Below are 143238 nucleotides of genomic sequence, written 5' to 3'. Positions count from 1 at the left end.
GGCCAAAATGGCTGCAGCAACAACTTACGTACAGATCAGGCATGGGGCGTCGATCAGTGAAATTCAGCAGCAGAACTTTGTAAGCCAACCACTCTTGACCAGTGCCATGGTTTACTTGAGGGGTTCTGTTGCGGTTAGTTTTAGTTTGTACAAGTTCATATCTGTGTGGTGATATTCCACCTGCTGAAGTAACTGAAGACATGGACTGAACAGATGTGCAGTTTGCTGTAACTACGCCAGCTGTTAACTTAAGGTCATGTTTTATTCGCAAAAGCAGGCTAGGAATAATATAGCTTTGTGGATCATGGAGGAAAGGGAAAATGGAGTTTTCAAAAACCCAAATCTAACAGGGATTCTAAAGTTCAAATATAAAAAATAATTTATGGAGTGAAATCGTACTGTGCAATATTAGTACACAAATATGTTGACAAGTTTGTATGAAATTCCTTTGTCTGAATAAACATTATTACAATGGAGGACTTGAAATACTGGAACTATTTCGACTGGAACAGAGAAGACTAAGAGAGAATTTAATAGAGGTATATACCATGATGAAGGGTTTTGATAGAATGAATAGGGAAAAACTATTTTCTCTGGTTGGGGAGACAGTAATGAGGGATCATCAATTTAAAATTGTCACTAACAGATTGCAGAGAAAGGTTCGGAGAAGGTTTATGGAGCATGGAATGTTTTGCCACAAGACATGGTTGAGGCAGAGACCATTGCGTTTTTTATTACCTCTATAGCGATTGATTTGCTCAACCACTCCCTTACCTCCACATTTGATGCCCAGCAAATCCTTCATTGTTGCCTAAGCTGGTCATTCCCCCTTGTACACCTCCCATCTTCACTTTGTCAAGTCTAAGGGGATCAAACCTGGCACAGATCCATCACCAGACCTGGCTTGACCACATTAAGCTTTGCGGGGCCTCGCTCTCCTTTGTTAAAATTGACTACTACTCTAGGATCATCCAGGAGAGCAAAATTAAACCTCGGCTCCATTTGTCTACTACCAACCCCATCTCACCTTCCCCCTCTATCTTCATCTCTAACAGCAGATTGATTCCTGGGGTGAGAGGGTTGTCCTATGAGGAGAGATTGAGTAGAATGGGCCTATACTCTCTGGAGTTTAGAAGAATGAGAGGTGATCTCATTGAAACATTTAAGATTCTAAGAGGGCTTGACAGGGTAGATGCTGAGAGGCTGCTTCCCCTGGCTGGAGAGTCTAGAACTACGGGGCACAGTTTCAGGATAAGGGGTTGGCCACTTACAACTGAAATAAGGAGGAATTTCTTCACTCAGAGGATTGTGAATCTTTGGAATTCTCTACCCCGGAGAGCTGTGGATGCTCAGTCATTGAGTATATTCAAGGCTGAGATCGATAGATTTTTGGAATCTAAGGGAAACAAGGGATATGGGGATAGGATGGGAAAGTGGAGTTGAGGTCGAAGATCAGCCATGATCTTATTGAATGGTGGAGCAGGCTCAAGGGGCCGTATGGCCTACTCCTGCTCCTATTTCTATGTTCTTATATTCTTATGATCTTTGTCACTAAAATAGAGAACATTTGTTCAGCTGCCTCTTCTGCTTCTCCTTCAGTACTAAGCCAAACCTCTCCCAATCCTGCCCTCTTTCTAGCCCTGAATCTGTGTCTCTCTCCAACCTCTCTTACCTCCCAAGGTTCACAAACAAGCTGTCACCTCCCAGATCAATGCCCATCTCTCCAGCAACTTCCTGTTTGAATCCCTCCAAATTTTTTTTTTATTCGTTCACGGGATGTGGGCGTCGCTGGCGAGGCCAGCATTTATTGCCCATCCCTAATTGCCCTCGAGGTTTGCCTCCTTCCACAGCACTGAATAGTACATAACCAAAGTCACAATCGACATTCTCTGTGACTGTGACCGTGATGCATTATCCCTCCTTATACTCCTCAACCTCTTTGCAACCTTCATAATGATCGCTCATACCATGCTGCTCCAATGGCTCTCCTCCATTATTCAACTCAGTAGGACTGCCCTTGCTTGGTTCTGCTCTTAACGATCCAATTGTGGTCAGAGCATTTCTATTCCTACTCCTGTACCGTTACCTTGGGAGTCCCCCAAGGATCCATCCTTGGCTCCCTCCACGTCAACATTGTCAGAAATGGGATCAGTCATTTATGCCAATGACACTCTGTTAGACCTCTGCATTGCCTCTTTTGACCCATCCATTGCCTCTGTGCTGTCAAACTGCTAATCTAACTCTAGACTTGGATGAGCTGTAATGCCTCCAGCTAGACATTGGGAAGACCAAATGTCTGGCCCCTGCCACTGACTCCAATATCCTCCCTGGTCACTGTCTCGGGTTGAAGTAGACTGTTTGAAATTCTGATGTCCTGTTGAACCCTGAATTTCCGACCCCATATCCTCTATCTCACTAAGACTACTACTTCCAACTACTTAACGTTGCCTACCTCAGCCCATCCACCGCTGAAACCCTCAATTATAGGAACATAGGAACATAGGAACAGGAGTAGGCCATTCAGCCCCTCGTGCCTGCTCCGCCGTTTGATAAGATCATGGCTGATCTGTGATCTAACTCCATATACCCGCCTTTGGCCCATATCCCTTAATACCTTTGGTTGCCAAAAAGCTATCTATCTCAGATTTAAATTTAGCAATTGAGCTAGTATCAATTGCCGTTTGTGGAAGAGAGTTCCAAACTTCTACCACCCTTTGTGTGTAGAAATGTTTTCTAATCTTGCTCCTGAAAGGTCTGGCTCTAATTTTTAGACTGTGACCCTACTCCTAGAATCCCCAACCAGCGGAAATAGTTTCTCTCTATCCACCCTATCTGTTCCCCTTAATATCGTATAAACTTCGATCAGATCACCCCTTAACCTTTGAAACTCTAGAGAACACAATCCCAATTTGTGTAATCTCTCCTCGTAACTTAACCCTTGAAGTCCGGGTGTCATTCTAGTAAACCTACGCTGCACTCCCTCCAAGGCCAATATGTCCTTCCGAAGGTGCGGTACCCAGAACTGCTCACAGTACTCCAGGTGCGGTCTAACCAGGGTTTTGTATAGCTGCAGCGTAACTTCTGCCCCCTTGTATTCTAGTCCTCTAGATATAAAGGCCAGCATTCCATTTGCCTTATTGATTATTTTCTGCACCTGTTCATGACACTTCAATGATCTATGTACCTGAACCCCGAAGTCCCTTTGGACTTCCACAGTTTTTAACTTTTTACCATTTAGAAAGTACTCTTGTTCTATCCTTTTTTGATCCAAAGTGGATGACCTCACATTTATGCATTTGTCATCTCCAGACTTGTTGGGCTCAATTTTCAAAGTAAAAAATAGGTGGGTTGGGGGCGGGGAGAGCATTGGAAATTGCCACCATTTCAGACCCGCCCTCAACCCACCTCCAACCGCCCATTTCCGGTTTTCACTGGGGTGGGAAGAGGGGTGGGTGACCAACCCACTCCCAGGAGGCGGGTCGAGCTTTAAAACCTTTCAAGGAGACTTCAGGCCTCCATTTTTCTCGAATTCCTGATTTCAACCCCAGGGGGGCCGGGATTCCCAGGCCTTCTGTTTCACGCCTCATGAAAAGGAGGTGAGAAGGCCCGAGCCTAGCAGGTAGGTGCCTAGAAAGGCACAGCTTGTGGACCCGGAGGAGCAGGAGTGCTTCCCCCAGGCCCAACAATCCTACCTGCACCGACCCCCCACCCGCCCCAACGACCGTGGATACCCGACCCCCAATCGCGGATCCCCGACCTCCGATCACGGAACCCCTCCCTCGATTGCCGACCCCCGGCCTCCCCGATTGTGGACCCCCTCCCCAACCCCGTTCCTCCCCCCCGACCCATGACCCCAATCCTCCCCCTCCGTCCCCCGACCCCAATTCTCCCCCGACCCCCGACCACGATCCTCCCCCCCCTCCGATCCTCCCACCTTTGACCCCCAATCCTCCCCCCACTCCGATCCTCCGACCCCCGCCCCCGATCCTCCCCCTCGACAATCGCAGACCCCCACGATAACCCTCAATCCCGACACCCCCCCCCCCCGCGACTGACCCCCGATCCCAGCCCCCATGACTCACAGCCCCCATGACTCACGACCCCCATGCTCCCATGCCCACCCATGCCCCCAGCCTGTCAGTCGGGCTGATCAGTTGGACGGGAAACCAACAAAAAAAATAAAAGATGTCCTTACGACAAAATCGTAAGGACATCCGGGAAACCCGAACTAATGGGTTTCCTGACCTCAATTTGACCCCCCCGCCCCCTTCCCGGTTCAGTTTTAAAATTGAGTCCGTTACTCTAATCCTCTCCTAGCCTCCAACTCTGTAAACTTCAGCTCCTCCAAAACTCTGCTGCCTGTTTCCTATTCTGCACCAAGTCACTCACCCATCAATCTTGCCCTAGCTCCCGGTAGCTCAAATTTAAAATTCTCATCCTTGTGTTTAAATCTCTCCATTGCCTCCATAAACCCCTCCCCCTCACCACCTCTACGCCCGTCTTTAAGAACTGTCCTTCAAGCCTCCTAATCTCCCTCTTTGGCCTGGCACTGTTTCTTTTCTCTCTGTAAAGCACACTGAGGTGTTTTCCTGCATCAAAGGTGCTTTATAAATACAAATTGTTGTTGTTGACTAAGGGAAAATTGGATAAATATTTGAAGCAGTGGAATACACAGGGTTACGGGAAGTTTTGGGGGGCAATGGAATTTATTTTGGATTGCTCTAGCAAAAAGCTGGCAGTGATACGATAGGCCAGGTGCCCTCTATCTGTGCATTAAACATTTACGGTTCTATAGATATTAAATCATTTTAAATAAATGTGACTTTTTTATTGCAGGACACAAAAAATGAAACAGTTTATTATTTTACTATCCGCTTTTGAAAATGAGCAGTTAATTAAATCACTATTTTTATCTGGTTTCAAGTAAAGTTTATTGCTCCTTTAAACTGAGACAGAAATGATCATCTCCTTTATTTAAAAATAACATTTTAACTTAAATCAGATTAAATAACTGAGCCAAACCAAATAGGAAATTGCCAAAACTGTAAGGGGTAAATTTCCGCCTTCACCACAAGGGTGGTAATCTGGCGGAGCGATCGCCCATTATAGAACCTGGCCGATTTTCAACCCATTCAAATCAATGGAAAGACCATTTGACAGGTTCTATAAAAGACGGGAGATCTACTCCACCAGATTACCATATAGTGAAGATGAAAATTTACCCCTTTCATTCACTACAATTGTCAAATAATTTTGAGCTTTATAATAGCCTACATCATTTAGGGGCAGAACTAAAAATATGTTTTTTTTAGTTAATAAATTAAAACCTCTGTTTATATAGAAGTTTATCAGAAATTATGGTTCTTACCTCATATTCTACTCTACCTCTGCTTTTTCTGGTTCAGTTCAAGAACTTTGGAGCGATTTCTCTCATAGAGTCCCATTTAAATAATTTGACAAGAGGAACTACATCATTTTTAGATAGTTGTTAACTAAGGAAATTCTAAGTGGTTAGATTTATCTTTTATTTAGGTTAATGATTGAAGCATGACACTTTTCCAGTTAAAATGTCCTGAACAAACAAATCAGTGCAATTTATAGTGTGTCACATAGCCAAATATCAAAAGGTATTTCTTAATCTCTCCCTCCATATAAACTCCCCTGCCCATATTCACGGCCACTCCCTCGATCTTGCCATCTCAAGTGGCCTCTCTACTTCCATTGTGTCGTTCACGGATAAGACATTCTCTGATCACTTCCTTGTCTCCCTCTCCACCCACATCCTCCTTCCCCCTCCCAACCCCACTTCCTTCTGTGTCTGCCCCTGGAAAAAACTCTCCCCCAAGTCACTCACAATGGCACTTTCAAATTCCCAACTGTCCAGCCTTTGGCCCTCCTTTCACCACAACATTTCTGCAGCTACCAATCTGCTCAATCACACCCTCACCTCCACCTTTGATGCCCTTGTCCCCATTAAAACCATTACTCTCTCTCACCCTGGTCATTCCCCCTGGTACGGCCCTCATCTCTGCTCCCTTAAGTCCAAGGGAAGCAGACTTGAACGTTTATGGCAGAAATTTAGTTTAGCCATTCATCATCAGATCTGGCTGGATCATATAAAGTACTATCAGGTCCTGCTCTCCTCTGCCAAAACTGCTCACTAATCCAGGATCATCCTGGAATGCAAAGATAACACCCGGCTTCTCTTCTTCACTACAAACCGTTATCTTAAACCGCTCTCCCCTGCCCCCTCCACCCTCACCTCCAATGAAATGGGCAAGGAGCTCAGAGACTTCTTTGTAACTAAGATTGAGGCCATCCATTCAGCTGCCTCTGCTGCTTCCCTCCCTTCCCCTAGCCCACCAAGCCAAACTTCCCCTATGGTTCCCCCCTGCCCTAGCCCTGAACTCACATCTTTCTCTAGTTTCTCTTTTATCTCCCCTCATGTTCTCTTCGAGCTCATCTTGACCATGAGACCCATCTCCTGCTCCCTCAATCCTATTCCCACTAAACAGCTGACCACCCAACTTCCCTTCCTGGCCCCCATGTTTGCTGATATTATTAATGGTTCCCTCTCCTCAGGTACTGTCCCCCTCCCCTTCAAATCTGCCGGCATCACTCCCCTCCTCAAAGACCCACCCTTGACCCCTCTGTCCTTGCAAACTACCGCCCCATTTCCAACCTCCCTTTCCTCTCCAAAGTCCTTGAATGTGTTGTCACGTCCCAAATCCATGCCCATCTTTCCCGCAATTCCATGTTTGAATCCCTCCAATCAGGTTTCCGCCCCTGCCACAGTACTGAAACGGCCCTTATCAAAGTCACAAATGACATCCTATATGACTGTGACAATGGTAAACTATCCCTCCTCATCTTTCTCGACCCGTCTGCAGCCTTTGATATGGTTGTCCACACCATCCTCCTCCAACACCTCTCCTCCGTCGTCCAGCTGGGTGGGACTGCAATCGCCTGGTTCCATACTTAACTATCCAGTCAGTGCCAGAGAATCTCCTGCAGTGGCTTCTCTTCCTGCTCTGCACTGTTACCTCTGGATTCCCACAGGGATCTATCCCTGGCCCCCTTCTATTTCTCATCTGCATGCTGCCCCTCGGGAAACACAATGTCAGGTTCCATGTGTACGCTGACGCCACCCAGCACTACCTCACCACTACCTCCCTCGACCCCTCCACTGGCTCTCATTTGTCACATTGCTTGTCCGCACTGGATGAGCAAAAATTTCCTCCAGTTAAATGTTGGGAAGACTGAAGCCATTGTCTTTGGTCCCTGCTGCAAACTCCATTCCCTAGCTACCAACTCCATCCCTCTCCCTGGCCACTGACTGAGACTGAACCAGACCATTCGCAAACCTTAGCATCCTATTTGACCCTGAGATGAGCTTCCGAGCAGAGACGTTGGAGGAGGACAGTGTGGTCACCCCTATGCTTGCAGACCTACATTGGCTTCCAGTCCGGGAACACATGGTTTTCTCATCCTTGTTTTCAAATCCCTCCATGGCCTTGCCCCTCCCTATCTCTGTAACCTCCTCCAGCCCTACAACCCTCTGAGATCTCTGCGCTCCTCCAATGCGCATCCCCGATTTTAATCGCTCCACCGTTGGCAGCCGTGCCTTCTGCTGCCTAGGCCCTAAGCTCTGGAATTCCCTCCCTAAATCTCACTGCCTCTCTACCTCTCTCTCCTCCTTTAAGATGCTCCTTAAAACCTACCTTTTTAACCAAGCTTTTGTTCACCTGTCCTAATGCCTCCTTATGTGGCTTGGTGTCAAATTTTGTTTGATAACGCTCCTATGAAGCGCCTTGGGACATTTTACTATGTTAAAGGTGCTATATAAATGTAAGTTGTTGCTTTGTTGTTGCTGTTGTTGTTTTCCGCCAACGGTCATAATAACCTGTGCAAATTGATACCAATAGACCAGAATTAAATAATGGGCTCAGTGGGTGATGCAACGCTATGAGAATTGGGCTCTTTTTGGGTCTAAACTGCAACGGTTCTATGGATATTAAATTATTTAAAATTAATGTGACTTTTGTTCAAGGCCACAAAAAATGAAATGATTTTTATTTGACTGCATTTACTGGAAAGAAGCTGTCCAATAAATCAGTATAGTTTTAGTGGATTTTTTGGTAAAATCTACTGCTCCTTTAAGGTGAGACAGAAAATCTGCTATCCTCTTTTTTTCAATGACTCCAGTTGAAGGTCCTGGAAGTTTGGTTGTTACTAAAAGTCGTGCAGTTACTAGTTTTAAAATTGTGACCTAAACAATTTTTATCACTGTACCAGACGTCAGCCTGAGAGAAAAAGTATTTGAAACATAAATGTAAATTACAAATGCTGAATGGATGAATTCATAACTTCCATTCATTTAAAAATTTAAAATCAAATTTAGTACAATTTCTTCTCCACACACATTTGAATGTGAATTGTTTGGAATATCAAAATTAAAAATTCTTGGGTATTTAGTTTCAAAAAAGTAGATACTTTGCTGACTGAAGTGGACACAATTTCTAAATCAAATTTTGCCAGTGATTGAAGGCAGCATTTTATTTCACTAATTAAAAAGAAGACAAACATTTTATCTTAAATCAGATTAAATAACTTAGCCAAACCATAGATGAAAAGATGCCAAATAATATGTGGAGTAAACTTTTGTTTTCACCACATGGACGGTGATCTGGCTGAGCGATCGCCCATTATTGAACCCAGCTGATTTTCAATCTATTGAAATCAAAGGAAATTGAGTTGGACAGGTTCTATAACAGGTGGGCAAACCGCTCTGCCAGATTACCATATGGTGAAGATGAAAATTTACCCCTTTCAAACACCACAAACCGCAAATATTTTTATAATAACCTACATCATTCAGAAAACTTTCCTTTTTAAAAAAAACTAGCACAATGAGCATAAATAATATTGATTCATGGAAATTAGAGTCAGAAATATTTTAAAATAAGAAAGTAAGACTTGTGTTTATATAGAAATTCATCAGAAATTATGGTTCTTACCTCATATTCCACTCTACTTCTTTGGTTCAGTTTGAGAACATTGGAGGGATTTCTCTTATAGAGTTCCATATAAATCATTTGACAAGAGGAAGTAAATAATTTTTAGACAGTTACCAACTGGGAAAATTTCAGGTGGTTAGATTTATCACGTATTTAGGTTAATGATTACACCTTTCCAGTTAAAATGCCCTAATGAGATCAATCAGCGCACCTTATATTGCGCCAGTGAGCCAAATATCAAAAGGTTGTTTTCACCCGAAGGTCATGATAACCTGTGCAAATTGGTATCAATGGACCAGAATGAGATAATGGGTGGGTGATGCAATGCTATGAGAATTGGCCTCTTTCTGGGCTCAAAACTGCAACAGTTCTATAGATATTAAATTATTTAAAATTAACGTGACTTTTATTCAAGGCCACAAAAAATGAAATGATTTTTATTTGACTGCATTTGCTAGAAAGAAGCTGTCCAATAAATTAGTATAGTTTTAGTGGGTTTTTTGGTAAAATCTACTGCTTCTTTAAGGTGAGACAGAAAATCTGCTAGCCTCTTTTTTCAATGACTCCAGTTGAAGGTCCTGGAAGTTCGGATGTTACTAAAAGTCATGCAGTTACTAGTTTTAAAATTGTGACCTAAACAATTTTTATCACTGTACCAGACGTCAGCCTGAGAGAAAAAGTATTTGAAACATAAATGTAAATTACAAATGCTGAATGGATGAATTCATAACTTCCATTCATTTAAAAATTTAAAATCAAATTTAGTACAATTTCTTCTCCACACACATTTGAATTGTTTGGATTTTTATAATTAAAAATTCTTGGGTATTTAGCTTCAAAAAATAGATACTTTGCTGACTGAAGTGGACACAATTTTTAAGTCAATTTTGCCAGTGACTGAAGTCTATATTTTATTTCTCTTTTTTAAAAAAGAAAACAAACATTTTATCTTAAATCAGCTTAAATAATTGAGGCAAACCAAAGAGGAAAATGGCAAAACTGTACTGAGTAAATTTTTGGTCTTTACCACATGGGCAGTAATCTGACGGAACCCATTATAGAACCCGAACAATTTTCAATCCATTGAAATCAATGGAAAGAGAATTGGACAGAGTCTATAACAGGCGGGTGATGAAAATTTACCGCTTTCAATCATCACAAACATCAAATAATTTTGAGCTTTATAATCATTCAGAATACTTTCCCTTATTTAAAAAAAACACGATGAATAATAAATAATATTGACTCATGGAAACTAGATACAGTATTCTTTTAAATTAATAAAGGAAGATCTGTGATTATGTAGAAAGTTACCAAATGTCCCAGTGTGCTTCATGTACAATGAATGACTGAAGTGGGGTGATCGCTGTTATGTACACGCTTGATAATCTATTTACAAGAGATTCAATCTTGTATATAATCATCAGAAGAAGTTTGTGAAATAGTCAATTTAAACAGAATCCCACCTACCACATTGATATTAAAGTAATAAAGTAATTCGTGAAAATAAGGAAAATGCAGCATTGATTTTATTTTTAAATTACGATTCTAATCGATTTTAGAAACATAGAAACATTTACGTCACCGGAGGGGGCCATTCGTCCCATCATGTCTGTGCTGATTGAAAAAGAGCTACCCAGCCTAAACTCACTTTCCAGCACTTGGTCCGTAGCCCTGTAGGTTACAGCACTTCAGGTGCATTCCAAGCACTTTTTAAATGTGATGAGGGTTTCTGTCTCTACCACCCTTTCAGGCAGTGAGTTCCAGACCCCCGCCATCCTCTGGGTGAAAAGATTTCTCCTCAGCTCCCCTCTAATGCTTCTACCAATTACTTTAAATCTATGCCCCCAGTTATTGACCACTCTGCCAAGGGAAATAGGTCCTCCCTATCCACTCTATCTAGGCCCCTCATAATTTTATACATCTCAATTAAATCTCCTCTCAGCCTCCTCTGTCCAAGGAAAACAACCCCAGCCTATCCAATCTTTCCTCATTGCTAACATTCTCCAGTCCTGGCAACATCTTCATAAATCTCCTCTGTACCCTCTCTGCTGCAATCACATCTTTCCTGTAATGTGGTGACCAGAACTGTACACAGTACTCAAGCTGTGGCCTAACTAGTGTTTTATACGATTCTAGCATAACCTCCCTGCTCTTATGATAGTCTCTTTCTGTGCTGTGAATACCTGCAATTAATTCATTTAAAATGAATACCTCATCTGACAGGGTGATTGAAACAGTACGGCACAATATTGACACAAGTATTGACAACGTGTTGCATGTTGCACAGCACTGCTGTTCATTGGAGCCTATTACAGTTTGAGTTTTTTCCAACACTTTTCCCAAGTTTACAGTTTGAGGACTGTGGGGCCATCAATACTTAAGATCAGCCCCAGACAGTCCCTTTTGTAAGGGGCCAAATTAAAGATCCAAAAAACAATACTGTACGTTTTTGGGGGTCCGAGCCTGAACCCCTACAGTGATCCCCACTTGCACCCTTGAAGAGGCCATGCACTGCTTCTCACTCGGTGTACTAGCCTCCAAAGCTTTACCATTCCCTGTGAGTTTGGGAACAATGTTCTTCCCAGCATGGGGAGTCCTTGCCCCCAGTGATGCAGGTCGCCTTGTAAGAGGCGGACTTGGGTTCCCCCTTTGAAAGGCCCGATGGATACTGGGCAGCACAGGCCTGGACCTGGTCTAACTGAGTCCCAGTCTGTTTTCCAGCCCTTCTCCCGCCCTCCTGCTGGAGTTGCAGTGGGAGTCTGGGGCTGTAGAGTTTTTTCAACGTTGAAGATAAAAACTGCCTTTAACTGACTTTCTCCACACTTACCCGAGTTTGCTCTGAGCCAGGTTTTTCCCACTGAATTCTCTCCTACTTTTTACACTAAAAATAAACCCTGTAAAAAAATGGGTTTTCAAATTAGGAATAAAAACTGTCTTTAAAGATCCTTAATTATTGTGCTGATGTACAGCTGCCCTCTGGTGGATTCTATATGAATGTTAGTTTAGACTTCATTGTGAGGAAAAACCACGGCACTCTATAGTTCAACCACTCAAATTGGGCCATGTAGCGCCCGTTGTTTCGGCACTACACGGCCTCTCCGACATCCAAGATGGCGTCTTGGATGCGCACGCATGTTTCGTGCATGACATGCGCCAGACGCCATCTTGGTATAGGAGTTAGCGCAGGTGCAGATAACGAACGTTGGAATCATGTAAAGTAGGGAGAAAATGGCTTCAATCAGTGTGCAACGCTGATTTAAAGTGATAGACACTATTTTGGGACTTAACGCTCAACTCAACGCACAGTCTTAACCCCGACCATCTGAACGTGTCTTAGAGTGTCAGGAGGACCCACCACCAGCGCTATTTAAAGGGACCATGCAGGATTTACAGGTTAGTGGCTGGATTATTGCCTCCGGCTGCCGAAACATTTGTAACCATTTTTGGAGGTCTCCTAGACTTCAATACTAGCCTAACATTTAGAGCCAGAATGTGCAGGAGTGAAGTTAGGAAATGCTTCTACACGCAAAGGGTGGGAGACATTTGGAAAGCTCTTCTGCAGAAGGCAGTCAATGCTAGCTCAATTGTGAATGTTAAATCTGAGGTTGACAGATTTCTGTGAACCAAGTATATTAAGGGATATGGGGCTAAGGTGGATATATGGAGTTAGGTCACAGGTCCACCATGATCTCATTGAATGGCGGAACAGGCTTGAGGGGCTAAATGCCGCTGCCACTTGCTGCCTCCTGATATACGCCACCTCCTCCTGCAAGAAATGGGATGTGTGCATTGGTGATGTGCCTGTCACGGTTAAATAGCTGCCAGTGTGTGTGGCCTGTGAGTTGTGGGTGGGCGGCTTGAAACAGTGGTAATGTGTAAGGGTGAGAGGAAGCATCTGATTGGAAGAGTTGAGTACTGATGGAAAGAGTTTATTGGTATGTGGGGGATGGGGGGGTGTAGTGCGTGGTGCAGTGGATGTGGCCAGTGGTGTAGTTGGTAGGAGACACCACTTGACAGTTGACCTCACTCACCTTGACCACTCATGTCAAAGCATTGAACTTCTTCCTGCACTGCATCCACGTTCATGATGATGTGCGCCTGGCATTGACTTCGTCCCCCGCTGCCTCCCACTGCCTTTTGAGTATATGTCTGGAGGGCCTCTTGTTTCCACCTCCCCACCCTGCGGATATAGGATATCCTTCCTTCTGTCCACCTCTTGCACCCAAGGTCTCTAGTGCATCAGCAGAGAACCTTGGTGCACACACTCTAGCAGGCCTGGTACCAACTCAGATCAGCAGATTGGTGAGGTCTGGTGTGCAGATTGGAGGAGATAGGATTTAGTAGTGCGCAACCTTTATTCAATGTTTTAACGTAACTCATCAGTGCGTAAGCATAGGGATAGGATTTGCATCTTTGTTTTATGTGTGTGATGTCTGATCTCTGTTCAGACTTCATTCAGACAGTAGACAGTTATTTTCAGCAAATAACAGGTACCAGATACCTTTAAGAGATTTCCAAGAATCATCCTCCCTTTAAGAGATTGAGCTCCCTCTGGTGATGGAAAGTGTGAATTGCATTGATTCCACATGCAAGGACTGGAAAGGAACACCGATTGCAGGTAAGTGCTCCCTTGAGTCCAAACTTGCGTCTTGCCTGCCCAGGTTCCGTCAGGCGCAGGGTGTTAGCACATCGCGCTACCATCGCCTGGAACGGGCCCTTATCCAATTTTTCCCCCAGAGTGTCTCAAGATAGAGATATTTCCTACAGGTGTGGTCATCTGGGACAGCCTCATTGTCCACAAACTCCCACGTATTGCAGTCAATCTGCTGTTGTTTCTAAGCTTTATTTATTGATTGATTGTTAACAGTCATTTATTTCTAGAACTAATAGAATCACTTGAGGTCTAGATTATATTTAGTAGATGGATTAAGTTTGAATTCATATTAATTAGTAATTATTTACTCTGATTATTTATTTAAATATTTACTTAAGGTTGATAGATTGGTTTATAATTAAAATTAGAGTGAATTAAGGTGTGGGCAGTAACTTAAATACTTAGGGGTTGATTTTAGGATGGCCGAGCGGGTGTATTGGGGGCGGGGGGGCTCGTAAAATTGGGGAATCCCAGAGCGGGTCCGCAGCCCGGCTCCAACCCACCCACTTCCGGGTTCCCCAATGACACGAATCTGTGCACGCGCAGCCCCCGCATGCGGGACTCCCTCCGGCAATTAAAGCCGGTGGGATGACAGTTTAGATAGTTAGGGAGGTACATGAGGTCATTGACAGACCTCATTGGGAAGAGATTTTAGCAGGGATGTGATTTTTGCACTTTCCTCAGCGTGTTTCCCATGCTGTGGGAAACTCTCCCTGGTGTAGCTGATGTGTTTCAGTCAGCAGCCATTGAGAGATGCAAAAGATTCCTTGACAGTTGGGGGGAATACCTCATTCATTGCAGCAGGGCGCTCTGTCACCTCAGACAAAGTTTTGCCCGCCACACCGTTGTCTCCACACTCAAATTATTACATCATACCCTAAACTCTGCTTTCCAAACACATTTACCTACTTTGTGGACGCCCTCACACTCACACCGTCAGGATGGTGTGGGCGGGGGTTCGATAGCTGCATTCATCACTCCATTGGAGGACGAGCAACATCACCAGCCTCGCCAGGCACGCCATCCACCTCCGCCACATGGAGCTACACAACACAGTGCTGCGCAACGGGCACCTGCACAAAGTAGTCGTGCAACTACACATACACCCACTGTAGGGTGACCCAATGGGTGGCATCAAGGGTATTCATGGAGAACCTCATGAAAGGGCCTTATTGCACAAGCCGGTCAAGAATGGCCAAGACGCGGCAGTAGTGGTGACAATATAATATGTAATGTGAGTTGATCAGAAATCAAATATAAGTAAAAACCATGACAAACCCTCAAACACCCTTATGCATCCCCTTCATGTTCACGACACGTTTGCCTTACGCTTCCTACTACACATACGTGATGACTGCCCTGTGGCTGCAGCACAGGCAGTGGCAGATGGGGTGAGGCTGACCGTGAAAGAGATGCATGAGAGGGTGAGTATGAGACAGAGCCATGTGATTGTATGAGGATTGGGTTGAGTGGTAGTGGTGCGATGAGTACTGACGAGGTGAGGAAGTGCAGGTAAGATGAGGATGTGCTTTGAGTGGGTGTGAGGAGTGGTGTGATAGAGTAGTGTTGGCAGTGCAGATGGAGATGTGGGGTGGGGGCGGTGATGTGCCAGATGGAGTGTAGGGGAATGAGTACTCACTTCGGCTGACCTGGTTAGGTCATTGAAGCACCTCCTGCACTGTATGTAGGTGCGTGATATGTTGGTGGTGCTGGTGACCTCCTCTGCCACCTCGAGCTAGGCCTTCATGGTGGGAGAGGCAGGCCACTTCCTCCTGTCCACCGGGTGGAAGATCTCCCTCCTCCTCCCCCTCCTCCTCACCCCATCCAGTAGGACCTGGAGTGAGGCATCATTAAACCCGGGAGCAGCCTTCCTCCTGGGCTGCTCCATGCTGTAATTTTGGCTCCTTTCTGCAGCATCAGTCAGTGGAGGACTGCCCCTTTAAATAGGGCTCCTCCAGCTGACAGCCTATGATGCGGGTGCGCAGTCCGCCCGCTGCGCAGCTTTCCAGCGCGAAACCCGGAAGCCAAGGTAAGTGGCTTCAATTTACTTACGATCGCGTGCAAAACCCACTGATTTTACTGGGCGGATTACCCACACGCCCAGTCGACCCCTCGTTGCCAACCTGCCTCCCTGCTAATATCAGGCCCTTAGTTTAAATTCCTTGGGCTCTGCCGCTCCTCTCTCTACATTGACTATGAACTCACTTTTTCAGATTTTTCCCTGTGTTTGGTTCACTGGTGCTCTGCCGCACCCTTTTTAACCTGCCCGGGACTTCCGCGATGCTCTGCCGTGCTCTTTTTAACCTGGTCAGGACTCCTGCGTTGTTCTGCCGCGCTCTTTTTGATCTTCAGAAGTTAATCGGAAGTTCGAGGAGCTGCTGAAAGGAATCAAAGAAAATCCACAGGTGCCGCACAAACCACCGGAGGCCAAAGGAACCATGAACTCTACTGCCCTGTTTTCTCCCGGGTTGCTCGCATCAGAGCCCCGAAGATTAATCTTTCATTCCTGGAGATTCCAGGACAATCCAAGAGTTGGCAATTATGGTGAACTGTACCAGGGGACCCATATTTGCATGGACCCCGGACATGGTCCCCATTGGCTCACGTGTTAATCCACCGCCACTGTTATCATATTGGAAATAAATTATAGACCACCAAATAGCTCAAAAACAATTGAGAGATGCGATTTATAGGCAATTTAGAGAGGTTTGCAGTGGTAATAAGGGCCGAGCTTAAAAATGGCTTATCACTTATCACGATTGCCCTGTTTCGCTGGGGTTCCAGCCATTGCCATCTTGGGTAAGGTCCTCAGATGGGCGGCTGGAATGCCCACCTTTTGGTGAGAGGCAACTTGTAATGTGCAAATTTATAACAAACATAGGACCCCCGATTGTAATTTTGAGGTATGCTCCACCCAATTGTAACAGGCATCGCGCGGCCTAACCAACGGTCCATAACAGGGCTGCTGGAGGCCGCTCAGGAAACAGTCAAGGCTCCTTATGCACCCACATAAAAACGCTACCTGCATGTAAATGAGGCCTGGCTTTCAAAATGGCGGCCACAACAGGCAGGCAGCAGGGGTGTTCCGCCCACTGCATATCTTAAGTTAAAATCGCCCCAATAGAGGTGTAATTATGGGAGGCTTTAACTATCCTAAGGTAGACTGAGTTCAGGCAAAAGTTTGTGGGTCAAAATGGGAAATCCATCCAGGAAAGCTTTCCAAATTAGAACATTGCATGCCCGACGAGAAAGGATGCAGTTCTATGTCTGATTCTGGATAACAAAGCAAGAAAAATAAGTGAGCTGGCCTCAACAACACTTGGAAAATGGTGGCCATTTTCTAAATCAGTTCACATTGAAAATAATGAAAGAAAAGGAGGAATCTAATATAAAGGTATTGGGTTGGAATTTAACTAATTTCATTGGCATGAAAGGGGACTTAGCCCAGAAATTGCAGATCAAACAATAGACCAGGATGCAGGATGGATAAGGTACATGTTAAGTACATGACAACTAAGAATAATGGGGGTCCATCAAAGGCAGGGGTTGCATGGATAGAGAGGCTAGATCAAAAAATGAGATTTTAAAAAGAGGCGTATGATAAATAAAGGGGGGGGGTTATACAGAAGAGAACAGAAATATAAAAATAAGCAAAGGGAGAGATATTTGGAAGGCTAAAAGAGAATATAAAAGACAAAATAAAAAATAGCAAGGGCTTTTATAATCACATCGGAAGTAAAAGGATAATCAAAGACCACAGAGATGAAGGAGGCCATCTTGTACTTGAGAGTGAGGAAATGATGGACGTGCTTAATGTTACTGAGGAAAGTGTAAGTGGGACTGTAGGACTACCTGGGGAAGAGCCATTACTCAACAGTTCAAAAGTTCACTGTATTAAAAAAGTTAATTGCACTAAAACAGAAAAGTCGCCAAGCCCAGACAGTACACATTCCAGAATACTGAAGGAGGCTATGGAAAATTCCTGTTCGTGCCAACAGACTGAAGGGTGGAAGATGTTACAAATCTGTTCAAGGAAACAGAAAAATAAGCCAGAAAATTAAAGACCAATTAGTTGTGGGTAGGTTTATATGCCTGGATTTTTCAAGACCAGCAAATTTGGGGCTCTACTTGTCGTTGTTATAGGTGTGCCCATGTCAGCAGCAGGGATGGCTGGCCTTGCCAAATTTTTCAAGGCAAGCACTTCCCCTTTATTTGAGTGGGCTCCCTTTGCATGGAAAGCTTGTGTAAGGAGTTAGGCCTGTATGCTCATTGATTGGGGGGGATCGGAGGGACAGGCAAAAGTCTCGTCCTTTCACAACTCCACCCCAAACAGTAGAATCCTGCCATGGTTTCTCACATCATGCATGTTTTGCACAACAAGAAAAAGACAAAGATAGAACAGGAGTAAAAGTTCTAAATTGGGAAAAGGCCCATTTTACTAAGCTGAGAAGTGATTTAGCAAAAGTGGACTGGAAGCAGCTACTTGAAGGTAAATCAGTGTCAGAGCAGTGGGAGGCATTCAAGGGGGAAATTCAAGGGGTGCAGAGTAAACATGTTCTCACAAAAAAAGGTTGGGGCTGCCAAATCTGTAGCCCCTGGATAACAAGGAGCATACAGGGTAAGATAAGGCAAAAAAAGGGAAGCTTATGTCAGACACCGCGAGCTCAATTCTGCAGAAAGCCTAGAGGAGTATAGAAAGTGCAGGGGTGAAATTAAAAAGGAAATTAGGAAAACAAATAGAGGGCATGAAAAAATACTGGCAAATAAAATTAAGGAAAACCCAAAAATGTTTATAAATATATAAACAGCAAGAGAATAACTAAGAAAAGAGTAGGGGCTATTAGAGACCAAAAAGCTAACCTATGTGTTGAGGCGGAAGATGTGGGTATGGTTCTTAATGAATATTTTGCATCTATCTTCACAAAAGAGAGGGACGATGCAGACATTGTAGTTAAGAAGGAGGAGAGTGAAATATTGGATGGGATAAACATAATAAGAGAAGAAGTGTTCAGGGGTTTAGCATCTTTGAAAGTAAATAAATCGCCAGGCCCGGATGAAATGTATCCCAGGCTGTTAAAAGAAGCAAGAGAGGAAATAGCGGAGGCTCTGACCATCATTTTCCGATCCTCCTTGCCTACAGTTGTGGTGCCGGAGGATTGGAGGACTGCTAACGTTGTACCGTTGTTTAAAAAGGGGGAAAAGGATAGACCAAATAATTACAGGCCAGTGAGCCTAACCTCAATGGTGGGCAAATTATTGGAATCAATTCTGAGGGACAGTATAAACCGTCATTTAGAAAGGCACAGATTAATCAGCTCTGAATACTGGTGAGGGAGAGGGTTCCTCTGCGGAGTGCAGCAGAGCCAGGTCCACAGCACCATGGATAGCTCAGCAGTACGGTGGGGGGGGAGGGGAGGAGAAAGGTCAGGTGAGCAATAGTGATAGGCGATTGTATAGTTGGGGGAGCAGACAGGCGTTTCTGCGGCCGTAGACGTGATTCAAGGGTGGTATGTTGCCTCCCTGGTGCCAGGATCAAGGATGTCACTGAGCGGCTGCAGAACATTCTGGGGGAGAGAGAGTGAACAGCCAGAGGTCGTGTTCTATAGCGGTACCAACAACATAGGTAGAAAGAGGGATGAGGTCGTGCAGGCAGATTTTAAGGAGTTAGGAAAGAGATTAAGAAGCAGGACCTCAAAGGTAGTAATCTCCGGATTACTCCCGGTGCCATGCACTAGTGAGTATAGAAATAGGAGGATAGAGCAGATGAATGCGTGGCTGCAGAGATGGTGCAGAAGGGAGGGCTTTAGATTCCTGGGGCATTGGGATCAGTTCTGGAAAAGGTGGGACCTGTACAGGCCGGACGGGTTGCACCTCAATGGAGCTGGGACCAATGTCCTCGTGGAGAGGTTCGCTAGTGCTGTGGGGGGAGGGCGGGTTCAAACTAATTTGGCAGGGTGTTGGGCACCAGGATGTAGCATTGGAAAGGAGAAACAAGGGGCACAAAGGATCAGGGGAGACAGATAGCACTAGAGCAAGTAATAGTACAGTATTAGGTGGGATCAGACTAAAAGAGAGTACAAGAAAGTCTAAGACTGGTTTGCAGCGCATGTGTGTAACGCACAAAGCATGGTAAACAAGGTTGGTGAGCTGCAGGTACAAATAGCCATGTGGGAAAACGATGTTGTGGTGATAACGGAGACCAGGCTCAAAAAAGGGCAGGATTGGGTACTAAATATTCCTGGATACAAGGTGTTCAGGAAAGATAGGAAAGGAAAGAAAGGAGGGGGCGGGGTGTCAGTATTGATTAAGAAGAACATTGCAGTGTTGGAGAGAAGGATGTCCTGGAGGGGTCAAGGACAGAATCTGTTTATCTAGAGTTAAGGAACTATAGAGGTGCCACTACACTACTGGGTGTATTCTATAGGCCACCAACTAGTGGGAAGGATTTAGAGGAGCAAATCTGTAGGGAAATTACAGAGAGGTGCAAAAGCTATAGAGTAGTGATAATGGGGGACTTCAACTATCCTGGGATAATAATAATATAAGGGGCAAAGAGAGGAATTTTTGAAATGTGTTCAGGATAGGTTTCTTAACCAGTATGTTTTTGGCCCAACTAGGAAGGAGGCATTGCTGGACTTGGTTCTAGGGAATGAGGTGGGCCAAGTGGAGCAAGTGTCAGTGGGGGAGCATTTAGGGAGCAGCGATCATAGTAACATAAGGTTTAGAATAGCTATGGAAAAGGACATGGACCACGCTAAAGTAAAAATATGCAATTGGAGGAGTGCCAATTTCAGTGGGTTGAGAACAGATCTGGCCTGGGTAAATTGGAATAAAAGATTGGCAGGCAAAACTGTAATTGAACAGTGGGTGGCGTTTAAAGAGGAGATGGTTCGGGTACAGTCTAGATACATTCCCACGAGGGAGAAAGGTAGGGCAACTAAAGCCAAATGGATGACAAAAGAGATAGTGAGTAAGATGAAGTGGAAAAAAGGGGCATATGACAGATGTCAGGTTGATAACACAAGTGAGAACCAGGCAGAATATAGAAAGTTCAGAGGGGAAGTGAAAAAGGAAATAAGAGGGGCAAAGAGCATATGAGAATAGACTGGTGGCCAAAATAAAAGGGAATCCAGAAGTCTTCTACAGGCATATAAATAGTAAACAGGTAGTAAGAGGAGGGGTGGGGCCAATTAGGGATCATAAAAGAGATCTACTCATGGAGGCAGAGGGCATGGCCGAGGTACTAAATGAGTACTTTGCATCTGTCTTTACCAAAGAAGAAGATGCTGCCAGAGTCTCAGTAAAGGAAGATGTAGTTGAGATACTGGATGGACTAAAAATTGATAAAGAAGAGGTACTAGAAACTAGCTGTACTTAAAGAAGATAAGTCACCCAGTCCAGATGGGATGCATCCTCGGCTGCTGAGGGAAGTAAGGGTGGAAATTGCAGAGGTACTGGCCAAAATCTTCCAAACATCCTTAGATACAGGGGTGGTGCCAGAGGACTGGAGAATTGCAAATGTTATACCCTTGTTCAAAAAGGGTGTAAGGATAAATGCAGCAACTATAGGCCAGTCAGTTTAACCTCGGTGGTGGTGAAACAATAATCTGAGACAGAATTAGCAGTCACTTGGACGAGTGTGGATTGATTAGGGAAAGCCAGCACGGATTTGTTAAAGGCAAATCGTCTTTAACTAACTTGATGGAGTTTTTTGATGAGGTAACAGAGAGGGTAGATGAGGGCAATGCAGTTGATGCGGTGTATACGGACTTTCAAAAGGTGTTTGATAAAGTACTACATGGTAGGCTTGTCATCAAGATTGTGGCCCATGGAATAAAGGGGGCAGTAGCAACATGGATACAGAATTGGCTAAGTGACAGGAAACAGAGAGTAGTGGTGAACGATTGCTTTTCGAACTGGAGGGAGGTGATAGTGGTGTTCTCCAGGAGTCGGTGCTGGGACCATTGATTTTCTTGATACATATTAATGACTTGGACTTGGGTGTACAGGGCACAATTTTCAAATTTGCAGATGACATGAAACTTGGAAGGGTAGTGAACAGTGAGGAGGATAGTGATAGACTTCAAGAGGATATAGACAGGCTGGTGGCATGGGAGGACACGTGGCAGAAAAACGCGAAGTGATACATTTCAGTAGGAAGAACGAGGGGAGGCAATATAAAAGGGGTACAGGAACAGGGAGACCTAGGGGTATATGTGCACAAATCGTTGAAGGTGGCAGGGCAGGTTGAGAAAGCGGTTAAGAAAGCATACAGGATCCTGGGCTTTATAAATAGAGGCATAGAGTACAAAAGTCAGGAAGTCATGATGAACCTTTATAAAACACTGGTTCAGCCACAACAGGAGTATTGTGTCCAGTTCTGGGCACCGCACTTTGGGAAAGATGTGAAGGTCTTAGAGAGGGTGTAGAAGAGATTTACTAGAATGATTCCAGGGATGAGGGACTTCAGTTATGTGGATAGACTGGAGAAGTTGGGGTTGTTCTCCTTGGAACAGAGAAAGTTGAGAGGAGATTTGATAGAGGTATTCAAAATCATGAAGCGTCTAGACAGAATAGATAGAGAGAAACCATTAGCGGAAGGGTCAAGAACCAAAGGACATAGATTTAAGGTGACTGACAAAAGAACCAAAGGTAACATGAGGAAAAGTTTTTTACACAGCAAGTGTTTTGGATCTGGAATGCACTGCCAGAGGGGGTGGTGGAGGCAGATTCAATAATGGATTTGTGAAGAGTACTAATCTAGTTGAATTGTTTGGGGAGGTCACTGGCATGGTGGGTAGGAGGGTGACTATGGATGTCGTCTATATGGACATGCAGAAGGCATTTGATAAGGTTCTGCACAAAAGATTAGCAAAAATAAAAGCACATGGAATTGAAGGTAACTTGTGACATGAGTTGGTAATTGGTTGAGATGTAGCAAAGAGAGACTAGGGATAAAGGGAACGTTCTCTGATTGGCAAGTGGTGTTCCCCATGGATCTGTACTGGGGCCTCAGATTTTTACCATATGGATTAATGACTTGGAGAGATGTATATCGAAGTTTTCGGATGACACCAAGTTAGGAGGCACAGTAAGTTATTTAGATGGAAGCAGGACGTTACAAAGGGGCATAGACAGACTAAGTGAGTGGGCAAAACTGTGGCAGATTGAGTTCAATGTGGGGAAGTGTGAGGACATCCATTTTGGATCAGAGAAAGACAAATCAGAATATTTTCCTAATGGTGAGAGACTAGCAACTGTGGAGGAACAAATGGTTTGTGTCCATGTACACAAATCACTAAAAGTTAGTGCAGAGGTACAAAAAATAGCCAAAAGGCTAATGGAATGTCAGCCTTTATCTCAAGGATGTTGGAATTCAAAAGTGAAGAGGTGATGCTTCAATTCTACAGAGCCTTGGTTATACCCCATCTGGAGTACTACGTTCAATTTTGGGCATCACACCTCAGGAAAGATATATTGGCCTTGAAGGGGCACAGCACAGATTCATTAGAATTATACCAGGGCTGAAAGGATTAAGTTATGAGGGCATGTTGCATAAACATGCTTTGTATTCCCTTGTGTTTAAAAGGTTGAGGGGTGATCTAATGGAGGTCTTTAAAATGATAAAGGGATTTGATAAGATAGATACAGAGAAACTATTTCCTCTGGTGAGGGAATTGATAGCAAGGGGGCATAATCTTAAAATTGGAGCTAGGCCATTTAGACGTGAAATCAGGAAACACCGTTTCACACAAAGGGTTGTGGAAATGTGGAACTCTCTTCCCCAGAAGGTTGTGGATGCTGGGTCAATTGAAATTTTCAAGACTGAGATCAATAGATTTTTATTATGTAAGGGTATCAACAGATACAGAGCAAAGATGAATAAATAGGAGTTTAAGATACAGATCAAGCATGATCTAATAGAATGGCAGAACAGGCTTGAGGGGCCTACTCTTGCTCTTATGTTGCTATGCCTTTCGAAAGACTTTCATAATTTTTGTCCTGTCCCCCTCATTGTGACACTCCCTTTTAATTGTCCCATGAGAACATAAGATATAGCAGCAGGAGTAAGCCATACGGCCCCTCGAGCCTGCTCCACCATTCAATACGACCATGGTGATCTTTGACCTTTACTCCACTTTCCCGCCCGATCCCCATATCCCTTGATTCCCCTAGAGTCCAAAAATCTATCAATCTCTGCCTTGAACATATTCAATGACTCAGCATCCACAGCCCTCCCAAGAATCAATCTAGTGAACCTTCATTGCACTGCCTCTATGGCAAGTAGATCCTTCCTTAGATAAGGAGACCAAAACTGTAGACAGTACTCCAGGTGTAGTCTCACCAAAGCCTGTACAATTGTAGTAAGACTTCCTTACTTTTGTACTCCAACCCCCTTGCAATAAAGGCCAACATGCCATTTGCCTTCCTAATTGCTTGCTGTACCTGCATGCTAACTTTTTGCGTTTCTTGTTCGAGGACACCCAGATCTCTCTGAACACCAACATTTAATAGTTTCCCACCAGTTAAAAATATTCTGTTTTTCTATTCTTCCTACCAAAGTGAATAACCTCACATTTCCCCCATTATTCTCCATCTGCCACCTTCTTGCCCACTCACTTAACCTGTCTATATCCCTTTGCAGACTCTGTGTCCTCCTCACAGCTTACTTTCCCATCTAGCTTTGTATCGTCAGCAAACTTTGATACATTACACTCGATCCCTTCATCTAAGTCATTAAATAGATTGTAAATAGCTGAGGAACAAGCACTGATCCTTGCGGCACTCCACTAGTTACAGCCTGCCAATCTGAAAATGACCAGTTTATCCCTACTCTCTGTTTTCTGTCCGTTAACCAATCCTCATACATGTTAATATATTACCCCCAACCCCATGAGCCCTTATCTTGCGTAATGAGCCCTTATCTTACATAATGAACCCTTATCTTGTGTCCCCATTGCTTTAAATTTTACACATTCACAAATTTCCTTTTCTATGACTAGTATGCTCTCTAATTTTGTCCCAGTCTGCACCTGGATGTATGAATAAAGATGTAAGTAAACTGACCCAGAAAATTTGAGTGCTACAGCTTATTAACACCAAGATTTTCCTCCAGGTTACCATCAATTTTTGAGTAGTCCTGGAGCAGCCAAAGGAAAAAAATGGGAAATCCACATCCCAAGAAACTGGTAGGAAAATGTTCCTCCATCCCATTGGGGATGTACCCCACTGCCTACTGCTTGCCCTACTACAAACAAATGACAGCAATGAGAAATGGTTTGCTGAATGCCCCATTTCTTCCCCCCCCCCCACCCCACCCCTTACCACCCCCAGACCATCTCATGAAGAAACACTGCACTGAATAAGATATAGAAGCCTGCTATGGCAGAACACCTTACTTGTGTTTGAAATATATCATCATTCCTTCATCGCCGCTGGGTCAAAATCCTGGAACTCCCTACCTAACAGCACTGTGGGAGAACCTTCACCACACAGACTGCAGCGGTTCAAGAAGGCGGCTCACCACCATCTTCTCAAGGGTAATTAGGGATGGGCAATAAATGCTGGCCTTGCCAGCGACGCCCACATCCCATGAACAAATAAAAATAAACAAGGGACCCAGAGCCAGTTCCGAAAGACATGTGTTGCTGTGTCTTCCTCAGAGCTTGAAGAGTTGCAGGTAGATTTATTTTTAATGTTCCATCTTGCATCATGGGAAACAATGGGCTCTTCCTTTGGCCTCCCCCCATTCCTCTGCTTTGAGGAAGACAAAGGGCCCGATATTAGGAGGGAGGCAGGTTGGCAGCGGGGGGTCGACTGGGCGCATGGGTAGCGTGCCTAGTGAAATCAGGGTGCTCCGCACGCGACCGCAGCCTAATTGAAGGCACTTACACGTGCTTCCAGGTTTCCCGTTCTAGACCTGCGCAGCGAGCGCACTGCGCACCACATCACAGGCTGTCAGCAGGAGGAGCCCTATTTAAAGGGGAAGTCCTCCAATGCTCCTCCTGCGGCAAAGAACCAAATTGGCAGCATGGAGCAGCCCAGAGGCAAGGCTGCTCCAAGGTTCTCAGATTCCTCACTCTAGGTGTTGCTCGATGGGGTCAGGAGGAGGAGGGAAACGTTTTTTCCATCTGATGGGAGGAGGTGGCCTGCCTCTGCCACCAAGAAGGTCTGGCTCGAGGTGGCAGAGGAGGTCACCAGCAACAGTAACATCTCCCGAACCTGGGTCCAGTGCAGGAAGAGCTTTAATGACCTAACCAGGTCAGCCAAAATGAGTATACTTACGCATTTTCCCACACACCGTCTTCCACACCACAATGCTCTCGCATCACTCCTCACATCCATTCAACCATCATCCTCACCTTACCTGTACTTACTCACTGCCCCAGTTCCCATTCGAACACTACCACGCAACCCAATCGTCATACAATCTCATGGCAATGTCTCACACGCACCCTCCCATGCATCTCCCTCACGGTCACCTCCACCCACATCAATGCATGCTGTGGGTCACTATGCAACCATCACTCAATCACGCCTCTCTATGTTTTGCCTTGATAGGAGAAGAGATGCCAGAAGGCCCAGGAGAGGGATGATGGCAAAGGGGGACATGGAAGTGGGGACGCCAATCAAAGCGCTTCCACGTCTCACCCGTTGCCCCCCTCTCAACCAGTACCCGCAGTGCTGCCTCCTCTCCAGGTGCTCGAGTCTGCCCCTGCACAGGTGCAGGTGGAGCAGTCTTTGGAGGGGTCCTCACAGGCACCGAAACCCAGAGGGCGTCCGCGCAAAGCATCTCATCGGTCAGGGCATGGACAAGAGTAACCTGCCACTACCTCTGCTGAAGCCACAATGTCATGTTTTTGATTTACTTTTGTTTGTTTTGCAAAAAAACATAAAAATTTGTTATCACCACTACTGCCACGTCTTTGCAAATCTTGTCTGGTTTATGCAATAATGCCCTTTCCTGAGGATCACCATGAAGACCCACACCTGATGCCACCCATTGTGTCACTGCAGAGTGGGTGTAGGTGTATTTGCAGGGCTCTTTTGTGCAGACGACTGAGAGACGCCGGCGATGTCCCCGGTGGCACCCTGGAAGGATGCGGAGGAGAAGTTGTTGAGGGCAGTGGTGACTTTGACAGCGACAGGTAAGAAGATGGTGCTCGGGCCAACCGGGAGCAGCTCGGCATGAAGGAGGCTGCAGATGTCCACGACTACATGTCGAGTGATTCTGAGCCTCCATGTGCACTGCTCCTCAGAGAGTCTAGGAAGCTGAGCCTCGGTCTGTGGACCCTGTGGTGAGGATAGTGCCTTCTGCGATGCATCTCTCTCTGTGGTTGCCCTCCCTCTTGCTGTGCAGGTGGATGTGTCACAGCACTGTGTTGTGGAGCTCTACGTGTCAGAGGTGGACGGCGTGGCCGTCGAGGCTGGTGATGCTGTTCATCCTCCGAGGAGGTCATGACTGCAGCTACGGCGGCCCCCATCCGGAAGATGTACGTTTGAGGGGGTCCGCAAGATAGGTAAATGTGTCTGCACACCAGGGTTGAGGTTGCAAGTTTGTGATTTTTTGTGTTAGGAGGAGGGTGGTGCAGGCCAAACTTTGTCCAAAGTGACAGAGTGGCCTCCTGCAATGAGTGAGGGTCTCCCCCCCCCCCACCTGTCAAATGGACCTTTGCAGCTGCCACAGGCTGGTGGCTGCACCATGTCCATTTCAACTGGGAGTGTTTCCCCCAGTACGGGAGACACGCTCAGTTGACCTGAAAATCCCACCCCTCCTAAAATATCCTCCAAATCAGGTCTCCTAACGACCTGAAGTATCAAATTAATTGATTTAAGTGGGATCCTGCCTGCTTTAATTGCCGGTGGGAGTCCCGCATGCGGGGGCTGCGTGCTCATCTAAGCACTTCATTGGGGAACCCGAAAGTGGGCGAGTTGGAGCCGGGCTCCGCACCCGCCCCGGGAATCCCCAATTTTCGGAGCCCCCTCCCTGCCACGAACGCACCCGCTCGGACATCCAAAAATCGAGCCCAAAGAGAAGGATCAGACCCTCTGCTCTTGTTTACATTAGCTTTTTATAGCTTCTGTTTGAGTAAGGCCTTCCTTGGTGGGAGGGGGAAGCTTTTAGAAATGATAATCCGGGACAAAATTAATAGTATGGATTAATAAAGGAAAGCCAGCCCAGATTTGCTAAAGGCAAATCGTGTTTAGCCAAATTGATTGAGTTTTTTGATGAGGTAACTGAGAAAGTTGATGAGGGCAATACAGTTGATGTTGTGTATACAGACATTCAAAAGGCCTTTGATAAAGTGCCATATAATAGGCTTGACAGCAAAATTGAAGCCCATGGAATAAAAGGGACAGAGGCAGCATGGATATGAAATTGGCTAAGTGACAGGAAACAGAGAGTAGTGGTGAACGGTTATTTTTCAGGCTAGAGGAAGGTACAGTGGTGTTCCCCAAGGGTCGGTACTAGGACCACTGCTTTTTTTGATATATATTAATGACTTGGACTTGGGTATACAGGGCACAATTTCAAAATTTGCAGATGACTCAAAATTTGGAAGTGTAGTTAACAGTGAGGAGGATAGTAATAGAGGATAGTAATAGTCTTCAAGAGGACAATCAGGCTGGTGGAATGGGCGGACACATGGCAGATGAAATTTAACGCAGAGAAGTGAAAAGTGATTTATTTTGGCAGGAAGAATGAGGAGTGGCAATATAAACTAAATGGTACAATTCTAAAGGGGGTGCAGGAACAGAGAGACCTGGGGTATATGTGCACAAATCTTTAAAGGTGGCAGGACAGGTTGAGAAAGCGGTTAAAAAATCATATGGGATCCCAGGCTTGTAGAAGCATAGAGTACAAAAGCGAGGAAGTCATGTTGAACCTTTATAAAACACTGATTCAGCCACAGCTGGAATATTGTGTCACAAACGTTGTAAACGTTGGTCCCTTAGAGGCTGAGACAGGAGAAATTATAATGGGGAATCAGGATATGGCAGATGCGTTAAACAAATATTTTGTATCTGTCTTTACAGTAGAAGACACAAAAAGCATACCAAAAATAGTGGGGAACCAACAGACTAATGAGAGTGAGGAACTTAAGGTAATTAATATCAGTAGAGAAAAAGTACTTGAGAAACTAATGGGACTAAAAGCTGATAAATCCCCTGGACCTGATGGCCTATATCCGAGGGTTCTAAAAGAGGTGGCTGCAGAGATAGTGGACGCATTGGTTTTGATCTTCCAGAATTCCCACGATTCTAGAACGGTCCCAGCGGATTGGAGGGTAGCAAATGTGACCCCGCTATTCAAGAAAGGAGACAGAAAGAAAACAGAGAACTACAGGCCAGATAGCCTGACATCAGTCGTCGGGAAAATGCTGGAATCCATTATTAAGGAAGTGGTACAGAGCACTTAGAAAATCATAATATGATTAGGCAGAGTCAACATGGTTTTATGAAAGGGAAATTGTGTTTAACAAATTGATTAGAGTTTTTTGAGGGTGTAACTAACAGGGTAGATAAAGGGGAACCAGTGGATGTTGTATATTTGGATTTTCAAAAGGCATTCGATAAGGTGCCACATAAAAGGTTGTTACACAAGATAAGAGCTCATGGGGTTGGGGGTAACATATTAGCACAGATAGAGGATTGGTTAATGGACTGAAAACAGAGAGTAGGGATAAATGGGTCATTTTCAGGCTGGCAGGCTGTAACTAGTGGGGTGCCGCAAAGATTGGTGCTTGGGCCTCAGCTATTTACAATCTACATTAATGACTTAGGTGAAGGGACCAAGTATAATGTATCCAAGTTTGCTGATGATACAAAACTAGGTGGGGAAGTAAGCTGTGAGGAGGACACAAAGAGTCTGCAAAGGGATATAGAAGGTTAAGTGAGTGGGCAAGAAGGTGGCAGACGGAGCATAATGCGGGGAAATGTGAGGTTATTTACTTTGGTAGGAAGAATAGAAAAAACTAATATTTTTTAAATGGTGTTCAGAGACACTTGGGTGTCCTTGTACAAGAAATACAAAAAGTTAGCATGCAGGTACAGCAAGCAATTGGAAAAGCAAATGGAATGTTGGTCTTTATTGCAAGGGGATTGGAGTACAAAAGTAAGGAAGTCATACTACAATTATACGGGGCTTTGGTGAGACCTCACCTGGAGTACTGCGTACAGTTTTGGTCTCCTTATCTAAGGAAAGATATACTTAGAGTTTAGAAGAATGAGAGGTGATCTAATTGAGACATAAAAGATTATGAGGGGGCTTGACAGGGGAGATGCTGAGAGGCTTCCCATGGCTGGAGATTCTAGAACTAGGGGGCATAGTCACAGGATAAGGGGTCTGCCATTTAAGACTGAGATGAGGAGGAATTTCTTCACTCAGAAGGTTGTGAATCTTTGGAATTCTCTACCCTAGAGGGCTGTGGATGCTGAGTCATTGAATTTATTCAAATGTAAGGAATCTTACAACACCAGGTTATAGTCCAACTGTTTTATTGAATAAAACAACTGAATAAAACAGTTGGACTATAACCTGGTGTTGTAAGATTCCTTACATTTGTCAACCCCAGTCCATCACCGGCATCTCCACATCACGAATTTATTCAAGGCTGAGATAGACAGATTTCTGGACTCTAGGGGAATCAAGGGATATAGGGATTGGGCAGGAAAGTGGAGTTGAGGTCAAAGATCAGTTGTGATCTGATTAAATGGCGGAGCAAGCTCGAGGGCAATGTGGCCTACTCCTGCTCCTATTTCTTATGTTCTTGTGTGTCCAATTCTGGACACCACACTTTAGAAAGGATGTAAAGGCCTTAGAGAGGGTGCAGAAAAGATTTACTAGAATGTGTGTGGACAACACAGTGTGAATGGAGAGTTTGGTAAGTGTGGGAGTTTAAGGGCTAATCTCTTTAAAATCTAGTGCATATTGCTTTCAACTGTTTAAGTTCAATTGCTATCAACTGTTTAAGTTCAGTTTTAAAGTTTAAATTTTTAAGTTTCTGTCAGGCTTTAGCAGAGAGAGTTGCTGTAGCAAGTTAATTGGTTAGCTAGATTAAACTGGTACTTGAAGGTGGGGCAGGCCTGACTCATCTGAGTCACAAACTGTAGAAATACAGGGGCCTGTCAGTGCGAACATCACGGTGTGAATGGAGAGTTTGGTAAGTGTGGGAGTTTGGTGAAGTGGGGGAAGGAGGTGCTGCTTTGCCTTGCTTTTCCTAACTTTTTCCCCAGAGCAGCAGTGGACCTGAGAGTAGAAGACTGAGATTGGGGAATAAAAGCAGCAGCAGACCTGCAATAAGAGACAACTACTGTGCGAGGTCGCAGGTGAGGCAGGAGAGTCTGAGAGGTGAGCACAGTATAAAAGGAGAGACCTAGAGAGGGAGGAGAGTCTGAGAGTCTAAGGCAAGTCATGGCAGCACAGCTCGCACCCGTGATATGCTCCTCCTGCACTATGTGGGAAGTCATGGACACTACCAGTTTCCCTGGCGACCATGTATGCAGGAAGTGTGTCCAGCTGCAGCTACTGGCTAACCGTCTTTCGGAGCTGGAGCTGCGGGTGGATTCGCTGTGGAGCATCTGCGATGCTGAGACTATTGTGGATAGCACGTTCAGTGAGGTGGTCACACCGCAGAGTGTGCTGAGAGTTCGGTACGTGTGGGAGTTCGGTGAAGTGGGGGAAGGAGGTGCTGCTTTGCCTTGCTTTTCCTAACTTTTCCCGCAGAGCGGCAGTGGACCTGAGAGTAGAAGACTGAGATTGGGGATTAAAAGCAGTAGCAGACCTGCAACAAGAGAAAACTACTGTGCGACATCACAGGTGAGGCAGGAGAGTCCGAGAGGTGAGCAGAGTATAAAAGGGGAGGCCTAGGCGGGAAGAGAGTCTAAGAGTCTAAGGCAAGTCATAGCAGCACAGCTCGCACCCGTGATATGCTCCTCCTGCACTATGTGGGAAGTCATGGACACTACCAGTGTCCCTGGCGACCATGTGTGCAGGAAGTGTGTCCAGCTGCAGTTACTGGCTAACCGTCTTTCGGAGCTGGAGCTGCGGGTGGACTCGCTGTGGAGCATCCGTGATGCTGAGACGATCGTGGATAGCACGTTCAGTGAGGTGGTCACACCGCAGGTAAAGATTACGCAGGCAGAAAGGAAATGGGTGACCGCCAGGCAGAGTAAAAGGACGAGGCAGGTAGAGCAGGAGTCCCCTGGGGCCATCTCACTCTCAAACAGATATTCTGCTTTGGATACTGTTGGGGGAGATGGCTTATCAGGGGAAAGCAGCAAGAGCCAGGTTCGGGGCACCACGGGTGACTCTGCTGCACAGGAGGGGAGGAAGAAGAGTGGCAGGGCTATAGTGATAGGGGATTCCATTGTAAGGGGAACAGATAGGCGTTTCTGCGGCCGCAAACGTGACTCCAGGATGGTATGTTGCCTCGCTGGTGCCAGGGTCAAGGATGTCTCGGAGCGGCTGCAGGGCATTCTGGAGGGGGAGGGTGAACAGCCAGTAGTCGTGGTCCATATTGGTACCAACGACATAGGTAAGAAAAGGGATGAGGTCCTGCAAAGCAAATTTAAGGAGTTAGGAGATAAATTAAAAAGCAGGACTTCAAAGGTAGTGATCTCAGGATTACTACCGGTGCCACGTGCTAGTGAGTATAGGAACAGGAGAATAGACAGGATGAATGCGTGGCTGCAGGGATGGTGTAGGAGGGAGGGATTTAGATTCCTGGGACATTGGGACCGGTTCTGGGGAAGGTGGGACCTGTACAAGCGTGACGGGTTACACCCGAGCAGGACCGGGACAAATGTCCTCGCGGGGGTGTTTGCTAGTGCTGTTGGGGAAGGTTTAAACTGGAGTGGCAGGGGAATGGGAACCTGAGCGGGGAGTCAGAAGGGAATAAAGTTGAGAGCAGCAAGAGAGGGGAAGACCCAGGGGAAATCTACAATACAAATAGTACAAACAGTTGTTCAAGAACAAGTGAAAGGGAAAAGCATAGAGCAGTGGAAAGAAAGTGTACTTTAGGTACTTTAGGCACGACAGATAAAATGAAAACTAGAAGGCGTAAGGCGATTAACCCAGCATCAAAGCTGTGGCAGGGGGTTGGGAACATGAGCAGGGAGACAGAGGAAAGCGTATCAGGAAGGGACAGAAGGTATGGAGTAAAAGGTAAAGTGTTAAAAAAGGAAAAAGCAGGAACTAAGTGTCACAAAACATATTTGAAAGTTCTTTATCTGAATGCACGTAGCATTCGTAACAAAATGGACGAGTTAATGGCACAAATAACGACGTATGGGTATGATCTTGTGGCCATTACAGAAACATGGCTGCAGGGTGACAACGACTGGGAATTAAATATGCCAGGGTATTTAACAATCAGGAAGGACAGGCAGGAAGGAAGGGGAGGTGGGGTGGCTAGGTTAATAAAGGAAGAAATCACTGATACAGAGAAAAGATATTGGGACAAAGGATCAGGATAATGAAACAGTTTGGGTAGAGATAAGGAATAATAAGGGGAAAAAACACTAGTGGGCGTAGTATATAGGCCTCCTAATAGTTGCAACTCTGCTGGAAGAAGTATTAATCAGGAAATAGTCGGGGCATGTAATAAGGGAACAGCTATAATTATGGGGGATTTTAACTATCATATTAACTGGACAAATCAAATTGGGCAGGGCAGCCTTGAGGAAAAGTTTATTGAGTGTATTAGGGATGGATTTCTTGAGCAGTATGTAACTGATCCTACAAGGGGGCAAGCAACCTTGGACCTGGTCCTGTGTAATGAGCCAGGATTAATTAATAATGTCCTAGTTAAGGATCCCCTTGGAATGAGTGACCATAACATGGTTACATTCCATATCCAATTAGAGGGTGAGAAGGTTGGTTCTCAAACAAGCGTACTGAGCTTGAATAAAGGAGACTATGATGGTATGAGAGTGGAATTGCTTAAAGTGGACTGGGAAAATAGATTAAAGGGTAAGACGGTACATGAGCAGTGGTGTTCATTTAAGGAGTTATTTTACAACTTTCAAAAAATATATATTCCACTGAGGAAAAAAGGGTGTAAAAGAAATAACAGCCATCCGTGGCTAAGTAAAGAAATTTAAAAACAAGGACATATAAGGGAGCCAAACTTAGTGGGAGGATAGAAGATTGGGAAGTCTTCAAAAGACAGCAAAAAGTAACGAAAGGATTGATTAAGAAAGGGAAGATAGATTGTGAAATAAATTAGCAAAAAATATAAAAACAGATAGCAAGAGTTTCTACAGTTATATAAAAAGAAAAAGGGTGGCTAAGGCAAACGTAGGTCCCTTAGAGGATGAGACCGGAAAATTAATGGTGGGAAACATGGAGATGGCAAAAATGCTGAACAAATATTTTGTTTCAGTCTTTATGGTAGAGGACACTAAGAAAATCCCAACACTGGACAAACAGGGGGCTCTAGGGGGGGAGGAGCTAAATACGATTAAAATGACTAAGGAATTGGTACTCAGTAAAATAATGGGACTCAAGGCAGATAAATCCCCTGGACCTGATGGCTTACATCCGAGGGTCTTGAGGGAAGTGGCAGTAGGGATTGTGGATGCTTTGGTAATAATTTTCCAAAATTCTCTGGACTCAGCAAAGGTCCCGGCAGATTGGAAAACTGCTAATGTAACACCCTTATTTAAAAAGGGTAGTAGGCAGAAGGCTGGAAATTATAAACCAGTTAGCCTAACATCTGTGGTGAGTAAAATTTTGGAGTCTATTATTAAGGAGACAGTAGCGGAACATTTGGATAAACATAATTTAATAGGACAAAGTCAGCATGGCTTTACGAAGGGGAAGTCATGTCTGACAAATTTGCTTGAGTTCTTTGAGGACATAACGTACAGGGTGGATAAAGGGGAACCAGTGGACGTAGTGTATTTAGACTTCCAGAAGGCATTCGACAAGGTGCCACATAAAAGATTATTGCTCAAGATAAAGAATCACTGGATTGGGGTTAATATTCTGGCATGGGTGGAGGATTGGTTATCTAACAGGAAGCAGAGAGTTGGGATAGATGGTTCATTCTCGGACTGGCAACCAGTGGCCAGTGGTGTTCCGCAGGGGTCGGTGCTGGGTCCCCAACTCTTTACAATCTATATTAACGATTTGGAGGAGGGGACCGAGTGTAACATATCAAAGTTTGCAGATGATACAAAGATGGGAGGGAAAGTGGAGAGTGAGGAGGACATAAAAAACCTACAAGGGGATATTGACAGGCTGGGTGAGTGGGCGGAGATTTGGCAGATGCAATACAATATTGGAAAATGTGAGGTTATGCACTTTGGCAGGAAAAATCAGAGAGCAAGTTATTATCTTAATGGCAAGAAACTGGAAAGTACTGCAGTACAAAGGGATCTGGGGGTCCTAGTGCAAGAAAATCAAAAAGTTAGTATGCAGGTGCAACAGGTGATCAAGAAGGCCAACGGAACGTTGGCTTTTATTGCTAGGGGGATAGAATATAAAAACAGGGAGGTATTGCTGCAGTTATATAAGGTATTGGTGAGTCCGCACCTGGAATACTGCATACAGTTTTGGTGTCCATACTTAAGAAAAGACATACTTGCTCTCGTGGCAGTACAAAGAAGGTTCACTCGGTTAATCCTGGGGATGAGGGGGTGGACATATGAGGAGAGGTTGAGTGGATTGGGACTCTACTCATTGGAGTTCAGAAGATTGAGAGGCGATCTTATTGAAACATATAAGATTGTGAAGGGGCTTGATCGGGTGGATGCGGTAAGGATGTTCCCAAGGATGGGTGAAACTAGAACTAGGGGGCATAATCTTAGAATAAGGGGCTGCTCTTTCAAAACTGAGATGAGGAGAAACTTCTTCACTCAGAGGGTGGTGGGTCTGTGGAATTTGCTGCCCCAGGAAGCTGTGGAAGCTACATCATTAAATAAATTTAAAACAGAAATCGACAGTTTCCTAGAAGTAAAGGGAATTAGGGGTTACGGGGAGCGGGCAGGAAATTGGACATGAATTTAGATTTGAGGTTAGGATCAGATCAGCCATGATCTTATTGAATGGCGGAGCAGGCTCGAGGGGCCGATTGGCGTACTCCTGCTCCTATTTCTTATGTTCTTATGTTCTTAATGGTTCCAGGGATGAGGGACTTCAGTTACATGGATAGAGTAGTGAAGCTGGGGTGTTCTCCTTAGAGCAGAGAAGGTTGAGAGGAGATTTGATAGAAGTGTTTAAAATCATGAAGAGTTTAGATGAAGTGAATAAAGAGAAACTGTTCCCATTGGCGGAAGGGTCGAGAACCAGAGAACACGGATTTAAGGTGATTGGCAAAAGAACCAAAGGCAACACGAGGAAAAACTTTTTTATGCAGCAAGTAGTTATGATCTGGAATGTGCTGCCTGAAAGGGTGATGAAAGCAGATTCAATCGTGGCTTTCAAAAAGGAATTGGATAAATACTTGAAGGGAAAAAAGTTGCAGGGCTTTGGGGAAAGTGCAGGGGAATGGGACTAACTGGATTGCTCTTGCAGAGAGTCGGCACAGGCTCGATGGGCCGAATGGCCTTCTTCTGTGCTGTAACCATTCCATGATTCTATGATTCCTTCTCCTTGTTGCCTTTCTCATATGTGCTCCTAGCTTGCATTCACCTTCAGCTGCAGAGCTACTTGCATGCCAAATACTAAAAGCAGCAGGCTATAGATAGAGCTAAGTGGTTTCAAATTCAATCGATCAAAGCAAAGATCTGTAGCCCTACCACATCCAGTCAAAAATTGTGGTGGTGCACCGACAACTAACAGGAGGAGGAGGCTCCATGAACATCCCCAGCCTCAACTATGATGGATCCCAGAATTACTGCAAGACAAGGCTGCAGTGTTTGCAAAAACCTTCATCCAAAAATGCTGAGTGGCTGATCCTACTCAGCCTTCTCCAAAAGTGCCCACCATCACTGATATCAAGTGTACACCCAATTCGATTCACTCCATATGACAGAAAAGAAGCAGCAAAGTGTACCGGACACACTAAAGGCTGTGGGCCCTAACAACATTCCAGCAATATTGCTGAAGACCTGTGCACCAGAGCTAGCTACTTCCCTTGCAAAGCTGTTCCAGTAGAACTGTGACAGTGACATCTACCCAACAATGTGGATAATTGCCGGGGTATACCCTATCCACAAAAAAACAGAATAAATCTAACCCAGCCAATTACTGTCCCACCAGGCTCCTCCCAATCATCAATAATGTGATGGAAGGAGTCATCAACAGTGCCATCAAAGGACACTTACTCACCAATAACTGTTTACCGACACTCAGTTCAGGTTCCATCAGAAGCGCTCAGCTCCAGACTTCATCCCATCTTTTACCAGACATGAACTCAAAAGCTGAATGCCAGAGGAGAGTTGAGAGTATTTGCCCGCGTCGTTAAGGTAGCACGCGGCCAAGTATGGCACTGAGGAGACCCAGTAAAACTGAAGTCAATGGGAGTCAACAGGAAAATCCTCCTGTTTTTAGAATCATACTTAACACAAAGGAAGATGGATGTTGAAGTTGGAGGCCAGATATTACAGCCCCAGGAGACCACTGTAGGAGTTCCTCAGGGAAGCATCCTCAGCCCAACCGTCTTCAGTTACTTCATCAATGAGCTTCCCTCCATCACTTAGATCAGAAATAGGGTTGTTCACTGATGATTCCATAATGTTCAGCTACATTCACAACTCCTCCAATAATGAAACAGCCCATGTCCGTTTACAGCAGGACCTGGACAACATCCAGGCTTCGGCTAACAAGTGGTAGGTAATATTCACACCACTTCTACCTTAAACAAGTGAAAGCCCAACCATCTCCCCTTGACCTTCAATGGTACCACCATTGCTGAGTCCTCCACCATCAACATCTTGGGTGTCACCATTGACCGGTACCGAAGTGGACCAGTCATATCAACACCATGGTTACAAAGTCTCTCCAGCATCACCAAGGATCAAGTCAGGAGTGTGATGGAATACTCACCACTCACCTGGATGGGTGCAACACCCAAGAAGCACGGTACTATCCAGGACAGAGCAGTTTGCTTGATCAGTGCCCCGACCACTGGACTCAATATTCACTTCCTCCTCACTGCGGCTGCGGTACGTACAATCCACTGGATGCATTGCGTTGAATCAGCAAGGTTACTTCAACAGCACCTCTCTCCACTGCAACCTCTACCACGAAGAAATCAATGGAATGAAAATCGGGCGGATTTTGCCAGATTACCACCCATGGAGTGAAGATGAAAATTTACCCCGATGAATTTTCTTTGTAATTTATTTTTGTATCATTGCAGTGAAGCCATACTCTCTATTTGAAAGAAATGTTTTCAGATGGTATTTGGCAATAAAAGTAGTATCACACTGCAACCTGTTCTGCTGACTATTGCATGCATTACCTGTTGTAACAGGGTTCATAGCTCATCTTTTTAGGCCCTCACACCCGTAATGGACACAGTTATGTGAAAACGAAGACAATTTTTATTGTTACATAAGAAAAGCATGTTATCATTCAGCGCAGGCCAAGCCACAAGTCATGTTGTATATTAATCTGAAACACAATTTAGGAAGCAATCTCAATAACCCACTCAATTAAGTACGTTTCAGCAGAGTCCATTGTGTGCAAAGTTAAGCAAGCAAACTTGAATCAATTACTTCTATTTCATGAAGAGTAAAGAAAGAAGTTACATTTAAACGATGCCTTATCACATCCTCAGGATGTCTGGACTTGCTTTACAGTCAATGGATTACTTTTGAAGTGCAATTGTTGTCAGGTGGGAAAACTCAGCAGACAATTTCCACACAGAAAGGTCCTACAAACAGCAAATGAATCAATAGGCAGATAATCAGTTTTGGTGGTGTTGGTTGAGGAAGGGACGTTCGCCAAGACTTTCAGTATCCTCCCATTTATTGTGTATTCCCTTGCCTTGTTTGCTCTCCCCAAATGCATTACCTCACACTTCTCCGAATTGAACTCCATTTGCCATTTTTCTGCCCATCTGACCAGTACATTGATATCTTCCTGCAGTCTACAGCTTTCCTCCTCACTATCAACCACACAGTCCAACTTTGTGTCATCCGCAAATTTCTTAATCATGCCCCCTACGTTTAAGTCCAAATCGGTAATGTATACCACAAAAAGCAAAGGACCTAGTACCGAGTCCTGCGGCACCCCATTGGAAACAGCCTTCCAGTTGCAAAAACACCCGTCGACCATTACCATTTGCTTCCTGCCACTGAGCCAATTTTGGATCCAAATAGCAACATTCCCTTGGATCCCATGAGCCTTTACCTTCTTGACCAATATGCCTTGTGGGACCTTGTCAAATGTCTTGCTAAAATCCATGTAGACTACAACAATTGCGCTATCCTCACCAATCCTCCTTGTCACCTCCTCAAAAAATTCAATCAAGTTAGTCAGACACGGCCTCCCCTTAACAAATCCGTGCTGACTGTCCTTGATTAGTCTGTGCCTTTCTAAGTGACAGTTTATCCTGTCCCTCAGAATTGATACTAATAATTTGCCCACCACCAAGGTTTGGCTGACTGGCCTGTAATTACTCAGCCTATCCTTTGTTCCCTTTTTAAACAATGGTACAACGTTAGCAGTCCTCCAATCCTCCGGCACTACGCCTGTATCCAGTAAAGTTTGGAAAATGATTGTTAAAGCCTCCGCTATTTCCTCCCTGGCGTCTTTTAACAGCCTGGGATACATTTCATCTGGCCCTGGTGATTTATCCACTTTCAAAGACGCTCATCCCCTTAACACTTCCTCTCTCACTATGTTTATCCCATCCAATATTTCACACTCCTCCTCCTTAACTTCAATCCCTGCATCATCCCTCTCCTTTATGAAGACAGATGCAAAGTATTCATTAAGAACCATACCCACATCTTCCGCCTCCACACATAGTTTACCTTTTTGGTCTCTAATAGGCCCTACTCTTTCCTTAGTTATCCTCTTTCTCTTAATGTATTTATAAAACATCTTTGGGTTTCCTTTGCAATCTCCTTTGCAACCTCTTCCCACTGGCGGCGGAGGTGTTGCCTGGAGGACACACTGCACTCCAGGGGGGAACAGGATCTCCCTCCTCATGACCACCATCTGGATCAGAGCCTCCAAAGTGACATCAGAGATCCTGGGGTCCCGATCTAGAGTCATAGAGTCATAGAGTTATACAGCACGGATAGAGGCCCTTCGGCCCATCGTGTCCGTGCCGGCCATCAAGCCCAGTCTAATCTAATCCCATATTCCAGCATTTGGTCCGTAGCCTTGTACGCTATGGCATTTCAAGTGCTCATCCAAATGCTTCTTGAATGTTGTGAGGGTTCCTGCCTCCACAACCCTCCCAGGCAGTGAGTTCCAGACACTAAAGAGAGCAGTAGGTCTTGCACCCACTGCTCTCTTTAGTAGTGTTCCCTGCTGTCCGCAGCAAGAGTACACCTCTCTTTAAGAGGTGCTGTCTGCTTTTAAGTGTCATCAGTCAAAACCGATTCCCCCCCACCCCCAAACAGGCGTGCAGCCAATGAATAGCTGGCTACACACCTGACTCATGATAATGAGCTGACAGCACCGATTTTACGTAGTCCCTTTAATGACAAAGCAATTAAGACAAAAAAATGTTTCGAGGCTCACAAACACATTGAGGATGTAACTTTCAATTACTGTCAGGTGTCAAACCAACTAGACTGTCAGGAAACCAGTAGGTTCAAGCTATTGCCACTTTGTCTGCCAAGGTGTGAAGTTTGTTAACATCCTAATTGCCAAACCACCACAAAAAAATCATTTGAACCTCAAAGGAAAGGACATCTCTGGTTTATGGGATACATTTTTAAGCGAATTTGATATTTGATATAATTTTACCTATTGCATTCACATTTAGGTAGTGTAGTCAGTTAATGCCCTGGCTGAGTGCCCTTGAGATCATGAGATCAATTCCCACCAGTATAAGTTATGAAATTGAATTCAATAAATCTGGTCATTTTATTTTTGTCGTAAAACCCTACTGGTTCATCGATATCCTTCAGGGAAAGAACTTGTCACCCTAACCTGTTCTGGCTTATATGCGACTCTTACTCTAGTCCTCACTATGTGGTTGACTCTTAATGTCTTCTAAAGTAGCCGATCAAGCCACTCAGTTGTACAATCATTACATCGAAGGAGGTTCACTATTACCTTTCAGGGTGAGTAGAGATGGGCAATAAATCTGGCCTTGCCAGTGTCCCACCTGAGAAAATGTTTTAAAACTCCAAAGTACACCTATAAAATTATTATTTGAACATCTGTATCCTAAGTGCAATACTCACTGCACGTTATGAAAAACTTTCTCATTCTTCTTCATATCTGCTTCATTATGTACAAACTTTTCGATTTGAAGGTTTACTATAAAAATATTTATATTTTACATAAAAAGTGCTGGGAGAGTAAAATTTTTTTGATTGAGGAACCAAGATGAAGAGCCTAGCCAAATGATAGAGGGCATGCTAAAATTGAAAAGAGTAGTAGAAAATAAATAAATCAAGAAGTACTGGTTAGGTGTTATCAACCTGGGATTTTTCAAACCTGTAGGGGGAAAGAAAAACTGAGGAAACTAAAAAGCTCCACAGCTTTGAGATCCTGAGAAAATATAAATAAGCAGAATGAGCAGATTTCAACACAGTGGGAATGTAGGGAGGACGACCACATAGCCTATTTGTGTTTTAAGAAGAACAAGTTGTTTATAAATAAGTATTTATTAATGAACTAAGTGAAAAGATAGAGAGCCACATATCCAAGTTTGCCGAAGACACAAAGAAAGACAGCGTTGTAAGCAGTGTAAATAGAAGCATAAAAGTACAGAGAGATATTAATAGATTAAGTGAATGGGCAAAACTGTGGCAAATGGATTTCAATGTAGGCAAATGTGAGGTCATCCACTTTGGACATAAAAAGGATAGATCAGAGTACTTTCTAAACGGTGAAAAGCTTGAAACAATGGCGCTCCAAAGAGAATTAGGGGTCCATGTGCATAGATCATTAAAATGTCATGGACAGGTACAGAAAATAATCAAAAGAGCTAATGGAATGCTGGCCTTTATATCTGGAGGGCTAGAATAAAGGGGGTAGAAGTTATGTTACAACTATACAAAGCCCTGGTTAGACCGCACCTGGAGTACTGTGTTCAGTTCTGGGCACCGCACCTTAGGAAGGATATATTGGCTTTGGAAGGAGTGCAGCGTAGATTTACTAGAATGATACCTGGACTTCAAGGGTTAAATTATGAGGAGAGATTACACAAACTAGGCTTGTATTCCCTGGAATTTAGATGATTAAGGAGTGATTTGATTGAAGTTTTCAGGATATTAAAGGGAACTGATAGGGTAGATAGAGAGAAACTACATCCGCTGGATGGGGAGTCTAGGACTAGGGGACGTAGCCTAAAAATTAGAGCCAGGACTTTCAGGTGTGAAGTTAGGAAACATTTCTACAGGCAGAGGGTGGTAGAAGTTTGGAACTCTCTTCTGCAAATGGCAGTTGATGCTAGCTCAAGTATTAATTTTAAATCTAAGATTGATAGATTTTTGTTAACCTAAGGTATTAAGGGATATGGGGCTACGGCGGGTATATGGAGTTAGGTCACAGATCAGCCGTGATCTCATTGAATGGCGGAACAGGCTCGAGGGGCGAAATGGCCTACTCCTGTTCCTATGTTCCCATGTTCCTATGCAATTGGAAGTTGGCCCTTTACAACAGTTAATTCTTTTTGACATATAAGGGCTTGTTCAGACTTTTGGTTAGGGTGTTTATTTTCTTTGTCAATATCTCAATTTATGCAAGTAATGACAATATTATAGAACTTTGGGAAAAAAGAGGATGGTCCCAAGTAAGTTCTTTCTTTCTTTAAGTCCTGGGCTCACAGTTAAGAAAAGAAAGTGTTAATAAAGTTGCTACAGATCTTCTTGATCTAATAGAACAGGCACTTGCTGCTATCTTTCTAGCAGTTCACAGGAAATGGCTCCATTTACTTTGCTATGATGAACATACTGATGGATGTGGGCATTTCTGCTCTGGCTCCTCTCTTTACTGTTTTCAAGTGCATGTGATGGACCACTATTCTGTTTGCCACAAACTTGATAAAATGTCAGCAACACTGGCATAAATACAATGCCATGAACCGCACCAAAAAATATGACAAGAAACATGATCTTAAAAAATGTCCTGAATATGTAACTTTCTGCAACAGACAACACAACAACACCCAGTATTGTTGAAAGAGCCCCCTGAATAATTGGATAGCCAAGAGTGTACAGCACATCAATAGCTCGCCCGTTGGCACTTGTTTTATCATTTGAAACAAATGCATAGGAAATATGAGCTGTAAAGTCCACAGAAAAACCGATACAAATGACCAGATTAATCATTGATATAGAATCTAGATTGACACCCCAGAAAGCCATAAAACCAGCCACACCCACTAAAACTGATGCAATAGCAAATGTTACCCATAAAGAACAAACTGGATTAGGTATCAATAGTAAAGAAATTACCAACATGGCAACAGTTGCTATAATTATATTCTGGATTGTGTTGATCACTATCACAAGAAATTGATCAAAGTAGATGAATGCAGGATGATACACTAGTAAAGGGATTCTACATTCCTTTGCCAAGTTTCTTAATTCAACCAGCATGTTTTTTTGATCAAATGAATCACTGGCATTCGCAATTTGAATGAAAAACCGTGACGCTCTAATGCTCATATAATCTTCTGAGAGCTCAATGTCTTGTTTAAATGAAGGGACATACTGAAACAACTTAGATAAATTTCCTATGAATGTATTTTTCTCCCTTATATCTGTAGAGGCGATTTCAGAAAGGTGAATGTATGAACGAAGCCAGGACTCTGACAGCTCACGATCTACATATGAGTTGTTTTCCAATCTGCCCATACAGGTTTCAATTTCGTCCTGAACGGTGGAATTCCAATACTCCACAGATTCAGTGACAGAAACCATGACTCGTGGTCCATACTCTGAGAAAAAATCACTTTCATCGTCATAGAATTTAATCACATATGAATCATCAAAGGCCAGATTTCTGAGATCTATTCCTTCTTTGATCTGTAAACAGCCATAAATACTGACGGCCAAATATCCTAAATACAGGACCACCACAGTTGCCTTGGTCCATCGATTTGTAAGAAATGGACCATAATATTTCTTAAAGAAGAAATAAACTGGATGTTCTGATTCTGCACCTGATTCCTGATCGTAAGCCCCACCTACACAACACATTGCATGGAATTTAGATTCTTCTGGTTTATGATTTTCTTCAACCTTTCTGAATGTCAGCCAATGCCTGTTACTGGCTTCTCTTCTCCCATTCAATGCGAGAACAGCTCCAAAAAATGTAATGTTGTAAATGAAGCAGAACAGAACAGTTGTACCTGTGTAAACACAAAATGACTGCACAGATCGAAAAGGTGTCAAGACGCCAATATAAAAGGCTAAAACATCAGTCAGAGTGGTGATTGTGATGGAAACAGCTGCTTCAGCGTATGTCTCTGCTAGGCGATCTTCAACTTTATCATGAACTTTTGTCTTTTGCCAGCTGGAGAGCATAATGAACATATCGTCTACACCGATACCTGCAGATTAGAAGTGTAACATATGACAAATCAGTCATTACGTTGTTAAGCTTTTAATATTTTCAGTGTAGTGTTCTAGTAATTTAATTCAAGAATATTTCTATAAAGAAAAGCACTACCATGACTTTCTTTTTGAGCTCATGCTATGTAGCCAAATATACAATAGATTGGCAGACGGCTGTATAGTGCAGTGTTTCTTACTGTTATTGAGTGTAGGTGCAAAGTTTGATAACTACAAGAGCACAGTGACACAAGCTGAGGACAGAATCTATTTTTACACAACTAACGGTTGCAATACTTTCTTTTGTTCCTTAAAATTGCTACATCATACTTTCTGCTGTTGTTAATACCTGTGAATGGATAATCCATTAGTAAACAATTTTTCATGGATGTTCCTGCCAGAATTCTGTTAGGAATAAAGTTAATTGAAGAAAATTATTACAGCCTATTGAAATGAAGGACAGACTGAATCAACTTAAAGCAGCCAGGAATTGAACTATTTTCCAGCAATCTTTCAAGAGAGATTTGATCCTTTTGTAATCTTGTGAGAGGAATGCATCCATGTTTTTTGCCTCTCCCAGGAGATTACGTGCTGCGGGGGGTGGAGGGAGTGCCTAGTCATGATGTTCCAGCCATTTTGGTGTATGGTGCAGGCTTGATGGACCATCTTGTCTTTTCCTGACCATCAATTTTGTGTGTTCGCATGTCCTTGCCCTTCATGTGATCTGCAGGAATAGTCAGGAAGGGAGGACTGTGCCTCTACTCTAGTGATAAGTTTGCATCTGTATTTCTTAATAGTGTAATGGGGAAACAGAGGTCTTAGTGTGGTCTGCTGACATCTGGGGCTATATATTCCTCTGGATGACAACTAAAGAGAAATCGTTGAACTAAACTGTCATTAGCTTATAATGAGTTTCGTAACAACTTTTTTTCTTAACTTTATACACAAAGGAAAATAGCTCCTGGATAGCTGCACCTTTGTTTAAAAATTAACATCATGTCTGACTTGATGACAATATTGCCTTTTCAAATTGTTTCAAAGTAGAGGAAAGTAGTAACTGCTTATGCAAAATGGTTCAGAAAAAATGTCCCCCATTTTAGCAAGTGTTTAACAAACACTTAACAATTTTTTTTCTTTCTGCTTTCATTATTTACATATCAGCACTGTCCCTCACAAGGGAATTTATGTAAACAAATTTTCTCACCAGTTTATGCACTCCAACTTTTTTGTAATGGTTTACACCATGAGGAAAATATAGGCCCATATCCTTCAATCTCTTTGCTCTCTCCATCTAATTGCCTCTTGAACCCATTTATATTGGCTGCTTAAGTGGCCTCCTCTGGCAACTTATTCCACATCTCTATAACACTTTGAATGAAAAAGACCTGCCTGATTTGCCTTCTTACTCCTAACTTCACTAATTTTTATTTGTGTCTCCTGGGATTTGAAGCCTTCAACATAGTAACAAATAAACCCAGATTAATTTTGTCAACTCTCTTCATAATCCTGAAAAATTCAATTAGATCACCTCAAATATTTCTCTTTTCTAAAGAAAATAAGTTTTATCACTTTGTGGCTCACCCCTGTTGTACCTCAAGGGTAAATAATATCCTTCCTTTGATTAGGTGACCAGAATTGCACATGTCACTTCAAATAGGGTCTTACAATGTCTTACTTGGCAACAATGTAACTTTTTTGATTTCCATTGTAGCACCTGCTATCTGGTACCTTAGTTTAGTTTTTACTGTAACTAGGTACTATGTTGATGGCTTAATAAATCTATCCACTACACAAGTACGAATTCAAATTGTTTCTCAAACAACAATCTCTTAAATGAAGATTATTGCTACCATGGACCATAGAATCAAAGAATCATAAAATGTTATAGCATAGAGTGAGAGAGGTCATTTGGCCCATCACACCTGTACCAACTGTCTGGGATTTTTTTCTGTATACCCCTTCCCCATACGGATTTTAATTTTTTGGTTTTCAAATATTTATCTACTTACCTTATAAAACTTTAATAGATTCTGCTTCCACTGCTGTTTCCATAGGGCATTCCATGTCCTAACAACCCTCTGCTTAAAAAGAATTATCCGAACCAGTCCTTTAATTCTTTTGATAATGATCTTAAATTTAGAACCTCTTGTTGCCAATTCACCGACCAGTGGAAGCGTTATTTATTATTTCATAAAGGTGGTTTAATATGCATCAGTAGGTTCTATAAGCTGCCTCATTCCAGAATTGAGTGCCTACCATTTTGAAAATGCTTTGACAAAGCAATCCTTTTGATAAAGCAAAATGGCTAATGTGGCTATGTCAGCCCAACGTGTTGGTACGTTGACTCGCAAATCTAGACTACTTGGTTAGAAAGGGGATTTAGTAATAAGAGGTCTGCAATTAACAATAAAATGTGGAAAGTTCAGAGGGTCTGTGGGCCCGTTATTAGGAGGGAGGCGGGTTGCCAGCGGGGGGTCGACTGGGCGCGTGGGTAACCCGCCCAGTAAAATCGGTGGGTTCCCCACGCGATCATAAGTAAATTGAAGCCACTTACCTTGGCTTCCGGGTTTCGCGCTAGAAAGCTGCTCAGCAGGCGGACAGTGCACCCGCATCACAGGCTGTCAGCTGGAGGAGCCCTATTTAAAGGGGCAGTCCTCCACTGACTGATGCTGCAGAAAGGAGCCAAAATTACAGCATGGAGCAGCCCAGGGGGAAGGCTGCTCCCAGGTTTAATGATGCCTCACTCCAGGTCTTACTGGATAGGGTGAGGAGGAGGAGGAGGACAGAGATCTTCTCCCTGGCAGACAGGAGGAAGTGGCCTGCCTCTGCCACCACGAAGGCCTGGCTTGAGGTGGCAGAGGAGGTCACCAGCACATATCACGCACCTGCATACAGTGCAGGAGGCGCTTCAATGACCTAAGTAGGTCAGCTGAAGTGAGTACACTTACTCATTCCCCTACACTCCGTCTGCCACATCACCACCCCCACCCCACATCTCCTTCTGCACTGCCAACACTACTCTATCACATTACTCCTAACACCCACTGAACCCTCATCCTCATCTTACCTGCACTTCCTCACCTCGCCAGTACTCATCCCACCACTACCACTCACCCCAATCCTCATACAATCTCATGGCTCTATCTCATACTCACCCTCGGATGCATCTCTTTCATGGTCAGCCTCACCCCACCTGCCACTACCTGTGCTGCAGCCACAGGGCATGCATCACATATGTGTAGTAGGAAGCGTAAGGCAAACGTGTCGTGAGCATGAAGGGGATGCACAAGGGTGTTTGAGGGTTTGTCATGGTTTTTACTTATATTTGATTTCTGATCAATTCACATTACATATTATATTGTCACCACTGTTGCCACATCTCGGCCATTCTTGACTGGCTTGTGCAATAATGCCCTTTCATGAGGTTCTCCAAGAACACCCTTGATGCCACCCATTGGGTCACCCTACAATGGGTGTATTTGTAGTTGCACGACTACTTTGTGCAGGTGCCTGTTGCACAGCACTGTGTTGTGTAGCTCCACATGGCGGAGGTGGACGGCATGCCTGGCGAGGCTGGTGATGTTGCTCATCCTCCAATGGAGTGATGAATGCAGCTATGGAACCCCCCCCCCAACCCATCCTGACGGTGTGAGTGTGAGGGGGTCCACAAAGTAGGTAAATGTGTTTGGACAGCAGAGTTTAGGGTATGATTTAATAATTTGGTGTATGGAGACAATGGTGTGGCAGGCAAAACTTTGTCTGAGGTGACAGAGTGCCCTGCTGCAATGAATGAGGGTTTACCCCGCACCTGTTAAATGGACCTCTGCAGCTGCCACTGGCTGCTGGCTGCAACACGTCTGTTTAAACAGGGAGTGTTTCCTCCAGCATGGGAAACACGCTCTGGGTTTTCCAAAATCCGAATCCTCCTAAAATCTCCAACTAATGAGGTCTGTAAACGACCTCAAGGGCTCAATTTTACCGGCGGGTTTCGTGTGCGTTTCCAGCGGGGGGGCCCCGAAAATCCCGATATCCAGGCACGTGACCGGATCGCGCCACGATCCCGCCCACTTCCGGGTTCCCCGATGACGTGCGGGGGTTCGTGCGTAGCCTCCGCTGGTGGGAATCCCGCAGGCAATTAAAGCCAGCGGGATGTCACTTGAGTGTATTTATTTTGCTTGTTCAGGTCATTAACTGACCTGATTAAGGGGCTGTGTGTGATTTTGGAGAAACATGGGACAGTGTCACACACTGGGGGAACAGTCCTAGTTGAACTGGACGTGTTGCAGCCGTCAGCCTGTGGCAGCTGCAAAGGTCCATTTGACAGGTGGGGGGGGGAGACCCTCACCCATTGCAGGAGGCCGCTCTGTCACTTAGGACAAAGTGTGGCCTCCACCACCCCCCTCCTGACGGTCAAAGTCACCAACCTGCACACTCACCCCGGGGTCCGGAGACATGTGCCTACCTTGCGGACCCCCTCAGATGTACATATTGCGGATGGGGGCCGTCGGAGCTGCAGTCATGACCCCCTCGGAGGGCGAACAGCATCACCAGCCTCGCCATCCACGCCGTCCACCTCTGACACGTGGAGCTCCACAACAGAGTGCTGTGACACATCCACCTGTACAGCAGGAGGGAGGGCTACCGCAGAGAGAGACGCGTCGCAGAGGGCACTACCCTTGCCACAGGGTCCACAGACCGAGGCGCAGCTCCCCGGACCTCTCCGAGCAGCAGTGCACACGGAGGCGCAGATTCACTCGACATGTAGTCGTGGACATCTGCAGCCTCTTTCATGCCGAGCTGCTCCTGGCTGGCCCCAGCACCATCTGCTTACCTGTCGCTGCCAAAGTCACCACTGCCCTCCACAACTTCTCCTCCGCATCCTTCCAGGGTGCAGCCGGGTACACCGCCGATGTCTCTCAGTCGTCTGCGCGGAAGAGCCCTGCAAATACACCTGCACCTACTCTGCAGTGATACAATGGGTGGCATCAGTGGTGGGTCCTCATAGTGATACCCAGGAGCGGGCATTATTGCACAAAACAGACAGGATTCGCAGAGACATGGCAGTGGTGGTGCCAATATAATGTGTGATGTGAGTTGTTCTGAAATTCAATATAGGTAACACCCATGACAAACCCTCAAACACCCTTGTGCATCCCCTTCATGCTCACGACACGTTTGCCTTACGCTGCCTACTGCACATATGTGATGCATGCCCTGTGGCTGCAGCACAGGTGGTGGCAGGTTGAGTGAGGCTGGCCGTGAGGGAGATGCACGACAGGGTGCGTATGGGATAGAGCCATGAGATTATATGAGGATTGGGTTGCGTGTTAGTGGCGGGGTGAGTACTCGCGAGGTGAGTAGATGCAGGTAAGATGAGGATGGGGTTTGAGTGGGTATGAGGGGTGATGTGACAGAGTGGTGTTGGCGGTGCCGAAGGAGATGTGGGGTGGGGGCAGCGTTGTGGCAGACGGAGTGTAGGGGAAAGACTACGTGTTCTCACTGTGGCTGACCTACTGCGGTCATTGGAGCGCCTCCTGCACTGTATGCAGGTGGGCGATATGTTGGTGGTGCAGGTGACCTCCTCTGCCACCTCGAGCCAGGCCTTCTTGGTGGCAGAGGCAGCCCGCCCGACGCGCAGACCAGCAGCGCGGAGCCCGGAGGAGCAGGTAATTGGATCCAATTGGTGTGTTGCCTGCTACGATCGCGCGGGCAACCCACTAATTTCACTGAGCGTGTTGACCACGCTCCCGAAACCCAACCCGCCGGAAACCCGCAGGCCTGGTAAAATCGGGCCCCAAGTATCCAGATAATGATCTTATGTGTGATTCCGCTGGCTTTGATTGCTGTAGGGAGACCCGCATGTGGGGGCTGCGCACGCACCGATTCGCGTCATTGGGGAACCCGGAAGTGGGCGGGTTGGAGCCAGGCTCTGGACCCGCTCCGGGAATCCCCAATTTTAGGAGCACCCCCACCCCCGCCATGAATGCACCCGCTCGGCCATCCGAAAATTGACCCCTGTGTCTCTTCTGGAGATGATTCCTCCCCATTCACACAATGATGGACTTTGGAAAAGTTTGTGGGGGATCGATAGCAATTCATGTGTAGAGTTATCTGGGAAAGTTTGATTGGCAACATGGATAGAATGGTGGCTTCTGTTACTGGTAATGTCTTGTGGGAAAACTAGAGGATGAATGAAAATGCAATTTCAAACTTGCTTTTATTTTCTATATCACCTATGGGATGGATTTTATGGTTTTGTTGCTTTGGGTTGGCCATTTGCAGAAGGAAAAAATGAGTAACTTTAAGCCTGGACTTTGTGTAGCATGTATAAATTATAAAAGATATGCTAATTAACATAAATACAATGCAGTGCTTTACTTATGTTTGTCATGTAACATTACATTCAATTGTATGTGGAGATGTATCAATGTTAAATTATAGTCCAGTATTTATGTCACTGCAGTGTCTCTTGTTCAGGGTAGGTTTCAGTCACAGGCACCTGCAATGGCTGAAATACTGTCAGTTTGCATTGTACTACCAATTTACTGCCAAAAATGTCTCTAAAATCTGCCAGACCAAAGTTTAGGCACCAGCTTGCCTGATGAACAATGATATTGCACAAATTACCAAGGAGATACTGACCTAGAATTAGAAAGGGTGCATTGGCAGTGTTGATGGCAAATGACATCCCACAATACAGCAGAAATCCAAAGCCCGTTAGTACTGCTAATCCAGCTGATATGACTCCCAGAGCAGCGACCCAGACCTTATTCCTCACACAATCAAGCCTGAAAATAAATGGCATACCTTCTGTAAAATAACAAGCTTTTACATTTTGTGTCAAATACTTATGGAATAAAAGTGTATTGCAAGTTTCTTAGAAATTAACTTTACCTCATACAAGACAAGATGGAAAAGGATATTGAAAGCAAATATGTGACAGAAAAAAGAGGAATAATTCTTTTGGAATTTTTTTCAAACTCTTCTTGCCTCGAGACAGAGGTAAAATGTGAAACCTGTAATTCAGTGAAAAAAAAGTCATTCACACACCATCAAATAACCAAATGCTTCTGAATGTACAATAGCAAATGAGAGGACACCCTTGGGTGCTGTTCCATTCATAGGATATTACTGCACATGTTTGGACTGCACAATCCAAACTCAGCTCACAGGTCTCAGCTTGGGCATAAATATCAAGTCACAGCTCAGGGTTTGGGAGAGCCTGAGGCCTTTAAGTAAAACTTTAATGAAGGCATTAAAAGAAACAAAAGACAATTCAATGAATAAATATGTTCATGTTATTGTAAAATCCTAAATCCCTTATTATCTGGAAGAGGAACCACACCAGTGTTTCAGTTTGCCAGTAGGAATTTAGGACTTGGGAGGGATTCTCTAAATCATTTAAACAAGCTTCTTACTCTAGCAGGGATAACCTTATCCCCTACAGGTAATCCTAGCTAGAAAGTAATGGCCTAAGGACTCAATATCTGCGTTTGTATGCTCCTTGGTAATACAGTTCCAAAGCTTCTCAGTATATGTAGATAGGCACTTTACAACCTTCTGGACTCAACATTGATGTCAATAACTTCAGATCATAACACTGCTCCCATTTTCTCATACAGCAGGTGCTGGTAATGGTTCTGGTGTTGTCATTTACAGCTCCTCTAGACCCATCTTTTATTTCTTTACTTGTCCTATTATCACCCTCCTTGCCTTGCACTAATGTCCCTTTTATCATTTAATCATTCCTGCACTCCACCCTATCACAGACCTTCCCTTTTGTTCTTTATTCCCCTCCCCTTCCCTCCACCACGCGCCCCCACCCCCAACACTTTTTGCCTGGCTCTGTACTTGCTTAAACTGTTAAATCTTTCACTCTGTCCAGTTCTGACAAAAGGTCATTGACCTGAAATTTTAACTCTGTTTTATTTCAGATTTCCAGCATCCCCAGTATTTTGCTTTTCATTCAGTATATATAGATGATTTGAACTTGGGCATGTGGAGCACAATCTCAATATTTGCAGATGACTTAAAAAGTAGGGGTTTGGCAAACAGTAAAATGACTGCAAAATACTTCAGAAAGACATTGACACGTTAGTGAAAAGCGCAGATAGATGGAAGATGCAATTTAATGCGGATAAGTGTGAAGTAATACATTTTTGGAAGAAAAGCAAGGAATAGAAGAATACACTCAATGGAAAGACACTGAAGAGTATGAATGATCAGAGAGACCTGGGTTAAAATATATAATTCCCTGAAAGTGGAAGTGCAGGTAGTTAAAGCTATAAAAAAAAAGGCCAGCAGCATTTTGGGTTTTATAAACAGAGGACAGGAGTAAAGAATTAATGATACAACAAAACATGAAAGTTTTTGATAGAGTAACTAAGGAGAAACTGTTTCCAGTGGCAGAAGGGTCGGTAATCAAAGGACACAGATTTAAGGTAATTGGCAAAAGAATCAGTGGCGAGTTGAGAATGTTTTTTATGCAGCGAGTTGTTATGATCTGAAATGGACTGCCAGAAAGGGTTGTGGAAGCAGATTCAATAATGACTTTCAAAAGGGAATTGGATAAACACTTGAAGGGGAAAATTTTGCAGGGCTATGGGGAAAGGGCAGGGGAGTGGAACTAATTGGATTGCTCTTTCAAAGATCCGGCACAGGCACAATGGGCTGAATGGCCTCCTTCTGTGCTGTATCATTCTATGGCTTGTTAGGCCAGTTAGACTACTGTGTACAATTTTGGACACCCCATTACAGAAAGGACATTAAAGCCATAGAGAGCATATAATGTAGATTCACCAGGATATTGCCAGTGATGGGAAGCTATAGTTGTGAAGAGAGATACTGGGACCGTTTCTGGAGAAAGGGGAGATTCAATAGAGGTTTTTTAAAAATTAGGACAGTTTTGATATAGTGAATAAGGAAAGACTATTTCCTTCGTCTGGGGAGTCAGTGATGAAGGGTCATCAATTTAAAATTGTTACTAAGAGGAGTGAGGTTAGGGAACATTTCTTTGAATGGTGGGTTACTGGAGCTTTGTGGGATCTTGTCAGCAAATTGGCTGCTGTGTTTGCCTACATAACAGCGACTGCACCTCAAAAGTACTCTGTGTGAAGTGCTTTGAGATGTTTCTCAGAATACGGCACTGAATATTTTAAAGCACTACATATGTTGCCCTAGCAATAGGAATCTGCAGAAACTAGAGCAATCATGAATTTGACCTACTTGGCTCCTTGGACATAGGAACAGAAGTAGGCCATTCAGCCCCTCAAGCCTGTTCCACCATTCAGTTAGATCATCGCTGATCTGTACCTCATTCCCATTTACCTGCCTATGCACCATATTCAATACACAAATCTTTGAAGGTGGTAGGACAAGTTGAGGAGGCTGTTAAAAAACCATAATGGGATCTTTGGCTTTATTAATAGAGGCATAGAGTACAAAAGCAAGATGGTTATGCTAAACCTTTATAAAACACTGGATAGGCCTCAGGTGGAGTGTTGTGTTCAAGTCTGGGCACCACACTTTAGGAAGGATGTTAAGGCCTTAGAGAGGGTGCAGACGAAAGGTCTTCGACCTGAAACATCGGCTCTGTTTCTTTCTCTGCAGATGCTGCCTCACTTGCTGAGCTTTTCCAGCATTTTCTGTTTTTAATTTAAATAGGAGCAGGAGTAGGCCATACGGCCCCTCGAGCCTGCTTCACCATTCAATAAGATCATAGCTGATCTTCGACCTCAACTCCACTTTCCCGCCCGATCCCCATATCCCTTGATTCCCCTAGAGCCCAAAAATCTATTTATCTCAGTCTTGAACATCCTCAACGACTCAGCATCTACAGCCCTCTGGGGAAGAGAATTCCAAAGATTCACAACCCTCTGAGTAAAGAAATTCCTCCTCATCTCAGTCTTAAATGGCCGATCCCTTATCCTGAGACTATGCCCCCTAGTTCTAGACTCTCAAGCCAGGAAGCAGCCTCTCAGCATCTACCCCGTCAAGCACCCTCAGAATCTTGTATGTTTCAATGAGATCACCTCTCATTCTTCTAAACTCCAGACAGTATAGGCCCATTCTACTTAATTTCTCCTCAAAGGACAACCCTGTCATCCCAGGAATAAATCTAGTGAACCTTCATGGAGCCCAGCGGAGTGGTTCATAAAAATAAAGATAAACCTGCCTTTTGGGCTCCTCTTCAGCTGGACCGCCAGCTCAGAGTTGTTATGATCAGGAATGCACTGCCTGAAAGGGTAGTGAAAGCAGATTCAAAAGGGAATTGGATAAATACTTGAAGGGAAAAAATTTACAGGGCTATGGGGAAAGAGCAGGGAGTGAGACTAATTGGATAGTTCTTTCAAAGACCTGGCACAGGCACAATGGGCCAAATGGCCTCCTTCTGTGCTGTAACATACTATGATGTTATGATTCCTGGATACCCTCACCTAACAAAAATCTATCGATCTCAGTCTTGAAAGCTTCACTTGGCCCAACATCCACCACCTTTCGGGGGAGAGAATTCCAGATTTCTGTTACCCTTTGTGAGAGGACCACAGAAGAAACTGGAGAAATTATATTGGATATGTCAATGGCAAAGTCATAGATTTCTCACAATCTGATACGACAATCCTGGATGAGTAAGTGATGACTAACTCTGCCTTGCTGAAAACATACTAACAAGAGTTAATTTTGACCTGACCTATCCTGACTCATTGTTTTAGAAGTGTCTCGCATGATGCAAACATTGTATGCACTAAAAACAATGCAGCACTCACTTAGAGAACGGTACATCTGATTTCCAAAACATTTATTGCTAAAGTTAAAATAGCTTGATGAAATACAAGTACAATTTCAGGTAAGTGAGGCAACAGTATGTGGACAGTATGGCCATTTTCAGAACCTCAATTTGTTAATTTTACACAACCCTATACCATTTCTCATTGTAATGTGATTAAAGTTACAAATTTTTGCTGTCTAAAGAATTGAAAAAAGAGTTTGTAAAATTTTCAAGCTTATTATTATTTTCGATATATCACAAATTTACATTTACGGGGAATGACAGTGATTTTAAAAATATGACAGGAAAATAAATGTTGATTTTTTTTTCCATCGCAGCATAAGGCCAAATTCTGCTGGGGGAAGTGAGGGGTCCTCCAACATAGCTCATTGTGCTTATTTCAAATCCTTACCTCAATATGTCTTGAGTGTGAAAGGTCCTTTGGGAATTCACTAAGAAACTTCTCAATCCACAGTAAACTGAGTCTCTTGTCTTTTTCATCATCTTCTCTTAAAGGATAATGCAGCCTAAAAGCTTTTGCCTTTTTGATAACAGTTCCAATTCCATCTAACTCAACACCACCCACTGTAATAGCAATAAAAGCATTACCTGCTTTTGGGTAAGAAATATTTGTGCTCTCAACCAGGTAGGGATCATACTTTATCAAATCTAAGAGTGCATTTGAGAAGCAAGTGCCACCTATTTTGGCGCAAAGATTAAAATAATTGTAGGCAGTGCCATTGTCATAAAATTGAAAGGCTTTGACTTTTTCATCAAGTGATAGAATCTCTTCAAATGATGCTTTTGTAAGGATATTGCCGTCTTTTGAAACAGCAATGAAAGATGCAAATGTCCCCTCTGTGTAAAGCCTCTGCCTGGAGAAGGATCGAGAATCATTGGTTGGAAAATGTTCTTTAATAAACTCTCTTTCAGACTTTGCTGGTCCGTTAATAGGTGTGAACTGATCCTCTATGTTATTGCTTTCATTTTGAGCAAAGAAGCAAAATCCTGCCCCTACTCCTCCAGAAACAAACAGAGGAATCAGCAAGAACCACCAGGGGTTTTGACCAACACAAACTCCCAGTCTCCTGAATGCTGTACAGAGAGGCTTTTCAATACAGTCTGTCTGCCACCAAGCCATAATAAAAGTTAGAACTGAAGCTTTGGTCCCAAGACTTTCAACTCAGCAAACTCAATATTCTGTAAGAAAAGACAGGAATAAATTATAGAAAATGATTTTCATAACATAGACCTTTACATTTGGATTACATCATGTAATGCATAAAACATGTCAACTACAGTATAACTGATTCGAAATTAGAACTGTCTGCACTGAGAGATTACCCACCATTCCGGTTACCTCACCTTTCGGTTCAATTCATTAACACTTGCTGAGAACTGGTAAAATTTGGCCACCTCTAATGTATTATCGAGTTGAAAGGTAATGATATAGTTGATGTTTCCTGTTCTGTGGTACATAGGTAGATTTTTGCAATAATCTTATGTTTCTATACCCAAAAATAATATATTAAAACTGTATATATGCAATAAGTTGGGAAATGTTACACAATCGTGGATATATCAGGATAAATATATATCCTAGAAACAAAACTGGGACTTGGTAATAATTTTCACGTGTTAAAATACTGTCAGGAATTTAGTTCAATTTGGATTTGACACACAGATTTTATCCGTATGAATATATTTAGCAAAGTATTTGGTTCAGGAGCACCCTGATAGGACACCCAAGTCTGTACTATAAAAGTTTACTGTAGAATTGCCATTTGAAAGCTACAATAGTTAAGCTTCAAAACTTCCAAAACCTTTCTCTTACTTCAATAGGTTGATGTGGAGATGCCGGTGATGGACTGGGGTTGACAATTGTAAACAATTTTACAACACCAAGTTATAGTCCAACAAATTTATTTTAAATTTCACAAGCTTTCGGAGGCTTCCTCCTTCCTCAGGTGAATGGTGTGGAAATTTCCACACCATTTCCACACCATTCACCTGAGGAAGGAGGAAGCCTCCGAAAGCTTGTGAAATTTAAAATAAATTTGTTGGATTATAACTTGGTGTTGTAAAATTGTTTTCAATAGGTTGAACATACTATACTTTATATAGCCAGTGGAATATTTTGGTATTTAGTTAAAATTACAAAAACATTACGATAAAATACATTCATTGTACCATTGCAATGAATAAGACATTGGTGCAACTCTTTCATCTTGTGAATAATTACATTTGTGAGGCTTAAGCTTGCTGGAATAATAGCATCACTTTGAGATTTAGGAGGAGAAATTCAACTAGCATTGGATACAGACACGAAACGGGCAGCACGATCAGGACACAGGTTAGAATTGGCTAGCTGCTAGTGCTACATGCTCTAATTATTGGTAAATAACCCCATCCACCACCTTAAGCATTCACTCCCTCCACCACCGGTGTGCACCGTAGCTGCAGTGTGTACCATCTACAAGATGCTCTGCAGCAACTCACCATGGCTTCTTCGACAGTACCTCCCAAACTTGCCTACCACCTAGAAGGACAAGGGCAGCAGGCGCATGGGAACACCACCACCTGCACATTCCCCTCCAGGTCACACACCTTCCTGACTTGGAAATATATTGCTGTTCCTTCATTGTCACTGGGTCAAAATCCTGGAACTCTCTACCTAACAGCACTATGGGAGTACCTTCACCACACGGACTGCAGCAATTCAAGAAGGCGGCTCACCACCCCCTTCTCAAGGGCAATTAGGAATGGGCAATAAATACAAGCCTTGCCAGCAACACCCACATCCCATGAATGAATAAAAAAAAGATATTGTTAGATCGCTGATTGGGGGAGAATGGGGGAGGCTAATGTGGAGGCAGTGACTCCATTTAAAGGCAGCCTGTACCTTATAAAGGCAAGATGCACTTTAGCTGCTTTCATATGAATTGGAGTTGAATACTGGACACGACAGATGAAGAAAAGGCCCCCTCGATTTTCAGATGCTGGTCTGAAGGTGTTGGCAGAGGAGGTGACCAAAAGGAGGGATCTGCTCATTCCAGTGGATGAGAGATAGGGATCCAAGGCAAGTTACTAGGCACCAATGGGCAGAGGTGGCAGTGCAGGTGAATGCGAGGAGCATAGTGTCCAGGACCTAGCTACAATGCCAAAAAAAATCAATGATCTGACCAGATCTACTAAGGTAAGACTCCTACTCACATGTCTCTTACTCTCTCCTTAACCATGCATCAACTGTAGCCCCAGCACTCAAGCCTTCCCTCCCCCACTGCCCATCACTCTCCTCCAATCACTGAGCCTCTTTCTTCTGCTAGTTGGTCACTCTACACCTGCTACTGTCTTCACAATTATTCCCCTCACTTCCTCATACCTGTGCCATCTTTCACTCACCAGCAACAATATTCTACGCTAACAGGCACATCTTTACAACCTTTCACTAGGCCACACATTACACACTTACTTTCATCCTGCAGGACAAGTTGGCACATAACAGCAAGGATCAGGCATGGGTGATCAGGCAAGGATCAGGCATAGGAGTCACAAACTGTAGAAATACAGGGGCCTGTCAGTGCGAACAGCACAGTATGCGGACAACACAGTGTGAAGGAGAGTTTGGTACGTGTGGGAGTTTAAGGGTTAATCTCTTGTGGGAGTTTAAGGGTTAATCTCTTTAAAATCTAGTGCATATTGCTTTCAACTGTTTAAGTTCAATTTTAAAGTTTAAATTTTTAAGTTTCTGTCAGGCTTCAGCAGAGAGAGCTGCTGCAGCAAATTAATTGGTTAGCTAGATTCAACTGGTACTTGAAGGTGGGGCAGGCCTGACTCATCTGAGTCACAAACTGTAGAAATACAGGGGCCTGTCAGTGCGAACAGCACGGTGTGCGGACAACACAGTGTGAAGGAGAGTTTGGTACGTGTGGGAGTTTGGTGAAGTGGGGAAAGGAGGTGCTGCTTTGCCGTGCTTTTCCTAACTTTTTCCCCAGAGCGGCAGTGGACCTGAGAATAGAAGACTGAGATTGGGGAATAAAAGCAGCAGCAGACCTGCAAAAAGAGACAACTACTGTGCGACTTCGCAGGTGAGGCAGGAGAGTCCGAGAGATGAGCACAGTATAAAAGGAGAGACCTAGAGCCGGAGGAGAGTCTGAGAGTCTAAGGCAAGTCATGGCAGTAGAGCTCGCACCCGTGATATGCTCCTCCTGCACTATGTAGGAAGTCATGGACACTACCAGTGTCCCTGGCGACCATGTGTGCAGGAAGTGTGTCCAGCTGCAGCTACTGGCTAACCGTCTTTCGGAGCTGGAGCTGCAGGTGAATTCGCTGTGGAGCATCCACGATGCTGAGACTATTGTGGATAGCACGTTCAGTGAGGTGGTCACACCGCAGGTAAAGATTACGCAGGCAGAAAGGAAATGGGTGACCGCCAGGCAGAGCAAAAGGACTAGGCAAGTAGAGCAGGAGTCCCCTGGGGCCATCTCCCTCTCAAACAGATATTCGGCTTTAGGTACTGTTGGGGGAGATGGCTTATCAGAGGAATGCAGCAAGAGCCAGGTTCGGGGCACCACGGGTGGCTCTGCTGCACAGGAGGGGAGGAAGAAGAGTGGCAGGGCTATAGTGATAGGGGATTCAATTGTAAGGGGAACACATAGGCGTTTCTGCGGCCGCAAACGTGACTCCAGGATGGTATGATGCCTCCCTGGTGCTAGGGGCAAGGATGTCACGGAGAGGCTGCAGGGCATTCTGGAGGGGGAGGGTGAACAGCCAGTACTCGTGGTCCATATTGGTACCAACGACATAGGTAAAAAAAGGGATGAGGTCCTGCAAAGCAAATTTAAGGAGTTAGGAGATAAATTAAAAAGCAGGACTTCAAAGGTAGTGATCTCAGGATTACTACCGGTGCCACGTGCTAGTGAGTATAGGAACAGGAGAATAGACAGGATGACTGCGTGGCTGCAGGGATGGTGTAGGTAGGAGGGATTTAGATTCCTGGGACATTGGGACCGGTTCTGGGGAAGGTGGGACCTGTACAAGCGTGACGGGTTACACCCGAGCAGGACCGGGACCAATGTCCTCGCGGGGGTGTTTGCTCGTGCTGTTGGGGAAGGTTTAAACTAGAGTGGCAGGGGGATGGGAACCTGAGCGGGGAGTCAGAAGGGAATAAAATTGAGAGCAGCAAGAGAGGGGAAGACCCAGGGAAAATCTACAATACAAATAGTACAAACAGTTGTTCAAGAACAAGTGAGAGGGAAAAGCGTAGAGCAGCGGAAAGAAAGTGTACTTTAGGCACGACAGATAAAATAAAAACTAGAAGGCGTAAGGCGATTAACCCAGCATCAAAGCTGTGGCAGGGGGTTGGGAACCTGAGCAGGGAGACAGAGGAAAGCGTGTCAGGAAGGGACAGAAGGTATGGAGTAAAAGGTAAAGTGTTAAAAAAGGAAAAAGCAGGAACTAAGTGTCACAAAACATATTTGAAAGTTCTTTATCTGAATGCACGTAGCATTCGTAACAAAATGGACGAGTTAACGGCACAAATAACTATGTATGGGTATGATCTTGTGGCCATTACAGAAACATGGCTGCAGGGTGACAATGACTGGGAATTAAATATGCCAGGGTATTTAACAATCAGGAAGGACAGGCAGGAAGGAAGGGGAGGTGGGGTGGCTATGTTAATAAGGGAAGGAATCACTGTAATACAGAGAAATGATATTGGGACAAAGGATCAGGATAATGAAACAGTTTGGGTAGAGATAAGGAATAATAAGGGGAAAAAACACTAGTGGGCGTAGTATATAGGCCTCCTAATAGTTGCAACTCTGCTGGAAGAAGTATTAATCAGGAAATAATCGGGGCATGTAATAAGGGAACAGCTATAATTATGGGGGATTTTAACTATCATATTAACTGGACAAATCAAATTGGGCAGGGCAGCCTTGAGGAAAAGTTTATTGAGTGTATTAGGGATGGATTTCTTGAGCAGTATGTAACTGATCCTACAAGGGGGCAAGCAACCTTGGACCTGGTCCTGTGTAATGAGCCAGGATTAATTAATAATGTCCTAGTTAAGGATCCCCTTGGAATGAGTGACCATAACATGGTTACATTCCATATCTAATTAGAGGGTGAGAAGGTTGGTTCTCAAACAAGCGTACTGAGCTTGAATAAAGGAGACTATGATGGTATGAGAGCGGAATTGATTAAAGTGGACTGGGAAAATAGATTAAAGGGTAAGACGGTACATGAGTAGTGGTGTTCATTCAAGGAGTTATTTTACAACTTTCAAAAAATATATATTCCACTGAGGATAAAAGGGTGTAAAAGAAATGACAGCCACCCGTGGCTAAGTAAAGAAATTAAGGATAGTATCCGACTAAAAACAAGGACATATAAGGTAGCCAAACTTAGTGGGAGGATAGAAGTTTGGGGAGTCTTCAAAAGACAGCAAAAAGTAACGAAAGGATTGATTAAGAAAGGGAAGATAGATTATGAAAATAAATTAGCAAAAAATATAAAAACAGATAGCAAGAGTTTCTACAGTTATATAAAAAGAAAAAGGGTGGCTAAGGCAAACGTAGGTCCCTTAGAGGATGAGACCGGGAAATTAATGGTGGGAAACACGGAGATGGCAAAAATGCTGAACAAATATTTTGTTTCAGTCTTTACGGTAGAGGACACTAAGAATATCCCAACACTGGACAAACGGGGGGCTCTAGGGGGGGAGGAGCTAAATACGATTAAAATGACTAAGGAATTGGTACTCAGTAAATTAATGGGACTGAAGGCGGGTAAATCCCCTGGACCTGATGGCTTACATCCTAGGGTCTTGAGGGAAGTGGCAGTAGGGATTGTGGATGCTTTGGTAATAATTTTCCAAAATTCTCTGGACTCAGCAAAGGTCCCGGCAGATTGGAAAACTGCTAATGTAACACCCTTATTTAAAAAGGGTAGTAGGCAGAAGGCTGGAAATTATAGACCAGTCAGCCTAACATCTGTGGTGAGTAAAATTTTGGAGTCTATTATTAAGGAGACAGTAGCGGAACATTTGGATAAACATAATTTAATAGGACAAAGTCAGCATGGCTTTACGAAGGGGAAGTCATGTCTGACAAATTTGCTTGAGTTCTTTGAGGACATAACGTACAGGGTGGATAAAGGGGAACCAGCGGATGTAGTGTATTTAGACATCCAGAAGGCATTCGACAAGGTGCCACATAAAAGATTATTGCTCAAGATAAAGAATCACTGGATTGGGGGTAATATTCTGGCATGGGTGGAGGATTGGTTATCTAACAGGAAGCAGAGAGTTGGGATAAATGGTTCATTCTCGGACAGGCAACCAGTAGCCAGTGGTGTTCCGCAGGGGTCGGTGCTGGGTCCCCAACTCTTTACAATCTATATTAATGATTTGGAGGAGGGGACCGAGTGTAACATATCAAAGTTTGCAGATGACACAAAGATGGGAGGGAAAGTGGAGAGTGAGGAGGACATAAAAAACCTACAGGGGGATATAGACAGGCCGGGTGAGTGGGCGGAGATTTGGCAGATGCAATACAATATTGGAAAATGTGAGGTTATGCACTTTGGCAGGAAAAATCAGAGAGCAAGTTATTATCTTAATGGCGAGAAACTACAAAGTACTGCAGTACAAAGGGATCTGGGGGTCCTAGTGCAAGAAAATCAAAAAGTTAGTATGCAGGTGCAGCAGGTGATCAAGAAGGCCAACGGAATGTTGGCTTTTATTGCTAGGGGGATAGAATATAAAAACAGGGAGGTATTGCTGCAGTTATATAAGGTATAGGTGAGAACGCACCTGGAATACAGCATATAGTTTTGGTGTCCATACTTAAGAAAAGACATACTTGCTCTCGAGGCAGTACAAAGAAGGTTCACTTGGTTAATCCCGGGGATGAGGGGGCGGACATATGAGGAGAGGTTGAGTAGATTGGGACTCTACTCATTGGAGTTCAGAAGAATGAGAGGCGATCTTATTGAAACATATAAGATTGTAAAGGGGCTTGATTGGGTGGATGCGGTAAGGATGTTCCCAAGGATGGGTGAAACTAGAACTAGGGGGCATAATCTTAGAATAAGGGGCTGCTCTTTCAAAACTGAGATGAGGAGAAACTTCTTCACTCAGAGAGTAGTAGGTCTGTGGAATTTGCTGCCCCAGGAAGCTGTGGAAGCTACATCATTAAATACATTTAAAACAGAAATCGACAGTTTCCTAGAAGTAAAGGGAATTAGGGGTTACGGGGAGCGGGCAGGAAATTGGACATGATTTAGATTTGAGGTTAGGATCAGATCAGCCATGATCTTATTGAATGGCGGAGCAGGCTCGAGGGGCCGATTGGCCTACTCCTGCTCCTATTTCTTATGTTCTTATGTTCTTATGACAGGAGACGGGCCACCAAGCATCCACATCCTCTTCCCATTAGAAAAGATGGCCATGGAAATTGTAGATTGAGGGCACATCATAAATATGACTGGCGGTGACTGGAGGATTTGCTCCGCAGGGTGTTTGCCCATCTTACCATCCTTTTTCTAATTCAACAAAAACATTTGTTTATTATTTGCTGCCAAAGAGATCTGGCAGTTGGTAATATTATTGACCTTTGCTCTTCCTCTTCATCTACAGCTTCCTGGTTATCCTCTTGCTCTTGCTCCTCCAATTCTTCCTCCAGAGGTTGCCCCTTTGCAGGGTGAAGTTATGGAGCATGCAGCATATCAACACGAATCTGGGCTGTACTGAAGGACACCTCCAGACCTATCCAGGTGACAGAACCTTTGTTTTGGAAGGCTGTGGTAGAGGCATGTCTTTTATTGTAGCATTCCTCAGCATCTGTGCTGGGGTTTCTGACAGGAGTCATAAGCCAGGTGGTCAGGGTCTACCTCTTGTCCCCATGCAGCTAGCCTGACACCCGATGATCTGGGTGGAAGAGAGGGGAGATTGAGGACTGGCGCAGGATAAATACGTCATGACTACTGCCAGGAAACCAGGCACAGACCTGCATAATGTGCTGCCTATCATTGCACACCAGCTGTACGTTCAAGGAATAGAAGCCCTTCCTGTTAATGAAGATGCCGGGTTCTTTGTATGGAGCACACAAGGGTACAGTCCCCTATGTGAAGCCTACAATTCTGGTGGTGCCCAGAGCTCTTCTTGTTTTGCTGCCTTCATTGGAAAGGTGATAACCACGTTCCGCTTAGTGAGGAGGGCATCTGTGACCTGCCTGATGCAGCAATAGACTGCAAATTGACCAACGGATGAACGGACACCGCGCAACAATCGCCAAACAGGAGGGTTCTCTCCCTGTCGGGGAACACTTCAGCAGTCATGGACATTCAGCCACCGACCTTCGGGTAAGCATACTCCAAGGCGGCCTTCGAGACACACGACAACGCAAAATCGTCGAGCAGAAATTGATAGCCAAGTTCCGCACCCATGAGGACGGCCTCAACCGGGATCTTGGGTTCATGTCACACTACACGTAACCCCACCAGCGAACAAATGTTATCTGGTTTTAATATAACGGGTCATTGACTGTCTTCCTTATCTCTCTCTCTCTCTTTTTTTGGGGGGTTTGTATATTCGGTGGCCTTTTTAGGTGACACCTTTCTGTCTGCTCACTGTGATTGCCTTGGCAACGGGCAGTAATCACCAGGCATTGTTTTGTGATCTTAAAATGCGAAGGATTCGAAAATGTCAACATAGACCTTTACATTTGGATTACATCATGTAATGCATAAAACATGTCAACTACAGTATAACTGATTCGAAATTAGAACTGTCTGCACTGAGAGATTACCCACCATTCCGGTTACCTCACCTTTCGGTTCAATTCATTAACACTTGCTGAGAACTGGTAAAATTTGGCCACCTCTAATGTATTATCGAGTTGAAAGGTAATGATATAGTTGATGTTTCCTGTTCTGTGGTACATAGGTAGATTTTTGCAATAATCTTATGTTTCTATACCCAAAAATAATATATTAAAACTGTATATATGCAATAAGTTGGGAAATGTTACACAATCGTGGATATATCAGGATAAATATATATCCTAGAAACAAAACTGGGACTTGGTAATAATTTTCACGTGTTAAAATACTGTCAGGAATTTAGTTCAATTTGGATTTGACACACAGATTTTATCCGTATGAATATATTTAGCAAAGTATTTGGTTCAGGAGCACCCTGATAGGACACCCAAGTCTGTACTATAAAAGTTTACTGTAGAATTGCCATTTGAAAGCTACAATAGTTAAGCTTCAAAACTTCCAAAACCTTTCTCTTACTTCAATAGGTTGATGTGGAGATGCCGGTGATGGACTGGGGTTGACAATTGTAAACAATTTTACAACACCAAGTTATAGTCCAACAAATTTATTTTAAATTTCACAAGCTTTCGGAGGCTTCCTCCTTCCTCAGGTGAATGGTGTGGAAATTTCCACACCATTTCCACACCATTCACCTGAGGAAGGAGGAAGCCTCCGAAAGCTTGTGAAATTTAAAATAAATTTGTTGGATTATAACTTGGTGTTGTAAAATTGTTTTCAATAGGTTGAACATACTATACTTTATATAGCCAGTGGAATATTTTGGTATTTAGTTAAAATTACAAAAACATTACGATAAAATACATTCATTGTACCATTGCAATGAATAAGACATTGGTGCAACTCTTTCATCTTGTGAATAATTACATTTGTGAGGCTTAAGCTTGCTGGAATAATAGCATCACTTTGAGATTTAGGAGGAGAAATTCAACTAGCATTGGATACAGACACGAAACGGGCAGCACGATCAGGACACAGGTTAGAATTGGCTAGCTGCTAGTGCTACATGCTCTAATTATTGGTAAATAACCCCATCCACCACCTTAAGCATTCACTCCCTCCACCACCGGTGTGCACCGTAGCTGCAGTGTGTACCATCTACAAGATGCTCTGCAGCAACTCACCATGGCTTCTTCGACAGTACCTCCCAAACTTGCCTACCACCTAGAAGGACAAGGGCAGCAGGCGCATGGGAACACCACCACCTGCACATTCCCCTCCAGGTCACACACCTTCCTGACTTGGAAATATATTGCTGTTCCTTCATTGTCACTGGGTCAAAATCCTGGAACTCTCTACCTAACAGCACTATGGGAGTACCTTCACCACACGGACTGCAGCAATTCAAGAAGGCGGCTCACCACCCCCTTCTCAAGGGCAATTAGGAATGGGCAATAAATACAAGCCTTGCCAGCAACACCCACATCCCATGAATGAATAAAAAAAAGATATTGTTAGATCGCTGATTGGGGGAGAATGGGGGAGGCTAATGTGGAGGCAGTGACTCCATTTAAAGGCAGCCTGTACCTTATAAAGGCAAGATGCACTTTAGCTGCTTTCATATGAATTGGAGTTGAATACTGGACACGACAGATGAAGAAAAGGCCCCCTCGATTTTCAGATGCTGGTCTGAAGGTGTTGGCAGAGGAGGTGACCAAAAGGAGGGATCTGCTCATTCCAGTGGATGAGAGATAGGGATCCAAGGCAAGTTACTAGGCACCAATGGGCAGAGGTGGCAGTGCAGGTGAATGCGAGGAGCATAGTGTCCAGGACCTAGCTACAATGCCAAAAAAAATCAATGATCTGACCAGATCTACTAAGGTAAGACTCCTACTCACATGTCTCTTACTCTCTCCTTAACCATGCATCAACTGTAGCCCCAGCACTCAAGCCTTCCCTCCCCCACTGCCCATCACTCTCCTCCAATCACTGAGCCTCTTTCTTCTGCTAGTTGGTCACTCTACACCTGCTACTGTCTTCACAATTATTCCCCTCACTTCCTCATACCTGTGCCATCTTTCACTCACCAGCAACAATATTCTACGCTAACAGGCACATCTTTACAACCTTTCACTAGGCCACACATTACACACTTACTTTCATCCTGCAGGACAAGTTGGCACATAACAGCAAGGATCAGGCATGGGTGATCAGGCAAGGATCAGGCATAGGAGTCACAAACTGTAGAAATACAGGGGCCTGTCAGTGCGAACAGCACAGTATGCGGACAACACAGTGTGAAGGAGAGTTTGGTACGTGTGGGAGTTTAAGGGTTAATCTCTTGTGGGAGTTTAAGGGTTAATCTCTTTAAAATCTAGTGCATATTGCTTTCAACTGTTTAAGTTCAATTTTAAAGTTTAAATTTTTAAGTTTCTGTCAGGCTTCAGCAGAGAGAGCTGCTGCAGCAAATTAATTGGTTAGCTAGATTCAACTGGTACTTGAAGGTGGGGCAGGCCTGACTCATCTGAGTCACAAACTGTAGAAATACAGGGGCCTGTCAGTGCGAACAGCACGGTGTGCGGACAACACAGTGTGAAGGAGAGTTTGGTACGTGTGGGAGTTTGGTGAAGTGGGGAAAGGAGGTACTGCTTTGCCGTGCTTTTCCTAACTTTTTCCCCAGAGCGGCAGTGGACCTGAGAATAGAAGACTGAGATTGGGGAATAAAAGCAGCAGCAGACCTGCAAAAAGAGACAACTACTGTGCGACTTCGCAGGTGAGGCAGGAGAGTCCGAGAGATGAGCACAGTATAAAAGGAGAGACCTAGAGCCGGAGGAGAGTCTGAGAGTCTAAGGCAAGTCATGGCAGTAGAGCTCGCACCCGTGATATGCTCCTCCTGCACTATGTAGGAAGTCATGGACACTACCAGTGTCCCTGGCGACCATGTGTGCAGGAAGTGTGTCCAGCTGCAGCTACTGGCTAACCGTCTTTCGGAGCTGGAGCTGCAGGTGAATTCGCTGTGGAGCATCCACGATGCTGAGACTATTGTGGATAGCACGTTCAGTGAGGTGGTCACACCGCAGGTAAAGATTACGCAGGCAGAAAGGAAATGGGTGACCGCCAGGCAGAGCAAAAGGACTAGGCAAGTAGAGCAGGAGTCCCCTGGGGCCATCTCCCTCTCAAACAGATATTCGGCTTTAGGTACTGTTGGGGGAGATGGCTTATCAGAGGAATGCAGCAAGAGCCAGGTTCGGGGCACCACGGGTGGCTCTGCTGCACAGGAGGGGAGGAAGAAGAGTGGCAGGGCTATAGTGATAGGGGATTCAATTGTAAGGGGAACACATAGGCGTTTCTGCGGCCGCAAACGTGACTCCAGGATGGTATGATGCCTCCCTGGTGCTAGGGGCAAGGATGTCACGGAGAGGCTGCAGGGCATTCTGGAGGGGGAGGGTGAACAGCCAGTACTCGTGGTCCATATTGGTACCAACGACATAGGTAAAAAAAGGGATGAGGTCCTGCAAAGCAAATTTAAGGAGTTAGGAGATAAATTAAAAAGCAGGACTTCAAAGGTAGTGATCTCAGGATTACTACCGGTGCCACGTGCTAGTGAGTATAGGAACAGGAGAATAGACAGGATGACTGCGTGGCTGCAGGGATGGTGTAGGTAGGAGGGATTTAGATTCCTGGGACATTGGGACCGGTTCTGGGGAAGGTGGGACCTGTACAAGCGTGACGGGTTACACCCGAGCAGGACCGGGACCAATGTCCTCGCGGGGGTGTTTGCTCGTGCTGTTGGGGAAGGTTTAAACTAGAGTGGCAGGGGGATGGGAACCTGAGCGGGGAGTCAGAAGGGAATAAAATTGAGAGCAGCAAGAGAGGGGAAGACCCAGGGAAAATCTACAATACAAATAGTACAAACAGTTGTTCAAGAACAAGTGAGAGGGAAAAGCGTAGAGCAGCGGAAAGAAAGTGTACTTTAGGCACGACAGATAAAATAAAAACTAGAAGGCGTAAGGCGATTAACCCAGCATCAAAGCTGTGGCAGGGGGTTGGGAACCTGAGCAGGGAGACAGAGGAAAGCGTGTCAGGAAGGGACAGAAGGTATGGAGTAAAAGGTAAAGTGTTAAAAAAGGAAAAAGCAGGAACTAAGTGTCACAAAACATATTTGAAAGTTCTTTATCTGAATGCACGTAGCATTCGTAACAAAATGGACGAGTTAACGGCACAAATAACTATGTATGGGTATGATCTTGTGGCCATTACAGAAACATGGCTGCAGGGTGACAATGACTGGGAATTAAATATGCCAGGGTATTTAACAATCAGGAAGGACAGGCAGGAAGGAAGGGGAGGTGGGGTGGCTATGTTAATAAGGGAAGGAATCACTGTAATACAGAGAAATGATATTGGGACAAAGGATCAGGATAATGAAACAGTTTGGGTAGAGATAAGGAATAATAAGGGGAAAAAACACTAGTGGGCGTAGTATATAGGCCTCCTAATAGTTGCAACTCTGCTGGAAGAAGTATTAATCAGGAAATAATCGGGGCATGTAATAAGGGAACAGCTATAATTATGGGGGATTTTAACTATCATATTAACTGGACAAATCAAATTGGGCAGGGCAGCCTTGAGGAAAAGTTTATTGAGTGTATTAGGGATGGATTTCTTGAGCAGTATGTAACTGATCCTACAAGGGGGCAAGCAACCTTGGACCTGGTCCTGTGTAATGAGCCAGGATTAATTAATAATGTCCTAGTTAAGGATCCCCTTGGAATGAGTGACCATAACATGGTTACATTCCATATCTAATTAGAGGGTGAGAAGGTTGGTTCTCAAACAAGCGTACTGAGCTTGAATAAAGGAGACTATGATGGTATGAGAGCGGAATTGATTAAAGTGGACTGGGAAAATAGATTAAAGGGTAAGACGGTACATGAGTAGTGGTGTTCATTCAAGGAGTTATTTTACAACTTTCAAAAAATATATATTCCACTGAGGATAAAAGGGTGTAAAAGAAATGACAGCCACCCGTGGCTAAGTAAAGAAATTAAGGATAGTATCCGACTAAAAACAAGGACATATAAGGTAGCCAAACTTAGTGGGAGGATAGAAGTTTGGGGAGTCTTCAAAAGACAGCAAAAAGTAACGAAAGGATTGATTAAGAAAGGGAAGATAGATTATGAAAATAAATTAGCAAAAAATATAAAAACAGATAGCAAGAGTTTCTACAGTTATATAAAAAGAAAAAGGGTGGCTAAGGCAAATGTAGGTCCCTTAGAGGATGAGACCGGGAAATTAATGGTGGGAAACACGGAGATGGCAAAAATGCTGAACAAATATGTTGTTTCAGTCTTTACGGTAGAGGACACTAAGAATATCCCAACACTGGACAAACGGGGGGCTCTAGGGGGGGAGGAGCTAAATACGATTAAAATGACTAAGGAATTGGTACTCAGTAAATTAATGGGACTGAAGGCGGGTAAATCCCCTGGACCTGATGGCTTACATCCTAGGGTCTTGAGGGAAGTGGCAGTAGGGATTGTGGATGCTTTGGTAATAATTTTCCAAAATTCTCTGGACTCAGCAAAGGTCCCGGCAGATTGGAAAACTGCTAATGTAACACCCTTATTTAAAAAGGGTAGTAGGCAGAAGGCTGGAAATTATAGACCAGTCAGCCTAACATCTGTGGTGAGTAAAATTTTGGAGTCTATTATTAAGGAGACAGTAGCGGAACATTTGGATAAACATAATTTAATAGGACAAAGTCAGCATGGCTTTACGAAGGGGAAGTCATGTCTGACAAATTTGCTTGAGTTCTTTGAGGACATAACGTACAGGGTGGATAAAGGGGAACCAGCGGATGTAGTGTATTTAGACATCCAGAAGGCATTCGACAAGGTGCCACATAAAAGATTATTGCTCAAGATAAAGAATCACTGGATTGGGGGTAATATTCTGGCATGGGTGGAGGATTGGTTATCTAACAGGAAGCAGAGAGTTGGGATAAATGGTTCATTCTCGGACAGGCAACCAGTAGCCAGTGGTGTTCCGCAGGGGTCGGTGCTGGGTCCCCAACTCTTTACAATCTATATTAATGATTTGGAGGAGGGGACCGAGTGTAACATATCAAAGTTTGCAGATGACACAAAGATGGGAGGGAAAGTGGAGAGTGAGGAGGACATAAAAAACCTACAGGGGGATATAGACAGGCCGGGTGAGTGGGCGGAGATTTGGCAGATGCAATACAATATTGGAAAATGTGAGGTTATGCACTTTGGCAGGAAAAATCAGAGAGCAAGTTATTATCTTAATGGCGAGAAACTACAAAGTACTGCAGTACAAAGGGATCTGGGGGTCCTAGTGCAAGAAAATCAAAAAGTTAGTATGCAGGTGCAGCAGGTGATCAAGAAGGCCAACGGAATGTTGGCTTTTATTGCTAGGGGGATAGAATATAAAAACAGGGAGGTATTGCTGCAGTTATATAAGGTATAGGTGAGAACGCACCTGGAATACAGCATATAGTTTTGGTGTCCATACTTAAGAAAAGACATACTTGCTCTCGAGGCAGTACAAAGAAGGTTCACTTGGTTAATCCCGGGGATGAGGGGGCGGACATATGAGGAGAGGTTGAGTAGATTGGGACTCTACTCATTGGAGTTCAGAAGAATGAGAGGCGATCTTATTGAAACATATAAGATTGTAAAGGGGCTTGATTGGGTGGATGCGGTAAGGATGTTCCCAAGGATGGGTGAAACTAGAACTAGGGGGCATAATCTTAGAATAAGGGGCTGCTCTTTCAAAACTGAGATGAGGAGAAACTTCTTCACTCAGAGAGTAGTAGGTCTGTGGAATTTGCTGCCCCAGGAAGCTGTGGAAGCTACATCATTAAATACATTTAAAACAGAAATCGACAGTTTCCTAGAAGTAAAGGGAATTAGGGGTTACGGGGAGCGGGCAGGAAATTGGACATGATTTAGATTTGAGGTTAGGATCAGATCAGCCATGATCTTATTGAATGGCGGAGCAGGCTCGAGGGGCCGATTGGCCTACTCCTGCTCCTATTTCTTATGTTCTTATGTTCTTATGACAGGAGACGGGCCACCAAGCATCCACATCCTCTTCCCATTAGAAAAGATGGCCATGGAAATTGTAGATTGAGGGCACATCATAAATATGACTGGCGGTGACTGGAGGATTTGCTCCGCAGGGTGTTTGCCCATCTTACCATCCTTTTTCTAATTCAACAAAAACATTTGTTTATTATTTGCTGCCAAAGAGATCTGGCAGTTGGTAATATTATTGACCTTTGCTCTTCCTCTTCATCTACAGCTTCCTGGTTATCCTCTTGCTCTTGCTCCTCCAATTCTTCCTCCAGAGGTTGCCCCTTTGCAGGGTGAAGTTATGGAGCATGCAGCATATCAACACGAATCTGGGCTGTACTGAAGGACACCTCCAGACCTATCCAGGTGACAGAACCTTTGTTTTGGAAGGCTGTGGTAGAGGCATGTCTTTTATTGTAGCATTCCTCAGCATCTGTGCTGGGGTTTCTGACAGGAGTCATAAGCCAGGTGGTCAGGGTCTACCTCTTGTCCCCATGCAGCTAGCCTGACACCCGATGATCTGGGTGGAAGAGAGGGGAGATTGAGGACTGGCGCAGGATAAATACGTCATGACTACTGCCAGGAAACCAGGCACAGACCTGCATAATGTGCTGCCTATCATTGCACACCAGCTGTACGTTCAAGGAATAGAAGCCCTTCCTGTTAATGAAGATGCCGGGTTCTTTGTATGGAGCACACAAGGGTACAGTCCCCTATGTGAAGCCTACAATTCTGGTGGTGCCCAGAGCTCTTCTTGTTTTGCTGCCTTCATTGGAAAGGTGATAACCACGTTCCGCTTAGTGAGGAGGGCATCTGTGACCTGCCTGATGCAGCAATAGACTGCAAATTGACCAACGGATGAACGGACACCGCGCAACAATCGCCAAACAGGAGGGTTCTCTCCCTGTCGGGGAACACTTCAGCAGTCATGGACATTCAGCCACCGACCTTCGGGTAAGCATACTCCAAGGCGGCCTTCGAGACACACGACAACGCAAAATCGTCGAGCAGAAATTGATAGCCAAGTTCCGCACCCATGAGGACGGCCTCAACCGGGATCTTGGGTTCATGTCACACTACACGTAACCCCACCAGCGAACAAATGTTATCTGGTTTTAATATAACGGGTCATTGACTGTCTTCCTTATCTCTCTCTCTCTCTTTTTTTGGGGGGTTTGTATATTCGGTGGCCTTTTTAGGTGACACCTTTCTGTCTGCTCACTGTGATTGCCTTGGCAACGGGCAGTAATCACCAGGCATTGTTTTGTGATCTTAAAATGCGAAGGATTCGAAAATGTCATTTCCACACCGCCTGAGGAAGGGGAAAGCCCCCGAAAGCTTGTGGGATTAAAAATAAAATTGTTGGACTATAACTTGGTGTTGTAAAATTGTTTACAAATGTTGCTGATGTCACCTGTTGAAATGATCCTGAGTCTTAGAAATTCAGGGTCACCATGACCTTTATAGTCACAGACAGTGATGTGTGTGCCCTGTTGCTGAGCTGCGATTGGTGCTAGGTGACACAGCTCTGTCGCAGCCACCCTTGTGAAGCACAGCCACCAAACACACTCCTCCTCAGTTAAGTTGAGGTCAGAAGTTTGATTCCAGAAGACCCCAGTAGTATAAGGTGTACTCCACCCTTCCCCTTCTTCTCCCAGCAGCTGCTCTGTTCCTTGCTGCTCTTTGTCCTCCTCATCCTCCAACCCCAATGGCCGACGGAGCAGCACACCAATAATTTCACCGATAACGTGCTGAAGCCTTTGCACAGAAACAGTACTGTATCTCTGGAAAGTCATTATCCATTAGTTTTCAACACAGCTATAGCAGCAAACACAGACTAGAAAAGGCCTAGAAGCCCACTAGCAGTCTAGAAATGTTAACCAGAGGCTTACTTGAATGCAGTTGAGGATCCCTTCAAATAACACTGATGCAACCTGCTTCCTGACTGTTGACGCCAAGAATTGCTGGCCAGGCTTAAGAATCAGCAAATCCCTGACTCCCACAGCTCAATTTGGAAAGAAGGTCTTTCGACAGACATAGTTTTCATATTTTAATGAGGCGCCTGCCACTTTCCGGCAACCGCCCAGGACGACTAAAAGTCACCCGATCCAACATGACAACCGGTGCGTTGCTGGGGGAGAGATCGTAACCCGATATTCATCTCCCTAGCGTTCATTTTATCCCCAAAAAATGGGCGAAACTAAGTTGAATTTCTCCCCTTTTGTGGTATAGACCCTTAGATAAGAATCCTCAAGAAAACAGCATTGGCTCAACCTTATCAAAGCAACTGATCTTTCTCATTCCAGTAGAAAGGTGTAGAGTTTGCTTAGAAAACATAATGGTGAGAAATTATATTGTCAAATTTGTTTGCTGAAAGTACATACTGTACCAGTAAGACTCCTCCAAAATAATCACTATAATATAAGAACATAAGAACATAAGAAATTGGAGCAGGAGTAGGCCAATCGGCCCCTCGAGCCTGCTCCGCCATTCAATAAGATCATGGCTGATCTGATCCCAACCACAATTCTAAAGAACACAAGAAGTCAGAGCAGGACCCGGCCACATAGCCCCTGGGCCCTCTCCGCCACCCACAGGGCATTGACTGATCCGAACTCAGCTTCATGTCCAATTTCCTGCCCGCTCCCCATAACCCCTAATTCCCTTTACTTCTAGGAAACTGTCTATTTCTGTTTTAAATTTATCTAATGATGTAGCTTCCACAGCTTCCTGGGGCAGCAAATTCCACAGACCTACCACCCTCTGAGTGAAGAAGTTTCTCCTCATCTCAGTTTTGAAAGAGCAGCCCCTTATTCTAAGATTATGCCCCCTAGTTCTAGTTTCACCCATCTTTGGGAACATCCTTACTGCATCCACCCGATCAAGACCCTTCACAATCTTATATGTTTCAATAAGATCGCCTCTCATTCTTCTGAACTCCAATGAGTAGAGTCCCAATCTACTCAACCTCTCCTCATATGTCCGCCCCCTCATCCCCGGGATTAACCGAGTGAACCTTCTTTGTACTGCCTCGAGAGCAAGTATGTCTTTTCTTAAGTATGGAGACCAAAACTGTATGCAGTATTCCAGGTGCGGTCTCACCAATACCTTATATAACTCATAAAGAGCCTCAAATTGGCTGATCAGCAAGAAATCTCAGCAAATTTTAAATGTTGGATTGACTGAGCTACATCTCTATGGCTGTTTGCTCAATCAGAATTTAATTCTGCACTTCTAAAGTTGGGAAAGATTCCTTTTTCCTAAATTCTTTCCACACCTGGGTCCTGCATTGCGAATGCATTTATTGAGCTCCTGTTACTACTGTTCATAAACCAGGTAAAGATACTGGGAAACTTTCAGTCACAGGCCAATATCTCTATGGTGTGTTTGTTACAAACTAATAGAGACTTCTTTAGAATTGAATGAACGGTATCACTGAAAACACTTTATCACCGCATCAGGCAGGGCTCAGAAAAGGGAAATCAGTATGCCAAGAAATATTATAACGTACCCTCTAAAATATAAAGGATGATTTTGAACATACAGCAAAAGACAAGTGTCATCTTCATTGAATTATCATCTGTTTACGACACTGGCTGCCTGGGGCAAAGATTGTTTCTTTCCTTTCACTTTTTACTAAACATATGTTGAAGTTTTAGCGGGTGATAATGCTAATGTCCCTTATCTCCGTCATAATGGCAGGTAATAAGGCTTTGTTCTTGCATCATACTAAACAGCGGAGTGAAGTTCGCTGGTATCATTCTTGCTTGCCCCTCTACTGGCCCATTACACACAGTGCATTGGCAAGACCTTGGAGCAAATCCTGCTCATTCCTCAGAACAAAGAAAGGGTACAAGTAAAGTGAATAAAGTAGATGTAAAGTACTACTAAGAAGCTGTCACCTAGCTCTCTATTAGATTACCAGGTATAAACACTACAAGATTACAGCAAGCTCTTTTCCTAAACCTCAATTTGACTTAGAATATAGCAATCAAGAAATTGATCACCCTTTCCCCACTAAAATTATCAGGATTATCATTTTTTTCTAACATTTACAAAAATGGAACTACGAATCAGATTCATACTTCGCCAATACCATCAGAAATTAGATCCCCTTTCACAGGGCCATCTGCCACCAGAGGTATTTGTCCCAGACAGTCTGATTGAGATCAATGACTAATCTTCAAATGAGGAACTGTGAACTTATCATTTACAGTCAAGAATTCCAAGCATTTCCTGCATAAATAGTTAAGTGTTCATGGCTTTCTTGGACATCCATCTAAGAACATAAGAACATAGGAACCTAAGAGCTCCAAACTTTCCCAAAGATAAATTCTCCTATTACTGGGCACCTGCATCCACTTATCTTCCAGTATGACTACTTCAGTGATGTTATAATATTGCTTATATAGTCTCACATTTCCTATTAGCTGCAAATAGTAAAATCTCATCCCATTTAATGCTAAATTATTATAATTGTGCTTTTAAGAGCTGAGTATTGCTCTTATTTAGCTTTCCAGAGCCAAAAAAGTTCAACCGTGTTAAAAATCTACGGTGGTTTCCATATTCACATAAAAAGTAATAAGGACATCTGGGGGGGGGGGGAGGGGAAGAGTACTGACAATCATGAAACTGTAAAAAAATAAACCCAGCCTTAGAATTTTTTCTCATATACTGCATGCTATCGGGATAATTATACTATAGGTTTGATGCATTTTATTCTGTCATTTCTTTTTTAAAATTTGAATTTAAGTTTGTATGTTTTGTGACTGACTTACTCGTGATGTCTGATTCAGGTTGTGGTTTCTACTTTGACCCTACATTTCATGCTTGTCAACTTAAAACTACAACGCAGCAAATGAGACAAAAAGCAGAACAATTGCAATTGACTTGCATATCATTATCTCAATTAAATGACTATGACATATTAACAACAAACAACAATTACTAACATACAAAAAAAGTCCAACAAACTTAATGAAGAAAAATGTCCTAATTGTCATGGCTACAGTTTGCAACAGATGTTCTACTATCTTGTAGGGGAAGTGTACAGATCAACGACAATGTGTCAACATTATAGCGACTAAGCAGGTCGGTAAAGCCTCAAAAATGTATAAAGAAGCCTACCTGACTGATACGGACATATCCAACTGTAAAAACATGTGGCGACGGTCAATTTCTGATAAGTTATTTTCATGCTGTAAGCTGGAAAGGCCTTACCTTCTCTTAAGAGGCACAAGCTGCTTCTGGTTTCACTGAGGTAAAATGCAGCATCAGTGACATGTGACTGGCCACAGGGGAAGCAGACTCCAGGAAAGGGCGGAACTCATAACCACTAGTGCAACAGATAAACCTGCTTTTCTCCGTAGTGTTTATGCATGTAATTGAATCCACGGGGGGAGGGGGGGGTTTAACCCCTCCATGAGGGGCGGGAGAGGGTTGGGGGGAGAGTTAAATCGGTAAATATGTGCAACTCGACCCCAACCCGCTGTGAACCCCCCTACTTCCAGTTTAACTGTGGCAGGTTTGGGGGCATCTGAGTAACCCGCTCTGGAGAGGCGGGTCCGTCATTCTAATATTTAAATTGGGCTCTCTTCATCAGATTTTGGCAGCCATTTGAATTTAACAGTTGCGGACCGGATTTCCCAGGGATAAAGAAACCCAGCAGAGAAAAGGAAATGGGAGATGCCGGCTCATCCAGGTAAGCGCTTATTAGAGCACTGCTTGTGGGCCAGGAGGGGCAGGAGAGCTTCCCTCCAGTCCTCAAGCATATCTATTGCCGTGATTGACCAACAGCCCCCCCACCCCCCACCCTGCAATCTGCCTCTCTCCCCGCGATTGCCCGACCCCTCCCCAATATTTCCCCGATCTTTCACTCCCTCCCTCTCACCTCGCTGCCGCACTCCGAGCTCCCCCCCCCTCCCCACCATGACTCAATCTTTTCCGATTACCACAGGCTTTCCCGCCCAGCAGCCGGCCAGCCTTCAGTCTTGGCTGGTTGCTGGGCAGGAAATGGAGCAAAAAATAATAACGAGGTCCTGCCATTAAATTCGGCAGGACCTCCGCTTTCCTGACATTTCCGGGCTTCCTGGCCGCAAACACGCTCCCCCGCTCCCTTCCCGCCTCTCCATAAACTGGACCCAGGTATCTGCAAATCTGATGGTCCTTTAATAGGGCCCATTTTTGTAAAGTCTTTGTTTAGCATGGAAATCTCCCACATTTTGGGATGTGGTGCAGGAAAAATTAGGACTGGATTTTCCAGTCAGTAAAATTAGTCCCACCGGCATGAAAAAGACATATAAGGGATGGTAAATTAGGAAGAGATCGATTTTGCAAGATCCCTCCTCAATTCACACTGCGCAAAAAGGGGGAGATTTTGACCCCACCCCTCCCCCACTGGAAACTGCTTGGATCCCGCCGTGCCCAATTTTAACCTGAGCAGACGGCAAAGGCACCCACCTGAAGCCGGCGGGGTTCTTCTTTAAATATACTAATCGGAGTCCTATGATGTCAATCGAACCTCGACAGCATTTTAACAGAACCCTGAGCGGGGAAGCTGCTGCGGCTTTCCCGCCAGGCTGAAACAAATCAGAAGAGGATCGGGAGGTGAAGATAAGTTGTTTTTACTTTCCTTTGTGGGGCGAGGAGGAGCAGGATTGCCCCAGAATTCCCCCCACCCCCAGCACTGTGGGAGAACCCTTCACCACATGGACTGCAGTGGTTCAAGAAGGCAGCTCACCACCACCTTCTCAAGGGCAATTAGGGATGGGCAATAAATGCTGGCTTCGCCAGCGAAGCCCACATCCCATGAATGAATAAAAAAAAAACTATCTAATTCTTACAAAGTGTCTGTGCTGATACCTATTTTTTAAATCAAGAAATTCCCATACTGACGGTTCAAGGATCATAATGCAGAATATCATCAATGCTGTAAAGAGTAAGCGAATTAGGGAATGCCAAGTTTGGGTTTTTAAAGCCTGACGATTCTAGGAAGAAAGAAACACAGAGGGATAGATTTTACATTGGCCAGTAGGGAAAATCTATGTGCTTGAGACCTGCATTTTGGGGCTTGTTGCCTCAGAAATCTTTTAATGTTTGCATCAAAGTTACTAGAATGCATTTTTAATCACAAATATATGTATCACAATTGATGATAGACATTGAAGTCCCCCACCCAGAGTACATTCTGTGCCTCAAAGCTTCCTCTAAGTGGTGTTCAACATGGAGGAGTACTGATTCATCAGCTGAGGCAGTAAGTGGTAATCAGGAGGTTTCCTGCCCATGTTTGACCTGAAGCCACAAGACTTCCTCATGATGCATTATCCTTAATCGTCCATCTCGAGCTCTCTGCAGCCTTTGTCACAGTTCATCACATCATCCTCCTCCAACAACTCTCCTCCATTTATCCGGCTCGAAAGAACTGCCCTTCCTTATTTTTACTCTTACTGATTTAAATGTAGCCAGAGCATCTCTAGCAATAACTTCTCTTCCCAGACCCACACGTGAACCTTAGACTTCCCCAACAATTTATGCTTGGCCCCCTCCTCTTCCTCACTTACATGCTGCCCCTTGGCAGCATCATTTGCAGTCATGGGGTTAGCTTCTACATGTACGCTCTTGACACCCAGCACTGCCTCTCCACCATTTCTTTCGACCCTTCCACTGCCTCTGTGACATCAGATTCTTTGCCCGATCTTGGATGAGACATTTTTCCTCCAGCTGAACATTGGGAAGACCAAAACCATTTTAGTCTACCTCTGTATTCCTACCACTGATTCCCTCTTTCTCCCTAGCCACTGTCTCATGCTAAACCAGACTGTTCGCGATCGTGTTGTCTTGTTCAGCCATGAGCTGAGTTTCCAATTCATATCCTCTCCTTCGCAAAGACCACTTACTTCCACCTCTGTAACATCACCCGCCTCTGACCCTACCTCCACCCATCTGCTGTTGAAACCCTTATTCTTGCCGTTTTTACCTTCAGACTCAATTACTCCAGTGCTCTCCTGAATCCTGAACAGCCCAAGACACTTCGGGGTCAATTTTAGGATGACCGAGCGGGTACATTCATGGTGGGTGAGTTCCTAAAATTGGGGAATCCCGGAGCGGGGCCGGAGCCCGGCTCCAACCCGCCCACTTCCGGGTTCCCCAATGACGTGAATCGGTGCACGCGCAGCCCCCGCATGTGGGACTCCCACCAGCAATTAAAGCCGGCGGGATGACAGTTTAGATACTTAGGAGGTACATGAGGTCGTTGACAGACCTCATTGGGAAGAGATTTTAGCAGGGATGTGATTTTGGACCCTCCTCAGCGTGTTTTCCATGCTGTGGGAAACTCTCCCTGTTGTTGCAGACGTGTTTCAGTCAGCAGCCATTGGGAGATGCAGAGGATTCCTTGACAGTCGGGGGGAATACCTCATTCATTGCAGCAGGGCACTCTGTTACCTCAGACAAAGTTTTGCCCGCCACACCATTGTCTCCACACTCAAAATTATTACATCATACCCTAAACTCTGCTGTCCAAACACAATTACCTACTTTGCGGACCTCCTCACACTCACACCATCAGGAATGGGGGGAGGGGGGGTTCGATAGCTGCATTCATCACTCCATTGGAGGACGAGCAACATCACCAGCCTCGCCTGGCATGCCGTCCACCTCCACCACCTAGAGCTACACAACACAGTGCTGCGCAACGGGCACCTGCGCAAAATAGTCGTTCAACTACACATGCACCCATTGTAGGGTGAGCCAATGGGTGGCTGGGTGGCATCAAGGACGTTCATGGAGAACCTCATGAAAGGGCATTATTGCACAAGCCAGTCAAGAATGGCCAAGACGTGGAGTAGTGGTGACAATATAACATGTAATATGAGTTGATCAGAAATCAAATATAAGTAAAAACCATGACAAACCCTCAAACATCCTTGTGCATCCCCTTCATGCTCACGACATGTTTACCTTACGCTTCCTACTACACATACGTGATGCATGCCCTGTGGCTGCAGCACAGGTAGTGGCAGGTGGGGTGAGGCGGACTGTGAAAGAGATGTATCAGAGGGTGAGTATGAGACAGAGCCATGAGATTGTATGAGGATTGGGTTGAGTGGTAGTGGTAGGATGAGTACTGGGGAGGTGAGGAAATGCAGGTAAGATGAGGATGAGGGTTCAGTGGGTGTGAGGAGTGGTGTGATAGAGTAGTGTTGACAGTGCAGAAGGAGATGTGGGGTGGGGGTGGTGACGTGGCAGATGGAGTGTAGGGGAATGAGTAAGAGTACTCAATTCAGCTGACCTGGTTAGGTCATTGAAGCGCCTCCTGCACTGTATGCAGATGCGTGATATGTTGGTGGTGCAGGTGACCTCCTCTGCCACCTCGAGCCAGGCCTTCGTGGTGGCAGAGGCAGGCCACTTCCTCCCGTCCGCCAGGTGGAAGATCTCCCTCCTCCTCCTCACCCCATCCAGTAAGATCTGGAGTGAGGCATCATTAAACCTGGGAGCAGCCTTCCCCCTGGGCTGCTCCATGCTGTAATTTTGCCTATTTTCTGCAGCATCAGTCAGTGGAGGACTGCCCCTTTAAATAGGGCTCCTCCAGCTGACAGCCTATGATGCGGGTGCACAGTCCGCCCGCTGCTCAGCTTTCTAGCGCGAAACCCGGAAGCCAAGATAGTGCTCTCAGTTTGACACTCAATGGTCTAGAAATTCGATTGCACTCAAAAACAGGCAGGCAAGGGAGGGGGCAGGGTGAGCACTGCAAGCTCCTGTTAGTGATGCCCAAGCAGGTCAATTAGTAAGTGAGTTTAGATGGCAGAGGAAACAAAGGTTAGAAGATAAACAACAAAGGAGTTTGGCAATGCTCGATGGTATATACCTCAACGCAAGGAGCATAGTAAATAATTGTAAACAATTTTACAACACCAAGTTATAGTCCAGCAATTTTATTTTAAAAACACAAGCTTTCGGAGGCTACCTCCTTCCTCAGGTGAACGATGTGGAAATGAAATCCTCGAAATGAAGTCGCATTTATAATTCACAGAACAATGCTTGGTGAGTACAGACAGTTTTTTCAACTGCCCGTTGCCAAGGCAATCAGTGTGCAGACAGACAGGTGTTACCTGCCAGGTCTCTCAGAATATACAAATCACCAAAAAAAACAACAAACAAAAAAAAACAGAGATAGAGAGGTAGAAACATAGAAAAGACAGCAACTGACCCGTTATATTAAAAACAGATAACATTTGTTCGCTGGTGGGGTAACGTGTAGCGTGACATGAACCCAAGATCCCGGTTGAGGCCGTCCTCATGGGTGCGGAACTTGGCAATCAATTTCTGCTCGACGATTTTGCGTTGTCGTGTGTCTCGAAGGCCGCCTTGGAGTATGCTTACCCGAAGGTCGGTGGCTGAATGTCCTTGACTGCTGAAGTGTTCCCCGACTGGGAGGGAACCCTCCTGTTTGGCGATTGTTGCGCGGTGTCCGTTCATCCGTTGTCGCAGTGTCTGCATGGTCTCGCCAATGTACCATGCTCTGGGGCATCCTTTCCTGCAACGTATGAGGTAGACAACGTTGGCCGAGTCACAGGAGTATGAACCATGCACCTGGTGGGTGGTGTCCTCTCGTGTGATGGTGGTATCTGTGTCGATGATCTGGCATGTCTTGCAGAGGTTACCGTGGCAGGGTTGTGTGGTGTCGTGGACGCTGTTCTCTTGAAAGCTAGGTAATTTGCTGCAAACGATGGTCTGTTTGAGGTTGGGTGGCTGTTTAAAGGCGAGTAGTGGAGGTGTGGGGATGGCCATAGCGAGGTGTTCGTCGTCATTGATGACATGTTGAAGGCTACGGAGAACATGGCGTAGTTTCTCCGCTCCGGGGAAGTACTGGACGACAAAGGGTACTCTGTTGGTTGCGTCCCGTGTTAGTCTCCTGAGGAGGTCTATGCGATTTTTTGCTGTGGCCCGTCGGAACTGTCGATCGATGAGTCGAGCGTCATACCCCGTTCTTACTAGGGCGTCTTTCAGCGTCTGTAGGTGTCCATCGCGTTCCTCCTCGTCTGAGCAGACCCTGTGTATTCGCAGGGCCTGTCCATAGGGGATGGCCTCTTTGACGTGGTTAGGGTGGAAGCTGGAAAAGTGGAGCATCGTGAGGTTGTCCGTGGGCTTGCGGTAGAGTGAGGTGCTGAGGTGCCCGTCTTTGATGGAGATTCGTGTGTCCAAGAAAGAAACTGATTCTGAGGAGTAGTCCATGGTGAGCTTGATGGTGGGATGGAACTTGTTGATGTTATCGTGTAGTCTCTTCAGTGATTCTTCGCCGTGGGTCCATAGAAAGAAAATGTCGTCGATGTATCTGGTGTATAGTATTGGTTGGACGTCTTGTGCAGTGAAGAAGTCCTGCTCGAACTTGTGCATGAAAATGTTGGCGTATTGGGGTGCGAATTTGGTCCCCATGGCTGTTCCGTGTGTTTGGGTAAAGAACTGGTTATTGAAGGTGAAGACATTGTGATCCAGGATGAAGCGGATGAGTTGTAGGATGGCGTCCGGAGATTGGCTGTTGTTGGTGTTGAGTATTGATGCTGTCGCAGCGATGCCGTCATCGTGGGGGATACTGGTGTAGAGTGCCGAGACGTCCATCGTGGTGAGAAGTGTTCCTGGTTCAACTGGACCGTGGGTACTGAGTTTTTGTAGGAAGTCTGTAGTGTCGCGACAGAAGCTGGGGGTTCCCTGTACGATGGGTTTCAGGAAGCCCTCGATGTATCCAGAGAGGTTCTCACACAGGGTTCCGTTGCCTGATACGATAGGACGTCCGGGTGTGTTGGGACCAAATTCGCACCCCAATACGCCAACATTTTCATGCACAAGTTCGAGCAGGACTTCTTCACTGCACAAGACCTCCAACCAACACTATACACCAGATACATCGACGACATTTTCTTTCTATGGACCCACGGCGAAGAATCACTGAAGAGACTACACGATAACATCAACAAGTTCCATCCCACCATCAAGCTCACCATGGACTACTCCTCAGAATCAGTTTCTTTCTTGGACACACGAATCTCCATCAAAGACGGGCACCTCAGCACCTCACTCTACCGCAAGCCCACGGACAACCTCACGATGCTCCACTTTTCCAGCTTCCACCCTAACCACGTCAAAGAGGCCATCCCCTATGGACAGGCCCTGCAAATACACAGGGTCTGCTCAGACGAGGAGGAACGCGATGGACACCTACAGACGCTGAAAGACGCCCTAGTAAGAACGGGATATGACGCTCGACTCATCGATCGACAGTTCCGACGGGCCACAGCAAAAAATCGCATAGACCTCCTCAGGAGACTAACACGGGACGCAACCAACAGAGTACCCTTTATCGTCCAGTACTTCCCCGGAGCGGAGAAACTACGCCATGTTCTCCGCAGCCTTCAACATGTCATCAATGACGACGAACACCTCGCTATGGCCATCCCCACACCTCCACTACTCGCCTTTAAACAGCCACCCAACCTCAAACAGACCATCGTTCGCAGCAAATTACCTAGCTTTCAAGAGAACAGTGTCCACGACACCACACAACCCTGCCGCGGTAACCTCTGCAAGACATGCCAGATCATCGACACAGATACCACCATCACACGAGAGGACACCACCCACCAGGTGCATGGTTCATACTCCTGTGACTCGGCCAACGTTGTCTACCTCATACGTTGCAGGAAAGGATGCCCCAGAGCATGGTACATTGGCGAGACCATGCAGACACTGCGACAACGGATGAATGGACACCGCGCAACAATCGCCAGACAGGAGGGTTCTCTCCCAGTCGGGGAACACTTCAGCAGTCAAGGACATTCAGCCACCGACCTTCGGATAAGCATACTCCAAGGCGGCCTTCGAGACACACGACAACGCAAAATCGTCGAGCAGAAATTGATTGCCAAGTTCCGCACCCATGAGGACGGCCTCAACCGGGATCTTGGGTTCATGTCACGCTACACGTTACCCCACCAGCGAACAAATGTTATCTGTTTTTAATATAACGGGTCAGTTGCTGTCTTTTCTATGTTTCTACCTCTCTATCTCTGTTTTTTTTTGTTTGTTGTTTTTTTTGGTGATTTGTATATTCTGAGAGACCTGGCAGGTAACACCTGTCTGTCTGCACACTGATTGCCTTGGCAACGGGCAGTTGAAAAAACTGTCTGTACTCACCAAGCATTGTTCTGTGAATTATAAATGCGACTTCATTTCGAGGATTTCATTTCCACATCATTCACCTGAGGAAGGAGGTAGCCTCCGAAAGCTTGTGAATTTAAAATAAAATTGCTGGACTATAACTTGGTGTTGTAAAATTGTTTACAATTGTCAACCCCAGTCCATCACCGGCATCGCCACATCATAGTAAATAAGGCAGATGAGCTGAGGGCACAGATAGACACGTGGTAATATGGTATCTTAGCTATTACAGAAATGGCTTAAAGAGGGGCAGGAATGGCAGCTCAACGTTCCTGATTACAAAGTTTTCAGATGAGATAGACAGGAGGATAAAAAAGGAGGGTGTGGCAATTTTGGTTAAAGAAACAATTACAGCTGTGGGAAGGGATGATATGTTAGAAGGATCATCAAATGAGGCCATATGGGTTGAGCTAAGGAACAAAAAAGGGGCAGTCACACTGCTGGGAGTGTAGTATAGACCCCCAAACAGTCAGAGGGAGATGGAAGAGCAAATATGTAGGCAAATTTCTGAGAAGTGCAAAAACAATAGGGCAATAATAGTAGGGGATTTCAACTACCCTAATATTAACTGGGACACAAACAGTGTGAAGAGTATAGAGGGCACAAAATTCTTAAATTGCATTCAGGAGAGCTTTTTTAGCCTTTAAGTAGCAAACCCAACAAGAGAGGGGGCAGTTCTGAATTTAGTTTTAGGAAATGAAGCTGGGCAGGTGGAAGGAGTAGCAGTGGGAGAGCATTTTGGTGGTAGTGATCATAATTCAGTTAGATTTAGCATAGTTATGGAAAAGGACAAAGATAGAACAGGAGTTAAAGTTCTAAACTGGGGAAAGGCCAATTTTACTAAGGTAGCAGGACAAGTAGATAAGGTGGTTAAGAAGGCATACGGAATACTTTCCTTCATTAGTCGAGGCATAGAATATAAGAGCAGGGAGGTTATGCTAGAACTGTATAAAACATTAGTTAGGCCACAGCTTGAGTACTGTATACAGTTCCGGTCACCGCATTACAGGAAAGATGTGATTGCACTTGAGAGGGTACAGAGGAGATTTACGAGGATGTTGCCAGGACTGGAGAATTTTAGCTATGAGGAAAGATTGGATAGGCTGTGATTGTTTTCTTTGGAACAAAGGAAGCTGAGGGGAGGTTTAATTGAGGTGTATAAAATTATGAGGGGCCTAGATAGAGTGGATAGGAAGGACCTATTTCCCTTAGTAGACAGGTCAGTAACCAGGGGCATAGATTTAAAGTGATTGGTAGAAGGATTAGAGGGGAGTTGGGGAAAATATTTTTCACCCAAAGGGTGGTGGGGGTCTGGAACTCACTGCCTGAAAGGGTGGTAGAGACAGAGACCCTCATCACATTTAAAAAGTATCTGGATGTGCACCTGAAGTGCCATAACCTACAAGGCTATGGACCAAGTGCTGGAAAGTGGGATTAGGCTCATTTTTGGCCAGCTTGGACACGATGGGTCAAATGACCTCCTTCTGTGCCATAAATTTTCTATGAGTCAGAACTTCAGCCAACGCTACCCGCGTTATTCATTGGTTGCACGCCTGTTTGGGAGACAGGATGTTGGGTGTCTCTGACCACACTTAAAGGCAGCTAGCCTTAAAGGGAAGCACACTCTGGCTGCTGACAACAGAAAGACAGTTCTGCACATAGAAATGGCTGCAGCAAGTACTGAAAGGGCACCTATGCTTTCTGATGAAGCCTGAGAGGCACTGGTGCAAGCATCGCACAGGAGAAGGGAGATCCTGTTCCTCCTAGGGGCAGAAAGTCATTCAGGCAGCACCTCCGCTGCCAGTGGGAAGACATCACAAAGGAGGTTAATGGCAGGAGCTTAGCTCCAAGGACATGGCTGCAATGCCAAAAGGAGTTCAATGACCAGCCTAGAGTTGCCAAGGTAACAATACTGCTCTTAGGGCACGATTTTGAAAGAAATTTGCGGGTGCGTTGGGGCGGTGGGGCAAAGAAAATCGGGTTTTTTTAGAGCGGGCAGGAATCCTGGCTCCAACCTGCCGAAGAACGCACATGACCCAGAGTTGTTCCCGAACCCGGAAGTCCCGCTGGCTTTCAATATTTAAACAAGGAATTCAAGTACTTAAAGTACTTAAAATGTATCTAAATCCAATTAACAATGAAGGCAAGTGATTTCAACGCTGCCTCAACGTGTTTCCCGTGCTGTGTGAAACACGGCATTGGAAATTAGTCAGGTTTCAGCCGGCAGCCATTTGGACATTTAAATCCCTGTTTGACAGATGGGGATAAAAGGTGAGTTATTGCAGCAGGGAACTCAGTTCTCTCAGACAAACTTTTGGCTGGAAGATCTTTGTGTTTAGACTGAGAATTCTTGGTTTCCACTCAGAATTGTCCTGTTTACGCATATTTACCAACTTTTCGGACCACCTCAAACTGACACCATCAGGATGGCTGCATTCACCAGTACATCCGAGCAGGAGGAACATCACCAGCCTCGCCAGGGACGGCGTGCACTTCCGCCACTTGTAGTTCCACAACACAGTGCTGTGCCAAAGGCACCTGCACAAGAACACAGAGGGGAACAACAGAGGGAGCGACGTCGCAGGAGGCACTACCCTCGTCAGAGAGTCGACATACCGAGGCTCAGCTTCCTGGACCTCTCTGAGAAGCAGTGCATACAGAGGCTGAGAGAGAGTCGGCAGGTGGTCGCAGATATCTGCAGCCTCCTTCATGCTGAGCTGCTCCCTGCTGGGCCTGGCGGCATCTCATTACCCATCGCTGTTAAGGTGACCACTGCCCTCAACTTCTTCACCTCCGGATCATTCCAGGGTGCCACCGGTAACATTGCCGGGATCTCTCAGTCGTCTGCCTACAAGTGCATAAGGCAGTTCACCGACGGTTTGTTTCGCACGGCCTAGCAATACGTCAACTTCCTTATGGACGACCTCAGTCAGACGGAGAGGGCAGTGGCTGGCTTCCCAAGTGTACAAGGTGCAATCGATTGCACGCATACAGCAATCCGAGCACCTCCAAACGAGCCGGGACTGTTCATCAACAGAAAGGGTTAGCACTTTATCAACGCTCAGCTCGTTTGTGACCAGTGCAAAAGATTTCTTCACATGTGTGCATGATTCCCTGGCAACTGCCACGATTCATTCATTCTGAGGGAATCCAACATCCCGGACCTCTTCCAGCACCGAGCTACAGCATCGATACAACAACAGCCACATTACCACCAGGTGTATAATTCAACATGCGATAGGACCGCTTAAGATGCGATTTCGGTGCCTCGATCATCCCGGGGGAGCGCTTCAATATGCACCAGCGAGAGTCGATCGCATTATAGTGGTGTGTTGTGTCCTGCACAACATGGCTCAACAGGGAGGGGTACCAGTTGATGAGGCCCCATGCCCTCATCCAGCATCCACATCTGCAATGAACATTGAGGAAGAGAAGCAGCAGCAGGAGCAGCAGCAGGAGGAGGAGGAGAAGGAGGAGGATGAACCCATGGGCAGAGCAGTGGCTCACTTGTCTGCTTGTGAGGCCAGGGAGTCACTCATATGTGAACAATTCTCATAAGATCACAAAGTGAGAATAGTCCAGTCCTCACACCATCTGTAAGACCAGCGCCAACACCGGCCCCACCACCACCCCCCCCTGCCCCGTACAAAACAGTCCTGCAACTACACATACACCCACTGTAAAGTCACCCACTGGGTGGCATCATGTCGCCTTTCATGATGAAGCACATGAAAGGGCGCTATCACAAAAGCCAGTAAAGAATGGGCAAGACGTGGCAGCAGTGGTGAGGATGATAACATTTAATGTGACTTTAACAAAAATCAAATATAAATGATAAATGTGACAGTCTGTCAGACACCCTTGTGCGTACCTTTCGTGATCACAAATCCTTAGCCTTTCTCTTCCTACTACTTGTACTTGGTGCATCCCCTGTGGCTCAGCAGAGGTAGTAACAGGTTGCTCAAGTCCATGCCCGGACTGCTTAGGTGCATTCAGCCTACACCCTCTGGATTTTGGAGCCCGTGAGGACCCCGACAAAGACTGCTCCACCTGCACCTGTGCAGGAGCAGACTCGGCTGCCTGGAGAGGTGGCAGCATTGTGGGTGCCGGTTGTGGGGAGGGGAAACAGGTGAGATGTGGGAGCGCTTTCAGTGCATGCCCACTTCCATATCCCCTTTCGCCATCGTCCCTCTCCTGGACCAGGCCCACATCACTCATACCACCCTACTGGAGAACAGTTTGGAGGACATATATGATGCCTTGGAAGTACAGTTGTAAATTTTCTGTCTGCCTGTATAAGGCAGCAGAATGTTGTTCACTGTGAGTCCGAACAGCTGTTATCAGGGCCTAAATGGACTTATTTGTGAGCCATGTTTGAAGCTCAATGGAGGCTAGCCTTCTCTCCATCACAGACATTCCCGCACTTACCTGTGACACTATCTCAGACATTTCAGCAGTTACCTGCGACACTATCTCAGGCAATTCAGCAGTTACCTGCGACACTATCTCAGACAATTCAGCAGTTACGTGCGACACTATCTCAGAAAGTTCCTCAAGTCCCTGTGACACTATTTCAGAGATTCCCTCCCGTACCTGTGCCACCATTCCACTAATGCAGGAGTTGGACTCCTCCATCCTCTGTGTTATTGTGGAGAGTGTGCATGGCACTTGTTCCACTACTTTGCAAATGTGCTGCTGTCCCTCGTTCATTCTCCTTTTAAAGGATGGCCCCCGGGGATCAGCATCTGCGTCCAGCTGAGCAGAGCCTGGAGAGGAGAGCGCCCACCGATGGGGACTCTCCACAGCTGCCCCTGCAACCAGTGTCCGCTCGTGCTCACTTGTGTGTGGTGACTCATCAGGTGCCAACCCAACTAACTGACTACTAGGACCCACTGAAGTGTGAGTACCTGCGCTGGTGGATGGCTCGTTAAGATGTGACAGTGCGCCCTCAGAGGCCGGGTGCTCCTCTGAGGAATCGCTCTCTCCCATCATTGCAGTCGTTGAAGGGCCTGTAAGAGAACAGAAGGCAACATTAAGCAACATCACAGATGTGTCATGTTGCAATGAGAATACTGAGGTGTTCAACATGCCAATCATTCTTAACATCAATTCATGTTGTGTGTGACGAATGTTAAAGTTGTGTCACCAGATGTTTGTGGGGTGCCAGTCTCAGCGTCTCGACGGACAGGCACTCGAGGGTGCGGCTGATCTCCAGGGCCTCCTCCTCCGCCTCTGTGAGGACCACTATTGGTTGTGGCCCCCCCCCCTTCAGTCCTCGTCCTCTCGCATACGCTCTCTTCTCCTAGAAGGGGAGAAAGTACAGATGTGTGAATGAGTGATGGTGAAGTGGCCAACCGAGGAATGCATTGCTTTGGGTGAGGCTGACAGTGAAAGAGGTGCATCAGAGGGTGAGTATGAGACAGAGACATCATATTGGATCAGGATTGGGGTGATTGACAATGGTGGTTTCACAAATGGGGAGGTGAGGAAGTGCTCAGGAAGTGAAGGTAAGTTGAGGATGAGCCTTAAGTGGGTGTGAGGAGTGATGTGATGGAGTAGTGTTGGCAGTGCAGAATGAATTGGGGGGAGGGGGCGGCGATGTGGAAGACGGAATGTAGGAGAATGAGTAAGTGTACTCACTTTGGCTGACCTAGTTAGGACATTGAAGCGCTTCCTGCACTGGATCCATGTGCGGGAGATGTTGCTGCTGCTGGTGACCTCCTCTGCCATCTTGACCCACGTGCCCAATCGCGCCCCCCCCCCCCGCTGCCATCCTGCTTCCCCGCTAATATCGGGGCCCGTGTCTTTGTTTTGGTTCTAGCACTCCAGTTTTGCTTTGAATGCTTTGTGTATTTGCATACGTACCGCAAAATCCTGACTTCATTTTTTGCCAATCTTAAGCGCAGATTTTAACCCAGCCCATCCAGCGCAAAGGTGGTGGTGGGCCTTCAGCTTGAACCGCTGCAGTCCATGTGGTGAAGGTAGTCGCACAATGCTACTAGGTAGGGAGGACATAAGGAGTTCCAAGATTTTGACCCAGCAATGATGAAGGGATGGAGATATATGTCCAAGTTAGGATGGCGTGTGATTTGGAGGGGAACTTGGAGGTGATGGTGTTCTCGTTCTACTCTTGTTGTTTTAGGTGATGGAGGACATGGGTTTGGGAGGTGCTGCCAAAGAAGCCTTGGTGAGTTGCTGCGATGCATCCTGTAGATAGTACACACTGCAGACACGGTATGGCAGTGATGGAGGGTGTGATATTTAGGTTAATGGATAAGGAACCAATCAAGTGGACTGCCTCGTAATTACTGAAATCCCATCATAAATTTTAACTTCACTGGCTTCTTACCACAAGTCTCTGTAGCTTCCACCGAGATGCCTCGTGGCTCCCTAAATTCCTATGAAGGTACTTTCAACTCTGCCTGTTCTGTTGAAGTGTTGTAAATAATTCACTTCCAGTCTGCTTTCCATTGACTTAGTGGGCACCAATGGACTTTCTTGGGAAATCAAACTTACGATAATGAGTTAGCAAAAATTATCCCCCAGAAATTCATGCCACAAATTAATATTAGTAAAAATTTTATAAATATTGAAAAAATAAAAACTGTACCACTGCGATATATTTCCAAGTTGGAATGGTGTGTGACTTGGAGGGGAACGTGCAGGTGGTGTTGTTCCATTGTACCTGCTGCTCTTGTCCTTCTAGGTGGTAGAGGTCACGGGTTTGGGAGGTGCTGTCGAAGAAGACTTGGCGAGTTGCTGCAGTGCATCCTGTGGATGGTACACACTGCAGCCACTGTGCGCCGGTGGTGAAGGGAATGAATGTTTAGGGTGGTGGATGGGGTGCCAATCAAGCGGGCTGCTTCATCTTGGATGGTGTCGAGCTTCTTGAGTGTTGTTGGAGCTGCACTCATCCAAGCAAGTGGAGAGTATTCCATCACACTCCTGACTTGTGCCTTGTAGATGGTGGAAAGGCTTTGGGGAGTCAGGAGGTGAGTCACTCGCCGCAGAATACCCAGCCTCTGACCTGCTCTCGTAGCCACAGTATTTATATGGCTGATCCAGTTAAGTTTCTGGTCAATGGTGACTCCCAGGATGTTGATGGTGGGGGATTCGGCACTGGTAATGCCATTGAATGTCAAGGGGAGGTGGTTAGATTCTCTCTTGTTGGAGATGGTCATTGCCTGGCACTTATCTGGCACGAATGTTACTTGCCACTTATGAGCCCAAGCCTGGATGTTGTCCAGGTCTTGCTGCATGCTGGCTCGGACTGCTTCATTATTTGAGGGGTTGCAAATGGAACTGAACACTGTGCAATCATCAGCGAACATCCCCATTTCTGACCTTATGATGGCGGGAAGGTCATTGATGAAGCAGCTGAAGATGGTTGGGCCTAGGACACTGCCCTGAGGAACTCCTGCAGCAATGTCCTGGGGCTGAGATGATTGGCCTCCAACAACCACTACCATCTTCCTTTGTGCTAGGTATGACTCCAGCCACTGGAGAGTTTTTCCCTGATTCCCATTGACATCAATTTTACTAGGGCTCCTTGGTGCCACACTCGGTCAAATGCTGCCTTGATCTCAAGGGCAGTCGCTCTCACCTCACCTCTGGAATTCAGCTCTTTTGTCCATGTTTGGACCAAGGCTGTAATGAGGTCTGGAGCCGAATGGTCCTGGCGGAACCCAAACTGAGCATCGGTGAGCAGGTTATTGGTGAGTAAGTGCCGCGTGATAGCACTGTTGACGACACCTTCCATCACTTTGCTGATGATTGAGAGTAGACTGATGGGGCGGTAATTGGCCGGATTGGATTTGTCCTGCTTTTTGTGGACAGGACATACCGGGGCAATTTTCTACATTGTCGGGTAGATGCCAGTGTTGTAGCTGTACTGGAACAGCTTGGCTAGAGGCGTGATCTATCCTTTTTAGGTTCAAAGTGGATGACCTCATACTTGCCCTCCTTGAAATCCATTTGCCACAGTTTTGCCCATTCACTTAATCTATTAATAGCTCTCTGTTTTTTTATGCTTCCATCTACACTGCTTACAAAACAGCCTATCTTACTGTCATCAGCAAACTTGGATATGTGGCTCTCTATCCCGTCATCTAAGTCGTTAATAAATACAGTGAATAGTTGAGGCCCCAACACAGATCCCTGTGCAACACCATTAGTCACATCCTGCCAATTTCTGTGCCTGCCCATTATCCCTACTCTCTTTTTCCTGCCGCTCAGCCAATTTCCTAACCAGGTCAATAATTTGCCCTCAACTGCATGAGCTTCAACTTTCTCTAACAGTCTCTCATGAGGGACTTTATTGAATGCCTTCTGGAAGTCCATATAAACAACATCCATCGGCATTCCCCTTTCCACTACTTTAGTCACCTCTTCAAAAAATTCAATCAGGTTCATCAGGCATGACCAACACTTTACAAATCCATGCTGGCTCTCTCTGATCAGCTGAAAATTTTCAAGGTGTTCAGTCACTCTATCCTTATTAATAGACTAGTAATTTCCCGACAACAGAGGTTGGACTAACTGGTCTATGATTCCCTGGTTTCTCTCTCTCTCAACTTTCGTAAATAACAGTGTGACATCTGCAATTTTCCAATCTAAAGGAACAGTTCCTGAATTGAGAGAACTTTGGAAGGTTATAATTAGGGCTTCTGCAATGTTCTCACCTACTTCCTTTAAAACCCTGGGATGGAAACCATCTGGTCTTGGGGATTTGTTACTCTCCAATGCCTTTATTTTCTTCATTACTGTTAATTTGTTTACGTTAATTATGGTGAGTCCCCATCTCTGATTCAAAATTAGTTTCCTTGGGGTATACGGCATGCTATCCTCTTCCTCTCCTGTAAATACTGATGCAAAATACTTATTTAACATTTCCACCATTTCCTTATTTTCATTTACAACATCACCATTATCAAATTTTAAGGGGCTCACATTGCTCTTGGCCAACCTCTTTTTCCTAATATAAGTAAATAAAAATTGTGTTGATCTTGTGGTATATATTAATGATTTGGCCTTAAATGTAGGGGGCATGATTAAGAGGTTTGCAGATGATACAAAAATTGGCCGCGTGGTTGATAGTGAGGAGGAAAGCTGTACACTGCAGGAAGATATCAATGGACTGGTCAGGTGAGCAGAAAAGTGGTAAATGGAATTCAATCCGGAGAAGTGTGAGGTAATGAATTTGGAGACAGCAAACAAGGCAAGGGAATACACAATAAATGGGAGGATACTGAGAGGTGTAGAGGAACAGAGGGACGTTGGACATTGCTGCAGGAGTTCCTCAGGGCAGTGTCCTAGGCCCAACCATCTTCAGCTGCTTCATCAGTGACCTTCCCTCCATCATAAGGTCAGAAATGGGGATGTTAGCTGATGACTGCACAGTGTTCAGTTCCATTCGCAACCCCTCAAATAATGAAGCAGTCCGAGCCCGCATGCAGCAAGACCTGGACAACATCCAGGCTTGGGCTCATAAGTGGCAAGTAACATTCGTGCCAGATAAGTGCCAGGCAATGACCATCTCCAACAAGAGAGAGTCTAACCACCTCCCCCTGACATTCAACGGCATTACCATTGCCGAATCCCCCTCCATCAACATCCTGGGGGTCACCATTGACCAGAAAGTTAACTGGACCAGCCATATAAATACTGTGGCTACGAGAGCAGGTCAGAGGCTGGGTATTCTACGGCGAGTGACTCACCTCCTGACTCCCCAAAGCCTTTCCACCATCTACAAGGCACAAGTCAGGAGTGTGATGGAATACTCTCCACTTGCCTGGATGTGTGCAGCTCCAACAACACTCAAGAAGCTCGACACCATCCAAGATAAAGCAGCCCGCTTGATTGGCACCCCATCCACCACCCTAAACATTCACTCCCTTCACCACCGGCGCACTGTGGGTGCACTGTGTACCATCCACAGGATGCACTGCAGCAACTCGCCAAGGCTTCTTCGACAGCACATCCTAAACCTGCGACCTCTACCACCTAGAAGGACAAGAGCAGCAGGCACATGGGAACAACATCACCTGCACGTTCCCCTCCAAGTCACACACCATCCCGACTTGGAAATATATCGCCGTTCCTTCATTGTCGCTGGGTCAAAATCCTGGAACTCCCTTCCTAACAGCACTGTGGGAGAACCGTCACCACACGGACTGCAGCGGTTCAAGAAGGCGGCTCACCACCACCTACTCGAGGGCAATTAGGGATGGGCAATAAATGCTGGCCTCGCCCGCAACGCCCACATCCCGTGAACGAATAAAAAAATAATAATTGCACCAGAGAGGGTACAGGGGAGATTAATGAGGATGTTGCCAGGACTGGAGAATTTTAGCAATGAAGAAAGATTGGATAGGCTGGGGTTGTTTTCTTTGGAACAAAGGAGGCTGAGGGGTGATTTAATTGAGGTGTACAAAATTTTGAGGGCCCTAGATAGAGTGAACAGGAAGGACCTATTTCCCTTAGCAGAGGGGTCAATAACCAGGGGGCATAGATTTAAAGTGATTGGTGGAAGGATTAGATGGGAGCTGAGGAAAAAAAATTTCACCCAGAGGGTGGTGGGGGTCTGGAATTCATTGCCTGAAAGGACGGTAGAGGCAGAAACCCTCATCACATTTAAAAAGTACCTGGATATGCACCTAAAGTACCATAACCCACAAGGCTATAGACCAACTGCTGGAAAGTGGGATTAGGCCACTAAACACATCTTCCCCTCCCCTCCCCTTTCAGCATTCTGAAGGGACCGCTCCCTCCGCGACACCCTGGTCCACTCTTTCATCACTCCCAAAACCCACACTCCTCCCCACGGCACCTTCCCATGCGAGCGCAGAAGATATAACACCTGCCTCTTCACCTCCTCCCTTCCCACTGTCCAGGGCCCCAAACACTCCTTCCAGGTGAAACAGCGGTTTACTTGTACTTCTTTCAATTTAGTATACTGTATTTGCTGCACACAATGCAGTCTCCTCTACATTGGGGAGACCAAACGCAGACTGGATGATCACTTTGCTGAACACCTCCGCTCTGTCCACAAGCGTGACCCTGACCTGTCAGTCGCTTGCCATTTTAATTCCCCTTCCCACTCCTACCCTGACCTCTCTTTCCTCGGCCTCTTACGCTATTCCAATGAAGCTGAACGGAAGCTCGAGGAACAGCATCTCATCTTTCATTTCGGCACTTTATAACCTTCTGGACTCAACATTGATTTCAATAACTTCACATCATAACCACTGCTCAAATTTTTTCAGTCAGCTACTGCTGGTAATGGTTCTGGTGCTGCCAGTTACAGCTATTCCTGACCAATCTTTTGTTTCTTAACCTGTCCCATTACCACCTTCCTTGTTATGCACCATCATCCCTTTTGTCATTTAATCACTCGTGCCCTCTACCCTATCAGACCTTCCCTTTTGTTCTTTCCTCCCCTCCCCTCCCTTTCCCTGGCTTGCTCAAAAACTTTTACTCTTTTAACATCTTCCAGTTCTAACGAAAGGTCTTCGACCTGAAACGTTAACTCTTTCTTTCTCCACAAAAGCTGCCTGACTTGCTGAGCTTCACCAGCATTTTCTGTTTTCTGCACAGGCTTGCTGAGCTTTGCCAGCATTTTCTGTTTTCTACACAGACTTGCTGAGCTTCCCAGCATTTTCTGTTTTTATTATTAATGCTAATGTATATTCAAGAATTGACATAATAGATTTCAGGACTCTAAGGGAATCAAGGGATACGGGGATCGGGCGGGAAAGTGGAGTTCAGGTCGAAGATCAGCCATGATTGTGTTGAATGGCAGAGCAGGCTCCAGGGGCAGTATGGCCTACTGCTATGTCTTATGTCGCTCCAGGGGCAGTATGGCCTGCTGCTATGTCTTATGTCGCTCCAGGGGCAGTATGGCCTACTGCTATTTCTTATGTCGCTCCAGGGGCAGTATGGCCTACTGCTATTTCTTATGTCGCTCCAGGGGCAGTATGGCCTACTGCTATTTCTTATGTCGCTCCAGGGGCAGTATGGCCTACTGCTATTTCTTATGTTCTTAAGTGCAGAAAGGGAACGTCAAATTTTAAAAAAGGATCCATTTCCCAACATTCAAAGCCGTCCATAAGATTGATCACCGAGACAGCCTCCTCACGATCCTCTTCTCAGAAAAGCAGCGGCTCGAGGCCACACCAACTGACCGAGGCCAAACCGCTAGGTCTCGTGTCCCAACTTGCGTCAGTGCCTTCGCATCAGCCCCTTTCCCGCGTTTTGTTTTTGAAATTCCGCGTGCTGCCAGCCCCACCCACGTGTGCGTCGCTGTCCAATCGTAAACCCGCCTGTCATCGGAGGTAAACGGTAAACTGCAACCAAAGGCTGCCCGATCAACCAAAAAGCAGCATTTGGCAGCTGGTGGCGAGGTATTGGTGGCCTTGTCATTGAGAGGAGTGGAGAGTGGGCACGTTGCTGATGTTTACAGCTGCCTAAGGGAAACGGTCAAACTGTTATAAAGTGCTGTTTTGTTGAACCTCAGTTTTGCCATGGTTCACTGTCAAACGGATTGCGTTGAGAAACCTCTCCGTGATGCTTTCGAGAAGTTTGGATTTTATGTGGGCCGATACCCTTGGTGGTTCTTGGTAATTCCTCTGCTAATTTCTGCAGGACTAGGGTCAGGATTCATGTTTTTTAAGAAAAATGAAGCAAATGACATAGAAGAGCAATTTACTCCTTCTAACGGTCGGGCAAAAATAGAAAGAGCGTTTATTAAAGAACATTTTCCACCCAATTATTCGCAATTCTCGACGGCGAGGCTTTACACCGAGGGGGCATATGTTTCTTTCATTGCTGTTTCAAAAGATGGTAATATCCTTAAGAAAAGAGCATTTGAAGAGATTTTATCACTTGATAAAAAGGTCCATGATTTAAAAGTTTCTTACAATAATATTGAGTATAGCTACTCAAATCTTTGTGCAAAAGTAGGAAATTCATGCTTACCAAATGCCATTTTAGATGCTATATATCACAATGCTAATCTAGTAGAGAGCACTGCGTTTATTTATCCTACGTTTAATGGAAGTTTTATTGGTGATAGAGTGGGAGGAGTGAAGTTAAATGGAGGTTATATTGAAGAGGCACGTGCTGTTAGGCTTATTTATTATTTAAGAGAAGACCAGGAACAAGATAAAGTATCGCCTGAGCAGTACCTTAAGATGTATATCCAAGAATTTCCAAAGAGTCTCTCAGATTTGAAGTGGATTAAGGTAAATTTTGAAACAAAAATATTTCAATCTGTTTTGTTTGTTGAAATTCATGAACAGCCACTCATTTTTGTGGTTTACTTATTTACAGTGTTTACTGATTAAAAGTAGTCCAGTTCATTTTGTACCTACCTAAACTGTGCTACGGAGCAGATAAATCAATTGCATATAGAGCAACTGTATAAATTATCCACAGGTTAGGGAATGGTCGAGAAGATTTCCATCATTCAAAGAATAGGGAAGACCCTATAAACTAAGTAGACTGTCCTTCAGCGTCCTTCACATAAGACTAGAATGTAACAAGTAGTATTCAAACCAGCTGAAGGTAGGCCTTCGTAGTTACATCGAGTCTCCAGCACAGAAACAGGGCATTCAGCCCAACTGGTCTATGGCAGCATTTATGCTCCTCATATGCCTTCTCTCTCTCTACTTCATCTAACCCTATCAGCATATCCTTCTATTCCTTTCTCCCTTGTGTGCTTATCTAGCTTCCTTTTAAATGCATCTATGCTATTTGAGTCAACTACTCATTTTGGTAACACATTCCACATTCTTGCCAATCTTTGAGTAAGGAGGTTACTCCTGAATTCCCTATTGAATATATTAGTGACTATCTTATATTTATGACCTCTAGTTTTGGATTCCCCCACAAGTGGAAACGTTTCCCTATGTCTACCCTGTCAAACCCTTTCATTATCTTAATGACCTCTATCCATCTTTTTTCTAGAGAAAAGATCCTCAGCCTGTTCAGCCTTTCCTGATAATTATATCCTCTCAGTTCTAGTATCATCCCTGTGACTCTTTTTTGCAGCTTCTCCAATGACTCTATATCCTTTTTATAATATGGAGCCCAGAACTGTGCGTAGTACATCCTAATAACTCCTGTATTTAGCACAGTTTGGACAAAGGATTCTTGGTCTGCAGCTGTCGGATTAAAGGTATAATACTTGGAAAATGTATGGATGTTACTTCTTGTTGTAGTTTTGTACATGTTGTCAAAAAATATCTGCTTTACGATTATCAGTAAGATAGTTGTGGAGCTAGTAGAGTGGCCTCAGACATGACCATCAGGTTTCTTCTAGATAAGCAGTACTAATGATGTATACACTTAGCTAATTAGATAGAGATTCATTCTTTGGGAGAGGGTGTTCTATAGTTTCAGAATGAAAACAAGCAAAAAGTTTTTCAGAACACTGGAACATTGCTTAGTATTCAATATCGTACTGTAATGCCCTATGGCGGTCGACACAGAGCAACCTACTCAAGAACAGAAGAATAAGGGTGAAGGTAAGAAAATGGATCACAATTTCTTGAGCTAAATAAAAATGTAAAAACTCACCTGCAGTATGAACCTTGTGTGAATCAGCATGCCAAATTAAATTGGGCTGATCAATGCACCCAACCAGATGTTGCTGACTCTTCAGACTGAGCCCAAAGCCACCAGCCTTCCATGACAAAAGCCTAAGATTATGCCTGGCAAAAGGCTCAGAGAGGGTGACACAAGCTGGTTAAGGACTTGATTCAGTGAACTAATGTAGGTCTGAAGGGATTTAACTTCTAAATCATTTTTATGTAGCTTAAGGTTAAAGCATGAATACTCAAATTGAGGGAATGCCCCACTTGTAAGTTGCAAGACTTGTCCTGATTGGACATGACAAAGGCAAGGGGAGCCATAATCAATGCTCAATTATTTTACCTGAATTATACTACTGCAATGCTCCTGACTATTGGCTGCAGCCCATGCAAATCGAGCTTTTTCCCACTCGATGTGATGAGCTCGATTCTTTCCCCTCAGTCTGGTTCAGCAAAATCTGAGTAGAATACATTGTTGCAGTTCAACACAATTTTATTAGAGTGGAACTTGGTCTGCAGCATTGATCTGGACTCCCGATAGAGTCCCACCTATGCTGGCAGAACAAGACAAAAAACATACAGAAAATACACACGTTTATACAGATCAATAGGGGTTGGAACATTGTTAGCATGAGGGTCAATACCAATCATAAGCCTGGCATAGGTTGGCCATGAGGGGTTACCTCACTACAGGCCAATCATGGACAATACAGTTAGCTGATCACGCCGCAGTGACAGACATAGACGAATGTCTCCTCATCTCCTAGCTTCGAATGTTTTCCCCCAATCATCCCACATCCTTATCAGCTAACCTGGAATGTCTCTGGCTTCGCTAAGCTCATTATTTCTATTGATCACCCAGCCATACAAAGACACCTACACCAAACTCCCTACTCCCTAATGGCAACATGTCAATGATGAGCATAAGCAGACCCCATCATCTAACGAGTTACTCATACCACTATCAGCCTTGAAGAGGCCCATTGTTCTAACCTAAGCAGCTTCTATTTAACCCTTGCTTGTCATTCTTACTACTTTTCTATTTTGCCACTAGACATTCTCAGATGTGCTTGTTCGACGCAGGATCTCATGATGTATGCATCAGGGAAAGACGTGGTTAGGGGATGAGAGTCCTGTTGCAAAGATGTGTAGGATTCAGTGACCTGTTCTCTGTGTTTGTTCAGCTCAGTGACCAGTTCCTTATACTCGCACCGTCTCCACACAGCAGTGCAAACACTGCAAAAGTACAGTTTAAAAAAAATGTTTCAGAGGCAAATAAAACAGAACAGTAAGAATAGGGAAAGAAAATTATGGAAGGACAGGCTGAACCCAAAGCCACCAAATGTGCAGTCTCCCATGAAAAATTTAAGATTATATTTGGCAAGAGGCTCAGAGGGGAGTAACACAAGCTAGTTAAGAATTAGGGAGAAAGGAGCAGAGAGAAAATAGGAAATAGGGGAAATCCCAAGAAACAGAAGTGAATGAAGGGTTATGTTCAGATTTCTCAACTCCTACCCAACTCACCTGACTTGCTGCTGCTTTCTGCCAGTTTGACTATTGGGTGAGGAGAGCTAGGGAGAAAACCATTTAAAAACTAGTTGGCAGCTGAATTGTGAGGAGACAGTTCTACAAACCCAATGTCGATTCTCCCATAGCAGATTGTGCCTTGCAGCACTAGTGGACCAGAAAGGAAAGGAAAGCAGTCAGTGGAAGAAATAATGTTTATTATTGGGGAAGTTGGAAGTAGGAGGACAGGCAGAACTGGGAATGCCAGAATGAGAATAATTAGTTGCAACGAAAAAGCAGAGAGGGTATGTAACTGACTGCAATAAAGTAAATTATATTTATATGGGTGGAAGAAAAAGTAAAAGAAATGTGTGAGAACAATACAGAGGCAAGAAACAACTTGAATCAAGAATTCAGTATATTCTTTTGTGAATGCTCGATTACCTCAATATGCATGATTTATTGTTGTCTACTCCAAAATGCTGAAATGCAACAAATAAAGTATCTAATTTTTTAGGGGGTAGGAACTGAAAACAAATTTAGTGCGGTATAAAAGGCTGAGAGTTTTTGATGAGGCCCAAACAGAACTGGGTCCTTGTGGTCCGTGGACATTTCAGAGCCTATAATTTATTGCTGTTTGAAATAATTCAATATTTACAAGATCATGAAAAGAAGGGCAGGAAAGCACAATTAGGTCCATCAAATCTGCCCCATCCAGACATGGTGCAACCACTTTCACCATTGGCCCAGCCCCTTATGGAGGAATAGCAGATGCTCTAACCACCATTTTTCTCAATCCCCATTAGATAAGCAAATTGTATCAGGGACAGAGGTTGTCAAATATAATGCTTTCTTTAGGGACAGAATGATAAACTGCGCAATTATAGACGAGTTAGTTTAACATCAGTTGTTTGTTCTTGACATATTGGACTTGAGCACAGGAAGTACAATATCAAAATTTGTTGATGACATAAAAGGTTTGGCAAACAATGAGAAGAACTGTAAAAGTCTTCAGGAGGACATAGACAGGTGAGAGGAATGAGCATACAGTTGGTAGATGCAGTTTAATACAGAGAGGTGTGAGGTGATGCATTTTGAGAAGAAATTACAAGAAATCTGAGTATACGCTCAATGAAAAGACACTGAAGGGTGTGAATGAACAGAAAGATATGGCCACCTTCTGTGCTGTAAACTTCTATGGTTTCAGAGAAAAAACATAGTCTTCTGGAAGACATATAAAACATATTAAAATAAAAACCTGCGACCAATTCAGGGAAATTCCTTCAATTCCCTGAGACAATCAAGCAAAATTCCAGGGCCTAAATTTTAAAAATGAGGTGGGATCTCAGCAGTGGGGGGGGAGGTGTCAACAAGCAGGTGGGAAAACCGGGAACAATTTTTCTGCGTGTTCCTGAGCGATTGTGACTCAATTGAAACCACTTAACTGAACTTCCGGGTTTCGCGTCCTCAAGCTGTGCAGCAGGCGTACTGCGCACCCGCTTGACACATGACGATGTAGACATAGAAATACGACAGGGGGACTGTGATATACTCGATATACTCGAACATATTAACATCGAGCGGGAGGAGGTATTGGCGGTTTTAGCAGGCCTAAAAATGGATAAATCCCCAGGCCCGGACGAAATGTATCCCAGGCTACTGTGTGAGGCAAAGGAGGAGATTGCGGGGGCTCTAACACATATATTCAGAACCTCTCTGGCCACAGGGGATGTGCCAGAGGACTGGAGAACCGCTAATGTAGTACCATTATTCAAGAAGGGGAGTAGGGAAAAACCGGGGAACTACAGGCCAGTGAGCCTAACATCAGTGGTAGGAAAATTATTGGAAAAAATTCTGAAGGTCAAAATTAGTCTCCACTTGGAGAAGCAAGGATTGATCAAGGATAGTCAACATGGCTTTGTCAAGGGAAGATCATGTCTGACTAATTTGATTGAATTTTTTGAGGGGGTGACTAGGCGTGTGGATGAGGGTAACGCAGTGGATGTGGTATACATGGATTTCAGTAAGGCCTTCGATAAAGTCCCCCACAGGAGACTAGTCAAGAAGGTACGAGTCCATGGAATCCAGGGTGCCTTGGCACTTTGGATACAAAACTGGCTTAGTGGCAGAATTAGTCTCCACTTGGAGAAGCAAGGATTAATCAAGGATAGTCAACATGGCTTTGTCAAGGGAAGATCATGTCTGACTAATTTGATTGAATTTTTTGAGGGGGTGACTAGGCGTGTGGATGAGAGTAACGCAGTGGATGTGGTATACATGGATTAACCTCCAACCAATACTATACACCAGATACATCGACGACATTTTCTTTCTATGGACCCACGGCGAAGAATCACTGAAGAGACTACACGATAACATCAACAAGTTCCATCCCACCATCAAGCTCACCATGGACTACTCCTCAGAATCAGTTTCTTTCTTGGACACACGAATCTCCATCAAAGACGGGCACCTCAGCACCTCACTCTACCGCAAGCCCACGGACAACCTCACGATGCTCCACTTTTCCAGCTTCCACCCTAACCACGTCAAAGAGGCCATCCCCTACGGACAGGCCCTGCGAATACACAGGGTCTGCTCAGACGAGGAGGAACGCGATGGACACCTACAGACGCTGAAAGACGCCCTAGTAAGAACGGGATATGACGCTCGACTCATCGATCGACAGTTCCGACGGGCCACAGCAAAAAATCGCATAGACCTCCTCAGGAGACTAACACGGGACACAACCAACAGAGTACCCTTTGTCGTCCAGTACTTCCCCGGAGCGGAGAAACTACGCCATGTTCTCCGCAGCCTTCAACATGTCATCAATGACGACGAACACCTCGCTATGGCCATCCCCACACCTCCACTACTCGCCTTTAAACAGCCACCCAACCTCAAACAGACCATCGTTCGCAGCAAATTACCTAGCTTTCAAGAGAACAGCGTCCACGACACCACACAACCCTGCCGCGGTAACCTCTGCAAGACATGCCAGATCATCGACACAGATACCACCATCACACGAGAGGACACCACCCACCAGGTGCATGGTTCATACTCCTGTGACTCGGCCAACGTTGTCTACCTCATATGTTGCAGGAAAGGATGCCCCAGAGCATGGTACATTGGCGAGACCATGCAGACACTGCGACAACGGATGAACGGACACCGCGCAACAATCGCCAAACAGGAGGGTTCCCTCCCAGTCGGGGAACACTTCAGCAGTCAAGGACATTCAGCCACCGACCTTCGGGTAAGCATACTCCAAGGCGGCCTTCGAGACACAAGACAACGCAAAATCGTCGAGCAGAAATTGATTGCCAAGTTCCGCACCCATGAGGACGGCCTCAACTGGGATCTTGGGTTCATGTCACGCTACACGTTACCCCACCAGCGAACAAATGTTATCTGTTTTTAATATAACGGGTCAGTTGCTGTCTTTTCTATGTTTCTACCTCTCTATCTCTTTTTTGTGTTTGTTGTTTTTTGGTGATTTGTATATTCTGAGACCTGGCAGGTAACACCTGTCTGTCTGCACACTGATTGCCTTGGCAACGGGCAGTTGAAAAAACTGTCTGTACTCACCAAGCATTGTTCTGTGAATTATAAATGCAACTTCATTTCGAGGATTTCATTTCCAAATCGTTCACCTGAGGAAGGAGGTAGCCTCCGAAAGCTTGTGAATTTAAAATAAAATTGCTGGACTATAACTTGGTGTTGTAAAATTGTTTACAATTGTCAACCCCAGTCCATCACCGGCATCTCCACATCATGACTACCATCGACACCACAAACTGCCGGCTCACAGTGGAAAGGATATCCAAGAAGATCGCGCATTTAGACACAGACATCAAGTTTTTACAGAGCTGCAAGAAAGCAGACAAGATCCCGAAAGGACTCCAGATCACGAACCCACTCAGGTCCACATACAACTCGGATTATGCTGAGAGACTCTGCCGCCGTACCTCTCGCACACTCCACAACCATCTCATACACCAACTCTACAGCAGACGCCACAACCTCGAAACCAAGATAGAGTCCATACTCTCAACCTGTACTCAGGACACAGCAGACCAGCTACGATATACCGCCAAACAGACGAGGCAACGGAACTACGCTGCCTACATGAAAACCAAGAGCAGGAAGCTTGAGAAACTCGGCATCACCACCAGCATCGACCAAGCTTCCACTGGTACCACGGTTGCAACCACAGGGAAGTCTATCGTCAATTTGTCCGACCACACCCTTCAACCAGACGAAATCGAAGTTCTCAGCCGAGGGCTCAATTTCTGCCCCACGACCAAAATGGACCCCACTAGTCTCGCGGCAGACACAGAGGAATTCATCAGGAAAATGAGGCTCCGGGAATTCTACCACGAACCACAAAATTTCAGCAGCGAACCCAATGAGACAATCGACGATCCGGAACAGCAGACAGAGGGATCCGCGGTACAGCAACCGAAGAGGAAAGAGTCAAACTGGACTCCTCCAGAGGGTCGCTGCCCTCAGCTGGACATGTATGCTCAAGCTGTCAGGAAATGCGTCAATGCCAGATTCATCAGCCGCACTCAGAAGACAGTCCAGAATGTCACCCGAGCACAACGCAACGCCATCAACACTCTCAAGACCAACCGCAACATCGTCATCAAACCAGCGGACAAAGGAGGAGCCATAGTCATACAGAACAGAACGGACTATTGCAAAGAAGCATACCGACAACTGGACAACCAGGAACACTACAGACGGTTACCCACAGACCCGACCAAAGAACACACCCACCAGCTCAACAAACTGATCAAGACCTTCGATCCAGACCTTCAAAGCATCCTACGCACTCTCATCCCACGTACTCCCCGCGTGGGAGACTTCTACTGCCTCCCAAAGATACACAAAGCCAACACACCCGGACGTCCTATCGTATCAGGCAACGGAACCCTGTGTGAGAACCTCTCTGGATACATCGAGGGCATCCTGAAACCCATCGTACAGGGAACCCCCAGCTTCTGTCGCGACACTACAGACTTCCTACAAAAGCTCAGTACCCACGGACCAGTTGAACCAGGAACACTTCTCACCACGATGGACGTCTCGGCACTATACACCAGTATCCCCCACGATGACGGCATCGCTGCGACAGCATCAATACTCAACACCAACAACAGCCAATCTCCGGACGCCATCCTACAACTCATCCGCTTCATCCTGGATCACAATGTCTTCACCTTCAATAACCAGTTCTTTACCCAAACACACGGAACAGCCATGGGGACCAAATTCGCACCCCAATACGCCAACATTTTCATGCACAAGTTCGAGCAGGACTTCTTCACTGCACAAGACCTCCAACCAACACTATACACCAGATACATCGACGACATTTTCTTTCTATGGACCCACGGCGAAGAATCACTGAAGAGACTACACGATAACATCAACAAGTTCCATCCCACCATCAAGCTCACCATGGACTACTCCTCAGAATCACTATCTTTCTTGGACACACGAATCTCCATCAAAGACGGGCACCTCAGCACCTCACTCTACCGCAAGCCCACGGACAACCTCACGATGCTCCACTTTTCCAGCTTCCACCCTAACCACGTCAAAGAGGCCATCCCCTACGGACAGGCCCTGCGAATACACAGGGTCTGCTCAGACGAGGAGGAACGCGATGGACACCTACAGACGCTGAAAGACGCCCTAGTAAGAACGGGATATGACGCTCGACTCATCGATCGACAGTTCCGACGGGCCACAGCAAAAAATCGCATAGACCTCCTCAGGAGACTAACACGGGACACAACCAACAGAGTACCCTTTGTCATCCAGTACTTCCCCGGAGCGGAGAAACTACGCCATGTTCTCCGCAGCCTTCAACATGTCATCAATGACGACGAACACCTCGCTATGGCCATCCCCACACCTCCACTACTCGCCTTTAAACAGCCACCCAACCTCAAACAGACCATCGTTCGCCGCAAATTACCTAGCTTTCAAGAGAACAGCGTCCACGACACCACACAACCCTGCCGCGGTAACCTCTGCAAGACATGCCAGATCATCGACACAGATACCACCATCACACGAGAGGACACCACCCACCAGGTGCATGGTTCATACTCCTGTGACTCGGCCAACGTTGTCTACCTCATACGTTGCAGGAAAGGATGCCCCAGAGCATGGTACATTGGCAAGACCATGCAGACACTGCGACAACGGATGAACGGACACCGCGCAACAATCGCCAAACAGGAGGGTTCCCTCCCAGTCGGGGAACACTTCAGCAGTCAAGGACATTCAGCCACCGACCTTCAGGTAAGCATACTCCAAGGCGGCCTTCGAGACACACGACAACGCAAAATCGTCGAGCAGAAATTGATTGCCAAGTTCCGCACCCATGAGGACGGCCTCAACCGGGATCTTGGGTTCATGTCACGCTACGCGTTACCCCACCAGCGAACAAATGTTATCTGTTTTTAATATAACGGGTCAGTTGCTGTCTTTTCTATGTTTCTACCTCTCTATCTCTTTTTTTGTGTTTGTTTTTTTTTGGTGATTTGTATATTCTGAGACCTGGCAGGTAACACCTGTCTGTCTGCACACTGATTGCCTTGGCAACGGGCAGTTGAAAAAACTGTCTGTACTCACCAAGCATTGTTCTGTGAATTATAAATGCGACTTCATTTCGAGGATTTCATTTCCAAATCGTTCACCTGAGGAAGGAGGTAGCCTCCGAAAGCTTGTGAATTTAAAATAAAATTGCTGGACTATAACTTGGTGTTGTAAAATTGTTTACAATTGTCAACCCCAGTCCATCACCGGCATCTCCACATCATTAGTGGCAGAAGGCAGAGGGTGATGGTCGAAGGTTGTTTTTGTGACTGGAAGCCTCTGGCCAGTGGGGTACCACAGGGATCTGTGCTGGGTCCCTTGCTGTTTGTGGTCTACATTAACGACTTGGATATGAATGTAAAAGGTATGATCAGTAAGTTCGCTGATGATACAAAAATTGGTAGGGTGGTAAATAGCGAGGAGGATAGCCTCAGTCTGCAGGACGATATAGATGGGTTGGTCAGATGGGCGGAATAGTGGCAAATGGAATTTAACCCGGAAAAGTGCGAGGTGATGCACTTTGGAGGGACTAACAAGGCAAGGGAATACACAATGAATGGGAAGACCCTAGGCAAGACAGAGGGTCAGAGGGATCTTGGTGTGCAAGTTCACAGATCCCTGAAGGCGGCGGAACAGCTAGATAAGGTGGTAAAGAAGGCATATGGGATACTTGCCTTTATTAGCTGAGGCATAGAATATAAGAGCAAGGAGGTTATGATGGAGCTGTATAAAACACTGGTTAGGCCACAGCTGGGGTACTGTGTGCAGTTCTGGTCGCCACACTACAGGAAGGATGTGATCGCTTTGGAGAGGGTGCAGAGGAGATTCACCAGGATGTTACCAGGGCTGGAGCGCTTCAGCTATGAAGAGAGACTGGGAAGATTGGGTTTGTTTTCCTTGGAGCAGAGGAGGCTGAGGGGGGACATGATTGAGGTGTACAAAATTATGAGGGGCATAGATAGGATGGATACTAAGGAGCTTTTTCCCTTCGTTGAGGGTTCTATAACAAGGGAGCATAGATTCAAGGTAAAAGGCGGGAGGTTTAGAGGGGATTTGAGAAAGAACTTTTTCACCCAGAGGGTGATTGGAGTCTGGAACTCACTGCCTGAAAGGGTTGTGGAGGCAAGAACCCTCACAACATTCAAGAAGCATTTGGATGAGCACTTGAAATGCCATAGCATACAAGGCTACGGACCAAATGCTGGAATATGGGATTAGATTAGACAGGGCTTGATGGCCGGCGCGGACACGATGGGCCGAAGGGCCTCTATCAGTGCTGTATAACTCTATGACTCTATTTAAAGCCCACTATTTAAAGGGCCACTCCAAAAGTGCATTTTGAAAGACAAAGGAGGTAAAATGAGTATGGAACATCCTAAAGCAAAGCCTGCACCCAGGTTCTCAGACGCCGTCCTGGAGACACTACTGGGCACTGTCAGAAACAGAAGGGAGGTGCTATACCCACTGGACAGGAGGAAGAAACCTTGTTCTGCCACCAAGAAGGTGTGACTGGAGGTGACATACCAGTTAAGCAGCAGGAGCACGGTGCCCCGATCGTGGCTGTAATGCAGGCAACGATTTAATGACCTAACCAGGTTAGGAAAAGTGAGTACAGTTACTGATTCACCTGCATTCTGTGGTGAACATTAACCCCCCTCACACTGCCCTGCGAAGCCTATTCCATCACATCACTCCTCACACCCACTTAAGGCTCAGTGTCAAGTTGCCTTCACTTTCTGTGCACTTCTTCACCCCCCTATTTGTGTACCCACCTCTCCCACTCACCCCAATCCTGATGCAATGTGATCAATCTGTCTGATAGTCACCCACTGATGCACCTGCTTCATTGTCACCCTGACCCAAAGCAATGCATCCATTGGGTGACCACGTCACTCTCACTCACTCACACGTCTGTACTTTCTCCCCTTGTAGAAGAAGAGAATGCAAAATGCAAGGGAGAGGGCGAGGCCTGGAGGGGGGCCTCCACAAATAGTGGCCCTCACAGAGGTGGAGGAGGAGGCCTCGCAGATAAGCTGAAAGGTGGAGTGCCTGGCCATCGAGGATGCCAAGACTGGCACCCCGCAAATGTCTGATGACAGAACTTTAACAGCCCTCACACACAACATGGATTGATGTTACCAATGTTTGACCTGTTGCACACCTCAGTATGCTTATCACAACATTGCTTCTGAGATGATTCTTAATATTGCTGTATGTTCTCTTCCGGGGCGTCACATCTTAGCGAGCCATCCACCAGCGCAGAAACTAACACCTCGGTGGGTAGTTGAGTTGTCACCTGGTGATTCACCACTCACAAGTGAGCACGAGCAGACACTGTGGCAGGGGCAGTGGTGGAGAGTCTGCATCAGTGGGTGCACTCCTCTCCAAGCTCTGCTCAGCTTGGCACAGATGCTGAACCCCTGGGGCCATCCTTGAAAAAGAGAACGATAGAGGTACAGATGTACTGGAAGTCTTGCAACGCTCAGTATCAACGTTGACACAGAGGCTGGCGGAGTCCACCTCCAGCATTAATGGACTCGTGGCGCAGGTAAGTGCAAGAATGTCTGCAATGGAGGGAATGGCAACCTCCACTGAGCTTCAAGCACGGCTCACAAATGAGTCCATTCAGACCCTGACAAAAGCCATGCGGACTCTGGATGCCAACATGTCTGCCGCCTTAAACAGAGATGTTTCAGCTGTGGCCTTAGAATGCGTCACAGATCACCGCCAAGCTGTTGTCCAGCAGATGGCAGAAGTGATGTGGCCCTGGCCCAGGAGAGGGATGATGGTGAAAGGGGACTTGGAAGTGGGGACGCCACTCAAAGCGCTCCCATGTCTCACCATTGCCCCCCCCCCCCCAACCAGTAGCCGCTGCCTCCTCTCCAGAAGGCCGAGTCTGCCCCTGCACAGTTGCAGGTGGAGCAGTCTTTGGAGGGGCCCTCACGGGCTCTGAAACTCAGAGGTCGTAGGCCGAAAGCATCTAAGCAGTCTGGGCATGAATCTGAGCAACCTGCCACTACCTCTGCTGCAGCTACAGGGGATGCACCACATAGAAGCTGTAGGAAGAGGAAGTCAACGGTGTTGTAATCACCAAGGGTATGCACAATGGTGGCTGACAGACTGTTATGTTTTTAACTCATATTTGTTTTTTGTTAAATTCACATTAAATGTTATAATTCTGACCACCACTGCCACATCTTGCCCATTCTTGAGTCCCTTTTGTGAAAGCACTCTTTCATATTGCCACTCATTGGGTGTGTTTACCATTGGTGTATGTGTAGTTGTAGGACTGTTTTGTGCAACCTGGTTTGGAGGGGGGTGTGGTGGTGATGTTGGTGGTCATTGCATGTGGTCTGAGTACTTGACTATAGTTACTTTGCAGATCTCCCTATAAGAATCTATCAAATATGAGTGACTCCCTGACATGACGAGCAGCCAGGTAAGACGCTGCTCTGCCGATGGTTTGCCCATCATCCTCCTCCCCCCCCCTCCTCCTCTTCTTCAATGTTGATGGCAGGTTCTTGAGCACATTGGAGTTCATGCACCGGTAACCGTCTTTGTTGAGCGATGTGCGGAAGGCAACATACGACTATTATTCTACACACCCTCGGCGGTGAGTACCGCAGGACTCCCCCAGATTGATCCAGGCACCTGAAGCGTGTCTTCAGCATTCCTATGGCTTGTTCAACAACAGACTTGGTTGTGGTGTGACTGTCGTTGTACCGCTGCTGTGCCTAGCTGGTGGGGTTTCTCAGAGGTGTCATGAGCCATATCAGCAGGGGGTATCCCTTGTATCCAAGGAGCCAGCCCTTAACTCTGTATTGTGCATGGAAGAGGGCCGGGATGTTGGATTTGCGCAGAACGAAGGAATCATGGCATCTGCCAGGGAATTTGGCACACACCTACAGAAACCTCTTCCGGTGGTCACAAACCAGCTGCAAATTGATGGAGTGATATCCCTTTCAGTTGATGAACATTCCTGGCTAATGTGGAAGTGCTCGGATTGCTACTTGTGTGCAATCAATTGAGCCCTGTACCCGTGGGAAGCCAGCCAGAGAATGGAAACCCACTGCCCTCTCAGTCTGGCCAATGTCGTCGATGGGGCGGTTGAGGTGGTAGAATGCCCTGGCAAACAAGCCATCTGTGACCTGTCGTATACACTTATGTGCAGATGACTGAGAGATCCCGGTGATGTCACGGTGATCCCGGTGATCTACGACCACCTGGCGACTCAATCTGAGCTTTTGTAGGCACTGCTCCTCAGAGAGGTCCAGGAAGTTCAGCCTCTGCGTGTAGACCCTCTCATGAGGACAGTGCCTCCTGTGACGTCAGCCCCACCGTTCTTCCTCTCTCTGCTGTTCTGCAAGTGCTTGTGGGTCATCACTGTCTTGTGGAGTTGCAACTCCCAGAACTGCACGCCGTGTCTGGCACGGATGGTGATGTGCCTCCTCCTCAAATGTAGTGCTGAATACATCCATTGCGCCCCCAATCCTGATAGTATCGATTTGAGGGGGTCTAAAATATAGGTAAATATGTGCGAACACAAGAATTCTGAGTGCGAACAAACAAATCTCAGTCTAAACACAAAGAACTCTCAGCCAATGTTTTGAGAGAACTGATTGCCCTGCTGCAAAAACTCACCTTTTATTCACGTGTTAATCACTGGTTTAAGCGCCCAAATGGCTGCCGACTGCAACTCGCCTCCGTTTCCACAGCATGTTTCAGAGGCCACGGGAGACCATTCGGGTAGAGTTAAAATCGTTTGCCTCAATCCACAAAAATTTAATTCAGTTAACTACTTCAACTTTCTTAATTTCCCCTTTAAATGTCATTCCGCTGGCTTTAATTGCCGGTAGGACTTCTGGGTTTCTGAGGCGCATACGCACCCAGGTGCATCTAGGTGTAATGTGTTATTCAGCAGGTTGGAGCCGGGATTCGTTCCTGCTCCAAACGTTAATAATTTGCCCCCAACCCACCCGTTCTTCCGGGTTAAAATTTAGGCCCGGGGTTCTGTGGTAGCCCATAACTCATCATAATCACAGCTAACTAGCAAATGAACTTACATAAACAATAAATATTCTCAGAGGAATTAATTGGGCTTGATGCTGGGAGCACTACTGTTTCTAATTTACATAACACTTGGATTTAGAAACTCAATGCAAACTGGTCAAATTTGCAGATAATATCAAAATAGATGGGGCACTGGAATCGGTGAGGCAGCTCAGAAATTACATAATGAGTTGGACAAAATATGTATGCGGGCAGAACAGAGATAAAATTCAATACTGACGAATGCAAATTGCTGCACATTAGAAGGAAAATTAGGCTACATGTATCCCTTGAATGGTGTGGTCCAACCAAAGTTCTATATAAGTTTAACATAGCTTCTCTGCTTTTTCAATTCTGTTTCTCTAAAAATGAACTCCAGTGCTTTGTTTGCATTTTTATAGCCTTGTTAACCTGCGATGCTCCTTTTTAATGATTTGTGAATCTGTAACCTTAGATCCCTTTGCTTCTATATCCCATTTAGACTCTTAATTTTCCAAGGAGCATGTGACTTCCTTATTCCTCCTACCAAAGTGCACCACCACACACTTATCTATATTACATTGAGTTACATCGAAACTACAGCACAAAAAACAGGCCATTCGGCCCAACTGGTCTATGCCACTGTTTATGCTTCACACGAAGCCTCCTCCCTCCCTACTTTATCTAACCCTATCAGGATAACCTTCTATTACTTTCTCCCTCGTGCTTATCTAGCTTCCCCTTAACTGCATCTATGCTATTTGCCTCATTCTTACCACTCTTTAGGTAAAGAAATTTCTCCTGAATTCCCTATTTGATTTATAAGCGACTATTTTATATTTATGACCTGTAGTTTTGGACTCCCCTACAAGTGGAAGCATTTTCTTTACATCTACCCAATCAAACCCTATCATTATCTTAAAGACCTCTCTATCAGGTCACCTGGCAGGCTTATCTTTTCGAGAGAAAAGAGTCCCAGCCTGTTCAGCCTTTCCTAATAAGGATATCTTCTCAGTTCTGGTACCATCCTTGTGAATCTTTTTTGTACTCTTCCCAGTGCCTCTATATCTTTTTTATAATATGGAGACCAGAACTGTGCACAATACTCCGAGTGTGTTCTAACCAAGGTCCTATGCAAGTTTAACATAACCTCTTTGCTTTTCAATTCTATCCTTCTAGAAATGAACCCTAGTGATTTGCCTTCTTTAAGGCCTTATTAACCAATGTTGCTACTTTTAGTGATTTGTATATCTGTACCCCTAGATCCCTTTACTCCTCTATCGCGTTTAGGCTGTTATTATCCAAGCAGTATGTAGCCTCCTTATTCTTTCTACCAAAATGCATCACCTCACACTTATCAATATTGAAATTCATTTGCCAATTACGCACCCGTTCTGCAAGTTTATTGATATCCTCTTGCACTTTGACACATTCTTCCTTTGTATTAACTACAACCCCCAATTTGGTGTAGTCTGCAAATTTTAAAATTGTACTTCCGATTCCTGAATCCAAATCATTAATGTAAATGGTGAACAACAGTGGTCCCCCACGATCCCTGTGGAACACCACTTCCCATCTTTTGCCAGTCTGAGTACCTACCCTTAAGCCCCTACTCTCTGTTTTTTGTTTTGCAGCTAGCATGCTGTCCATTCTGCTACCTATTCCCTGAATCCACATGATCTGACCTTAGCCATGAGTCTACAATGCAGTATCTTATCGAAGGCCTTTTGAAAATCCAAATATATTACATCAAACGCATTGCACTCGTCTACTCTTTCTGTTACTTCTTCAAAGAATTCAGTAAGGTTGGTCAAGCATGACTTTCCCTTCTGAAATCCATGCTGTCTATTCTTTATTATATTTTCATTCTCTAGATGTCTTTCTATTACATCTTTGAGTAAAGATTCCATCATCTTTCCTACTAACAATGTTATGTAATTGGTCTATAGATCCCTGGACTTGTTCTAGCTCCCTTTTTAAATATAGGAATAACCTTAGCTGACCGCCAGTCCTCTGGCACTATTCCCCTTTCTAGTGAAATTTTATATATATGTAATAGTGCCTCTGCTATCCCCTCCCTAACTTCTTTTAATATTCCCGGATGCAATCCATCCAGACCAGGGGTCTTTTCCTCCCTAAGTTTGATTAGCTTATCAATTATCTTCCCCCTTTCTATTTTAAATGTTTTAATATCTTTTTTGATCTCTTCTTCTAATGTCCTGCCCACCATGTTGGTCTCCCTGGTGAATACGAGGCAAAGTAATTATTCAATATTTCTGCCATTTGACTGTCATTACCTGTGAGTTTATCGTGTGCATCCCTTAGTGGCCCTATTCCTATTCTGATTTTTCTTTTGTAATTTATGTGTCTATAGAATATTTAACTGTTTCTTTTTATATTCCTTAATAATTTAATCTCATAGTTCCTCTTTGCTTTCCTAATTGTTTTTTTGAGATCTTTCCTAACCTCTTCGTATTCCCATTTATCTTCCTCTCCTTGCTTGTCTATGTACTTAGAGTATGCCTTTTTCTTTAGTTTCAATTTTACCTTATCTCTTTATTCATCCATGATGTTTCATTATTGGCTAGTTTGTTCTTGCTTTTTAGAGGAATATACTAAACTAAACTCTATTGAACGCCGTTTTAAATATTACCCACTGCTGTCCTATTCCTTGTCTGTCAGATTTTTTTTCCCATTGAAATTCATTTGCCATTTACGCGTCAATGCTGTGTGTATGTGGACTTCCAAAAGGCGTTTGATAAAGTGCCACACAATAGGCTTGTCAGCAAAGTTGAATAAAAGGGGCAGTGGCAGCTTGGATACGAAATTGGCTAAGTGATAGGAAACAGAGAGTAGTGGAGAACGGTTTTTCGGACTGGAGGAAGGTATACAGTAGTGTTTCCCAGGGGTCGATACTAGGACCACTGCGTTTCTTGATATATATATATATATATTAATGATTTGGACATGGGCGTACAGGACACAATTTCAAAATTTGCAGATGACACAAAACTTGGAAGTGTTGTGAACAGTGAGGAAGATAGTGATAGACTTCAAGAGGACATAGACAGGCTGGTGGAATTGGCGGACACATGGCAGATGAATTTTAACGCAGCAAAGTGCAAAGTGATACATTTTGGTAGGAAGAATGAGAAGAGGCCATATCAACTAAAGGGTACAATTCTAAAGTGGGTGCAGGAACAGAGAGACCTGGGGGTATATGTGCACAGGTCATTGAAGGTGGCAGGGCAGGTTGAGAAAGCAGTTAAAAAAGCATATGGGATCCTGGGCTTTATAAGTAAAGGCATAGAGTACAAAAGCAAGGAGGTTATGTTGAACCTTTTATAAAACACAAGTTCGGACACAACTGGAGTATTGTGTCCAATTCTGGGCACTGCACTTTAGGAAGGACGTGAAGGCCTTAGAGCGGATGCAGAAGAGGTTTACTAGAATGGTTCCAGGGATAAAGGACTTCAGTCACATGGATATACCAGAGAAGCTGGGGTTGTTCTCCTTAGAGCAGAAAGGTTGAGAGGAGATCTGATAGTGCTATTCAAAACCATGAGGGGTATAGACAGAGTAGATAGAGAGAAGCTGTTCCCATGGGTGGAGAACCAGAGGACACAGATTTAAGGTGATTGGCAAAAGAACCAAAGGTGACATGAGGAAAAAAATTTTTACGCAGCAAGTGGTTATGATCTGGAATGCACTGCCTGAGGGTGCGGTGGAGGCAATTGTGGATTTCAAATGGGAATTGGGTAAGTACTTGAAGGGAAAAAATTTGCAGTGCTACGGGGAAAGGGCGGAGGAGTGGAACTAGCTGGATTACTCTTGCAGAGAGCTGGCACGGACTCAACGGGCCAAATGGCCTCCTTCTGTGCTGTAACCATACTATGATTCTGCAAGTTTATTAACATTGTTTTGTATTTTGTCGCAGTCTTCCTCAATATTTACTCAGCACCTCAATTTGGTGTCATCTGCAAATTTTGAAATTATTACTTCTGATTCCCAAGTCGAAATCCATTGTGTAAATGGTGAACAAACGCGGTTCCATGCGTAACACCACTTCCCACCTTCCGACGGTCTTGAGTAAATACCTAGGGCATGATTTTATCTCGGAGCCAGGAAGGGGGTGGGGGAGTGGAATTCCTGACAGGAAACCCGGAAGTATGGGCTTCCCAGACGTCCTTACAATTTTGACGTAAGGACGTTGGTTTTTTTGCCAGTTTCCCGCCCGACAGGCCAGCCTGATTGACAGGCTGGCTCTCAGTCAGATGGGAGAAGAGGAAGGAAGAGGACAAGATCAGGTAAGTGTTATATGGGGGGGGTGTCAGTCATCGGGGTGCTGTCAGTCATTGGGGGGTGCTGGCAATAATGGGGAGGTGGTCAGAGATCATAGAGGGGGTCAGAGATCATGAGGGGATCGGAGATTGTGGGGAGGTAAGAGATGGGGGTGTGGGTCAGAGATTGTAGATGGGGGTCGGAGATCGTTACTGGTAGGCTTGTTGGGCCTGGGGGAAGCACTCCTGCATTCCTGCTTCTCCGGGCCCACAAGCTTTGCTATAAAGGCATTTACCTGCAGTTTCGAGCCTTCTCAGCTCTCCTCACGTGGCATGAAGGAGAAAGCCCGGGAATCACGGCCGCCGGGGGCTAAAATCAAAAAAGCTTTGAAAATGGAGGCCTGCAGTCCCCTTAAAAGCTTCTAATGCCCAATCCGCCTCATGAGAGCGGGTTGGTTGCCCGCCCCTCTCGTCACGCCCCTGTGAAAACTGGAAATGGGCACGTTGGGGACAGGTTTTAGATTTTTGCAATTGTTACTGCCCTCCCACAACCCACCCATTTTTTTCAGGCTAAAATCATGCGCTTAGTCTCTGTTTTCTTTTTTGTAGCCAGCTTGCTATCCATTCTGCTACTTGTCCCCTGACTCCACATGCTCTGACCTTAGTCATGAGTCTACTATGTGGTACCTATTCGAAGGCCTTTGAAAATCCAAGTATATTACATCTAATGCATTACTCTTACCTACTTTTTCTGTTACTTTTTCAATGAATTCAATAAAGTTAGTCAAGCATGACCTTCCCTTTTGAAATCCGTGCTGACTATTCTTTATTATATATTTGGTTTCTAGATTTTTTTAATTATATCTTTGAGTAAAGATTCCATTATCTTTCCTACCACCGACGTTAAGCTAACTGGTCTACAGTTCCCTGGACTTGTTCTATCTCCCTTTTTAAACATAGGAATAATACTAGCTGTCTGCCAATCCTCTAGCACTATTCCCTTTTCTAATGAATTTTTATATATATGTTATAGTGCCTCTGCTATCTCTTCCCTTACTTCTTTTAGTATGTGTGGATGCAATCCATCTGGACTGGGAATTTTATCTTCTCTAAATTTGACTAGTTTATCAATTATCTTCCTCTTTCTATCTTAAATGTCTTGATATCTTTTTTGATCTCATCTTCTAATGTCATGTCCACCGTGTTAGTCACCCTGGTAAATACTGAGGCAAAGTAATTATTCAATATTGCTACCATTTCACTGTCTTTACCTGTGAGTTTATCTTGTGCATCCCTTAGTGGCCCTATCCCTATCCTGATGTTCCTTTTGTCATTTATGTGTCTGTAGAATACCTTACTATTTATTTTTATATTCCTTGATAATTTAATTTTGTAGTTCCTCTTCGCCTTCCTAATTGTTTTTTTGTCTTTCCTAACCTGTTCGTATTCACTTTTGTCATCCACTTCATTATTGTCTGTGTACTTAGTGTATGCCATTTTCTTTGGTTTCAATTTTGCCCTTATCTTTTTATTCATCTATGGTGTTTCATTATTTGCTAGTTTGTTCTTTTTTAGCAGAATATATTTCTCCTGAAGTCTATTGATCACCTTTTAAAATATTTCCCTAGTTCCATTCTCATCCCCTCAAAATTAGCTTTTTTCCAATCTATTACATTGGTCTTCGTTTTATTTATACCTTTCTCAATCATTATCTTAAACCTTATTATGTTGTGATCGCTATTACCTAGATGTTCCCCCACGCTTGCTTCTCTTATCTGCTCTGGTTCATTTTCATTTGCTTCTTACGCACTGGGTAAAGGAATCCTGTACACACTGTAAAAACGCCATTCCCTTTTCCCTACCTCTTCTTGCCAGTTTATTTGGTGGTAGTTCAGATCTCCCATAGTTGTTATTCTATGCCTTTTACTTATTTCTTCCTGCACTTCCCTTCCACTTTTAGGTGGTCTGTAGAATACCCCTAGTAGCGTGATTAATCCCTTCTTATCCTTTCTCTCAATCTATCTGTTTCTATCTTAATGTTAGTTGTGTCCCTTTTTTCTACTGCCATTAGGTTATCTCTATTTAGTACAACTACTCCAGCCCCCTTTTTTCCCTGTCCTTTCCAAATATGTTATAACCTGTAATATTTAACTGCCAGTCTTGTTTTTATGTAGCCATGTTTCAGTTATCCCTACTACATCTGGCTCCTCACTACGAATTATTGCCTCCAGTTCTCTCGTCTTGTTTCTGATGCTGTGCACATTTCTGGCAATTCAATTTGTTTTTATTAATCGTTGCTCTCACTTTATTTTTGCCAGTTATTTTATACTTATGTTCTATATCTGTATCTGTTCCCTGACCATTTATGTTACCCTTATTCCTTACCTTGATCTGACCTTTACTCTCATCTCCGATTCCTTTTATCTTCAGGCTTATGTTATTTCCACAAGATCCCTCCCTCCATCTTACTAGTTTCCACGGCCCTATCTATCCTTTCCGCTAGGACTTTAGTTCAGGTGGAGCCCATCACATCTGTACAGCTCTTTCCTGTCCCAGTACTGGTGCCAGTCAGCTTGATGAAACACCTGTATGAGAGAGTATCTAGACCTACACAAAATAGGTCTGGCAATACTGTTATATGTGTGGGAAGCCATTAAGGGTGCTTTAAAGTAGGTGGGAGGAGAATGCACCGCTGAGATAAGCAGCAGTTGAGAGAGGCTGCCTAGGATGAGGCAACACCCTGGTGCAAGGATCAAGGATGTCTCGGAGCGGCTACAGAACATTTTGGAGGGGGAGGGCGAACAGCCAGCTGTCGTGGTGCACATAGGCACCAACGATATAGGTAAAAAAGGGGATGAGGTCCTAAAAGCAGAATATAGGGAGTTAGGAGGTAAATTAAAAAATAGGACCTCAAAGGTAGTAATCTCAGGATTGCTGCCAGTGCCACGTGCTAGTCAGAGTAGAAATAGGAGGATATTTCAAATGAATACGTGGCTAGAGGAATGGTGCAAGGGGGAGGGATTCAAATTCCTGGGACACTGGAAACGGTTCTGGGGGAGGTGGGACCAGTACAAACCGGACGGTCTGCACCTGGGCAGGGCCGGGACCGCTGTCCTAGGAGGAGTGTTTGCTAGTGCTGTTGGGGAGGGTTTAAACTAAAGTGGCAGGGGGTTGGGAACCTGAGCAGGGAGAGAGGGGAAAGCGTAACAGGAAGGGACAGAAGGTATGGAGTAATAGGTAAAGTGTTAAAAAAGGAAAAAGCAGGAACTAAGCGTCACAAAACAGATTTGAAAGTTCTTTATCTGAATGCACGTAGCATTCGTAATAAAATGGACGAGTTAACGGCACAAATAACTACGTATGGGTATGATCTTGTGGCCATTACAGAAACATGGCTGCAGGGTGACAACGACTGGGAATTAAATATGCCAGGGTATTTAACAATCAGGAAGGACAGGCAGGAAGGAAGGGGAGGTGGGGTGGCTATGTTAATAAAGGAAGGAATCACTGTAATACAGAGAAATGATATTGGGACAAAGCATCAAGATAATGAAACAGTTTGGGTGGAGATAAGGAATAATAAGGGAAAAAAAACATTAGTGGGCGTAGTATATAGGCCTCCTAATAGTTGCAACTCTGCTGGAAGAAGTATTAATCAGGAGATAGTCGGGGCATGTAATAAGGGAACAGCCATAATTATGGGGGATTTTAATTATCATATTAACTGGACAAATCAAATTGGGCAGAGCAGCCTTGAGGACGAGTTCATTGAGTGCATCAGGGATGGATTTCTTGAGCAGTATGTAACTGATCCTACAAGGGGGCAGGCAACCTTGGACCTGGTCCTGTGTAATGAGTCAGGATTAATTAATAATGTCCTAGTTAAGGATCCCCTTGGAACGAGCGACCACAACATGGTTGAATTCCATATCCAATTAGAGGGTGAGAAGGTTGATTCTCAAACAAGCGTACTGAGCTTGAATAAAGGAGACTATGATGGTATGAGAGCGGAATTGATTAAAGTGGACTGGGAAAATAGATTAAAGGGTAAGACGGTACATGAGCAGTGGTGTTCATTTAGGGAGTTATTTTACAACTTTCAAAATAAATATATTCCACTGAGGAAAAAAGGGTGTAAAAGAAATGACAGCCACCCGTGGCTAAGTAAAGAAATCAAGGATAGTATCCGACTAAAAACAAGGACATATAAGGTAGCCAAACTTAGTGGGAGGATAGAAGATTGGGAATTCTTCAAAAGACAGCAAAAAGTAACTAAAGGATTGATTAAGAAAGGGAAGTTAGATTATGAAAAGAAATTAGCAAAAAATATAAAAACAGATAGCAAGAGTTTCTATAGTTATATAAAAAGAAAAAGGGTGGCTAAGGCAAACATAGGTCCCTTAGAGGATGAGACCGGGAAATTAATGGTGGGAAACATGGAGATGGCAAAAATGCTGAACAAATATTTTGTTTCAGTCTTTACAGTAGAGGACACTAAGAATATCCCAACACTGGACAAACAGGGGACTCTCGGGGGGGAGGAGCTAAATACGATTAAAATCACTCAGGAGATGGTACTCAGTAAAATAATGGGACTCAAGGCGGATAAATCCCCTGGACCTGATGGCTTCCATCCTAGGGTCTTGAGGGAAGTGGCAGTAGGGATTGTGGATGCTTTGGTGATAGTTTTCCAAAATTCCCTGGACTCAGGAGAGGTCCCGGCAGATTGGAAAACTGCTAATGTAACACCGTTATTTAAAAAGGGTAGTAGGCAGAAGGCTGGAAATTATAGGCCAGTTAGCTTAACATCTGTGGTGGGTAAAATTTTGGAGTCTATTATTAAGGAGACAGTAACGGAACATTTAGATAAGCATAATTTAATAGGACAAAGTCAGCATGGCTTCATGAAGGGGAAGTCATGTCTGACAAATTTGCTTGAGTTCTTCGAGGATATAACGTATAGGGTGGATAAAGGGGAACCAGTGGACGTAGTGTATTTAGACTTCCAGAAGGCATTCGACAAGGTGCCACATGAAAGATTATTACTTAAGATAAAAAATCACGGGATTGGGGGTAATATTCTGGCATGGGTGGAGGATTGGTTATCAAACAGGAAGCAGAGAGTTGGGATAAATGGTTCATTTTCGGACTGGCAACCAGTAACCAGTGGTGTTCCACAGGGGTCGGTGCTGGGTCCCCAACTCTTTACAATCTATATTAACGATTTGGAGGAGGGGACCGAGTGCAACATATCAAAATTTGCAGATGATACAAAGATGGGAGGGAAAGTAGAGAGTGAGGAGGACATAAAAAACCTGCAAGGGGATATAGACAGGCTGGGTGAGTGGGCGGAGATTTGGCAGATGCAATATAATATTGGAAAATGTGAGGTTATGCACTTTGGCAGGAAAAATCAGAGAGCAAGTTATTTTCTTAATGGCGAGAGACTGGAAAGTACTGCAGTACAAAGGGATCTGGGGGTCCTAGTGCAAGAAAATCAAAAAGTTGGTATGCAGGTGCAGCAGGTGATCAAGAAAGCCAACGGAATGTTGGCTTTTATTGCTAGGGGGATAGAATATAAAAACAGGGAGGTATTGCTGCAGTTATATAAGGTATTGGTGAGACCGCACCTGGAATACTGCATACAGTTTTGGTCTCCATACTTAAGAAAAGACATACTTGCTCTCGAGGCAGTACAAAGAAGGTTCACTCGGTTAATCCCGGGGATGAGGGGGCGCACATATGAGGAGAGGTTGAGTAGATTGGGACTCTACTCATTGGAGTTCAGAAGAATGAGAGGCGATCTTATTGAAACATATAAGATTGTGAGGGGTCTTGATCGGGTGGATGCAGTAAGGATGTTCCCAAAGATGGGTGAAACTAGAACTAGGGGGCATAATCTTAGAATAAGGGGCTGCTCTTTCAAAACTGAGATGAGGAGAAACTTCTTCACTCAGAGGGTGGTAGGTCTGTGGAATATGCTGCCCCAGGAAGCTGTGGAAGCTACATCATTAGATAAATTTAAAACAGAAATAGACAGTTTCCTCGAAGTAAAGGGAATTAGGGGTTATGGGGAGCGGGCAGGAAATTGGACATGAAGCTGAGTTCGGATCGGTCAATGCCCTGTGGGTGGCGGAGAGGGCCCAGGGGCTATGTGGCCGGGTCCTGCTCCGACTTCTTGTGTTCTTTAGATTTGTGGTTGGGATCAGATCAGCCATGATCTTATTAAATGGCGGAGCAGGCTCGAGGGGCCGATTGGCCTACTCCTGCTCCAATTTCTTATGTTCTTATGTTCTAACACCCAGAACTACAGTACTCTGCACTGACAAGATATATTGTTACAACAGCTGCAATCAACAACACAACTTTCATTTATATAGCACCTTTAACGTAGACAAATGTCCCAAGGTACTTCACAGAAGCATAATTAGACAAAAATAGATGCTGAGACAAAAAGGAAGTATTAAGATGGGTGTCCAAAAGCTTGGCCAAAGAGGTGGGTTATAAGGAGGGCCTTAAAGGAGTTGTAAACAATTTTACAACACCAAGTTATAGTCCAGCAATTTTATTTTAAATTCACAAGCTTTCGGAGGCTACCTCCTTCCTCAGGTGAACGATGTGGAAATGAAGTCCTCGAAATGAAGTCGCATTTATAATTCACAGAACAATGCTTGGTGATAACAGACAGTTTTTTCAACTGCCCGTTGCCAAGGCAATCAGTGTGCAGACAGACAGGTGTTACCTGCCAGGTCTCAGAATATACAAATCACCAAAAAAAAAACAACAAACAAAAAAAAAAACAGAGATAGAGAGGTAGAAACATAGAAAAGACAGCAACTGACCCGTTATATTAAAAACAGATAACATTTGTTCACTGGTGGGGTAACGTGTAGCGTGACATGAACCCAAGATCCCGGTTGAGGCCGTCCTCATGGGTGCGGAACTTGGCTATCAATTTCTGCTCGACGATTTTGCGTTGTCGTGTGTCTCGAAGGCCGCCTTGGAGTACGCTTACCCGAAGGTCGGTGGATGAATGTCCTTGACTGCTGAAGTGTTCCCCAACTGGGAGGGAACCCTCCTGTTTGGCGATTGTTGCGCGGTGTCCGTTCATCCGTTGTCGCAGTGTCTGCATGGTCTCGCCAATGTACCATGCTCTGGGCATCCTTTCCTGCAACGTATGAGGTAGACAACGTTGGCCGAGTCACAGGAGTATGAACCATGCACCTGGTGGGTGGTGTCCTCTCGTGTGATGGTGGTATCTGTGTCGATGATCTGGCATGTCTTGCAGAGGTTACCGCGGCAGGGTTGTGTGGTGTCGTGGACGCTGTTCTCTTGAAAGCTAGGTAATTTGCTGCGAACGATGGTCTGTTTGAGGTTGGGTGGCTGTTTAAAGGCGAGTAGTGGAGGTGTGGGGATGGCCATAGCGAGGTGTTCGTCGTCATTGATGACATGTTGAAGGCTGCGGAGAACATGGCGTAGTTTCTCCGCTCCGGGGAAGTACTGGACGACAAAGGGTACTCTGTTGGTTGCGTCCCGTGTTAGTCTCCTGAGGAGGTCTATGCGATTTTTTGCTGTGGCCCGTCGGAACTGTCGATCGATGAGTCGAGCGTCATATCCCGTATAGCAGAAATTGATAGCCAAGTTCCGCACCCATGAGGACGGCCTCAACCGGGATCTTGGGTTCATGTCACGCTACACGTTACCCCACCAGTGAACAAATGTTATCTGTTTTTAATATAACGGGTCAGTTGCTGTCTTTTCTATGTTTCTACCTCTCTATCTGTTTTTTTTTGTTTGTTGTTTTTTTTTTGGTGATTTGTATATTCTGAGACCTGGCAGGTAACACCTGTCTGTCTGCACACTGATTGCCTTGGCAACGGGCAGTTGAAAAAACTGTCTGTTATCACCAAGCATTGTTTTGTGAATTATAAATGCGACTTCATTTCGAGGACTTCATTTCCACATCGTTCACCTGAGGAAGGAGGTAGCCTCCGAAAGCTTGTGAATTTAAAATAAAATTGCTGGACTATAACTTGGTGTTGTAAAATTGTTTACAATTGTCAACCCCAGTCCATCACCGGCATCTCCACACCTTAAAGGAGTTGAGGGAGGTGGAGAGTCAAAGGGTTTCGGGGGGGGATTTCCAGAGCATAGGGCCTAGACAACTAAAAGGCACACAGTGGGCCAAAGTGGGGAGGGAGACAGGAGACTCACAAAAGGCCAGTCATTACAATAAAACACAATTAATTGTTAGTTTTAGTATTTTGATATAAATGTTTGTACTGCAATAAGTAACGAGTATCCCTTACACATAAGTACATTAGAGGAACAGCTTTTTTACCTTTTGTTTGTGTTGACTATTGGGTTATTTGATGAAGATCACAACTTTTTCCTGAATTACAGGTTTCATATTTCACTTCCATATCAAGACAGGAAGAATTTGAAGGAAATGCCAAAAAAGTAGTTCCACTTTTTTCAGTCACTTATTTCCTTGCAATAAATTTTTGTATTATATCCTGCATGAGGTAAAGTCATTTTTTCACTTCAATGTATCAGCTCATTTTGTCTGTGTAACTAACACAAAATCTAAACTATGTTACAGAAGGTATGTCATTTATTTTCAGACTTGACTGTGTGAGGAATAAGGTCTGGGTCGCTACTTTGGGAGTCGTATCAGCTGGATTAGCAGTACTAACGGGCTTTGGATTGCTGCTGTATTGTGGAATGTCATTTGCCGTCAATACTGCCAGTGCACCCTTTCTGATTCTAGGTCAGTACTTGTGGCATATTTTAGTATCATTTAGTTTTCAAATGAGGTAGAAATAAGCAATATAAAAGGATTTGTTTGTGATGTGAAGATATGCTTTGCCAGAACAACGGATCCTGTTTTTAAATAATTGAGACCATGGTCAGAATTAATGTAAACATACAGCTTCATGTTTATTTGTTGATTATTGTGCTAATATGTGCAGATTTTATATGCAATTTTGGCTTCATTACGAAATTGATATCATTAAATACTGGTGAATTTAAACAATTGGATGCTACAAGGCAGAAGGCTATAAATTCGGTCATGTAGCGCCAGTTGTTTCGGCACTACGTGGCCTCCCAAATGTCCAAGATGGCGTCTGGGATGCCCGCGCACGCTTCTAGCGTGACGTGCATGGATGCCATCTTTGTAAAGGGTTTAGCGCATGCGCAGATAATGAATGCCGGCAACGCGTAAAGTAAGGAGAATATGCATTCGATCAGTGTGCAATGCTGATTTAAAGCGATGGATACCATTTTGACACTTAACGCTCCATTCAATGCATGGTCTTATCCACAACCAGCTAAAAATGTCTTAGAATGCCTGGAGGACCCCCCACCAGTGCTATTTAAAGGGACCATGCAGGATTTACAGGTTAGTTGATGGATTATTGCTTCTGGCTGCTGATGCATTTGTACCTGTTTTTGGAGATCTCCTATACTTGAATACTAGGACGAGGGTACATAGCCTAACATTTAGAGCCAGGACTTGCAGGAGTGAAGTTAGGAAATGCTTCTACACGCAAAGGGTGGAGGAAGTTTGGAACACTCTTCTGCAAACAGCAGTTGATGCTAGCTCAATTGTGAATTTTAAATCTGAGATTGATAGATTTCTGTGAACCAAGGGTATTAAGGGATATGGGGCTACGGTGGGTATATGGAGTTAGGTCACAGATCAACCATGATTTCGTTGAATGACGGAACAGGCTCGAGGGCTAAATGGCACTGCCACTTGCTGCCTCCTGTTATATTGCAGGATATCACCCAGATATGTGCCTCTCATGGTTGAATAGCTGCCCGTGTGTGTGGCCTGTGAGTTGTAGGTGTACGGCTTGCAACACTGGTAATGTGTGAGGGTGAGAAGGAACATCTGATTGGAAGAGTTGAGTACTGATTGAAAGAGTTTGTTGCTAGGTGGGTGATGGCGGGATAATGGACATGCGTGGAGCATTGGATGCATCTACTGGTGCAGTTGGTAGGAGATGCCACTTGACAGTTGGCCCACTCACCTTGACCACTCATGTCAAAGCATTGAACTTCTTCCTGCACTGCATCCATGTTCATGGTGCTATGCGCCTGGCATTGACTGCATCCCCTACTGCCCCCGCTACCTCTTGAGCATATGTCTGGAGGGCCTCTTGCACCCCCCCCCCCCCCCCACGGATATAGTATGCCCCTCCTTCTGTCCACCTCTTGCACCAAGGCCTCCAGTGCATCAGCAGAGAACCTTGGTGCACACACTCTCGCAGGCCTGGTACAAACTCAGATCGGCAGATTGGTGAGGTCTGGCATGCCGATTGGAAGATGTGGGATTTAGTAGTGCGCAACCTATAATCAATCTTTTTTTTTATTCGTTCATGGGATGTGGGCGTCGCTGGCAAGGCCAGCATTTATTGCCCATCCCTAATTGCCCTTGAGAAGACGGTGGTGGGCCGCCTTCTTAAACCGCTGCAGTCCGTGTGGTGAAGGTTCTCCCACAGTGCTGTTAGGAAGGGAGTTCAAGGATTTTGACCCAGCAACAATGAAGGAACGGCAATATATTTCCAAGTCGGGATGGTGTGTGACTTGGAGGGGAACGTGCAGGTGGTGTTGTTCCCATGTACCTGCTGCTCTTGTCCTTCTAGGTGGTAGAGGTTGTGGGTTTGAGAGGTACTGTCAAAGAAGCCTTGGCGAGTTGCTGCAGTGCATCCTGTGGATGGTACACACTGCAGCCAATGTGCGCCGGTGGTGAAGGGAGTGAATGTTTAGGGTGGTGGATGGGGTGCCAATCAAGCGGGCTGCTTTGTCCTGGATGGTGTCGAGCTTCTTGAGTGTTGTTGGAGCTGCACTCATCCAGGCAAGTGGAGAGTATTCCATCACACTCCTGACTTGTGCCTTGTTGATGGTGGAAAGGCCTTGTGGAGTCAGGAGGTGAGTCACTCGCCGCAGAATACCCAGCCTCTGACCTGCTCTCGTAGCCACAGTATTTATGTGGCTGGTCCAGTTAAGTTTCTGGTCAATGGTGACCCCCAGGATGTTGATGGTGGGGGATTCGGCGATGGTAATGCCGTTGAATGTCAAGGGGAGGTGGTTAGACTCTCTCTTGTTGGAGATGGTCATAGCCTGGCACTTGTCTGGCGCGAATGTTACTTGCCACTTATCAGCCCAAGCCTGGATGTTGTCCAGGTCTTGCTGCATGCTGGCTCGGACTGCTTCATTATTTGAGGGGTTGGGAATGGAACTGAACACTGTGCAATCATCAGCGAACATTCCCATTTCTGACATTATGATGGAGGGATTGTCATTGATGAAGCAGCTGAAGATGGTTGGGCCTAGGACACTGCGCTGAGGAACTCCTGCAGCAATGCCCTGGGGCTGAGATGATTGGCCTCCAACAACCACTACCATCTTCCTTTGTGCTAGGTATGACTCCAGCCACTGGAGAGTTTTCCCCCTGATTCCCATTGACTTCAATTTTACTAGGGCTCCTTGGTGCCACACTCGGTCAAATGCTGCCTTGATGTCAAGGGCAGTCACTCTCACCTCACCTCTGGAATTCAGCTCTTTTGTCCATGTTTGGACCAAGGCTGTAATGAGGTCTGGAGCTAAGTGGTCCTGGCGGAACCCAAACTGAGCATCGGTGAGCAGGTTATTGGTGAGTAAGTGCTGCTTGATAACACTGTCGACGACACCTTCCATCACTTTGCTGATCAGTTTGTAAACATAGGGATGGGACCTCCATCTGTGTTTTATGTGTGTGATGTCTGATCTCTGTTCAGACTCCGTGCAGGCCCGTATCTTATTTTTTTGCAAATAAGAGGTACAGGCTGCCTTTAAGAGATGCGAGCAATTCATCCAAGATTTGGGCTCCCCCTGCTGGTGAGAAGAGCGAATGTGGTGGAATCCTCATGTCAAGGCCTCCATGTTGCACTTCGATAAGGTAAGTGACTGGGCAGCACGGTTCCAGGGGTTGTCGAATTTAACCCCCGGAGACTTTAGGACAAAATGAAACTAGGCCGAATGGTCTTCCTCATCCATAATTATCTTCATTGCTTATGGTAGGTTGGAGGATATGCTGTTTTCCGAGGATATGAGCATTATATCATGTAATGCACCATTTTTACTCTACAGCTAAAGTATAACTATGTGTAGCTTAGGGTATGATTTTAACTTGGAGCCAAGAACCCAGCCTGTCCCTAGATATTCGCGTGGGGAACCTGGAAGCCAAATGAGTGCGTCGCAATCTCCAATCACAACTTAATTGAAGGTGAGTATTTGTGCTTCCGGGTTTTCCATGCACTGCTTGTGGGCTACTCTGGGCCCACAAGCAGTGCAATAAAGGCACTCACCTCATGGCTGTCGGAAGGGAAAGGAGTGGCAAATCATAGAAGAGGGAGGGAGAGAGAGAACGTGGGCCCTGGCACAAATCGTGGGCCCTGGAACAAATCGGGGGTGGGGGGAGGGGGTTCAGCCAGCATCGGGGGTTGGAGGGGTCCAGCATCGGGAGGGTGGAGGATCCAGCATCGGGGGGGGGGTCCAGCGTCAAGAAGAGGGGGTCCAGTATCGGGAGGGGGGAGGCTCCAGCATCAGGCGGGGGGTCCAGCATCGGGAAGGGGGGGGTCCAGCATCGGGAAGGGGGGGCCAGCATCGGGAGGGGTGAGGATCCAGCATCGCGGGGGGAGGGATCCAGCATCGGGAAGGGGGGGGTCCAGCATCGGGAAGGGGGGGGTCCAGCATCGGGAAGGGGGGGGTCCAGCATCGGGAAGGGGGGGTCCAGCATCGGGAAGGGGGGGTTCAGCATCGGGAGGGGGGGGTCCAGCATCGGGAAGTGGGAGGGCTGTGGGGGGGGTTCAGCCGATCACAAGATCATGTTGCACCAGGTGAGCTTGTTGGGCCTGGATGAAGCATTCCTGCTACTCTGGGCCCACAAGCAGTGCAATAAAGGCACTCACCTCATGGATAGCCCTTCCCGCCTGCTTTCACCTGACATGAATTGGAAGCGATGGGAAACCCGAACAGGTAAGGTTAAATTCATTTTCCTTTTGTAATACACAAAATCTTAAGTACCTCAACTATTTCAATGAGGTACTTCGGGGGCGGGATTTCCGGATATCTATTGTGCACATGAATCCAAACGCACCTGGGTCAAACTCAGAAGTGGCCACTTGGAACCGGGATGCGGTTCTGGCCCAAAAAGCTTTTATTTTAACCTCTCACCCGCCCCCAATCCACCTGTTCTTGGGGATTAAAATTACTCCCTTGGTGTCTCTTTAAGGCCGAAAGCTCTAATTGCGATGCCTTGCTGGGCAATTAGAGGCTCATTGCTCTTGACAGAACTTTAAATCAATTAGAGGTTCATCTGGCTTTGTTTTTTAATTTTATTTTAAATGCAATTGCTAAAATTAATTAGGAGATATTTATTTATGTGAAAATTTCTTTGTACATTGGAAATTGGTTTTCTTCCCCTTTTTTTGTACTTTGCTCTTGTGTATAACATAAATTTGCATGTGTGAAAGGGTGATACCTGAAGTGTGGAGAACTCATCTCAATTTAAAAAAATATTTGTTAGTCTCCTATGTCATTGCCCACGGTGAGTAGTAGGATACAATCTGTTACTCTCATGTACCTGATGGAGCTGTCAATGCTGTTGCTGTCTGCTGCATTGTGTCTTGAAAATGGCAAAATCCTAAAACAATAGAAATAATGAAAAAATTTAATCTAGAATAAACAATAAATAGAAAATTTAAATCACAGTTTAATGAAACTGACTCAGTAAAAATTGAAATAATTTACAACATGTGAATAAAATTTGGAAATGATAATGAAATATTATACAGGAAAAGATAGTAATCATCAGTTATCTAATGTAATTCAATAATAGAAATAATCAGTTATCCAATGTAACTAAGTAAAATGTTAAAATTATTTTTTGAATTAATTGTAAATGATTACAGTTTAATGAAACTGTAAATTAAAATGAATATTTCTGAATTGAAAATGAAACATTAGTATTTAAATTTATTAAATGAATAAACATTTATGACACGATAATTTTAAAATTGCTATTTCATCTCCGGTTGTGTTGCAAAACCAAGTGCAGCCTTCCACCAAAGTAAGGTTAGAGTGTAGGGGATGATTGCACCTCGGCGTGCATACAGAATTTGGCCCCCATTTCAAAATCACACATTCTGTCTTGATTCTTACGTTAAAAAATGTTTGATTTATATATCGACACACAGCACACACACACACACAGATGTCTGTCTGACTGACTGACTGACATTCACTCAATCACTCACTCAGAGTGAAGGCCAAGTGCAGTTTTCAAGTCAAGCTGGGTTAGAGAACAAGGGAATAATTGGACGCCATGGGGCATGATTTTATTGGGCAGCCGGGAAGAGGGCGGGAGGGTGGAATTTCTGACCGTAAACCCGGAAGTACAGGTTTCCCAGATGTCCTTACGATTTTGACATAAGGACGTCTTTTATTGTTTTCTTGACGGTTTCCCGCCCGACAAGCCAGCCTGAAGAGAATTCAAGCAGATAAGTCTTAGATGGGGGGGCCAGTCACGGGGGAGCTCAGTCATGGGGTCATCGGGGTGGGGGGGCCTCATCATGGGGGCGTGCTCAGTCATCATGGGGAGCTCAGTCATCGGGGGGGGGGCTGAGTCAACAGGGGGGATTGGGGTCGGAGATTGTGAGAGGGGGTCGGAGATCATGAGGGGGATGGAAGATCGTGAGGAGGGGGCCGGAGATCAGTAAAGTCTTCAGAAATTTTGTTGGATAAAGAGATAACCACAGTGTAGTACACAAAAGAATGCCCTTAGATACACTCTTGAGATTTTCCAGAAAATTGTTCCATCTTCACATCATTGATTGTCAGCATCGTCACCCTTTAAAGTTAAGATTGCTTTTTAAACAATGCATGTTATATTTCCACGCTTCTCATCTAAGTTTACGTAGATGTTTGTAATTAGATAAGTGGGTTTATCGATGTTACTCATATCAGGAAGGTGAATAATGTCATTGATGCGTTCAGGAACAGGAACTTTTCTCCTAACACCAATGCTCATAAGATAATCTGCAAATTCACAGTGGGTCATTTCATCAGCCTCATAAAGCTACCCCATCTATCAAGCACTTCTATGCCACAGACAACCTGTTTCAGTGTCAAACCCACGAGCAGATCCAATTTTTTCCCAGCTTCTGCCTACTCCTTTATGGCTCCCTACAGCCATTCCAGGCTCCAGCCTTTCTGCTTACTTCTGGCCAGTGCTACTGACTTAATCTGCCAGTTTCTTTCACCCACACATGTAAAAGTTCTTGGACAGCTTCTCCCTGCTGATTCTGATACCCACCTGAAACCCTGTATATGTTGGCTGCCAACTTGCTGCGTACTCTTTGCTTTAACAAAGTTAAGAGAGAGAATTGATTATGTCTGGAAAGAGAGCCATATGGAAAGGTTGGGAGACAGGCAGCAGACAGAGGAGAGAGTTACTGAAATAGTGACAGAGGGAGAGTCAGAAAAAACTTGCATACAAGCAGAAATACTGACATTATAAGAAAAGTATACGAGAACCATATACAAAGTAAAACACTGGAAAGCAAACAGAAGGTTACTGATAGTGAGATTAAAAAGTTAGAGAAAAAATATTTTTTTTGTCTGAGCAACATCTTCCAATGTGTATGTGTGGTTATGTAGGGATGGGCAATAAATGCTGGCCTCACCAGCGACGCCCACATCCCGTGAACGAATAAAAAAAAATATGTGCGTGTGTTTGGAAGTTATTTAATTAAATTATGAAAAGCTTGCAGTTAAGGTTGACAAGCCTTGACATGGTAAAGACTAATTTGATGTAGCTCACAATTTTAATCTGCAGGTATCGGTGTAGACGATATGTTCATTATGCTCGCAAGCTGGCAGAAAACGAATGTTAAGGATGATGTTGAAGATCGAATAGGGTCCACATACGCTGAAGCAGCTACATCCATCACAATCACCACTCTGACTGATGTTTTAGCCTTTTATATTGGCATCTTGACACCTTTTCCATCTGTGCAGTCATTTTGTGTTTACACAGGTACAACTGTTCTGTTCTGCTTCATTTACAACATTACATTTTTTGGAGCTGTTCTCGCATTGAATGGGAGAAGAGAAGCCAGTAACAGGCATTGGCTGACAATCAGAAAGGTTGAAGAAGATCATAAACCAGGAGAGTCTAAATTCTATGCAATGTGTTGTGTAGGCGGGGTTTACAATGAAGAAACAGGTGCAGAAATAGAGCATCCAGTTTGTGCCTTTATCAACAACTACTATGGTCCATTTCTTACAAATCGATGGACCAAGGCAGTTGTGGTGGTCCTGTATTTAGGATATTTGGCCGGCAGTATTTATGGCTGTTTAAACATTAAGGAAGGAATAGATCTCAGAAACCTGGCCTATGATGATTCATATGTGATTAAATACTATGATGATGAAAGTGATTTTTTCTCAGAGTATGGACCACGAGTCATGGTTTCTGTCACTGAATCTGTAGAATATTGGGATTCCACCGTTCAGGACGAAATTGAAACCTGTATGGGCAACTTGGAAAATTATTCACATGTAGATAGTGAGCTGTCAGAGTCCTGGCTTCGTGGCTACATTAGCTTTTCCAAACAGATGATAGATATAAAGGAGAAAAATGCATTCATAGGAAATTTATCTAAATTGTTTCACTTTGTCCCTTCATTTAAACAAGATGTTGAATTTTCAGAAAATAACAAAACCATTAAAGCTTCACGTTTTTTTATTCAGACCGTTAATGTCAATAGTTCAGTTGCTGAGAAAAAGATGCTGATTGAATTAAGAAAGCTGGCAAAGGAATGTAGAATTCCTTTGCTAGTGTATCATCCTGCATTCATCTACTTTGATCAATATCTTGTTATAATATCCAACACAATACAGAATGTAGTTGCAGCTACTTGTGCAATGCTAATTATTGCCTTATTGTTAATACCTAGTCCAATCTGTTGTCTGTGGGTAACATTTGCTATTGTATCAGTTTTAATGGGTGTGGCTGGTTTCATGGTTTTCTGGGGTGTCAATTTAGATTCTATATCTATGATTAATCTGGTCATTTGTATCGGTTTTTCAGTGGACTTTACAGCTCATATTTCCTATGCATTTGTTTCAAGTGATAAAGAAAGTGCCAATGAGCGAACTATTGATGCATTGTACATTCTTGGATATCCTATTCTCCAGGGGGCTCTTTCAACTATACTGGGTGTACTTGTGTTGGCCGCTGCAGCAAGCTACATATTCAGGACATTTTTTAAAATCATGTTTCTGGTCATAATGTTTGGTGCAATTCATGGAATTGTGTTAATGCCAGTATTTATGACATTTTTTCAAATCTGTCACAGGCCAAGGTTATAATGTGACAAACTAAAACAAAATAGAGGATAGTAAAGGGAAGAATCAGAGTAGAAATATATGCCTTATTCAAATCAGACATGGTAAACCCAATATATTCTAACTACAACCAAAACAGTTCAGGTTAATATGGGTATTGTAGTCTAGTGGTTATGTTACTACACCAGCACCAGGTTATGAGCTCCAATCCCACCTTATCAAGTTATGAAATTGAATTCAATAAACTGGTAATTGGTGAGCTAGCACCAGACAATGGCCATAAACGATGCTGGATTGGCATGATTAAGTGTATCTCCTCTCCTACCCCAGCAGTCAAGACTGAGTTTATGTAAAGAAAACAGTTGGATAGTGACAAATGGATTGTAGGCTTTTTCCAGATGGGTGAGCTAAAATTGGCCAAATGGCCTTCCTCATTTGTATCTATTTTGTGATCTTTTGTGGAGTTTAGGACACAGTTAAAACACCGTGCATTTATTTTTTTCATTATATTAAAAGGCAAACATTAAGCTTAATGCCTTCCTTTTAACATAATGAAAACAATAAATGTAAGGTGGCATGTACAAAAACAAAGTAGGATACAATAGTGTGGTGGTTATGATACTGAATTAACAACCTAGCATTTGTTGGTTTTCAATCCCACCATGGCAAGTTGTGAAATTGAATTCAATAAATCTGTTTATGACCACAAAAGCTGTTGGATCATTGTAGAATTATGTGGTTAATTCTTCATGCCCTCTGAAGTGGCCTACCAACACAATAAATGTGGCTCAAATACTGAGAACCAAATTGTTTTTAAAAAAGTAATATTAACCCAGATTGTTTCTAGTAATTTCTGTTTTTTAGTATTAACAGTTTTTCTTTTTATACCATGCACATGGGAGAATAAATCAGGAAACAAAAATGTCACTACATATCACCCAAAGCCAACGTTCTCATACAATTCCACAAGCCTTCGTTATATCTTTTTAAATGTTTCTCTTTCCAAGAACCATAATCCATCTATTAGACATAAATTATTTTCTTTCCTTTTGGGACATAAGAAAGCATGAAACAAGAAAAAGGCTCTCAGCCTCCAAGCTTGTTCTTTGCACAAATCATAAGTAATGCATTTAATTACCATGGGCTTTTGCAGTTCTCTCCCATTTAGACTAATTTCCCTCTTTACTGCCCCATCCACCATTCTCGGTCAGGTTCAGGGCACGGGCCTTAATGGCTCAGAAATATGTTTTCCCCTTGACTTCTGTCGTTCTGAGAATTTGTATTTGTTCTTATGATCTATGTGATGTTGGCATGGCAGCATTTACTGCCCATTCCTGGTGCCCCGAGGGCATTAAAAGTTAACCACGTAGTATGGGACTGGAGTCATATGTAAACTGGACCAAGTAGGGATGGTATGTTCCCTTCTTTGAAGGACATTAGTGAACTAGTTAGATTTTTTACAACAATCAAGCAGCTTTCATCGTCATTTTTTCTGGTGTTTCATCGTTGCTAGTGCAGAACAATAACGTCTACACTGTCATGCTGTAGTTTTGTTTTGTACATGCTGCATTACATTTATATTTTTTAGTACATAAGCTTAATGTTTACTTTTTAATGTAATGAAAAGAATAGCTGCATTGTGTTCTAACTCCACACAAGATCAGAAATGAGATACAAATGAGGAAGGTCATTTAGCTCATCCATCCAGAGAAAGCCTACAGTCCACTTGTCACCGTCCAACTGTTTTCTTTGCATAATCTTAGTCTTGGTTGCTGAGGGGAAGGAGGGTGGAGGGGAGATACGCATAATGATGTGTGTGCCACATGAATTATTAAATCGATTACCAAAGTTGAGTTTTTTTTAAATTTGCAAATTATTTCAAGCTTGCTCATCTCTTGTGTTAAATGCAGAATACAAAATGGAATCTAATCAAATAAACTATTTATTTCGTGTGTAAGAAGGATTATATAATCCCATCATTTCATCATTAAATGTTTATAACTGATATAACTGGGTTTTCAAGTTTCTCAACTTTATTTACTAAAATTTTCATAGCACCTAATGTTTTAAAGTAAATTTTTCAAACATTTAACATTGTGACATACAATCATTTGCACTGTTAGTGTTAATAGTAATATGGTTTTATATATAATAGGAACATGTTAATTTACTGTACCATATTCATAAATTTTCAATAGACATAACTATTACAAAATATGAATATTATACACACTATATTCATTTAAATCTGATTGCAATAATCTGCATGCATTTTCAGATTTACAGTTTCTGCAGACAAATGTAATTAATATCTGTAAACTATGCTAATTCTTGTGAAATACTGTTACAAGAATTAAGAAATTTAGTGAATGATCGTAAACTTTGTCAAGTATGAGCCTTTTTTTTCATGGTTAAACAGATTGCAGAAATAAAACTGTAACCAGATTCTGAACTTGAGGGGATTGGATGACACAGCGAGTCATCTGGGTTCAGTCTAGCCCAGACTGATGAGATGAAATGAGAATCTCCCTGTGTACTGGCTGTAAGAGTCATGCAGGAATGTCTTTGGGCAGTCTCAATCCAGTTCCTTTTGGACATGGGCCACCAACACAAAACTGCCCATAATTTGGCAATCTCACTGAGAGGTGGTGAATGTGGTGAATGGAAAATATCACTGGGTACAGCAATTAGGGCTGAGATACATCGCTGGAACAGTAAAGGGAGCTTTGTTCAATGTATAACCATGCCTAGGCTGGGAGTGCTTGGTGCTGATGCCATATACCCTAAATGGGAGATGTTTTACTCCCCCACAGCTAACAACTCTCTCTTTTATAAGCATTGAAAACTGCAAAGAAAAAGTAAACTTCTGTATTTCGGTTTGCAGAGGTTTGATGACCTTGTAAAGTTTTTAACTTTGAATTCAGATACTATTGAAATTTTGAAATTTGAAACAGATTTCCCTAACAAAACTCGCCACTCTTGAATTACTTGTACATTAATGATGCCTAATATAAAGACCTCCAGCTGGGTGGGGACTGCGCTCGCCTGGTTCCATTCTTATCTATCCAGTCGTAGCCAGAGAATCACCTGCAATGGCTTCTCTTCCCGCTCCCCCACCGTTACCTCTGGAATCCCCCAAGGATCTATTTCTCATTTACATGCTGCCCTATGGTGACATCATCCAAAAACACAATGTCAGGTTCCACATGTACGCTGACGGCACCCAGCTCTATCTCATCACCATCTCCCTTGATGTCTCCAGTGTCTCTGATTTGTCACGCTGCTTGTCAAACATCCAGTACTGGTTGAGCAAAAATTTCCTCCAACTAAATATTGGGAAGACCGAAGCCATTGTCTTCGGTCCCTGCTGCAAGCTCTGTTCCCCGGCCACTGCCTTGAGGCTGAACCAGACCGTTCAAAACCTTGGTATCCTATTTGACCCTGAGATGAGCTTCCAAACACATATGCACTCCATCACCAAGACCACCTACTTCCACCTCCCATAACATCACCCATCTCCACTCCTGCCTCAGCTAATCTGCTGTTGAAACCCTCATCCATGCCTTTGTTACCTCTAGACTGGACTATTCCATTGCTCTCCTGGCTGGCCTCCCATCTTCCACCCTCCATAAACTTGAGCTGATCCAATACTCTGCTGCCCATATCCTAACTCACATCAAGTCCCGTTAACCCATCACCCCTCCGAGAACTTTGCGCTCCTCCAATTCTTGCCTCTTGCGCATCCCCGATTTTAATCGCTCCACCATTGGTGACCGTGCCTTCAGCTGCTTAGGCCTTAAGCTCTGGAATTCCCTCCCTAAAGCTCTCCGGCTCTCTACCTCTCTCTCCTCCTTTAAGATGCTCCTTAAAACTTACCTCACCTGTCCTAACATCTCCTTACGTGCCCCGGAGTCAAATATTGTTTGAAAATGATGCTGTGAAGTGCCTTGGGACGTTTTACTACATTAAAGGTGTTATATAAATGCAAATTGTTGTTTAATCCAACACTTCATATATTCATGAAAATTGCTGATGTTTCATTATATTTAATTTGTCATTAAAAAATGGAAAATGAGGCAAGTCGTGTGTGGCTGCAAGGTGGCAAATCACACTAGTGCATCATTGCTCTGAGCCACTCCCAATGCTGGGAGGCAGGTATGATGCCACACACCATTGTCCTCACACCTCACTCACAATCACCCTACCCCCATATCCCACTTAGTGGGCAGCTGCCACTAGTGAGCTGCATGGAGAAAGAATGGCAGGAGTAGAAGAGCAGAGGGGATACCGGGGCTGCCATGTGAGATTAGACTAGTACAACAATCTAGGAGAGGTGGGTTGTGAAGGGGACACCATGAGGGGTGGGGGGAGGGGTTAATGAAACCAGGAAACAGTTATTCTCTCTGGTTCTCGCAGTGCTGCCACACCTCAGAACCTATCATGTCCCCGATGTTGGGAGCCCCTGTCCAGTACCTGGGCTTCTTCTCTCCAGTGCTGTCACAGATCACAGCCAGGGCAACCCTTCCCAGTGCTGACAGAGGCAGAGTCCTCTCACTTTGTGCTGATACCCCAGGAATCGCACCCCCCCCCCAGTTAGTGGAACCCCACTTTCCAACATGCAGTATTGCCAAAGGTCAGATAATCACTCCATAGCACTGCCAAATCTCAGCCTCATTCCCACCACCCCCCCCCCCCAACACCACGGAAGTCATTCAAACGTTGGAAATCCTTCTCCAATGCTATTAAACAGCAGGATGTGCTCCCCTGTGCTTCAAAACTGCAGGACTACGCCATAGCTGCCAAGTGCCATTTCCGCCACTTTCTACTATACTCCAGGACCACACTCCCAGTGTTGCAAAACCCACACAGCAATGCTGAAAAACTTAAGAACCACTCTCCTTAGTGCTGCTAAACCCAGGAACCCCACCATGTTGCTAAATTTGAAGAGTGTTCCTGTGCAGTAAAATCGCAGCACTCCCACCCCACTTCTGCCAAACTCCAGGATCAACTCCTCCCTAGTGCTACCAAAGTCCAATCCTTCTCCCACCCCTGCTGATCCCTCAAGCAAAATCAACAAACCAACCCCCGCCCTTGCTGAGGTAAATTTTCCACTCAGACACCCCCCTTGAGGCAAACTCCCTTTCTCCTCTTCCTTCCTCCCAGCCCCCTCCTCCCTCCTGTCCTCTCCCCCTCTCGTTCCTGTTCCATCACCTCTCCTTCCCCTTTTCCTCTCCTCCCCCACTCTCAACCTGCCCCTGAACAGCCCACAGGGTATTCCCCAACTCATGCTCTCAGAATTATGCTCGCTAACCTGTTCACTGCTCTGTTTTTGCGCTTCCCTGAAGAAGTGCATGAATTCTCTACAGGCTGCCACTCCAGTCTAAGAGAATCGCCGCGCCCTTTTCTCAGAGTCCTGTAAACAGTACCTGCACCTTTAACTTCCAACCCATTGAATAGTGCTCCATAACCCTCTCTTCCCACCACCATCACCAGCAGCATGCTGGTGACCATCCCCCCCCACTTCACAGATTCACATTTCTGCCCTCTCCCATTCATCAGCTTTTTACCCCCCCCCCCCAAGCTAAACAGCACATTGGCAATCCCTCCCCCAACCCAACTGGGCAGAATTCTGCCCCCTCCCGCCAACCGAGCTGTATTTTGGATCCAAACTGCAGAGGACAGTAGTCAATCAAAGGAAGTCACACTTACATGGTAGTTTCGTAATCACACAAGCATCAAGCAAATCAAGCAATAGATACAACTTTAAGAACCAAGGATTTCAGCATCAAGGCAGAAGAGTGATCAACTCTCTCATAGCTCTTGAAGTTTCTTCCTCTTGTTAATGGACATCCTTCCTCTATGCAAAGCTTTGTCAAGCTCCTCTGACTGCAGTAAAGAAGCTGCCATGATGTCCCATCTTTATATGATTTTTGCCAGTTGGGTTGTGAGTAAAAGTTAAGAGAAGTCCCATTTTGACCACTCACTCACCGTTGCATTAATGATGGACAGTTGGTTGGACCACTCAAAACCATGTGAACCCGAGTGCAGCCTTTTCACCGTGTGAAGCCTGCTGTATCTTCTTGTCCATGTGAACCCATATGTAGTCATTTTAATTGTCTTTCCCAAGGATTTCTAATCGTCTCAGCAATGTTCTTCCAAGTCAGTTTTGAGAACCAAAGTTGTTTTGCGGACCAAAATTGTTTTGAGGACCAAAGGCCTGTCGAAGCTTCGTGAAGCTTCTGCACATTGCTGCCTTTACAGTTTTAAACTTATAATGTCCAAATGTAATGGTCAAAGGGGCAATGTTAACCCTTTCCTTCAAATGTAATGTCCAAAGGTCCAAAAGGTTTTAAATTCACAATGTTCAAGAGGTTTTAACCTCTTCCCTTCAGTCCCTCCTCAAGTGAGTCTGTCTGATCGTCTGATTGATTCACTTTATATACTTTGAGCATTGTCCTTGGTTGTTAGGTTTTTTAGCCTTGGCTCACGTTCCTGCTTATAATATGCATCTCATTACACATAAGCAAATGATCATAACAAACACTAGTATACATTAGTATATATTGTGGCCATACTAATTATTCTGACCCAATATTATACACCACTTATAATTTCATTGTTAACTCAAAGGAACCCAACCCTGAATTTGGAAATCTATGACCCTTTTTACTTTATTTTCAATCCCTCTGATAGAGACCAGTGTGTTTAACTCTATCCTGATTGTTTCATTAGTTAGTCGGTTTCTGTATGGAGCGTGTGTCAGTGCCTTGGTTAAAAGGTTTTCTTACTCTCCTGAGCCACATTAACCATTTCATCTCCCCCCGCATGGTCCCGATAGCTTGGGTAGTGACCAGCCTATCAAATGCAGTTTTCACATTGTTCAGTATAGACAAGGACACAAATATTTCCAAGAGAAAGCTATCAATTAACCATTTCATCTCATTCATGAGCCCTGGAGGAACTTTACTGTCTAATACAATATTCACAATTTGGTCCAATATCACAACACATTTTTTTGTTTATTTTACTTAAACTCTTCTTAGACTGCTTTTTATTTCCCAAAATATCCTGCCATATTATGCTTGAGTCCAATTTATCATTTCAAAATTATCCCAATTCCAGAGAGCAGTATTGTCGGACAGGCAGGACTTGTCAATTGGGCATGAACCACTTAGACTTAAAATTTGATTATTCCCTTAAACTTCAGGTAAATTTTCCCTTCTCGAGTGCTTGAACAGCAACTCATATCAATTTATCTTATCAATTTCAATTTCATAGAGAGGCAAAGTCTTAGTCCAAATTGTCACCATGCTGTGACATTTGATATCTGCTGATGTCCGCAGATAAGGTCTTAAATTCTTAATACCACAGGATCGCTTCCTGCACCAACACTTTTGCGGACCCAAAAACCATGGTCTCCTGTTTTAAAAGAAAAGAAAAACAGAAAATCCATTGTGGCTCTTCTGGAGAGCTCAACGGATTAATCTGTCAATTCATGATTTCCTTCTGTCTCCGTGGGGAAATATCCACTTAAATTAAGAAACTTTAAAAATTTATACTCTTGACTAAAGCACTGCGACAATAGCACTAAATGACCAATTTTAAAGAATAATCCTTTTGACCGAAACAAACCCAGAAAAATATGTCCAGAAAAACACAGGAGAGACTGCCTAGCTTCTCTGTCCTATCTCCCCAGGTTTTTCTCTCTCTCTCGCTTTTGGAACTCATTGGCTTTATTAAGGGACAATGGAACTGTTTGTACAGCGACATCAGCAAGTAGTTAATTACTTCTTGCTTGCCAAAATCTTAGGGAGTGTGAGAGGAGTCAATCACAATAGCAGCTCTCAGATGTAACCAAATTAGGAAAATAGTGCTTTGTAAACATTCAAATTAATTTAAAACAAGACCACACGTCTTTAATTTAAACTGTATAAAGCAATAGCAGTTTTTAGCTGTAATCCAATTAAAACAAAGTGCTTTGAAAAAGATCAAATTGATCTGTTTTTCCAAAAAGTCTTTGCGCTGTCAAAATAGTGTTAACTTGCACAATCATTTTAAACATATTCTTGTCAGGAAGACAGCATTTCAGTTCATTCATCTTAGTTTAAAAAGAATAGGTTGTGCCTGGCAATTTTTATCTACAATTGTTTCAAATAAAACTCCAATTGTTGTTACAGCATATAGTATTTATTTAGGAGGTGTCCAAAATGTTAGATAAATAGTCCAATTACAAGACATCTCCAGGTTGTTGCCAGAGAGATAAGAGATAGAGATCCATTTTTTTGGTCACTTTTATTTTACTGACCACAGTCAATCAAAAGATCAAAGGGTGCTATCAGTTTGCAAACAGTAATCATAGTGCAATACAACCAAGATGATTAAACAAATAGAATCACCTCAAATATCCCAAAATTTTAACACATTAATTCACACTCTCCAATACGCATCATAACTCCAGACATATCAATTCACCCGACATTCACTCCCTTTTTATTTCAAATTATTAAGCATACAAGAAATTCAAAGTGCCAATTTTCTTATGTGATAGCCTCATGTCCGGAATTAGAGATGCTCACATAATTTACAATAACCAGAATTTCACCATGGCCACAATAAAAGCCTGGTTTTCA

General features: G+C 44.6%; 2 protein-coding genes across 2 annotated transcripts; one reads left to right on the top strand and one right to left on the bottom strand.

The window, feature by feature from the left end:
• Positions 1-38146: 38146 nt before the first annotated feature.
• Positions 38147-77189, bottom strand: LOC137344200 (patched domain-containing protein 3-like). The gene is made up of 5 exons (XM_068007167.1): positions 77098-77189; positions 55497-56284; positions 51211-51332; positions 50959-51104; positions 38147-44315 (listed from the first exon to the last, which is right to left on the bottom strand). The coding sequence occupies exons 2-5, from the start codon at positions 56223-56225 to the stop codon at positions 42655-42657; spliced, it is 2658 nt and encodes an 885-aa protein (XP_067863268.1). The 5' UTR covers positions 56226-56284; positions 77098-77189; the 3' UTR covers positions 38147-42654.
• Positions 77190-88511: 11322 nt separating this feature from the next.
• Positions 88512-134945, top strand: LOC137344184 (patched domain-containing protein 3-like). The gene is made up of 5 exons (XM_068007166.1): positions 88512-88630; positions 97723-98423; positions 125612-125733; positions 125833-125978; positions 133095-134945. The coding sequence occupies exons 1-5, from the start codon at positions 88531-88533 to the stop codon at positions 134630-134632; spliced, it is 2607 nt and encodes an 868-aa protein (XP_067863267.1). The 5' UTR covers positions 88512-88530; the 3' UTR covers positions 134633-134945.
• The last annotated feature ends 8293 nt before the right edge of the window (positions 134946-143238 follow it).

The sequence above is a fragment of the Heptranchias perlo genome, chromosome 2, assembly GCF_035084215.1.
Source record: "Heptranchias perlo isolate sHepPer1 chromosome 2, sHepPer1.hap1, whole genome shotgun sequence".
Taxonomy (NCBI): domain Eukaryota; kingdom Metazoa; phylum Chordata; class Chondrichthyes; order Hexanchiformes; family Hexanchidae; genus Heptranchias; species Heptranchias perlo.
The sequence above is the reverse complement of the archived record's forward strand: the minus strand, read 5'-3'. Positions and strand labels throughout refer to the sequence as shown.

Coding starts and splice junctions, on each gene's coding strand:
- LOC137344200 (XM_068007167.1), bottom strand. CDS start 56,225: ATGGCTTGGTGGCAGACAGACTGTATTGAAAAGCCTCTCTGTACAGCA. Junction 51,105..51,210: donor TCCATCTTGTCTTGTATGAG/GTAAAGTTAATT, acceptor ATTTATTTTCAG/GCTTGATTGTGTGAGGAATA. Junction 44,316..50,958: donor TGCACCCTTTCTAATTCTAG/GTCAGTATCTCC, acceptor TCTAATCTGCAG/GTATCGGTGTAGACGATATG.
- LOC137344184 (XM_068007166.1), top strand. CDS start 88,531: ATGGCTCAACAGGGAGGGGTACCAGTTGATGAGGCCCCATGCCCTCAT. Junction 98,424..125,611: donor CAGATTTGAAGTGGATTAAG/GTAAATTTTGAA, acceptor CCTGAATTACAG/GTTTCATATTTCACTTCCAT. Junction 125,979..133,094: donor TGCACCCTTTCTGATTCTAG/GTCAGTACTTGT, acceptor TTTAATCTGCAG/GTATCGGTGTAGACGATATG.